Genomic DNA, 144,179 nt, shown 5'->3' on the forward strand with positions numbered 1-144,179 from the left:
CAATATAAACAGTGTAAACACTAGATAAGAACTAGACAAAGACTAAACACTCAGACAATATAAACAGTATAAAACACTCTAGATAAGAACTAGACAAAGACTAAACACTCAAACAGACAATATAAACAGTATAAAACACTCTAGATAAGAACTAGATGTAGACTAAACACTCATATATATTACTCATATATACTTATATAGTATTATGTGTAAGTTTTAAAAAAAATCCCATCAATATAAACAGTGTAAACACTAGATAAGAACTAGACAAAGACTAAACACTCAAACAGACAATATAAACAGTATAAAACACTCTAGATAAGAACTAGACAAAGACTAAACACTCAAACAGACAATATAAACAGTATAAAACACTCTAGATAAGAACTAGACGTAGACTAAACACTCATATATATTACTCATATATACTTATATAGTATTATGTGTAAGTTTTTAAAAAAAAATCCCATCAATATAAACAGTGTAAACACTAGATAAGAACTAGACAAAGACTAAACACTCAAATAGACAATATAAACAGTATAAAACACTCTAGATAAGAACTAGACAAAGACTAAACACTCAAACAGACAATATGAACAGTATAAAACACTCTAGATAAGAACTAGATGTAGACTAAACACTCATATATATTACTCATATATACTTATATAGTATTATGTGTAAGTTTTAAAAAAAATCCCATCAGTATAAACAGTGTAAACACTAGATAAGAACTAGACAAAGACTAAACACTCAAACAGACAATATAAACAGTATAAAACACTCTAGATAAGAACTAGACAAAGACTAAACACTCAAACAGACAATATAAACAGTATAAAACACTCTAGATAAGAACTAGACGTAGACTAAACACTCATATATATTACTCATATATACTTATATAGTATTATGTGTAAGTTTAAAAAAAAAAAATCCCATCAATATAAACAGTGTAAACACTAGATAAGAACTAGACAAAGACTAAACACTCAAATAGACAATATAAACAGTATAAAACACTCTAGATAAGAACTAGACAAAGACTAAACACTCAAACAGACAATATAAACAGTATAAAACACTCTAGATAAGAACTAGATGTAGACTAAACACTCATATATATTACTCATATATACTTATATAGTATTATGTGTAAGTTTTAAAAAAAATCCCATCAATATAAACAGTGTAAACACTAGATAAGAACTAGACAAAGACTAAACACTCAGACAATATAAACAGTATAAAACACTCTAGATAAGAACTAGACAAAGACTAAACACTCAAACAGACAATATAAACAGTATAAAACACTCTAGATAAGAACTAGATGTAGACTAAACACTCATATATATTACTCATATATACTTATATAGTATTATGTGTAAGTTTTAAAAAAAAATCCCATCAATATAAACAGTGTAAACACTAGATAAGAACTAGACAAAGACTAAACACTCAAATAGACAATATAAACAGTATAAAACACTCTAGATAAGAACTAGACGTAGACTAAACACTCATATATATTACTCATATATACTTATATAGTATTATGTGTAAGTTTTTAAAAAATCCCATCAATATAAACAGTGTAAACACTAGATAAGAACTAGACAAAGACTAAACACTCAAACAATATAAACAGTATAAAACACTCTAGATAAGAACTAGACGTAGACTAAACACATATATATAGTATTATGTGTAAGTTTAAAAAAATCCCATATATATATATATATATATATATATCAGGGATTTTTTTTTTTTTTGAACCTACACATAACTATACAAGATGATTGTGAGTTTATGGCAGATTGCAGACCTGCTCTGAGGCTGTTTGTGTCTCTTGGAATAGCTTTTTGAGCAGAATTATTTGTCAGTTTCATGGTTTGTCATGTTGAGAATTATAACCATAAGGTTTCAGGTGAAAATGAGCGGTGTTGGAGAAAACGCAACTTTCTGATGACTTTCCTTCTTGTGTTGTTTACCAAGCAGGTGGACGTGACGTCACACGGGGTCGCAATACTCAAAAAAATAACAATAACGTAAGTCAGCGCGCGCGCGCTCGCGCATGCCTGTCTCCCGGGGGCCGCGTTCTAATAAGCGAGTCCGGCAAATAAGTGCGAGCTGGAGGAGTATACAGGCTGCTGGGGTGTGCAATCGCAACGCAAAAAAAAAAAAAAACAAGGCGCAGCTTCGGATCGCATCGCATCGCATCGCATGGCGTGTGAGAGAGCGCATTATAGCGGCAGTAGTGAGTGTACGCGTGGTGTTTGGGGGGCTGTTAGCGTTAGTAATCACAGCAGCACACTGAGACAGGAGCGCGAGCGTCTCGGAGCGGAGGAATACCCGCAGCTTTTCTTCCTGTTCAGGGGTTTTGTTTTGTTTTCAAGCAAACAAACAAACAAACAAACCCGCTTTACGCTATAACTCCTGACACCTGATTTTCCGTGTTTTTTTTTTTTTTTTCCCGTAACTTCCGCACAGCTCGAGCGCTTCTGTCCCTGCTGAGGACGCACGCGAGGACGCACGCGCACACGCACGCGCGCGTGTGTGTTTTTTTTTTTTTTTTTTTAATTGTTGGTAAGTTTTTCGCTCTTTTTGACTCTGAGTTTGGTGTCTGCACTCTGTAAAAACACTTCTTCAGGGAACCCGTGGAACTGTCGAAGTGCTTTCGGTTGTTTGTTGTTTGTTGTTGTGGGTGTTTATTTGTTGTTTCGGACGCACGCGCTGCTCGGTCGTCAGGAGCTTGTGTTGCTAAGGAGACCGAGGAGTTCAGAGAAATCGCTGCTCAGCTCTGAGTAAATAACTTTGTTTACTCTGTTTACTTTATAAAGTTAGCCATAAACTACTTTTTTTTAAGGAAGGAGTTACTATTTACTGTACAGAAATGCAAAACTGAAAGAGCTAGTAAAAGTCAGTCAGGGATTAAATCCACTGAGTGTTGCTGTGATGGCGCTTGAGGATGTTTCTGTGTAAGTAAGCTCCTTATTTTCCTTAAAGTTTTTTTGGAACTAGTTTATTACAAATCTATAAACAGGATGCGTCTATAGTAATAGTAATTAATATTCATAATATTCATTATGCACAACTTTATAATGCAGCGCATGATTATTCTTTGGTTTTCCAGAATGTTCTCTAATTATTTCTGGTGTAATCATGCCAAGCTTATCTCCATTACAGCCCCCAAAAATTTTGTCTTTCGTGATCATTTTAACACTGATCACATTCTCTAAATCAGCCGAATACTTTTTTCACACAGTATATTGGCTTAGTTTATTTATTTATTTATTTATTTATTTTTAAAAAGGCAAAAAAGAAAACATATTTCTATTTTATTCTCCCTATTATTATTATTATTATTATTATTATTATTATTATTAATGTCTTACCGTGTTTGCTCTTTCCCGTCCCATGGTCCTGGTGAAATGTCCACGCTTATGTGTAGTGATAGTAAGTTAAAGCCTGGCGTTAATGATGCAGGTAATACAAAGGACAGCACTCTTCTTACACCACAGGCTCATTTTATGGCAGTATCTCAGTGTGTAAAGAATACCTGCACCTAAATCAATAGTGTGGATGATTTTTTTTTTTTTTTTAATTGGTAACATGGTGTGTAGAAGCACAGCCCTGGCGGTGACCTGTGATTTGTTTTCAGGCTTTCACCTCGGTGTCATTTGGGGCTTTTGCGCTTACTCTGGCAGCTGTGCAGGTGAGGTGCAGGTGTGTCTCACGCCATTTCATCACTCAACACATGGCTGCTTCAAAGCGCCTGTAATGGCAGCAGTAAAATTTGGCAGAGCGCACCTCGCCGCCTCAAAGCCCGCTGTGTAATATGAAGCCCATCCCTTCGTTAGCTCCACGCAGCTTTCTCCAGGTGATTTTAATTAGCTCTGTCTCAGTGCCCTGCCTGTGCCGGAGTGACGGCTTGATGGGAGCTGACCCGTGACCGGCGTCCAAACTCGCAGTCAGCACTGGCATTTTGCATACATCCCCAGATTACACCATCCATCACGGCCAGCTCGTGTGTTGAGCTGATAGGAAAATGCCTGTGCTCTGTGCATTAATGCGCATGCATTGTGTTAAGTTATAATCGTTTGTCAAAATTAAGGCCTGATTTGACTGGCGCTAGGTTAGCGTATGGATCCATATCTGCGCTATTTGGAACTTGAATAACACAACACATGACCGTGATTTATTTGTTCAGCTTGAAGAAGTCAGTACAGTGATTTTTTTTTTTTAAATTCAGTAAATTGTTTGACTGAACTGTTTCCAGTTTCATCCATCATTGTGCATTGAGAGGCATTGCTCTTTATTTGCAAGTGGAAGTCTAAAGTTTCCCTGCTTGCTCGACCTTGAGGTGTTACACTGTTTTGGAATACTTTGCTCTGCCTGCTATCTCCTAAACAGGGTCAAAAATTATGCTTGAAAGCCTCCTGTTTCTGGCTACATTAACTTCACAGAAATGTTTCCATGACAACCTTCATGCAAGTTAAGGCAACCAGAGGTGATCAAGTTTTTTTTTTCCCTTTTCCTTTCTCCCTTCCTCCTCTAGGAAAAATGGAATTTGTGTTGACAGTTCTGGCCTTTAATGGCACTTCTGTGCTGTGTGAAAGTATTTGTTTACCAGGATCATGTGCTGCTACCTGTCAGCCCAGGAAAGATTGACTTCTTTAGATAAAAGACCATGGTGCATGTTGAGAGGCCCTTGTGCATCATAATTATCCACATCCACATAATGGTGTTTTTTTGTGCTTCACTAAGTAAGAGGCTGAGAGCTGAGGCTTTTTTAGTCACACTCTGGGTCACCGTCCTATTAAGCTCGATCAGAAAAGTACCCTGACTTCTGGCCAGGAAAAAAAGCTTCCTAGGGTGGGGTCAGCGGATATGGATTAAATGTGGATTGCAGTCTAGGCTCTCAATGTCCAATGTGTTGTTTGAATAAAGGCAGAGTGGAGGAACAATTCCATCTCCATGCTCCTTAGTAACTGTGGTTTGGACAGATGACCCAAATCTTTCCACAGTCTAACTGCTATTTGGACATAGTGATCAGATAATCGAGAAACACCCTTTCCAAATTAATTCTTGAAGCAGTGCCTTAACCTTAAATAAAAATGTTGTTTTCCTTTTCAGTAATAAGGCACGATACACTAAACTGTATCTTTCCTTCTTGCCGGGGTGACACACTCAATCTGTCGTGTATTTACTTTCTATTACTTTTACAGCAGTCTGAAAACATTGCCCTTAAGGTCTAATTAGCAACCTTAAATCATTTTTAAATATACACTATAGTCACCTTTTCATGTGTAATACAAAAAAAAAAAAAACACCACAGTGATAAGGAAAGGTAACGTTTAGGACCCTTTTTTTTTGACAGTGTAAAATCATATTTATTTTTCATTCTTTATTTCCATAAAATCGGCTGTAAGTTAGAAGAAAATCGACTATGACTTGTACTGCTTATGTTTGTTTATGAAGGCGAGTCAAAGATGATAACATGATGGTGTAAAACGGAGAAGATCTTGGTTTCATGAATCTGCCAGAACAAAAGATTCGGTGGTGGCGTGTCATTTCTGTCAAGCGGCAAGGTCAACAGTATTCAGTCCACACTCATCTGTGGCATGAGTGTATAGTAAACAGCAAGCGGCTTTGGGGGGAAAAAGAGAGACGTGCCCGAGGAAGAAATGACCTTTTTTGTTGTGCTGATTGACAGTGTGTCATTTGGTGCTGCGGTTAGTGTCATAGAAAACATGTTTGGTTGTCTTGAAAATTTGCTAGCAAACAAATTACTCTTCATTTAGGCTAATCAGTGAGTAAACACCATGGTGTTGCTTCCAATTTGAATACTTGTTGTATAATTTTATAATAAAACACTGAAGCCAAGTGGCAGCCTTTGTCTAAATGGAAGCTGTGTGGACTAGGGAGAAGAGGGGAATCTGTTTATATGAAAATGTTAAAAGTGCAGGGTTTGTGATGGTAACATCTCCTGACAGGCGTATTAGTCTGCAGAAAGAGCATCGTGCTCGGGGCTGGGGGCATATGGTGCTGCCTTCTGCTGGCATTGCCCGAGCACAAGTTGCAACACTGCGGCAGGGTCACGACTGTCTCAGGTTTGTTCCTTGTGCATCTTCCTAAATAAAAACAGCACAAAAAAACAAACATGTCTCTGCTGGCTTTGTCTTTCAGAACAAAGGGCATGACAAATGGTTTCTCTATGACTTCTTGGCCTCTTTTTTTTTTAATTTTACTTGTACTTGTATTTTCTTGCATTTATCAGTAATATGAACGACTCATGGAAAACACTGTTTTAAAATGCTCTTTTATTCTGGGCTTCAGAACTTGATGCTGTGATATATTGAAATAATGTTTATCAAAGTGACAAAGTGTTTGTTACTACAGAGAACTTTGTAATTGTTCACTACTCCACTGACAGTAGGTTGCTGAAAAATATACTCCTCAAGATGCCTGCAGCAACTGCTTCAGAGTCTGTGTTAATTCTCAAAACCTCTAGAAATGACATCCTCTTCTCGACATACCCTCCTGAGTATACACACAGGAACGTGTGTGAATAACACAGAAGCCGTTGTTTTCTGCACAGGGATGTCTTCAGTCAGCGCGTGTGCTGTATTCAGAGGCGCACATGCTCAGTAGAAGGTTAATTATACTCTGAGCATGTACCTGAGAGGCTTTTGTCTTTGATAGGTCCACTACACAGCATATGGCCACAGCAATACAATAGTTTATTTTTACAATATTTGATGAGTGGGTTTTAATTTAGACTGTCACTCCTGGCAACCAGCAGGGCAGATGGTGAAGACTTGAATGCCCATCAGAGCCTAAATATCCTCTAGGCAGCTGTTGTTAATAAACTTTTTTTTTTTTTTTTTGCTGTTTCCCCCCCCTCCACACAGTTTAGGTCAAGAGGAGTCAAACCTGTTACAACACCTGTTTCTGCATATGTAAATCTGTTGTTTTGTCATTTCATTAAACAAGAAAAAAAGCAACAGTCCCTCGTGGTTGCAAATGTGACTGGCACTGAGCCCACTTGGCATCATGTAGAGAGGGAGGAAAAGGAAAGAGAGAGAGGGGAGAAGCAAAGAGGCACCGAAAGGATCACAGTGACTTGTGTAACAGTGGCTTGACCAACTGGATGCAGCTTAATTTTAATGCCATTTTTTCATTCAGGTGTGAAAAGTCCCTTTCTGCGACTTCTGATGAGCAGGCCATACTGTAGGAGAAGGCGCCACGATTTTCCTGTTCATTTTATCTGAGGGCTGGGGAATTAGGGAGCTGGAACAGGCCCAGAAGCTGGTACATGTGTTCCTGCCACACGTTGTGCACTTCATACCCTATGCCCCTTGCTTCCACTCTCACTATTGCCCTCTTATCGTTTGGTGGGTTTCCATGGCCCTGCTCCAAGGCACATGTGTCACCGTTGCATCTGCTCTGCCTCTGGGCCTAATTGCCCCAACTAAACTGATTCTCTTACCTCATATCAGAGCTCACAGCATCAGAGATATCTTCAAACACTCATGTATACCCCCCACCCTCTTCCTCCGTCTGTGTGAGTTGTGGGATTTGAGTTGTAATCCTGTCTGTGTACGCAGGATGCAACAAATATGGCGTGAAATTAGAGGTTATTCCCCAAATATTACGGCTGAGCTTTGAAGATTACCGTCATCGTTATGGCACCGCCATGAGAATCGAGCTTCTCCTGAACTCTTGTGTCCCGTGCAATGTACATGCATGGAAATAATGCGCTTTCCCTGTGATTACTTATTGTGGAGCTGTGTCAAGCTGTCCATGTCTGTGCTGGGCACTGGTTTGTGTTTTATTACTTATATGCAGCACTTCTGCCTTCAGGCCTGTTTCAGTATACTCTTGAGCACACGCTGTCCTACACAAGGGTTTTTATTTCATGGATAATGTGCAGTAGAGAGGTGTGCTAGACAGGAGGCCGTGCTGACGCTTGCCTCGGCCAGGCCTGTCTGGGGTTTCAGCGAGGGTCTCTGCAGGGTGTTAATCTCCCTGGGCCATGGAAGTCTCCTGCCTCCATTTGCCTCCTCTGATTTAGCGCCTCTCCTTCTCTTTGCTGCTTTGGAGCGCCACACACATCCCACTCTGATATGGAAGTTCATTAGGGATGGGCCTTTGATGGGCTGGCTTTTCATGTGACGGTGCTCTCAAATACCTTGATGTAGAAGCTTAAGAAGCTATTGTGCTGTAAGCCCTCCTTTTGATGCGTCTTATTTAGATCTGCATAGTAAATCAAGGAGAGTAAATAACGAGGCAGCAGATGGAAGCAAGGAGATAAGAACCAGGCGAACAATCGCATTTGTATTTTGTTATGATGTTGACAGCAGCTAAAATTCACTAATCTAGCGCCACTGATCTGCATTTCAAAGAAATCTCATTTAGCAGCGGGAAGGATAAAGTTCTTTTCATTGTGCTCTTTTTTTTATTGCATTCTTTGCTAATTTATCTGGTGCAGATTTAACGCAGGGCCGGGTGCAAGCAGCATGCGTGTTGCAAAAGGGGTCTTAAATACTCTGAAAGCAGTAACGTCTAGACTGCGAACCGGGGGTAATTACACGTCCAGTGATGAATAGAAGGAGTTTGAAGACCCATCTTTGTTCGCAGGCCTTGAATTGCTTGACTAACACAGATAAGGGGCATTTGGCCTCTGTCAAAAATATTGCAATGACTTTCCCTCCAACACAGGAATGGTATTTACTTTAAAGATAAAAAATTATTGTGTACAGTAATCTGACTTGTTAGCATAATGTCTTCTTTTCATATTCAGAGCACAGTATGTGTCTGTGAAGGTATTCCTGTGCTTGATTCAAAATAGTTTATCTTGACTTAGTGCAGCGCTTCGAGTAAATATCAGACAGTGGCATTATTAGCGCCTATGAATGGCTGATGGAGTGTATATATATAATTTAATAGTATTTAGAGACATTGTGTAAACCCTTGCTGAGGTCACACATACTAATAGCATTTCTGCAGCATTTTATGTGATGTAAATTGTGAGCCTTCACAGTTCAGAGGTGTTGTGGTATTAAAGTCAGAAGTTATTTAAAATGAACGGGATCCGTGTTTTCTTTTTTTTTTTTTTCCCCAAAAAAATAATTATGTGGCCAGTGCAAGTTATATTGAATTTTAATGGGTGTTTATTTACACAGAAATGCCTCAGATCAAAAATGTATGAGTAATATTGTCCTCACAAACATAGCATTGCGTATTAGTGTCTCTCCAAAACATACAACTAAACCACTAGTATAGAGGGAGCATGCTGATTCTTCGCCTTGTCCTCATGGCTCTTTTCATAATACTTAGTCGAAGTATTTCTCTGCAGAGGTCCCTGAACATGGCGTCACTGTAATGACACTTGGCAGTTTTTGTTTGCAGCAATGCTTCTTTGTACAGTTCTGAGAGCGCATTCCACAGGATCCAGCAGTCACTGGTTGCCTACAAGGTCAATGGATTTCTGAGGGAAAAAAAATTGCATGGGTCTCTGGGCCACTTGGACAAAAAAGAAAAAAAAATCTTTGTTTATGTGTTCTGTGCCATGAGTTCATCTGTGGACATTTCTTCACAAAGGCAGGCATATGCTTGAACACGATACCTTATTTGAATTGATCAGTTAGTGTCAGCAAAACTGAGAGCACTTTGGGTACAGTTTGCCTTATAGGCAAAAGACATATTATTTTACATATAAACCAGATTTTTATTCAAATTCTGATACACCAGTGTAAACCAGGTTTAAAAAAAAACACTCATATACTTATGCACTTAAACCCATAAGGTTCTTCTGGATTTATTATGTGGAAGCTTTGTAGTTTTAGTACACATGATTAATATCCATAGCATTTTCTCACTATATTTATAAGTTACCACTTCTGTTAACAGATCCTTTGTGTACCTGGACCTGCCCCTACAGAGACGAACATCGGTTGAACATTTTTCCCCCTCAGGGTAAGTTTGCAAAAGTTTCTTTTGTACTTCTGTTGGTAAAACTCTAGCGTTTTAGCTTGTGTATTTTAAAAAAGGAAACGGTGCATATCAGACTGGTGCACAATAAATGCCACCAAATCACATGCTATCACATCTGGTATCTTGCTTTCAAGCCCATATTTATTTTAATTCCTTCAACTGTTGGAATTAAATATAGCCCTTTCTGAAAAGCAAAAAATCATCAGTTATGATAATCATTTTTTTTAAACTGACGGTTGTGGACTAACAATATGAATGATCAACAGTGTGAAAACTATTCACTGGAGCAGGTAAACCATTAACATGTTTGTGTGTGAATTTCCTCGTGTTTGTGTTTCAGGACAGGATTTGGTATGGCAGTTGTACATTGCACAAGCCAAGCACTCTGAAGCCAAGGCAGAAGTGGTGAGTAACCCAACATTTTCTTGTGATTATTTGCATGGCCCATCAATATTCCATCTGTTTTGAGTCAAACAGTATCTCTGATGATGATGATGATGATGATGATGATGATGATGTGCAGTAAAATAAAACAACTTCTGCATGTATTCCATCTGTCTTGTCTAAATTCTTAAAAGCCCTCAAAACACCACTTGTTCTGCAAGTGTAATGAGTTCGTTCAGTTGTACATTGTGTCTGAGAGCAGCCGTAGCACGTCCTCTGGTCCTCTCTTACAAACCACAGTAACAGCAGCGATTTGTCACCAAGTCAGTGCAGAAGGAGTGTGAGGAATTTCCTCACTGACTGATTAATGGACAGAGGCAGCGGGTTTGTCATTAGCCATATAGCTTCCTGCAGTAATACACACATTGCCAGACAATGATAATGATGGGGAAAAGAGAGACCCATGCTGACAAAGATGTGATTTTATGTGGGAGGTCAGTTGTTGGACATTGCGAAGGAAGACATTGGGTACTTTGTTATGAAATATACATAGACATTTTGCAATAATGCCTCTTGTGATTTTTAAGTTTTCTTCATTTACAAAAATGCAACAGCCATGCTATTCCTCAGAGTTATCACATTTATACGATATTTTAGAGAGTTTTTGGTGTTGTTAACATTTTTAACATGACTTATAGATATGGGATTTGTGGTTTTAAAAGCAATAGTGAAAAACAGCAGGTTGCTGTGGAGCAGTAATTCCTTAAACATGGCATGTGGTGGAACCGCTAGAATTTAAGGTGTACCTCTTCGTCCATGATCAGTATTGGAAATTGGAGCCATGATTTTATTTCCTCTTTAAAAAGTTTGAACAGATTATAGTGGCCACTTTTTGGCCAGCTTGATTAAAGCAGTCTTGTGGTAATCCTGTGGTCTTTGTAACGGAAGAAGAACCTATTGGTGTGGGCACGTGTTCCACAGCTCTGCATTTTGCAAGCTGCAGATATGATTAAAGTTTACTGTGAGGTTGGATGGCTTGGCTAGAAATCATATCCCATGAGTCATCACCTCACATGTCTTAGAGGAACCCGGCTTTCTCATTCACAACTTCAAGAGATTTGAATATTGGTTTTTAATTTGTTGAATATCCAGTTAAATCTTGAAAGATAAACTCTTTTGGAACAGAGCTACTCTCATCAGGGCAGGAATAAAAGTATAATTCATCCACCACCACCCCCCAACTTTATACTGGATAAGCACACACTTTGTGAAATCTGCCTCAATTAAACGTATCTTGCTCAAGTTTGAAGACGGCTGTTCCAATGGACAGCTTTCCTCCTGCTTTCCTTTGAAAACTGATTTCATGTTCTGGTAGAGTGCCTGTCATCTCCTTCCCAAATGACTCTTTGAGAGCTCTTTCCTTTCCCCAGCGTGGAGGAGTGTAACCTCCACGGAGCTTTGCTCAGGCCACTTGGAGCAGAGAAGATGAGGGATATCAAAGGAGCCGGGCTCCATCCCTGTTGGCAGGTGTCATTGTGTGGCTCATTTGGGATTGGAGGGTAGGTGGGATGGGACGGGAATAAAGCTAATCTTTATCCCTTATTCACCCCAGAACCCGAAGTGCTCTAGGGATCAGGTCAGTGGTCAATCCCCCATTCACAGCCACCAAGAATATTTTAAACTTAAGCCTTCTCCATGACCAAAAAAAGTCCTTGTCATCAAAGGTTCACGTCTTTCCTCATTGCTTCATGGATCTGGTGTTTCTCTTTTCTTAAAACTTTCTTTGCTTCACTGATTTTTTTTTTTTAGCTTAACCAAGTTGCTATATTCTTGTTAAAATAGATTTAGTTAAGGGCAGATAAAGTCATGCTATGAGTCAATTGTAATATAAGTAGTTCCTTGTCTTGCCCAAAGAGTTTTCTTCAAATAAATTCAAGGCTTTTGTAAAAAAGTATGCACCTCAGACAGATTTCACACTTCGAGTTGAATTTGCGACTATAAAAGGCAATTAATTTTCTAGTAATCTGAAGAACTAACGTTTTGGTTTATTTTCTTCACAGCTATTCACAACTAGTAAATAGTCGAGAAAGCAAACAGAAACAGATGGATGTAGTAAAGGGAGAGAATATGTGGCAAATGAAGAGTTCCCATGCGAATAGAGTTACAAAGGAGAGTCTGCGCTGTGCTGCCATCACTCCTGATGCAGGAGACAGACTGACTCAATGAGGTTATTGATCCAGTGAGGAGCTATGCTAATCACCAGGCTGAATGAGCCGAGATTCAGTGTCCTTCACTGCGACTTTTAATCCGGCTCCCTCTCTTCACTTCTCTCTCCACACCCCCTCTTCCATCATACTCCATAGCCTCACAACACACAGAAAAACTCTTATCAATGACCCATCCACATCCACACTGCATGTTTGTTTTTTAGTCAATTAATCATATTTTCGGTGTTATTCTTACGCTCTGGGTTAACCATTTATAAACCATGGGTTTTCTCAAGTGCCGGGGATGATTGTGAAATGGGATGCCATTCAGGCATGACATCAGAGAGATGTGACCCAGCTTTCACCCAGTTACACTGCAGGTGCCTTGGCTCAAGGTAATCATGCCAAAAGCATCTTGCTAAAGTCTCCTGTGTTCAATACAGTCAAGAAATTGATTACTTTGAATTTAACGATCTAGGCTTATACACTCACCAGCCACTTTATCAGGAACACCCATCCACCTGCTGTTTTATGCATTTATCTAATCAGCCAATCCCTTGACAGCAGCACAATGCATAAAATCATGCAGATACAAATCAAGAGCTTCAGATAATGTTCATTTCAAGCATCAGAATGGGAAAAATTGTGATCTCTGTGACTTTCACTGTGGCATGGGCTTTGGTGCCAGATGGACTGGTTTGAGTATTTCAGAAGCTGCTGATCTCCTGGGGTTTTCACACACAACAGTCTGTACAGTTTACACAGAATTGTGTGAAAAACAAAAAACTCTGAGTGAGCGACAGTTCTGTGGGTGGAAAAGCTTTGTTGATAAGAGAGGTCAGAGGAAAGTGGCCAGGCTGGTTCAAGCTGCCAGGAAGGATATAGCAACTCTTTACAACCGTGGTGAACAGAAAAGCATCATAGCATGCAACAGCAGAAGATCACTTTGGGTTCCATTCCTGCCAACCAAGAACAGGAATCTTCGAATCAAGAACAAGTTACTATTAAAGTGGCTGGTGAGTGTATGTACCAATATGGTTTTTGTGCTCTTTTTATATTTCAGGGCTTCAGATTTGCACCTGGCTACCAACAAAATGCTAGTAAAATTGGCCAATGGCAGGTAACTCCATTAGTTTCCCAGCCACTTTTGCGCATAACCTTATGCAGGTTCTGATTTGAAGCAAGGGCATGTATTATAGTCCATAAATGTATCGCTAGTAGTAAGTCTCTTTGGGTATATACATTGAAAATATATGTACATTGTAATGTCTGTAGTGTTTATACAGTACCAGTCAAAAGTTTGGACACCCCTACTCATTCAGGGGTTTTTCTGTATTTTTCGTATTTTCTACATTGTAGAACAATACTGAAGACATCAGAACTATGAAATAACACATATGGATCATATATATATGTTATTTACCAGCTGGGAGGTCCGTATCATGAAATACCGTGACCGAGGTATTGAAAGTACTGAGCGAGGCCCTCTGGGCCGAGGTCAGTATTCAAGGCCGAGGTCACGGTATTTCACCATACGGACCAACCTTAAGCTGGTAAATAATATATTTATTTTTTCTTTACCAAATTCTAACAGAAAACGAGAGCGCCCGAAAGGGAAAACCGAGCCGAGCCGCCATTTTGAATCCTCATTCACGGCTGTAATGCAAATTGCTTCCTCCTCGGTATACAAGTGCACTTCCATGGCAGGGAAAAAACTACATTTTGCCGCCTATGTAGTCCCCTGTTTATACAAAATTGAGTCATTCAGGATTCAGCCATGTTTTTGCTCGGTGTTAGCAAATTACAGGTTTTAGCTTTCTCCTGAAATGTTTTCTTTTATTTCTTCTTCCTCAGGGTAGTAAAACTCGCTTTCGCTGTGAAGACTGTCGTTATCGCTGTCCATGCTGTAAAATTAATGCTATTCTCCTGAGAAATGCTGGCAAAAATGTATAAGATTTTTGATAATCTTAGAAATAAATCTTATAAAAAAAGATAAATGTTAACAAAAAAATTCTACTATGTTTGTTGTTGTTGTGAACGAGCGAGTCGCCAGAGGTCCATAACCTGGGTCCGTAACTGGGGTCCGTACCGTAGGGTACGGGCCCGCTCGCCAGCCAATCAGAGCTCAGGATTTGGACCGCGAAAAAAATAAATAGAATTATGTGGTAAGCAAAAAAAGTGTTAAAGAAAAAAACCCATGCGTTTCATATTTTAGATTCTTCAAAGTAGCCACCATTTACCTTGATGAATCTTTGCACACTATTGGCATTATCTTAACCAGCTTCAAGAGGTAGTCACCTGGAATGCTTTTCAGTTAACAGGTGTGCTTCGTCAAAAGGTAATTAGTAGAATTTCTTGCCTTCTTAATGTGTTTAAGATCAAACAGTAAATAGTAAATAATAAAAATACAGTAAATAGCTCTATTTCACAACTGTAGTAATCCATATAATGTCAAGAACTGCTCAACTAAGTAAAGAGAAACGACATCCATCATTACTTTAAGACATGAAGCATCTTTTAATTTAGAAAAAAATAAAGAAAAACATTGAGTTAGGTGTGTCCAATCTTTTGACTGGAACTGTATATTTGAATGTTTAGATTGACCAGTTCATGCTAGAAAAAAAACTGTATTAAAACAGCAGTCAAGAATCCAAAATAATTCAAAAGGAAAAAAAAAGGGGGAGACAGGATACAGATTACTTCATAAAATGTGGCAAACGGGTATAACGTGGCTCAAGTATAAAGACTGAGTTTTCAGTGCAAGTGATACAGTAAATACCCACAATTTGTGTTGGTTTTATGGATTTACTCACTTGTGATTATTTAAGATCCAGTTTAAAAGGCTTAAAAATTGCACACAATCATATACGCAGTGTCCTCATAGAAGTTGTACAGAATAAATGATTTGATTTCTTTGTAATGTATACATAGCATTGGGACAGGCAGTGTTTTGGTTAGTAATAATACTGATTGGTTACTAAATTTGGAAAGCAACTAGCTGAAGTTGCTGATGAGCTTTAAAGTTAATTTCAAGCCTTTTATTCATTAATTAACTTAGCAATTAACAGATTATATATTCTGAACAACTATGTGAAGAACGCAGTTATATCAAAACAAAAATAAACCTAAATTATTGTGCAAGCATTATATAATACATCAAATAACCATTTCATAAAATAAATATGCTGCAGTTGATTTTGTGGAAACTTATTTTCATGTGCTTTGAAGGATTTTGGCCTCCCGTGGTCTTGTGAGAGATTATATGAATAATTGGTCACAAAGAAGATTCATATAAATGTAAATTAGATTAAATTAATCCAATCTCTCATTTGTTCTGTCCAAGATCACAACATGCTCCATTTTTTCCCATAAGTAATTTGGTTTGTTTCGTGTAAATATGTATTAAATATTAATAGCAAATATTTGTTTGATTATTTGTTTTATTGATTGAAAGTAGACTTTATTTCACATTGCTTTGATAGCCCTGTTTTGAAATGTTGTTTCTGTTTGAATGCTCCTAGTCATATCCATTCAGAAGCTAGAAAGCAAAACGCCAGCTGCTTTGTTCTCTGTGATCATTTGATCGTGGCTTGAAACACGATATAGCGTAAACACTAGAGCTCAGAATTTGGCTTCTCGACCACAAACCACAAGCTTACACAATGTAACCATGTCATGCCTACCTGGCTTGATGGAGTGGTGTGAAAGTGTGTATCTGTGAGACGTTCGCTGTCTGATTCAGGTCAGTCCAGATAGAAAGATGGCATGTGGACATACGTATGTGCACGTTTGTCCAAACTCGAGAAGCAAGTGGATTAGGGTTTCTGATTACTGTGTGTGTGTGTGTGTGTGTGTGTTCAGTATCCCCCTCCCTATATGAAAGTGGTGCCTCTGGGCCAATTGTGTGGTCACACTCGCTGACTCTGAGGCTCGTGTAGTGATGTTGACTGGAGCAGCCAGAAGGGAGTCATGTGAGAGGAATCCGGTCTGCATAAACATGCCATTTCAGCAGCACAGAAAGACAGGGTGTCCTCTGGCCCAACTCACCTGTGAAAACCTGTCCCTTAAAACACTCTTCTTCTTTGCTTTTAGGCTCCATCTTTCTGTCTTCTTCAGAGAAACTTCAGTTTTTAGAGCTCACACGTCATGTCATGTAAAGCTCTGGAGTTGTTGGGTCTCTGTGCCGTCACTCAGTGTCAGGCCACTCACCTGTGTTTTGTTGCACATGAGCTGTTCCACACTGTCGAGCGAGAGAAAACTTTAACACACACACACACACGCACACACACACACACCCCTCCTCCTGATTCAGTCTCTAGCCTTTCTCACTTGACTCCTTTTCCAAAGCCATCTCCATTGCTTAATCCACTCTCTCCCTTTCATTCACAGCTCCCCCACTCCATGTATCCTCCTGTCTGAGGCACGGTTCTCTCCTACACACACACACACACACACACACACGGAGGCTTTAATGCAGACTGACGCCGCTGCCACAGGACTGATTGAAACTCATGTCTCAAAGTTGCTAATGTTCACTGAACCATTTTATTGAAGATAAAGTAAATAAAATAGGTTGCCTTATGTGAGTTCAGTGAAAGAAACTGGAATGATCTGAAACATACACACACACGCACGCGTGCGCGTCTGAGATTGGCTCATAGAGAACTGAAGAATGAAGCAAACTGAAGTGAGGTGTTTTCTAGAGGTGTGAAAGTTAGGGAGGGACGCAGCTATTTTTTATGGTTCAGGAATTTCAAAAGTCCAATGTTTTTTGAGAAGTCTGGGAGAAAGCAAACGGTTTGATTTAAAACCATTTTCAAGGAATGCCAATCATTTTAGTTTAAATTTAGTTGAACTATATTGTGCTGCCTCCAAGCACAATCATACCTTTCAGCTGATGTAATCCTGGCCAATTGAATGACATGATACGTCAAATGTGTTGCAAGGCCTTTTTTTTTTTTTGCGAGTGAAAGGTTTGCCAACACAAATTGACTTTGTGACCTTAATTTTTGTGATTTAGTAATTGACGGTTATGGATAAAGTAGATATTTGGATTGATGATACTGCTTGTATCTTTGATACTACTTTAATAAACAATAACATGGCCAGAGATCACAAAGCATACAGTTCATAATCTTGTTCCTGTTACACCTGACTGAAAAATGTAGCGCCATCACCTTGAGTGCATTTCTGCTGAATCAATGCAGAGATTTTTAGGATTTGGAAATTGAACCTGTCTATTTTAAATAAATGCCCTGCTCATTTTGAAACCTTTCAATCCACTTCCTTTCTAAAGATTTACATTCAATTTTGAGTGTTAAACCTTTTTTTTTTCTCTTGTAGAGTTTTCTCTGCTGGAGGGAAAGACCGTATTCAAATTTGTACGCGATTTCCTTTGGACTGAATACTGGTATAGGTGACACAGTAATACATTACTATTGTCCTCAATAATAAATATTCTACCAGCTCCTCCTCAGTCTGCTGGCCCTGAATGTTCCTGCTTTGTGGAGAGTGCTAGGTCATTCTGAATTCACTCTCTCCTCCTTTTGTCAAACATTTCAGTGCTTTGATAGTTTTCTCATTTATTTAGTGAATAGTTGAGAAGGTGGGGGAAGAAAGAGAGTTTTTACATTATGTAAATGATGGAACGGTGCCTATAATCTCTCACATATTCATCATGGCTGACATTGGACTGAATGATACTGGCCTCCATTTTGCCATTGTTTGGATTTCTATCCTCTTTCTGCCCTGCTCAATGCCTCTACCAGGCTTTAATCCAGCCCACTTCCCCATGACAATGTTTACGAGCTATCATTCTGTAAGCACTTGACTGGCTCACTCCGTTCCCTTTGCCTGCAGTGAGCGTAAGAATAACGACATTGTGAGAAATACAAGAATAAAGTCATAAGTGTATGTGTTTAAGTGTGTATGCATTTGTACATGCTTCTGTAATAAGTTTATAAAGTGACCGATTTTTCACTTGATGTGCGTTCAGGAGCTAACACTCTGTAGAAATATTGTGACAACTCGATCAATCAGTAATATGACCTTCATTTTAGTGACAAAAGGTAGAAGCCTTATTGATGACCGTTTTGTGCTTAAAACCTACTGTGCAGAATACTTGAATATGTATATGCTCACTGTGATTTAGAACACACACACATTGTGCACACGCAGTGTATGCACATGGAATTAACCTCTCACAGCTGAGAAGGTGTCTGTCTGCAGAACAACAAACCGAAGCCACTAACACTGGGCAATTATTAGCTTTAAGTAGAGATTAAAATGAAAATGTTGACAGCAAATTGGCTTTTAGTGCGTGTTTCATGCACCTGGTTGTGGATCAGAGACCGTAATACACAGAGCCTCTGCTAATGACTACTACCACACAAACACAGTGCGAACCAGGGACAAAACACAGTTTCACAGTGGTTGACCTTTCTTTATGAAACCATGCATATATATACAGACTAATGAGCTTTCTAAATTTATATAATTTACCCACTTTTCCATGACGATGCCTTTCTTTCTCTTCAAATTGTTTTCCTTTCATTGCCTTGACAGCAGAGAGGATTAGTGCCGTAGCCACGAACAACGATCAGCATGTTTTTACTGTTGTCACGTAGTGCATCTTTTTCTTTTTCTCTTTCATTCTCCCACTCCCGTGTCTCTCCGTGTTCAAACGATAAACAATCACTTTGACCTCAGGTGGCCTGTTTTTGACATGCAGTCAGTTAAACGGTTTGTAATGGTTTGTTTAATTATCAAACGGTATAATCATTCTTCATCTCCTGATTAGATGTATAATATTAAGTGAACCGCCTCCCTTGAGTAGGGTGTTTCTTAGATCAATAGATTTAGAGGTGGGAGGGGCTTTGACTTGAAATGGACAAACTCTCCCTGTATAACTCAGTGGCACAGTTCTTCATTTCTCGATAATTAACTAGTACTTACCTAGCGAGTTTTAATTCCTTTTGTAGGCACAGTATGGGGTCTGACTGCTGATGGTCACTCCAGGGTTTTTGTCTCATGATTTCACGCATCTGTGGTTTTGTTAAACCCTGTATTCTTCATTCTTGTATCGACATCCCTTGATAATTGGTGTCACTGTAGTTACTGAATAATAGGTCAAGAGTTTAAAGACAGAAACCAGTCCTAGATCATCTCATCTCATCTCATTATCTCTAGCCGCTTTATCCTGTTCTACAGGGTCGCAGGCAAGCTGGAGCCTATCCCAGCTGGCTACGGGCGAAAGGCGGGGTACACCCTGGACAAGTCGCCAGGTCATCACAGGGCTGACACATAGACACAGACAACCATTCACACTCACATTCACACCTACGGTCAATTTAGAGTCACCAGTTAACCTAACCTGCATGTCTTTGGACTGTGGGGGAAACCGGAGCACCCGGAGGAAACCCACGCGGACACGGAGAGAACATGCAAACTCCGCACAGAAAGGCCCTCGCCGGCCACGGGGCTCGAACCCGGACCTTCTCGCTGTGAGGCGACAGCGCTAACCACTACACCACCGTGCCGCCCAATCCTAGATCATTTCAGCTTAAAAATACGGTAAATACACACTATCGTAAAAAGTTAAATGTGAAAATGAATGCTCAGCAGCACGAATGAGAATGAATCTCTTCATGAATAATATGCTTCAAGATGTCTACCATGAAGATTTAGATGTTAAGGGGTTAACAATCATCTTTATATGCATTTTACATCGACTTCTATTCAATGTGGGCTCCAAACCCCCCACAAAACTACACACGCACACATATGGACAGACACACTTCATTAGGAGCTTGCTTAATTCCCAGTGGTACAGTTTACCCACAAATCCGAGTCAGCACTGAAAACATATGGTATGATTTTTGTCTGGGTAATAGAAGGTAAATATTGCACTCTACTTCATGGAGACGTTTCCTAAACTGAGGAAATGTGCTCATAACACTTAAGGAATGCTCAGAAACATCACATGATGGCACTGTTTCCTTCTTTCCTTAGTCAGCTGCCTCGGATTCAGCAACAGGGTATGCTTTATGTAAGCTGAATGCATTTGAAAAGGCAGGAACTTCAAGAGAGCCAGGAGCTCCTCAACCAGTGTCCCAGGGCAAGCATCTCTAAACGCACCCAGCATGGAAGCATGTTCCTGTGCCATCGAAGGCTTGAACCTTCTTCAGCCTGTTACAGTCACTGAAGGAACTAGCAGGAAGTTCATGCAATATTAGATTATGTTTATTGGTAGAAGCGCTCCTGTTTTTGGCTTACTTATAGTTTTTCAGATAATTCTTTTTGTTTATAAAATTTGTATCATGTCAGGATTTTTTTTTTCTTTTATGAGTAATACGTATTACAACCTCAGGTCATTTGCTAAGTTGCATGAATGTTGATTGATGGTACAGGTTGCATGTCTTGGCCAAAATACCATACTGCAAATATGCTTCCATAGCTTGTAATTTGAATGTGCAATATTAAAACAAACTAATGAGGACATGATGAGTCATAGTTAAAGACAGACCAAATTCATTCATTTGACCAATATATATATAATTTTTTTTAAAATAAACCAATTCCAGAATGCTCACAAGACACAGTAAATATAAATGGTGGTGTTTTATTATGGTGTCCATTTGCATATTGCAAGCTTCTACCTTAACTATTAACAAACATTGCATAAATTGTGTGCATTTTTTGCACAATCACAAAATACAAAGATGTTCCAAAGATGAGATAAGAGTTTGTACTAATTACACTAAGTAAACAAAAATCAAAACAATTGGTCCAGTCGTAATCGTATAATCGTATGCTATACATCCTATGGCCCAGTCTGTTTTATAATTTTAATTTTCTGAGTACATTTAATACAACCTGAATTCTGTGGTTATTCACCCGGTTAAATTAATTAAATCAGATTCCTCTGATGCTGCCAGGCGTTTGGATGATAATTGCATCAGCACGCCGGAGTATAATAGGGCGGAAAGTGTTTCTAAGGTGGCAGTTCATTCAAGCCTCCATTCCGCTCCAGCAGTGAGACTGAGGCTAGTCCTGTGGCAAGAGCTTGTACACTCAGAAGGGCTCATACTCGCCTGCTTTCAATTCATACAACGTATAATGCATTTGGCAGGTTCAATTAAGAAATTGCAGTCGCAACCATTTTATTAATAACTAACCATTTCCAGCATCATCGTCGCCAAAGAGTAGCGCTGTTGCTGTAATGAGCTGTATATGAACTTTAACAAGTCCAATTACCTTTTAACTTGCTTATAGCCAGTACATTTGTCCCTCTGTATTTGAAACAAAACATCAGTGTGAAAAATTGCTGCAGTTACATTTCAATGCGGCGCTAATCATAAATAAAGGCGGGAGTGTAAATGAGCGGCGTTACATTGGGGAGGCTGAGAAGGGATGAAAAATGGAATGCTGTGTACTGGTAAATAGATAATCACACAAAAGTAATTGAGGTTTTCAAACCCCAATCTACTCTGCCAGCGTGAGCTCGTTTACATGTTAATCACGAAAGCGATTTCCTTCATCACAAGGAAGTCCGCACTCTTTCATAACCAGCTTTTAATTGCATTTAAAATGTCACAGAGGTGGAACATGTGTAATTTAGCCGTAACTGTGTCCAAATTAATGGCCTCTACACAGATGTTCCATTCACCAAGCCCAGATGAGTCAAGCAGTTTGGTATTTTTATGATTTTATTCTTAATATATTTATTGGAAATGTACGAGGCAATTCCTCACTCACTGTATGTTTCGTCAGTAATGCTGCATGAAAAAAATATTCAACATTAAACTCAAGATAATGGTTAGCCTGTTCTACTGCACTTACTCATGTGTAGGTTGAAGTTTGTAAAGAGTCAAGTAACTATTGTGTAGAAGTTAACAAGAGGAAATCGAGGAGATTAAAGGAGGGTGAACAAGTCAACGGACTAGATTTAAAGGCACCAAAAAAAGTTTGTTTTCTTTCATCACCAGGTGTTCTAGCACATATAAATTACTGAGATGATGTTTCCATAACACAGCTTAGAGCACTCCAGAGAGGCAAACCTGCAAAACAGACCTATTTAATTTTTCATGGAGGAGGACCATCAGGAGCAATAAGCCAATATTCTTCTTCCCATTTTCCAGATGCTTTCTCTAGCCCTGCATCTTTCCAAACCCTAGCCGTTACTTTTTTCAGAATAAAAAGCAGTTCTGCCGAGACCCACATGAAAGGGAAGAACTGTTGAAATGTTAATTTTACCATCTGCTGTTGAGGCCAGCTACCTTTGTGTGTGTGTGTGTGTGTTTTCGCTTTCCTTAAATTCCCAGCAGTTCAGTTCTGTTTTATAAATGTGCTGGTATTTTGGTTGTTTGAAGTTTTGAATCGGGGACCTGAAGATTCAGACTTGCCATGAGGAGTGACATTGTGATTAACCTGGAACCATTGCTAAGTTAGGGGCCGTCCCACTCCCATCACAGTATCATCTGCCCTTTCCAGATACTGGCTGTGCTATTTCGAAGTCTGTCTCAAACACTTGACTTTTTCACATAAGCACTTGGGGTGGGCGATATGTTCATATTGTGATACTTGAAGACAATTCTGGGGTAAAAGATCCGTATCACAATATGTAGGTTTGCTACGAGGTTTTGTGTCAGCAAAGTAGTGTTGCATTTTTGTATTATAAGAAAAATAAGCTTATAATAATAACACTGAAAAGGAGGGTAAAAAAAAAAAAGCTTTATGAAATGTTCTTGAACTTTAACATTTAATAAGCTTGCAACTATTATTTAAAAAAATCCCTAAAAATGTGTTATGTTATAAAAAGATATCGCTATACTCACGATATATCAGAGAAATGTATTGTGACAATATATCACAATATCGATATTATATGATTATATTGCCCAGGCCTGCTCCTCACCTGTGTCATCTTTTTGAACTATTCATTTTATATGTTATAAAATACATGTGCTCAGTTTCAGGGGGTTCATCAGGTTAATAATGCATACTGTAGAAATGCGCTTGCTAAATGCTCTTTCAAATGCGCTTTGCTTCTCTTTCCATTACACTGACAACGGGCAAAGAAAGGAAGACAAACAAATGAAAACATTCCAGCTGAGGCTGTGTTGGAAACGCAGATTCATTTAGCTTGATTTTCTCCTCATTCTGGAGTAAGTTGACACTTTTTTAAACCCCATTTTATCTGGTGTACAGTTGAAGCCATGGCCAAATGGACAGATTCCATTGTGAGATTTGATAGTTGGCAATTAAGCTGAGACATCCTGTAATGTGACTGTGTGCAGAGTTGCAGAGCGTTTGCCTTGGCTGGGATCTGATTGTTTAGTCTGCTCTCATTGTGAACCCGTACTGTTTCTGAGTAGCAGTTGACGGTTGTTTGCAAAGTGCCGGGGAAAATGTGAGAGGCCACCGCTTGCCTGCTCTATTTGTTTATTTTTCTCTGTCCTTGGGACTGGAATCTGATTTGTGTTCATGTTGCATGGTTCTTTTTCGGAGCAGATTTGTCTTTAGCAAACGCGTCTGCTGGAACGTAGACTTTGCATGACCTTACTGTGCAGCCTGTATTTCATTAATGGCCAGCTCTGTGGTTTGGGGAGAAGAATATTTTTCATATGACACCGCCTTGCATTAGTGCAAAGCAACAGCTGCAGAAAGCCCAAAAGCAGCCAATTTTGTGGCTTTGAAAGGTGTGAAAAGTTCAGCTCCCTATAGTAAGATCCTTGCATTTATAATTTGTGTGTGTGAATGTGTCTGTCTTCAATCGGAACTACCGTGGACTTGTTAAAAAAAAAAGAAAAGGAAAAAAAGTCATCTGCTAATGAAACATTTGCCTGTCATTTTCATGGCAGCAAGAAAATGTGAAGGATATGATGTCCTACATACGAATATCAGAAGACTGAGGTTTGACTTTTTCATTGTAAATATAGTGAAATTAGCTAACATTTAGACTATTAGTGCACAAGTAACATATTAAAGGACTGTAGGAATATTAAACAAATGGCTGCAATGGTAACAGTCAGGTCAAATACTTCCTGATGTCCTCATCAGTACTTCTATACATTCTCACAAGTAATCTACAGTGAACTACTACAGAGTATTGAATGTCCTAAAGGGAAGCCCCGATTTTGTCCGGGCCAAACAAAAGAACCCTGTACAGCTGCTCTTTCCGTAATGTTCTCCTTTCACGATTGCTTACTACAAGTAACAAAAATGGTGTTGATGTCAATTCTGACTTGCATATTTCTGCAATCCTGATGGATTTTACTCTGTGTCTGTTTATATGTTGGCATTCAGAGTAACGGTGTTAGTTTAAGGCTTCAGTCCTTCAGCAGCACTGGGGAAGATGGAGGCTGGCCATCAAGGCTCAGTGAATCCAAACAAAAGAGGGATTACCTAATAGTCCAGCTATGTATTTGAAGTCGAGTCTTCTGTTTGTTTGGGGAGGTGGATGGTGTATGTTCTTTTAGATGGCCTAGCAGCAGCTGTTGGGCACTTTTTTTTTTAACCTGCTTTTTTTTCCACCACCCTTTCTAGACAGGCTGCAAACAAGCCTTGCTGTGCTGAACCATAAGACAATGAATTAAAAAAAGTTGTAGATATCTGGAAGTAATGGGGAATACGTAGTGTAGCTATGCAGTATGACTGAGTTTGGATGCGAGAACGAAAATCACCCATCGCCAAATATTTTACAGTTTTCTTAAAGGCTGGTTTAATTTATATGATTTATTTCTGATTTCTAAGACGCACGCTTATGTGTGAGTCCACTGTGTGAGTGAGTGGACGTAGAGTTCAAAAATACTACCAAGTGTTTGCTTTGGTACAATGTCAAAATGAAACCATTGCAGTAACTACAAATCATTATCCGCAAACGTATTTAAAACACACATCAACACGGAAAATGCTTTTATCGCGTGCTTGTTACTATGAATCTCATTCATTTCTCTAGCTTTCATATAATATATATTTGAAACCATTTTTAAGCTTTATCAAGGACGCACGGATGTGAATTCTGTTCTATTGCCGACAGGCCTTTTTTATTTTCCCCTCTTCAAATTAATTTTAGTATTTATGGGTTTGTGTGGTCGTTTAGTTTTTTAATCGATGGTTTAATTGAAACAGGATTTGTGGTTTTTGAGTGAACACTATACCTTTAAATCCTCCGTTTTTGTCATTTTAGCATGAACGCTTCCCATTTCTGCCGGTCTCTGAATTAATGGAAGCCATTTGTGTTGAATATTTGTCCATTCTCTCCTGATTTCAGTGTCACACTGTTTCTGTGCTTAAATTATAGAACATGGACTGCTTTTAAGGTAGAAAGGCAGCAAACTGATAAGTGGTTCATTTCACTTTCTAAGCCCTTTTTATTGGAACTATAATAACTGCTGTATTATAATTTATAATGTATTCCTTCGTTTGCTAATGCCCTTGGATATATCTGAGGATGGTGGCTAAATGTGGTCTGAATTTTATTGTGGTTACATTTTAAAAAGACAAATCTATTACATGTTTTTGGTAATGCACCGCAGTTCTGCTGTCAGTCAGTTTATGGACAGCCTTGTGTGTGTGTGTGTGTGTGTGTGTGTGTGTGTGTGTGTGTGTGTGTGTGTGTGTGTGTGTGTGTGAGAGAGAGAGAGAGAGAGAGAGAGAGAGAGGATCCACGCACTGTAAGACCCCACAGAATGAAAGTGTTTTTTTTTGTTTGTGCAGTATGTCATCAGTCTTCAGTCAACTAAGTGTGTTTTATAATGGCTACAGTCTGAGTTTGAGGTCTTTGAACCAATGGTAATGTTATTATGGTCATTTTTACCTGATAGAATATGGACTTTTTTCACATGCTGTCAGACTTGAAACGTCATTAAAGTAATTCTCACAAAAAGTTTGCCGCAAACTCGAATGTGAAAGAGTTCACCGTTTGGGCCAAATTGCAGAGCACAAGACTGAAGAAGGATATCAGTGGGGGAAATCTTTGGGAAGTAAAAATTGCCACTTGCATACTGTCTTTGACCGCAGTGCAAAAGCTTAACCACTCCTGAGGAACATGTGCCGTTTAGGAAGATATAAAGGAGTGATTTTATTACTTGGTACATCTCCCCTCAGAAGCGATTTCATTTCTCCTTTCAGACTCCACAGGAGCCTTTATTTGATCTCATATTCCTGAGTTTAACTGCCTCAAACCAGCCAACCTCCGTTTATTTTCATTTGGAAAACACATTTTCTGTTCACCTCAAGAGAAGCTGAAGATGGATGGGAGGGGGCCGCCCGGCTCTGTATCGAATGTAAATGTCTTCTTTGAGCCACTTTTCACCCACGATAATTGGAGTCCAAACTTCAAATTCCACTCCCACTCGGACCAGTGTGACTAGTGTACGTGTTTGCCACACTGGCCATCAAGACAGCTAACATGTAATCTCACTTTTTTTTAGTGTAAAGCCATTACGTAGCATGAACAGTTCCTGCATTTCTTTGTATTGGTTGTGACTGGGCTCCAATTTAAAAAAAAAAAAGTTTGTGTTCTGTTACATTTTTCAATTTAACACATTGATTACTTTGTCCTTTCATCTGCAGATTTATAGTTTATAGGAAAGTTGATAAGCAGTAGCTTAAATCAAGACACTCATGTAGACCAGTTTTCGATCGCCCCACTTCACTGGCGACCTAATTTGGTTTTGGGTGGATTGGACGGGATTTCCAAAATGAAAGGTTGCAGAACTGAAATTTGGAAAGATGTACCATTTAGACCAGTTTATGCTTAAGCTTGAGCTATGATTAGCTGTTATTTATGCTTCTAAGCCATTTTGACTTGATAACAGACAGTGGACTGGATTCTTGCTCAGAGGATGCCTCAGTCTGTCCCTGTCTGTCTTTTGTCCCCTATTCCATGTCTGCAACACGTATGTCTGCTCTAAGCCCTGTCAAATGACAGCACCATGCAAACATTCGGCAGTTTTCAGAGACTGAAACCTTACTCCTCTCTCTCTCTCTCTCTCTCTCTCTCTCTCTCTCTCTCTCTGGGTAGCCCCCACTGGGCTCAGTTCCATGCAGTGAATTACCTCCAGATGTAATTCCTATCCCCACCCTCAACGAATTAGTGGCTAGTAACAATTACCTTTAAATTAGCAGCGGCATGGAGAATGGTTATGTTTGAAATTTTCTTATAATGAGTTTATTATTCTTTGGTGGGATGCCATTTTCCTCGATTAATTTTCTTTCTTTTTTGTTTAATTTGTGTCTGTTTGAATAGTGTTAAACTGCTGAATGGTAGAGGCTCATGGTAGTCCTGAACCCTGATGTAACGTGAGAATATCCTGAATAGATCCATCTGTCTCTGTCTTTCTCTCATTCTCACTGTGCCTGTCTCTGTTTTTCTCATTGTGTTAAAGTTACATTTAAATCACACAAATCGGTTCCAACTGAGTGTGTAATTTATGTCACTTATGCTATCTTATTGTCCCCCCCCTTTTGTTCTGTTTTTTTTTTTTAAGAGTACTTGAACAAAATGGATTAGTGTATTTTGAGTTTTTTTTGTTTTTATTTCATTGTGCTGAATACACTGAGTGGTTGTTATAGAGCCTTTAGTGCATATCCTTTTATCTGATTACAAGTTTGGCAGCCGTGTGCATCTCAGGCCTTGTCACCAACATTTTCCCCACAATGTGAATCTAATACAAATTGCAGCCTTTACAATATGATAATATCTTGTGTGCGTGAAAAGGGAAGTAGGCTGTCATGCAGTATGCTTTCATCTCGCTTCAATCTGCTGCATAATAGGTAAACTGCTGTGAGGTGTACTTGCTTGTATAAATTTACCTACACAGTCAAGTCTTTGATTTCATCAACTCGTCTAATTCAAATGTGCTTTTGAAGAAAGCCACATTTTAAGGCAAGGCGCCGAAGAGCCAATTTAACCTGGAGTGTCTGTCGCATTTGTTGGGCCTTTCTGTTTGAAGTGGCTGGTCAGCTTGAACTGTCTGACTTCTATCATTTCTGTCTCTTTTATTTCTCTGCTGTAATGTATACTTCAATTCTCCCTGCAGCTGCTGAAGTGGTGCAGGTATCATTAAACAGAAGAGAAAAGAGAGAGAGAGAGAGAGAGAGAGAGAGAGAGAGAGAGAGAACACTGCTGAGTGCTATACGTGGCTCCTGCTTGCACATGTTGATATTCCAGCCCGTGCGAATGTGAGCCAGTTTATTTTCAATAGGAACTGAATCGGGGCCCTTCCCTGGAGCTGCTTACTTGGCCTGTTGATATTGAGTCGAGCAAACACTCACTCGGGGATGTCCTGTTGGGCAGCCAGCCAGAGTCACAAATGAAAGTCACATGTGTGAACTCCTGTGTGTGGATCCTGGGAGGCGAGCGGAGAGGAGCAGGCCCAGGCTCTGCAGGAGGCCTCCTCTCACTCCTGGCCATTGGCCTTAATTAGTGTCTTAATGGTGCAGCCACAGAGTGCAGCTTATTTACCCGCCCAGATAGTGGCTTATTTTGATGTGCATTGTGTCCGCCTGCTCCCATGCTGCAGGCTTGTTACCATCCAGATTAATGTTACAGATTAAGCATAGATGTGCTCACTGTGCTTTCTGCTTTTGTGCTTGGCACCCCCACACCTCCCTCCCTTCCCTGAAATATGTATGCAAATATATTTGGACATTGTCATTATAGGCTACTTAATAGGGATTTCATTAAGGAGCTGCCATGCAAAGCAAAGGCAAGTTGCCATGGATACTCTCGTGCTTAAGTACAGTGTATTATAATGTTTAGCTCTGTGTTATGTCATCCCTGTGTTCTAATGGTCCATTTCAGGCTCCATCTCTCTCTCATCATTAGTTTGAAGAAATGATTTTTCCTATTAGTTTGTCATTAATTTTTTGAATGAAACAGCATTTTTTTTTTTCATTTTCACCAGCATAATTAGACAAACATACTAACACCTTGAATGCGGTTTCTTGATTTTCACTGGTTTGTATGTAACGATTGCATCAATAACATGATGAGATTGCGATTAAAAGACACAAGGTTCTGGACAGAGAGATGGTGTGAGTGTATTTGTCAGAATTTGCTACACTGCTGAAAATATTTATAAAAATTGCTTCATACAAAATATTAGATAAATATGAATGCAGAAAATATCTTTTGGCATAACTGTCACATTACTGACTTCCATTAAACCTTTTAGTACGCTCCTCGTTATTAATTTGCTAAATTTGTGATATTAGGTTTATTCATCCACATTTAATCAGTTATAATGCAATACAATACAATACTGACCCTTCCTATATGGCCTGTAAAGTAAGACCTCTCTGTGATAATGCTGATGTTGTTTGTTTAGACTAAACTTAGTATTTGAAATTGCTTCTCGCAAATGTCACTTTTTATTGAAATCCCGTATATGTGCAAATAAAGTCAGGTCTATGGCTGGAAGGCAGGTAGAAACCACACCGGTGAGTTTATTAGGGCAGTGTTTACAAGTGTAGCATGCATAGCTTCAGATCGGATAGATCGGATCAGCTGCACAGTGGGGAGGGAGACTGGAGGTGGATAGGAACTCAAGTGCATAACTCTCTATCCGGAAAAAAAAAAAAAAAAAAAAAGCTTTGCTGCTTGTGGCAATTCTGCTGGGCCTGAAACACATCACATTCTCAGTGACTGCGCACAAGCCCAGCCTTGCTCAAGACTTGTTAATTCGTCTGCATTTCACAATAAACACTGTAACATTAAATCTCTGTTAATTATCAGTAGCCCATTGATTTTTTGCACTGATGTGAATATGAATCTGATTTAAACGAGTGAATTGTGAATGTTACTGTAAGACAGCCTGGTGTCTTTGACTCGAAGAGGTTGGATCACTCCCCCCATGTGGGGGCGAGGAAGATGGAGATGGGCTCTTGACACTGCCTACTGGCTCAGGGCAGTGTGTTTTGTGTCTGCTCTAATTGAAAATGAATCGTTAGAGCTGGTTGCTATGGAAATGATGCCATAGTGTGTAGAGAGCTGAGAGCTGGAGCGGCATAGCGGTGACCACCACGCATGCCAACGGTTCCTTCCCCCCACCCACCAGCCGCTCACATTCTTCTGCCACTGCTCAAGTGCTGCTACTGGGATTGTTCGTCATCGTTGACCTTGGCAGTCCACAGCTATGCAAAATGAAGAATAAAAAGACAGAAGTAGGAAGAAAATTAGCATCACATATATACAAAGAGTCATGACACTGCTATGGGAGAGTGTTAAAAATGAAGCTGGAGTCAAGGGGACGAAACAGCATAGTCAGTCATTTGCCAGGCTAAAAGCTAGAAATAGCTATTATTTAACGAAGCAGCCATTCCTCTGTGTTGTTTAGTGAAAGAAGGTGGAGGCCAGTAAAAGGTGTTAAAGTTCTTGGACTATGATCAACAGTCCTGATGATATCATACTGTTAAAATATGATCTAGTTGAGCTAGCAGATAATACACTGTTTGGAGCCAGTTAAATCATGCCAGCACAGCATTCAAAGCAGAGAGTTCAAAGTGGTCTTACGGTGCATTGAAGGTGAGATGTTTAACTGAATAAATCTGTCATGCCTGCCTTGGGTGGATCTCATACAACATGAAAGGTTCTGCACACCATGCTCTGTTTTAGTGTTCGTGAATATGGAGTGTATGAGAGTGTGTCAGTGTGTGTGCGCATGTAAGAGAGATTATTGATTACAGGAGTGGTTTTGGTCTGTGTTTCTTTGATGTCATTTCCATGTAAATTGTAGGTGTAAAGCTAATATTTTGATTCATCTATTTTTGCTCTTTTTTGTCATATTTACGAGAGCTGTCAATACCGGCTTTAAGAGCTTGACACGGTTTGCCAGTTGATGCTAGTGGAAGTTCTGTAGGTTTAGTATTTGTGAGGCTTACACACACTTTTCTTGAGTTCATAAACAGCTGGCTCTCTCGCTCCTCCATCCAGCATTGTGTGTACAGACCAAGCCAGACAAGCCTCACTCTTCAATCTCTCCAAGTCCATGTGGCGAAGGGAGCGACTAGCAGATGGACTTGCTTTTGCATCTGCTGTGTGCAAACCAGGCTTTGTACACTACTCCTGGGGGAAAGCAGGGCTTTTTTTCTTTTTTTCACTGCAAGTAGATTCCTGTCTGTTGGAGTGACTAAGAAAAACATCTGTGGCATGCAGGGGGGGTTAGAGGAGCCAGCAAAGGGGCAGAATTGACAAAAGGATTGACAAACACCATTAGCCAAAGACGTTCTATATCGTTGCTCTTGTGTACTGTTTACTGTACGGAGCATATGTCAATACATCACTGTGATGGCTGTCTGCCAGGAGACCCTGTTCGATTTTGATTAGAGTTAGTAAATGGATGAATCTGTAGCTCAGAAAGACTGAAGCTTGATTAACATCTGTAAAGACAAATTTGCCTTTGTGAAGTAGCTACTAAGCTTTGTCAGACACAGGGAAAAAAGCTGTGAAAAAGCTTGTCTGGGTTGCGTTTCTCCCCTCCTCCTGCACTCATACATTTCCTTTGCAAGTTTTTTTTTCTTTCTTTCTTTTTTGGGTTTCAGCAGGTTTGCCCTAATAAGGGAAGAGGGAGGTATATTTATCACAGTTGTTAATATTGGCTTTAAGGCATATCGTGCTAGTGGATGAAGTTGTGTGTGTGTGTGTGAGTATTTATATATATATATATATATATATATATATATATATATATATATATATATATATATATATATATATAAGCTAACTAGTTTATTTTACTATGTGAATGTGAGGGGAAGTAGTTACTTTGCGAGATGTGTGCCTTTTGACTACCCGAGGTCACTCCCAACACCATGCACAAAAAGAAAAACACCCCCTTCCCCTAGCCCCCCTCCCTCAAACTCTAACTCCCAATACCTCCAGCCCTCAAGCACACCCCCCACCCAGCCAGCCCATCATATTGCTGATTTTTGTGTATGATTAGTCTTGGCATGCCAAAACAATCAGAGGTCTGCAGATTTGTTGTAATTGCAAACGTAAAAAGTGCTACAGCTATGGGACGTGATCGGGCAGAGGCGCTCTGGCTGTCATGTAAATACTGCTGTAAATAGTTCTTTGATGATGGCTTTGACAGTGAGCGTCAGCTAGTTTTTTCACCCTCTCTCTCTCTCTCTCTCTCTCTCTCTCTCCCCATTCTCTTTTTTCATGCTCTCTCTGATGTTGTTGCCTACTAGTGGCTTTTTTGCCTCATTTTGCTGCATATTAATGTTCCAAGGCTTCTAAGAATATCTTCAAATGACTCTACCTTTGGGGAGCATCAATCACGGTCATTGTTTAAAAGGTATGTTACTTTTCTCTCCTTCTGTCTTTGGTAGTGCGTGAGTGTGGGTGGATTTTTGTGTGTGTTGCTCTAAGGTATATTCCAGTTATGTGGCATTCTTTTTCTAAAAGCTGTTGCTTCCTGGCAATTAAAGACAAGAGGCTAGTAATTGTTGTTCAGAGTGAAGCGTTCCCTCACCCAGCGCTCCGCGGAGGCTACCAGCTGTCACTATGTCTCACAGACTGCTCTCATTCAAAAGCTAGAATAAAAAGCACGAGCACGTACCTTTCTCCGGGAGCACCACAGGAAGCCCCGGCATCCTCCTGCAGCACCACACGTTTGTTAAATCCCTGCAACCAAACAAGTCGGAAAGCAGGAGCAAGCAAGGCACAGCGCGTGAATGTGTGCGCACGCACGCGTGTGTGGGAGCGAGTGAGTGTGTGCTGCTGCTCTTTCGGAGCACAGCGCTAGCGGAGGAGGTGCAAACGGAGCCGTAGCTCCTCACACAGATTCTGAGAGAGTGCTCAAACTGCTCAGCACCATCTCACTCACACACACACACACACATGTGCGCGCGCGCACACACACACACACACACACACACACACACATGCTGTAGAGAAACTGAGACAGTTTTTTTGAAGGTCATTTTTAGATCAGGTTACGATTGAAAAATTTCTTACACTTCTCAAGCAATAAAGCTATAAAATCTACTGTTTGAAATAATTGTGAGGTTTTACGTTATAAGAGAAAACAATGTGACTGTGTTATTATTTCCAGTGTGTCATGTAGGAGAAAAGCAGCTGACCAGGGCAATTAATTTTCACATTGCTCATGTTTTGTTCCTCCTTCTGCCTGGCCAGGCACGCTGCTCTCCGAAGCCCTACCGGGCCCTGCCTGTCCGCTGTAATTGCCCAGTGACAAGTGGAAATGATGGAATAATTGTCAAGAGAGTGGGGTCCTTTTTTCTAACCCGGGCACCAGTGACTTAAGTATGCATGAGCGGCGCGTGAGGGACGGGGCCGAGTGAGGCGCTTGTTTATGATGCCCCACTGTATAAACACAGTTGGAGTGATGACACAGATAAGAGCACACTACTCCCCGTGACACGAGCCGCCAGCACACTCCAAACAGCCAGCAGTCCCATCAGCACTCACCTGCAGGTAATGCATCCGTCTTTTCATCCATCTCTCTGTCCCCTCTTCCTTCTTGCCGCTTTAGTGAGCCAAGAGTTGCTTTTGTTCTTTCTTGGTCTTCCTTGTGCATTACTTTAATTACTGCTGTTACAGCTTCACGGTGATGAATGGATATGTGTGAGCATGTGTGTGCGCGCGCGTGTGAAGCAGAACAGTGTAGTTCAACTTTGCCTCATACATGCTTTTATGTGAAGTGTTGCCAAACGTCGAGCTGTTGAGATTACAGTGTGCTAATAGGCCAGTGTGTGATCATTAAAATCAAGAGGTGAAACTAATGTTTTTATTGTACTTCACTGTCTACTGCTGATGATGTAAAAAAAAAAAAAAAAAAAGGCTTTAAGCTTCTGTAATAAGCTAATAGTGGTACAATAAAAATGAGTTGCATATATCCGCTTTACTACAGCGAACCTTTTTTATTTGAAGGAGTAAAGAGTTTTTGCAGCCATTCAGAACTTTATAGAGCCTGTCCCAGTTTGAGGGGAGGGGCCACTAAAATTATGAAGAGTGAAATACTAATTATCTCTATCAAAGGCAGGTGTATAATTTGTTTACTTAAATATTCATGAGGGCGAGTAAGGCATGGTATTGGGCTATTGTGAGCATATTATTAACATTTCATAGGGCTTGTGCTGGAATGCAGAAGGGCTCTTCTTCATTATTTAATACCCCGATGCATAATGAGCTGTGTGATTAGTTCATATGGCGAATTGGTTCAACTCCATTCTGAAGAGAGATAATTCACATTGTTCTCAAGAGTCTGAATATAATAGCTTCTTTAGTACAATGAAATTAAAAGCTACACATTTTATATTTCAGCTTACAAATCCCCTTGGCAATATTCTGTTTTTGAGCCTTTTTCTTCCTCTCCACTATCTCTCTCACCTCCATCTCCAAAAAAAAAAAAAAACCCCAATGAATTTTAACATTGTTTAAATAAAACGCATGTTTACCTACATGTTTTATTTAGAATGCACCCAAGCCAATTAACACTGTTCATTAGCTGAGCGGGGTATTTGTTTTGAAAGTTTAACCAATCACTTTGTTATGCTAATTGTGATGTAATTTAATTTGAGTCCCATAATGATGATGCCGTTATTATCCCCATAAAAGATGCAGTTAAGCATCACGAGCTCATTTGCATGTGCTTGCAGGGGGAAGCTGGCTGAGCCGGCACCAGCAGCTCTCGCTCTGCTTTTATTTTCTACCTCTGTTCCCCTCCCGCCCTTCAGCTCCTCCCGGTCTGTCACTATCTATTGATGATCAGCACTTTAATCTGATGTTTTAATGACCAACTGATTTGTGTAGAAGTAGGAGTGTATGTGGATAATTTCATTCGTTTGAAAAAAACGCAAAGGATTTACAGATGAATAGAAAAATCTTTCCCTTTTTTGGCACAGAGGTGTGTGTGTGTGTGTATGTGTGTGTGTGTGTGTGTGTGTGTGTGTGTGTGTGTGTGTGTGTGTGTGTGTTTTAAAATATGTGCTCAAATTTACTTTTGTACATCAAAGTTCTTTTTTGCTGGAAAGACTCATTTCTTAATCTACTGTTTCCATCATTTGTGCTTTATATATTGTGATGGAAGATGAACACTGTTTGATTAGGAATGTGTACTGAAATGTAGTGTGGCTAGAATTTGTGCAGTGTGTGTGTGTGTGTGTGTGTGTGTGTGGTGCTTAGATTTAAAAAAAAATCAATTTAAAAGCTAGAAAGAAAAAGGAGCTTCCGTGTATAAATGCACTTCAGCCTAGTTGGGCTGCCAGTGCATAAGCCTCTGCTAAACACTGCCCATTATCTGTTTTGTCAAGGGTTAGACTTGGGTAATTTTCCTCTGGAAAGATTATTTTTCTCATGACCAATCCCAACTGTTACAGCCCTAATTGGTTACATAAATCTTGTCTGGTATGAATGAGAAATGTTGCGGTGTTGTCAAGTATAATCTTCACCCTTATTTACCAATTCATTAAGATCTATCGATGCAGGACTAGGGAGAGGGAATGACAACATAAATCAGAGCCAGGGACATAATGACCCTAATCAGCCCCAAATAACTGGAAACGTCACTATGAGCTATGTCTCTATGGCCATGCGGCTGTGTGGCAGTGTGGCTGGGTTGGTTCCTCTCGCTGTTTCCAGTCTCTCTCTCTCTCTCTCTCTCTCTCTCTCTCTTTCTCTCTCCCTCTCTGTCGTTAACGCTGCTGAACTTATAAGTGCATCTCACATGCAAGTCAAAGACCCCTTTTTAATCTCTCCCCCACCCTCGTGCCAAAAAATAAAAAAAAGCCGGTGTCACAGATGATAATTGCACTAGAACAATGCTATGCTGAAATGAAATATGCATTTGAGTCTGGTAAATAGTCCAGGAAGATGGAAGACGGCCAAATAATGCTTTGAGCAGGTAAGGAAAATGGAACAAGCTAGAGGAAGAGAGCACATGTATATGAGAGAGAGAGAGAGAGAGAGAGAAAGCACTTGCCTCCGAACTGTTCTGCTGCCAAAGATGATTGGAGCAGACAATGGGGCCTCCCCCTTTTATAGGTCAATTACTGATGATTAGGTGGGCTGAGTTAATTAAAGAAATTACCCAAAATGAAAACGGGGGGAACTGCTTGATTAGATAGTGTCACTGTCTGTTCACCTACTTTCAGAGCCTTGTTCTCCTAGAGGGAGGTGCTTGCTGAGTAAAATTTTAATTATAAGGGAAGAGCTAAAGAATGGAGCCCAGTGATGTTAGAGACAGTCTTTATTCTGCACATGCAAAATGTTTTACTGTACATGTTGTGGATATGCCTTTAATTCATGACATGCAACCTTCGACATCAAAAGTTGATGATTAATAGTAATTTGCATTTTAGTGTTACTGATGAGTTCTCTTCTATCAGCATGAGTATAAGAAATCACTGAAATGTGTTATTACTGGGCTTTTAGATTCCATGTATTTCATAGAGGCACACAATGATTGACTCAATTCTCCCTCTTTTCTCGTTTTTTTATATTCTTTTATATTGTGTTCTTGTTTCCTTTCTTGTCTGAATGTATAGAGAATAGAATTAGCATCCTGTGCAAAATGGCTTATATGACATAAATCTTGAAAGTATGAATTTAAATTTGACAACATTTTTGTCCCCCCCCCCACACACACACACACAAATCTTGTACTACAGATCACATTGGATCCTGTTGCTTTGCAGTGTTAATTCAAAAAACCAGTCTATTGTTCCTCGAATCCTTTCATTTTTAAACTTGATATTATTTTTTGTAAATATGATTTTCTTTTCTTTCCCTCGTTCTAAAGTAATCTCATCTATTGTGAATCATTTTGAAATCCCATCTGAGAGGAGTGCCATACTATTACTCAGGTTTATATGGGAGTTGTTAACTCTCTGTATGGCGGCCCTTTAAAGGCAAAAAAGGACGCCTGGCACAGATTGTTAATCTTCAGAGGACTTAGAATGTTGAAAGTGGCTGTATTTATTCTTGTGTGTTAAGCCTGTTTTTATAGGAATGCTGTTTAGTCGTCTTTCCTTCTTCCTCACTGTTGCTGTCTGATCAGACACACAAAATCCTATCAGCGCAGGATGAAATCACAATCAAATAAAAATGACGACTATCATTTTAGCTGAAAGCGAAAATGTTAGAAACGGTCTAAAGCTGGCATTTTTGATTTATTAGGCAATCGTAACTATTAAATATTTGAGCGTACAGGCTGGTGCGATTCTTTATTTCGCATGCATTGTAACATATGGCAATGATGAATTAATTTCAGTGGAGCACAGAATTTGTGATTATTTTAAATGGTACCCATATCTTAACTGGATCAGGGCAGGAGGAGCTAGCAGACTGTGAAATGTAATTTTTGCTGTTTTTTTCTGCACTTTTGGAATTCCGAGCACCTGAGCAACGCACTGATAACGAATACACTTCTTGGATCAGAGAGCCTGCCTTCCTGATGCTTTTCAGAAAGAATCATCATCAGGCTCTGTTTTCTCTGCAAATCACTACATTCTTTCCGGGCAGTTTATCCAAGGATGGAAACAAGTAGCCAAGGAGCATTGTATACGTAACTAGTCTGTTGTCATAGTGTTGATTTTTTTTTTTTTAAAGTAAGTTGGCCAGAGTAAATCCCTTCTACGAGACTGTTACTGAGCCAACATCAGTGTCTTTACAGTTGCGTGACCTGAATTGGTGTGTGTGGGTGTGTGGGTGAAACATCTGGGCTGTAAGTGGCTTTCTCTCACTCCCACACTTTTCGTCTGCTTAGATCCCCCAAATCACAGCCATAGCCTTGAATGCGTTGGCAGGATTCTGGGATTTTTACCTGGTGGAAAAGACAGATTTACACGTCGTATTAGTCGAGAGCAAACATTTGCACAGAGAGGAATTGCGAGTGTGGTAGTGTTACAGCATAAAAAAAACACAGACAAAAAGACACAGGGCAAATAATATCTCTTTATATCAGAGCTAGAGCGATTGGTTTGTATCAGTGTTGAAGGGTCGGAGCTTTTCTATGGTTTTGAACATGCAGTTTTGTATGACAAATATAGAGGAAGTGTAGAACCACAGCAAAGCGGCAGCGAATGTCACACTGCTGATTAGTGCATCTTAGAGAATCCGTTATAAATCACAGTTATTAAAAAATAATAATAAATTGTACATCAGGATGGTCCCAGTTAGCCCAGAAATCTCACAACCCTGGCACCTCTGCTTACAGGCTCAGCACTACTAACAGGAGCTGTAAATATCGCTCCGGTGGGGTTAACCTTCTGCCCCAGTGGGTTTTTAGGAAAGGACAGTCTGATACAGTGACAGGCTGCCAGCCCTTAGGGCCAGTGTGTCTGTGATGAACACATCTACACATCTCTCTCTCTCTCTCTCTCTCTCTCTCTCTCTCTCTCCCTCTTTCTCTTTTTCTCCTGTCACTGTCCATCTCGCTCTGGCAGTACAGCAGAGAAGTGAGTGGTGACACTTGGCCGCTTGAGCGGTGTGCAGACTCTCCTCCCTTGCTCCGTGGCGTGGAAATGAATGCAGGCACGCCTGTGCTTCTAATTGACATTGTAATTGGCAGATTTGAATGCTGCTGTTAGATGGCTAATTAATTTATCTCACCGCTGTCATTAAGGTTAAAGCACCATCTGATCTCCCTGAATACACTTTGCATACATCTGCATGCCTATTATTTTCAGTTACACACTTACATACAACTTTTATATAATGTGGATTTGGAGGCAAATCTTATGTTAATGATGTGTGCGTCTTTAATGATCTCATCAGTAATCCGTGGCATTAATGAGGATATGATGCTAAAGTACATATTTTGCATGTTTTATATTTGATTAGGATTTAAACAGGTCATAAATGTAAATATTACTTTTACAGAACAGGTTTATATATATATATATATATATATATATATATATATATATATATATATATATATATATATATATATATATATATATAAATCTTATTTGAATTTCCAAGCCACATGATGTGAATTAGCACTTTTGTCAATAAAAAAACGAACTTTCTTTTCTTGATCTTTATATCTCAGTCTGTAGGTTATGCTCTCTTTCATTGCTGTTAAAAACACTCCATTAGATTGTTCTTAAAATTTGAGTAAAGGCAATCAGGCCCTCTTTCTCTGAATATTTAAAACATGGGGCATGTAAAATTTATGCCTAATTTGAATACTTATTAGTCGCCTGATCTCTGTGGCAGCTTTGCGTTTCTTCAAGAGAGATTCATCAGCACCTCATCCTCATGTTTCTCTCTGTCTCTCTCTCTCTCTCTCTCTGTCTATATATATATATATATATATATATATATATATATATATATATATATATGTATGTGTGTGTGTGTGTGTGTAGTGTGTGTGTGTGTGTGTATATATATATTGCACTCTCTCTGTGTGTGTGTTAAGGTGGTGTATTGTTTGGTGCTAAGCAATTCTTGTTGGTTGTGTGTTGAGCGTGGTGTCCGCAGCTGTCCCCCTGCGTGTAACTTAAGCCGCATGTTTTCAGCCTTGCTGCTGTTTCAGGCTTCCTCCTGGACAGCTCAAACACACTCGCTCCGCTGCCTCTGGTTTTCAGCAGAAAAAAAACTTTGCCTATAAAATACCATTTATCCACCTGAAAAGCAGTCACGGATTAGACGACATCATCTTTGTTGTGCCAAGCATTTGATTATTGATGTTAATTTTCACTGCTAAGCTTGCCTTACTACTGTATCATCTTATTCAAAGAGCAGCCGTATTTATCCATGCAGAGCAGGTGACAAAATTGATTTGCTTAATCTATGCAAAGGAGGATGGCGATATTGTCAGAAAAATGAATGAAAATTTTGCAAAAAAAAAAAAAAGTGTCACCTTTAAACATTCTACGGGATCAGGGTTATTATTTTGGAATGCTGTCTCCATTAATATAATTAATGTTGTTTATATTTTAATCAGATGAAATATAAGACAGGCAGAAATAAATTCGTGCAAGGAACAAAATGTGTAATGGGGAAGAAAAAAGGTGTTTTAATGACTGTGAATGACGGAGAGGTGATGAGGCTTGAGCCGCAGAGTGTGTGAATTAAGAAGGCTCTTGTGGGTATATTAGCTATGCAGAACACACCTTGAATTGCATTTGTTGGGTCAGACCAATTCTTTTATTTATTGCGAGGATCTCCACAGATCTGGGCAGGAGTCCTCAATGCTCCTTTGAAAGTACGGAGCATTTATGCAGGGAAAATGATAAAACATTTATTACTAGAGAGAAGGTAATATGCATAATTTATGCTGTTTTTAGCACAATCATTAGTGATATTCATGATAGATTTTTTTTTCTTTCCTTGCGTCTGCTCCCCTCTGCTTTTCATATCTAATAGATGCCGGTGAAATTAATTTAATATCTTTCATTTATTTGTCTGTTAAAATTGAGGCTTAAGACGTCTAGAGCATTTGAGTTCAACTCTCTGGCCACAATAATTGTGCTCTGGGAATGACACCACTAAATGTTTCAAATGTCACAAAAATAATTGAATATCATATGTTTGATTAAAAAAAGAGAGAAAAAATAAGTATGTGTCATGTGTGTGGGTTTTTTTTTCCTCTTTAAGAAGCTTCACAGGCAAATTTTATTTAGCTTCAGTTAAGGACGAAGACTATTGTACCGTTCGTCACGGGTTGGTACCATGTGATTTGTTACACTCCCCCCTCCTCTCCTCGTCTCCAAGACCCAATTTTAATTTTGCATGATTAGCTGTGCGTCATTAAGCAACTTCATTCAGTCGAGACACAGCGTAAAACTCTGACGACAGGGGATATTTTAGGAGACTCAGTGCACACGGACGAGGTCGAAAAACACACGTGGTTTACTACACATTTATATGTTCATATATTTTGTCAAAAGATTTGTTTCAAAATTATGATCCCTTCAAAATGATGCCTTCAGTTTGTGAATAGTCCATATTTATTCTGTGTGATAATATTCAGTTAATTTACGTTCAGTTAAACGTAAAAAAAAAAACCCTCTGAAACAAATAAAAAGAAAAAGAAAATGACCCAACACCCCTGGTTTAAGCACAGAGACGAGCATCTCTTTGTATTGCTTCATTTACACAATGAATGCATAATTTCTTCTGCATCTCTCTCCCCCTCCCCCATTAAATGCTTTAATTTGCAGACGGGGACTGGGGCTTGATAATGGAATTATTATTATTATTATTTTTTTTTTACAAAAAAAAAGGGGATTGTAACTAGAGCCTTAACCGGTGCCTCTTAATCACTTCTAGGTATTAAGTCATGATGCAGGAGTCGGCCAGTGAGACAATAAGCAACAGTTCAATGAGTCAAAATGGAATGAGCACCCTAAGCAGCCAATTAGATGCTGGCAGTAGAGATGGAAGATCAAGCGGTGACACAAGCAGTGAAGTAAGCACAGTCGAGCTGCTGCATCTGCAACAACAGCAGGTAAGTTGTGTTTCTCGCTCTCAGGGCTTCGAGTCTCACTCACACGCAGGCAGAGTGGCTCTTAACTCCATCTCTGTGGAAATTTATACATGGACTGGACAGGATTTTGGACTTTGCTGCACTGTAGTGTGTTTTGTGTCATTTTGTTGATTACTGATTTGTTGTTTCTGTGCTTGTGTGGTTTTTAGGGTGGTATTATTGTGCTGTAATGTTTTGTAGCAGTTTTGCCCGTACTGTACTGAGTACGTTTGTGAGGGTTGCGCAAATTTTTCTGCAGTTTTCAGACGTTTATTGGTTTTATTTGTATTTACTTGCCCGGGTGAATGGCACGCTGCATCCGAGGCCATGCGTGTGTGTCAGGGAGAAGGAGGGGGAGTGAGGCGCAGAATAAGCGAGCATCTATACATGCCTGGATTTTGGCTTTTCCAGCAGAGGGCATCCTAAGTCGACAGAGCCAGCGGAGACTTTTTAGACGAGGCCTCTTTTTGTGGTGTCTTGCACTTACAGTGCTGCTGCTGCTACTACTTATACACAAACACTTGTTTTATATACAAAACTTTACGAAGAAGTGCTTCGAGTTGGAGTTTTAATTTTAGAAATAAGTAGTGTGTGATGAGGAATAGGTATTAGGTGAGAGGTGTGTGTGTGTGTGTGTGTGTGTGTGTGTGTGTGTGTGAGAGAGAGAGAGAGAGAGAGAGAGAGAGAGAGAGAGAGAGAGAGAGACCACAGTGGGCTGGTTTGGATGTCAGCGTATCAGGAGAGTGCTGCTGAAGCTCCATTCACTGACTGATGGCTTTGACAGCTCACCAAAAGCTCAGTGCTGGGGGTCAGGCTGAACTGCCAGAAAGGTTTAGGGCAGTGTGTGTGTGTGTGTGTGTGTGTGTGTGTGTGTGTGTGCGTGCGCGCATAATTTCCTTCGTCTAATTTTTATCCCATTTTCTGTTTTTACGTTCTGTACTCACCACTTTTTCATATTTTGGAATATTTTATAAAAAATAACTTGCGTTGTAAAATAGTTGATAGATTATCCATGTTTTTATGTTTATGTGTAATTTATGTGAGTGTGTGAAGCATTGTTGCAGAATGAAGTCCTATAGGGATGTGTGGGCCCCTTGGTAGCCTCCTACACACACACACACACACACACACACACACACACACACACACACACACACACGCACACACTCCAGCTGGTGATTACAACAGCACCCCGACACCATGGCCTCTCCTCCCATTCATCATCGCAGCGCCCGTCTCTCTCTCTCTGTCTACATTTCTGTCTCTCCCTCCACACACGTCTGATTGGGGTCAGCCCCCTCTTTCTCATTACTGTCCTCTGTTTTAACCTGCACGCACGCACACACACACACACACACACACACACACACACACACACACACACACTGCAGCATGTGTGCATTTAGTTTCAAACATTAATAGCTTAACATAACACCATATGACTGTATTGGATTTATGATGAAATTTAATAATAATAATAATAATAATTATTATTATTATTATTATTATTATTATTATTATTATTATTATTATAGTGATGTTTCAGACAGCTGGAGTGAACAACACAAAAGTTGACGAAGTGGACAATTTTTGCTGTGCATTAAAATGAGCGCTGCAGCTAACAGGCCTCCAGAGGGTTTTTAAAGAGAGGCCAGGTGCTGTTAACTTCACACACTTCCTGCGCCCAGCTCAGCCTTTCTGTTAGCTCTTTCACACACACCTGAGTGAGTCAGGCAATACCTACACATTTCATATCATTACCAAGCTCTTTATTAGTGTCCTTTGGTGTGTGTGTGTGTGTGTGTGTGTGTGTGTGTGTGTGTGTGTGTGTGTGTAATCCAGTTCAGAGTACTGAATATGAAGTAGTGTGTGTATTTAGTTTCAAACATTTAAAACTTTGGATAAAAATAAATTATTTCTCAATTTGGATTTTTGACACTGAAAATAATTTTTTATTATTATTATTAGTGTTATGTGTGCTGCAGTGAAGCATGAACTGAACGTTTATGGTTGTAATAACATTGTAATTCTCGAGTCCTCTGCCATCATCCAAAACTTTGCTGTCTTGAGTATCACAACCAACTTTGGAACCTTTTACTTAATTTGATTTTCTCAGCGCAGAAGATTGCTTTGTGTTTGCTGTTGTGTTTTTCTGTATAAAAATATCTAATATTAATTCTGTGGCATAATGTATTATTGAAAGTATTTTATTTATTATTACTGTTAATGGTGTCTCTAGTGTATCTTATTCTGGATGGAAATGAGAAGTAGGCTTGTGATATTTTCTGAATTGAATTTTTAGAAACGGCCCCATGTTGCAATGAGAATAATAAAAAATGTCTGGCACAGTTCATAATTATTGATTATAAGCCAGCGTTGAATAGCTGTTTTAATGTATGGTAATGATAATGTGGATACATGAAGACTTTACATTGATCTGAAGATCCATACAGTAATGTATTGTAATGGAGCTGTTAGGCGATTACTTTGATCTACAATGCATGCGTTTTATTGCACAGATTGATGGCTTAGGGAGAATTATGCTTTAACTTAATTGGTGGGCTTCCTTGTTGGAGAGCCACAGCTCTGCTCTGGGCGCCATCAGAGTCAGAGACCTCCTGGTCTCGTTTACGATGTACAGGAGCAGCAGCCAAACTCAACCGTCCAGTTAGTCTTTTTCATTTCAGAGCAAACCCTGCTTCCTCTCACTTTCTGTCTGCTGTATTAATCCCAGTTGTGCTCAGGATGACTATTAAACCCGAGTCTCTGTTCTTTGTCCAGCTCTGGAGCAGACTGAGACTGTTTGCTAAAGTTGTGTTTGTCTTTATGAAGGCCATATCCAGATGCAGAGGACACAGTGCTTTTTTTTTTTTATTATTTTTTGTTTTGTTTTGTTTTTTTAATTCCATGCCCACAGCGATTGTTATACCATGGCGCCTGTAAGTCAGTGGCCCAGTGTAAAAGTGACAGCAATTAACCCGACATTTTAGCTTGAGGAGAATTTAAGATGAGATATATGACAGCCGATGTCAGCCATTTTTATTCTTCTCCAGGTTTAAGAGCAAATGAAATTGGAGGTTGGAGCATCACGGCTAAGGAAAGCCACTTGGGAGGTGGTGTTGGGGGGCTACTGGGTTGAGGAGGGGTGCGTGAGTGAAAATGAAGGCGCCAACTATTAATAGAAGTGTTTCATATTTGCAGCACTGACTTTAACCTTTTCTTTAGTTTTGTCTCCACTTTAATTATCTCCTCTGGTTTGTCACTATGTCCACAATTTTGCTTTGATTTTGCACCAGACTGGACCACTCTTATTTAGAAAAGCAACCATCATTGTCGCATAACAGATTTGCTCAGGCTTTATTGAGTACATTGTGTTGTAGTGGGGAGAGATGGGGGTCTCTGGGGCTCGGGCGTCTGTCATTCAGGAGGAAAGTAAGGTGAAGGCAGCACACGGGCGTTCTCCACGCCTCTGTCTCCATCACCCTCCTCATTCTGGGAGCCGTCCACAGGGAGCAAAGAGTGCAACATCTCCAGGCTGGGTGATGACGGCCTCCACCGCTCATCAACCAAATAAAAGGCCCTGTGATGCAAATAGCGCTTTGCCCTTGAGCATAATTTAAAGAGATAATCACCCCTGGAGTCTCGGCCGTGCCGAAAGGCTGGGCGAGGTGACTCTCTCATTTACACTCCAGCACCGAAGCTCATTAGCTTTATCACACTGGCCCAAGCCTGCACCACTTCAGATTGTAAATAACACACACACACACACACACGGGGACATATACCAGCATATTCACCTTCTCAAAAAAGGCAAGAGTAAATCTCAGATCAAAGGAAAAATAAAATGACGAGCAAGGCCTTTTCCAGAGAGTATATTTCGTTTTTCATTTGCTGGGCTGGCCCTCCATATAAGTGCTCATGGCTCACATGATGTATTTATGATGCTCTCCACTTCGTTGTTAACATTTCACTATCTTCAGATGGTCCCTTCTGTATGGTACATTGAAGGTTGACATATAGAGTCATCGTTCTCCAGGCACAGTAAGATATAGGACAGTGAATGACAGCGTTGCACGCGTTTGCTCCCCTCCCTAGACATCACTGCACGTTATTTTATTATCACGTGCACATCATATGCACACATGCTCATGCACATTCACTTTTTCCAGTGCTCTGGCCACAAACCTGGAGTGGTCATCTGTGTTTAAAGTATATTGCATGGAATTTACAGTGCAGCCTCTGTAGTAACTCCATTTCACATCGGGTTCTCCTGAGACCCTGTGAAATGTCAAGCTGCAGTTCTGAACGAGACGTGGAAGGAGGGACAGGATGAGAAAGAGAGCGAGAGAGAGTGGGAGGAAAAAGACAGAGCACGAGATAGAGTCAGAGTGAAATCTGCTGGAAACAAACACTTACTCCCATTTTATGCTTGAGCAGCTCTGTGCCATTGTGACGGAGAGCAGTGCAGGTCAAAGACAATCACAGGTGCAAAACACACACACACACACACACACACAAACACACAAAATCACCCCTGTGTGTAGTGACTGTGTAAAAGATAAGAGCTTCAGCTAGTGCTTTTTTTCTGCAGATTTATATATATATATATATATATATATATATATATATATATATATATGGGTTTAGCGTGCAGCTCCTACGCCCTATGACTGGTTATGTGACCCTCTGGGTTATATTTAGTGATTAGGGTTAATCTCGGTGGGTAAATAAAACTCAAACAGGCAGCCCAGGTCAAGATCAATGACCACTTCTCAACTCATTTCCTTTTATGCCTTCTAACTGCCCTGCCTGGGGAAATTAATGACACAGGATCTATAGAGCCTTAACGGCCGAGGCTGCTGTCTGCCCTCAGTCGCTGAGCAGTTATACACTGACCCATCCCATTAAAGAAACGTCTTAAAGGAGCAGCGCTTCATCCGCACACTCGCATGGTGGAGCTCGCGCCTGAAGCACATCATTTGGAACTTTTGGCTTTTTTTTTTTTTCTTCTTCTTCTTTTCCAGGTGGAAGGCCTCCCACACTTGTGCACACATTAGAGTAATGCGAAAAATAACGCACTGGGTCCCTGCAGGAAGAGGGGTTATTCTGAACGAGTTTTTTCTTCAGGTCTTTGACAGCCTGCAACACTGCTATCCATTTAACAGAGCTTAAAAAAACCATATATGCATATGGCAAGCGTCTTAAGCTGACAACCAAGAGGCAGGATTTGCTAGATTTGCTAGAAGGCAGCTTTGGAGCCTTGTGAATTTAACAAGCATGTCTAGTATTACAGTTTTTCTGTGCTTCAGCCATGAATAGTAACAAATCAGCCTGTGAAACGCCTGCCCAGGGATGTTTGTGTGTGCGTTTTCCTTCTGACAAATATTAAAATGATGTAAATCTGGTTAAGGAGATGGGAGGGCAGGGATGCTGGAAGTTTATTCCTCATTCTTCCTTTCATCTTCCTTCTCTCTCTCTCTCTCTCTCTCTCTCTCTCACACACACACACACACACACACTTTCCTCTTTTCACTGTTTACTATGCACCACATTGCCAGTTGTTGCCGCTTCACACTTGAATATTTCAATTACATATTGTGGAAGGAGAGAACGAACGTGTTTCTGTATATGTGTGTGTGTGTGTGTGTGTGTGTGTGTGTGTGTGTGCATATGTGTGTGTTCAGCTCAGCTCACAGCCCACTGATCCCAGACAGTGAATACATATGTAAGAGAACCTCTCAGCTTGCACCTCTTTGGGGCTTTTGAACAAATGTGGTAAATAAGCCTGGCTTCACCTCACAAATACACAAGAGGCTTTTCAAACACACGCATGTGTCACTTAGCCAGCGATTTCGCTCTTTCTCTGTGGGTGTTTTGTGGTAAGGGCTCATAGGGCTGTTTTTGAAGTGGGGTTGGTACTCATTTGCGTCTTCTTTAGTGCTGTCACTATGGACAGGACATCTTTATCCTCAGTAATAAAGTAGTCTCTCTCTCTCTCACACACACACACACACACACACACACACACACACACACACACACACACACACACACAGAGTCAAGCCTACTGTATGCCCTAACCCTCTTGCCTTCCACTGTGCCACTGTACCAGCACACTGAGTGTGTGTGTGTGTGTGTGTGTGTGTGTGTGTGTGTGTGTGTGTGTGTGTGTGTGTGTGTGTGTGTGTGTGTGTGTTATGTGATAAGGAAACATTGTCATCATCTGCACTGCATGTATTAATGCTGTATGTGATGCTTCATGCTTGACTTGAAGCTAAGCTGATATTGGTTTCACGCTTGAGTCTTCCAGTGCCCGCTCCGTTTCAATTGAAATGTGATTGTTATTGCAGAGTATTTACCAGAATTTATTTGATGTATGTTCCCACGCAATGAATTTGCCTGCTAGGCCGTATTGCACTTGTGCATAAATTTTGGCCTTTTTCTCCTCAGAAATTATTCCAAATTGAACCAATCATAACACATTTGGAAGAGTACACGTTCTTATTCTAAGTTGCTAAAATATAAAATAACCCTAAACACATGATTTTAGACTGTAGCCAATACAAGCATAATTACACTTTTGTCCTCATTTAAATTTGCAAACGAGTACTAGTTATCTCACCAAACCACTCACTGCTAGTAAAGTAGCTTGCAAATAAGATTTCTGTGTCGGAGTCTTGATTTACTGTTATATTCTAAACAATTGATTTAATAATAGCCAAATCTATTAAAATATACCATAACAACTAATTTTATACACATTACTAACGTTACCTGTATTAGCTGGATAGATTCTTTGCCACATGGGCTTGGTGGCTAAGATAGATTCAATAGATTATAATAGATTCAAAACCTTGGACTCTTTCGTGTGAAATCATAATGTTGCAGACATTAGATGGGAGAAGAATGTGACTTTTGCATAATGGCTAGACAATATGACAATGTAATATCAATAACATGATATTTACATTTTATCAGTACCATTTTCTGAGATGTTTTGCCTATCACCTTATCTTTATATATCATATTGTGTTTTGGGTTTTTTTTTTATAACAATTACAAAATCGTACTGGAAGCAGCTTATCTGATGTTAAAATATTCAGTTGAATATAGAATTAAAACTAAACCCTAAAATTATAATGTTCATTTTTTTCAGAATGTTCTTTTATTCCTTTTCAGTGTTAAATAATTTATTTTTATCAATATTAAATAAAATATCATCAAACTCAGTGCTTCTAAATTATTGTTTTGCTGGCAGTTGGTTAGCAACCCAGTACATCATGATACGTATTATGTATCGTCAAAATATCTTTTAAGTGTTTTGATGAAATTTTTGGAATATCACCTGCACTTATTTTCTGCCAAAAAAAAGGATTTTTGGTCCAAACACCAAATTAGCTATGTAAAAATCAGCCACACAGTAGAAGTCAACTATTGTACGATAAGTAACTAAAAGTCATGTTTTGAGTACAGATGTAGAAGAAAATTCAATTCACACTACCTTGAGACTTGACTTACACGTTGTAGGATGTATAAAAATGAATCAACACCACAGAACCAAACATTGGAGGTCAACTGTGATTTCACTAATTCATATATCTCTGTATTGGACAGTACCAGTTGTAGACATGTAATAATGACTCGTCTGTCCTTTGACCATCACTGATGAAGGTGAAATGCTTCACTCAGCGGCTTTTATACTCTCCCATACCTGCACTCAGTGGCCGCATTATGAATAATGTGTCATTTCTTTTTGATGGAGATTGTAGTCAAAGGGTTTTTTTATTATTATTTTTTTTATTAAGCAGTATAATTGTGCTGTTCTTGTCAGGAGTGCTTTGGAAGGAGTGATCATGCTTTTGGCACATTTATCAAAGTACAGAAAAAGAAAAAGATGTGGAGGGGGAAAAAAGAAAAAATGAAAGCGGGTTGCTTCTCATATGGGCAGACTAAGTGAACGACACAGTGATAAATTTTCTTGTTAGGAGAAATTACATCCACTAACTTGAGCTACTTCAGCATGAAATTGAAAAAGAAGCATTTCTTCTGAATTTCCATTCTTGATTCAATGAAAGATGTAGATTAGCTCTTGGGGTGGAGTTGGGGGATGAGTGGGCAGCTTGGAGGAACGAAAGTGAAAGAGTATGACTTTATTCACGCTACGTTCCTCTTGAGCATTACACGGGACAGCCGTTGTTTACAGAGGCAGTTGAAGGCTGATTACATCCTTTACAAACGCCTTTTGGGGAACAGCGTGAACACGTATGTTTGTCTGCAAGTGCATGTAAGCACATGGATGCACTGGATACATCTTAATCAGTGTGTACACAATCACCTGCCTTGCCATTTTCTATATATCTCGCTGTGTGTATGAAGCAGCACTGATTGATAAACGCTGCATGTCAGTTTGGGAGATAACTGTATCTCCTTCAACTCTCTGGAAAGGTCAGGCATGTGCTGTAATCAGATTGCTCACAAGACAAGCACACAGATCACAAGTGTGCGCATGGTGTGTGCTAAACTGTACTCCACAGCCTTGTAAGTAGCTAAGCCAGCACTGACGGAGATGCATTGGCCCTCCAGCGCCTAGATGCAGTGCTATTAACTCCGCTGATCTTTGGTGGAGCCGTGCGCTCATTCAGATGGACTAGAGAAATCCATCACTCTGGCTGGATGATCCAGCGGCTCGCTGCGGTCTAATGATAGGCTCGCGCTCAGGTAAATGGACTGAAAACAATAGTTTGTCTTCACCTGGAGTGCAGACAAGATCAGCTCGTTCATGTACTGTATTTGTTGAACTCTATCTCATTTCATGCTGGTCATTTTTTTTCCCCCCAGCGCACCAAGAGTGATAAAGTTGCAGCGTGTTTTGCTCTCCTGTGCAGAGCTGAGCACATATTTCTTCAGTAAGGGGACGCGCGCAATAACTTTTGACGTATTTGGGGAGCTCACCTACCGCATTGCTCACTGAGGTCAGAGGCACGGTAATTAAGGTTAAGGTATTTACATCTGAGGGCAGGGAGCCACTTGATCGACCCCTTCGGGTAACAGTGTACAAGCAGTGCTTCAGTCGTACCGACACAGACACACGCTATTGACCCACAGATTGAGTGTCTCCATGTGTGTGGCTTGGCCATGATCACATACGCACAGGCACACACATACACATCGCTTCCCCTGCGCACACGTACACACAAATGTTTCATTTTAAAGAGATAGCGAGAGACGTTGTGTTGATAAATGAAGCATAGCTCAATATGTCGAATCACTGTTAATTGCCATCGGGGGGATGGCCAACGTGCATGTGTCTTGAGTTTTTCTTTTCAAGTTCAAACAAATTGATATATTAAAGAAGAATGAACACCTCAGCATGATGTTTGTGTGTACAACAAACAGTGAGTGTTTCTCACAGCAGTCATGGTAATGGTACAGACACAAAGAGCAAACTCTTCTTTAGTTGATGCTGGTTTAAGATTGGCGGCTTCTCCCCATGCCACAGCGCGTCTGCTCTTCGCCTCTGGCCGTATACTTTGGTGTGAGCGAACCGCTTAACAAGCCCTTGTCAATAAAGACAAGACAGAAACGGAGAACCTCAGAAAACAGCTTCATCCAACTCATGGAACCCATTGGTCACCGAGCGAATGAAGACAGCACACTTTGCTTTTTCCACTGGCCTCTCTTTAAATGAAGTGCAGAGTGCTTTCTGTCTCCCTTTAATGCAACATTTATTAAGAGGTATTCATCCAACTGTGTGGCGTTCATCGGCATGGAACTGTGAAAAGAGATGGATCATAATCACTTGAAGGGCAAACAGAGCGGATCAAGTGCACACTAGGATGAAGGGGAAGTGGGTGTCGCCGGCTCACTTCTTCTTCCTCTGTCTATTGCCCCCTCTTTTTTTCTTTCTGCCTTGCTCTTATTCTTGCACACATGTTGATGGTGTAAGTGAAAAGCTTTGCTCTCTCTTGCTGCTTTTTTTTTCCTTCTTCTTTCCAGCAGATATAGCAGATAGCCAGGCTCTCAGTTGTGGCTGTGTAAAGGACTTCTCTTAGAGGAGGCAGATAAAAGAGCTGTGAATGGCCCTGTGCGTCACCTTATCTAAACCCCAGTGCTATACAACTGTTGAAAGTGAGAGCTTTACTAAAGCCAGTCAAAGTGCACGGGGGATAAATTGAATTTCATAAGTGAGAGAGACACACTGAGACAATGTTCCCAGAGAGAGTGTGAGACAGACTCTAGTGGGCTCACATATACAGTAAGTAAAACTGGCCAAGATTACAGTATATAACAGCGAATGAGTCTGAGTGTTTTGCTAGTAATTAACAGCAGTTTTGGTGACTGGGAGGCCAGGGGTCTCTTTCCACCATCCTGCACTATTTGTTGCTGTATTTCTATGGGTTACAGATGTTGTTTTGAGTACAGGGCCCCTACAGCCTAATTCTCTCCACAGGTTGCTGGCAATACTGTAAACTATTATGCGTGCTCCATCACATACGTGTGGTGCGGATTTGCAAGAGCCATCCATAACAGTGTCTGCATGAAGCGGGAAGTGTATGAATGTTTGTGGTTGCAGTGAACGATGGAAGCTCATTCTGTTTAGCCTGTTATTGCTGGCAACGCTTCCGCAATGAGAGCCTGCTGGAGTCACACACGCGTGCGCGCGCGCACACACACACACACACACACACACAAAACTGCTGGCACAGAGACACATGCGCGCATGCACGCACACGCGCACACACACACACACACCAATGGGTTGAACAGACCCATGTTTTGTCTTCTCACACTTGGAAAAATAAGTGTGAGGTTACACAATGAGGCAGTCTTTTTTTCCTCCCCACTTTGTCTCTCCCTCCCTTCCTCCTCTAAATGCACTGCTTCCTGGGGTAGAAATGACTGAATTCATCTCCAATTCACCAGGGAGGACTGTGCTATGCCTCTCTGTTTACAGTGGCAGAAAGTTAATATAAATTTTCATCAGAAGGGGAAGTTTACACATATGATTCTATTTGTCCTTCATTATTAGCACCTGAGTCTGGGCTGAGGAAGCATAATTGTCTACAGACGCAGGCCAAATAGATGCAAGGGAAAGGCAAATAAGCACACCCCAAAATAATTTTATGGTTGTGTGTTACAATCCCTCTCCCTGGGATCCTTAATCTAGAAAATCAATAAACAAGTAGAGAGAAAGACAGTCTGAGAGAGAGAGAGAGAGAGAGAGAGAGAGAGAGATCTGAGAGCATAGAGTGAGGGGGAATACATAAATAAGAAATGGAGGCATTGAAGGAGAAAGTGGAAGATTGGGGAGGTAAAAAAAAAAAGAAAGGAATAGAGTGAGAGACAGAAAGAAGGAAGAAAAGTAGTAGCAGCAGCCAGAGAAACACACAGAAGCCCATTGTTCTGCTGGTTAGCTCCCGCTCCGGCCCACAGTCGAGGCAGATTCTCCATGGACCGGCCCGTGCACCGCACACTCTGTTGATTTATTGAGTCATACATAAAAATGCTCATTATCCCCACATCCTTTTCTCTTGTCTGGGAAGCGTGACATTCAGCTGGAGAAAAACATGCTGAAAAACAGCCTGATTTCCACAAGCGCTCTGATATCTATTCTCTCTCTCTCTCTCTCTCTCTCTCTCTCTCTCTCTCTCTCCTCATATTTCTCACTTGTATTTTTGTTTCCCTGTCCCTCCAGAGGCAATAGCTCAGTTAGCACACCGTTATTGGTCAGACAGTAGACTTCAGGATGCAGTGGAGAGCATTAAAGCTTATAGTCAGCGGCGGCTCTCTCAGGTGTTTATTCCAGCTCTGCCTCCATGATGGGCGGGATGCTCTTAATCAGCCAATAAAACACTAAGGACCTTTTTCATTGCCCAGAAGTACCAGGCAAAAACTAAAACTGTGCCACCAAAAACTAAAACTGTGCTTTTTCATGGGCGGTTTCACAATCACGCTGGTCTTTTTAAATAACATCAACTAACTCCTGCAACTACATCCAGTATATAGGCTGGAGTTTCTTATACCTTATTTTACAGGGACACACCAGCCCTAAGGGCGGCACGGTGGTGTAGTGGTTAGCGCTGTCGCCTCACAGCAAGAAGGTCCTGGGTTCGAGCCCCGGGGCCGGCGAGGGCCTTTCTGTGCGGAGTTTGCATGTTCTCCCCGTGTCCGCGTGGGTTTCCTCCGGGTGCTCCGGTTTCCCCCACAGTCCAAAGACATGCAGGTTAGGTTAACTGGTGACTCTAAATTGACCGTAGGTGTGAGTGTGAATGGTTGTCTGTGTCTATGTGTCAGCCCTGTGATGACCTGGCGACTTGTCCAGGGTGTACCCCGCCTCTCGCCCGTAGTCAGCTGGGGTAGGCTCCAGCTTGCCTGCGACCCTGTAGATCAGGATAAAGCGGCTAGAGATAATGAGATGAGATGAGATGAGACACCAGCCCTACCTACAGCACTAATGTGTCTCATAAGTTCTTCTAAATATGTTTGTCAGAGTCAAATGCAGGCTCAGTTTTGAGCTTGTGGTCATTTCATTTTAATTCTACTTTAATTGTTAAACTTAGATTTTACTGGTTAGAACTGCACTTTTTAGCGTCAACTAGGTTTTACTTTGGGACATATACAGTACAGTATAAAGTTATCTAAGAGGAAGTTACATGTTTTTTGTAAACTAAGTGTCTCCAACAGGATCCTTTGTCCGTCAGAAATGTCCTCTCTGGAAAACACTCCCCATATGATGAGGTTGTAAATTATTTATTAAGAAAATATTTGTCTCTTCTGAAGCAGAATGCTCTGTTGTTGCACAGTAAAAAACAGGACTTGAAACAGATGTGAGACATACTTGCAAGCAGATCTTCACATGCGGTTGAAATGTGAGTCCGTCAAAAAGTGTCCTTTCCGGAAAATCACAAGGATCGTCTCCACTTCAGTTGTTGTTACAGTTACCACCATGTACAAACAAAGCTGCACAGAACATGAAAATTTGTACTTAAAATCACATACATTTCAACAGTTTTTCACTTTGTATATCTTACTCTTGTGGGTTATAAGAAAGTGGATCAGTTTTAGAAATGCACTATATGCTGTCTGCTCACCACAAGTAAGACGCCCAGTATCCTGAGTATGTAGCTCTGAAATTCTGCACAATGTCCATCTCAAAAGGTAATTTTTGGCAGCAGAGAAACACAAAAATCTGAGGTTTGATTTCTGGACTATTGTGGACCCTGATTGTGAAACAGCCCTCCCTCATATAGTTTACTGTTGATTAGTTAAATGTTCATCAAGTCACACAATGTGCAATGAGTACTGAATCATAAAAGAGGAACACAAAAACTAAAAAGTCTGTTTAGTTGGTGCTGATGGTGCTGTTGCGCAAAGAAAAATAATATTGTGCGGCTTTATTTCTGAACCTGCACAAACATTTCAGTTTAATTTATCCAGAAAAGACACAGTACAGTGTTGTTACTCTACAAACGCAACATGAACAAACAACTTTTTGTTTTCCGATAATGTCAATAGCCTGAATGAAATTTAAAAAGCTTTCAGCAATGAGCCTTTTCTTCAGTCATTTTACTGCAGCAAATATAACCTGGTTAACAATGGACAAAGGAACAACATTATTCCAAACATGTCTTCCACATTGGAGTAACTGTAGAGTCGATACTGTTGTCACTATAATCTTGTCAGATTAGTTGGTGGAAATTAATTTGGTTGAAAATGAGCTTGAACTACAGTGGTGCTTGAAAGTTTGTGAACCCTTTAGAATTTTCTATATTTCTGCATAAATATGACCTAAAACATCATCAGGTTTTCACACAAGTCCTAAAAGTAGATAAAGAGAACCCAGTTAAACAAATGAGACAAAAATATTATACTTGGTCATTTATTTATTGAGGAAAATGATCCAATATTACATATCTGTGAGTGGCAAAAGTATGTGAACCTTTGCTTTCAGTATCTGGTGTGACCCCCTTGTGCAGCAATAACTGCAACTAAACATTTGCGGTAACTGTTGATCAGTCCTGCACACCGGCTTGGAGGAATTTTAGCCCATTCCTCCGTACAGAACAGCTTCAACTCTGGGATGTTGGTGGGTTTCCTCACATGAACTGCTCGCTTCAGGTCCTTCCACAACATTTCCATTGGATTAAGGTCAGGACTTTGACTTGGCCATTCCAAAACATTCACTTTATTCTTCTTTAACCATTCTTTGGTAGAACGACTTGTGTGCTTAGGGTCGTTGTCTTGCTGCATGACCCACCTTCTCTTGAGATTCAGTTCATGGACAGATGTCCTGACATTTTCCTTTAGAATTTGCTGGTATAATTCAGAATTCATTGCTCCATCAATGATGGCAAGCCGTCCTGGCCCAGATGCAGCAAAACAGGCCCAAATCATGATGCTACCACCACCATGTTTCACAGATGGGATACAGTTCTTATGCTGGAATGCAGCGTTTTCCTTTCTCCAAACATAATACTTCTCATTTAAACCAAAAAGTTCTATTCTGGTCTTATCCATCCACAAAACATTTTTCCAATAGCCTTCTGGCTTGTCCACATGATCTTTAGCAAACTGCAGATGAGCAGCAATTTTCTTTTTGGAGAGCAGTGGCTTTCTCCTTGCAACCCTGCCATGCACACCATTGTTGTTCAGTGTTCTCCTGATGGTGGACTCATGAACATTAACATTAGCCAATGTGAGAGAGGCCTTCAGTTGCTTAGAAGTTACCCTGGGGTCCTTTGTGACCTCGCCGACTATTACACACCTTGCTCTTGGAGTGATGTTTGTTGGTCGACCACTCCTGGGGAGGGTAACAATGGTCTTGAATTTCCTCCATTTGTACACAATCTGTCTGACTGTGGATTGGTGGAGTCCAAACTCTTTAGAGATGGTTTTGTAACCTTTTCCAGCCTGATGAGCATCAACAACACTTTTTCTGAGGTCCTCAGAAATCTCCTTTGTTTGTGCCATGATACACTTCCACAAACATGTGTTGTGAAGATCAGACTTTGATAGATCCCTGTTCTTTAAATAAAACAGGGTGCTCACTCACACCTGATTGTCATCCCATTGATTGAAAACACCTGACTCTAATTTCACCTTCAAATTAACTGCTAATCCTAGAGGTTCACATACTTTTGCCACTCACAGATATGTAATATTGGATCATTTTCCTCAATAAATAAATGACCAAGTATAATATTTTTGTCTCATTTGTTTAACTGGGTTCTCTTTATCTACTTTTAGGACTTGTGTGAAAACCTGATGATGTTTTAGGTCATATTTATGCAGAAATATAGAAAATTCTAAAGGGTTCACAAACTTTCAAGCACCACTGTAAGTTTTGTTGTTTCTGGTTTCAGACATCCATCCATCCATCCATCCATCCATTATCTGTAGCCGCTTATCCTGTCCTACAGGGTCGCAGGCAAGCTGGAGCCTATCCCAGCTGACTACGGGCGAGAGGCGGGGTACACCCTGGACAAGTCGCCAGGTCATCATAGGGCTGACACATTCAGTGCGTTTACATGCACATCCAAATCGAGCTGCTGTCAGTAATCGAGCTAAGGGTCCCAGCAGGGGTGCCAGAGAAATCCAATCCTACATGCACACAAGTTAATCGAGCTATTGTGTGAGGTACATTGTGCACCCGAGCCACAGGTGGCGCTACACGCCCCATCGTGTTGGTACACTTCCAGTTGTCGTCATGAAGAAGAGCTATTCAAGAGTATAAACAAGGTTATCAGCAGTGTTGCCAGATACTGCTGACGTTTTCCAGCCCAAAACATGTTCAAATCCGCCAAAATGCACTTAAAACCGCCCAATCTGGCAACACTGGAAGTTCTGTGTTCACAAGTTCCATGTTCAAGCTGTTAGGCTTGCTCTAACAGACTGTATGGCTACAAACTGTCCTGCGCAGACCACTGTTTTGTAAGACAACTTATTTTGCACAATTGTACATTTTTCTAAAGTCCATTTTTTGCTTACAAAAAAATTTTTTTTTTGCTTACAAAAAATATTTTTCTAAAGTCCATTTTTTTGCTTACAGTTTAACTTATGTCTTAATAAACACACAAAGTTCAATTGTTTTGTTTTTATTGACATTCTTCAGATGTTGGACATCTATATACACACACACACACACACACACACAAATACAGTGACTTGTTTATGTACACAATTCACAGCTATGCAACAGCTGTACAGATGTATTTGGTGATACAGTAAGTGAGCTAAATTTTAACAGTGCAAACAATGCCACAAAAAGAAAAGATTCATGCCGTTGTCATGCCGACCGAGGCTGTTGTGTTTCCCGCTTGTGGTCTCGTCACTTCCGGAAGGGGCAGTGCTGAAGTAAGTAGCTCGAATACGTAGCTCAATAGGGTATACATGCACTAAGTAGCTCGGCAGAAATCGCATAATCTAGGTCATGTAGCTCGATTCCGAGAAATCAAGTTCGGTTCAATTTCAGCCGAATTAAGGTGTATACATGGCATTTTGAATTTCGATTTCAGTCGAGCAACGGCAGAAATTCGATTCTCTCTATGTGCATGTAAACGCACTGATAGACACAGACAACCATTCACACTCACATTCACACCTACGGTCAATTTAGAGTCACCAGTTAACCTAACCTGCATGTCTTTGGACTGTGGGGGAAACCGGAGCACCCGGAGGAAACCCACGTGGACACGGGGAGAACATGCAAACTCTGCACAGAAAGGCCCTCGTTGGCCACAGGGCTCGAACCCGGACCTTCTTGCTGTGAGGCGGCAGTGCTAACCACTTGGTTTCAGACAGTTCTTGTTTTATTCTGTGAAGTAAAAGATAATTCCACTTACAATAATTCCACTCTCTAGAAGCAAAGCCATATCTGCGTCTGTTTCTAGCCCCTTAAATCTCTCAGATATGCCCAGTTCTGAAAATCCACATCAATAGTCAGCCGTCTCTCTTACTCTGTCCACTGCTTTTTGGAACTTTTGGTTGAAAATTGACCATCTCCGCTATTGTTTCCACAAGATATATGGATAGTTATGCTGTATCCATAGACTTATCTCCTACTCCATTGTCTTAGTTATCTATTTTAGTGATGGCCATCAGGATCTAAAGAGAGTTCAGCTAAATTGTTCTTTAAAAAACTGATTAGGGAAACTTTAACAATCTGCTAAACACTGTATTCTGCATATCACTGCTTCAGTGGGCCTTGCATTTCCAAGAATCTACATCACGTTGGATATATTTCTCAAACAAATCAACTAAGTCTGACCCTCAGGAGGTAATTCATCTTTCATGCTATCTCATCCTTGTTTGTATTTTCTTTTAATACCTTTAGTCACAGCTATGGCGTCTGGATCATGCTATTAAAGCATGGTTCAAGTGGTGGTCTGGAGGAATGGCGACGTGTTTGTAATGATGTGCCAAACTGCGTCTGGCTGCTAATGTATTTCATGCTTGTTTTAGATCAGGGAATGGTTCTCACAAAGGTGCATTGTGATGTGTTTTTTATTACTGATGTATTAAGTCTAAACACAGACCATACGAGGAGGGGGGCGATAGCTGACATATGTTTCTTTCGTCTGTCTCTTACTCCCTCTCCGGTGAGCTCTGCTCAGCTATTAATGTAGCTGGGGAGTGCCTGTGTAAACATTCGTGTTTCTCCCTCTGTTTCGCATAATAGTTACCCGTATCGGCTTTCTCCTGACCTCGCTATCTGAAACCAGTTATAGCATATCCATTTGGCTGAAACTTATTTTCATAAGGATCCTGAGCTGGGTGCTTGTGTCCTAGTGTGTGTGTGTGTGTGTGTGTGTGTTGGTGCACAGAATATGTGTGTTTCTTTTTCTCTTGGTCCTCAGAGATGGATATCAACATCAAATATGTTCCTGAGTGCCTTGTTATTTATGTTCGAGCCAGGGATCTTGAGCTCCTAGCTCTGAGGAATGCAGCACATTGTGCTGTTTATACAATGTGTGCATTAATGGATGGGAGCTGGCATTTCTCGCACACAGCAACACATTCTGGGGGTTTGGGCTTTCAGCAAAGTTTTGATGGCTGTCTTACTTTATGCGTCATTGTTCAAGTTCAATAGCAGCTGATATGGCTTTGTGCAGGATTCTGTATGAACCCTAGCCATGGCTTTTGCATCAAGGTCACCTGCAATGGACTTCAGAGCTACAAATGTTTTCTGTGAAGTTCTTAGAACTGAGAACATAATGAATGAAAGATGAATATAAGTCCTCTATTTTGGGGTTTGTAAGTCACGACTTATATAAAATAGCTTAAGCATAAACAATAAAAGACACAAACATGAGTGACAGCAATACTATCTAATCCAGAGTATGTCAGGGTGTGAAAAGAAAATACTGTGATATCTAACAAGGTACTTGTATGGAAACTGCACTGATATGATGACACAGCATCGCCGAGGTTCACTAACAGCTGTAATAATACATCAGGTTAGATGGAATAAAGTATCACTGGTGATAATAAACCACATATTCAGTGACCACACCAACCATCTCTCACTATAAATAAAACAGTTGCAAATATCACACCATTGTCCATACTGGCTTTTATCAGAGCTGACGCACAGGATTATGACATCATCCTGAGATTATGAGCCCAGAAGGCAGCTTTATATTAGTAGGCGGCATTATTTGTATTTTAACATACCCATACTGTCATGTTGGAAAGTATTTTCTCTGTCCTGCATCATTTGCACTGCAGTACAAATGATGTGTTAACCTTCAGTGGTCAGTACAGCCAAAGCAAATGTGCTATTGGTCAGTGATTTGCATGTTCATGTTCTCCAAAATTAAACTTGACACAGGACACGACATGAATTCCATTTAAAAAAAGTGGTTTTACTTGTGAAGTTTTGCTGACAAAAAAAAAAAAAACGAGCATGATTGGCTGTAGGGAGCTGATTGCTCTTTCCTGCACTCAGCACTTTCACTGTTTCTACTGAAGAAGCCATTAAAGTGTGGCACAATCCTGTACCTGTACCTTATTGAATAACTTCTTTGACTTTGTCTGTCTTCACCCAAGGACAGCGAGTCTGTATTGATCCCAGCTCAGATAAACATTTTCCTTCTGCTAATTGTTGTGCTAAGCCCATTAGGCAGCAGATAAAGCTCCACAATCACAATCAACGCTTGGATGGGCGTGAAATCTTGCACAATTTACAATCTCAACCTCAAATCTAAACCAGTAATGACCTGAGACCTGGAGCAAGTTTGGCTGTGGCTTCTAAGTCACTCATGCATCCAGGAGCATCATGAGCACCGTAACTAATCAATCAATTCAACATTAAAATGGACAGACCAGTAAGGATTATGAATCCATGGGGCGGTGATATTTCCAGGCTGGAGAAAAAGCTAGAAATTGGCTATTTGTTAGGCACCAAGACATGCCTTGTTTGTTATTTGTTTGGAGGTTGTAGACAGTGGGTCCACCTGCTTCAGGCTGAAGTGGAGGGGATGTAAAGTACACCAGCAGCCCCTGCCACACCAGTGTCCCTCGAAGCATAAGGCCACATCAGCACGCTGCATCATGTGCATGTGTCTGAGGAGACAGATCGATGCTGTTAGGACCTAGCGCCACTCTGTTGTGTTTGTTTACCGGGGGGCTTCGAGAGCCTGGCTCCTCAGAGCCACAGCCAGACAGACAGTGGCAGCTCCTCGCTCTCTCTTTTCATAATTGATCAGGGGGATGGCTGCCTTCCCAGAGGGTTAAGATGTGGCAACTTTTTTTTTTTCCTCCCCTCCTCTCCTTCTCTTCCTCCCCCCCCCTCCATTCTCCTTCTCCTTCTCTTTCTCCCTCTCCCTGTTTGCTCAGCATCTCAATGCACTAGTTCAAACATTGTTCTCACCAGCTGGCAGAGCAGTGCCATATGCACATCCTGTCAAGGCAGCTGTTGTCATGGATACAGGCAAGCACCAGAAAATAAAACAACCCCTTGAATGTGCAAGAAGTAGTGTCACTCTTTATCTGAAGATTTTTTTTTCTCCCCTCACTCACTCCTCACCTTGTTTCTGTCTCCTCTTGAAGAAACACCTGTGAATGTATTGTTTTGTTTATTTATTTATTATCTATTTTTGTTGGTATTTTGGGAGTTGTGAAAAGTGTTGCCTCTCTAGATGTGGCTGTAGATACGGTTTTGGATACACATGGACAACACATTGCATCATTTTGTTGCTTTCTTGCTATTGTCATCATTTTACTCGCAGAATAAAACAAGATACGCCCCCCCGCCCCCCCATTTTTCTGCCTGTGCTATGTGTAAGATTGGGTAGCAGTCTTCCCCTCTGAGAAGGCACAGTAGGCAGCCAGTATGATTAGGCCTAGAAAGCCCATTTTCCCCTTCTGTGCTCATAAGCACGGCTAATGCACAGTGTAAAACCCCAGCTCCTTGTTAATTCACTCCTAAGGTAATCTGATGTTGATTTTGTCAACTTTAATTACAGCTTGTAGGAACACTTCACATTGCCTGCCTCTACTTCAAATTGATATTATGAATATGCAAATGGCCTGGTAATTTGCAGAGAAGTGGGTATTTCAGTTGAGCACACACTAGACAGGTCAATTCTACTGACGCGCTCTGTGGTTTTTTTGTGGGTTGTTTTTTTTTTTTTAACCCACACTTCATGGGTGCTTTAGACAAACTGTATTTATTCTTCATCACGGCTTCATGGCTCATCATGAAAAATGTATAATATTTGCCCGATGTTCCATTTGGCTCCGTTTTAAAGCCAAAAGCAGGTAGGACTTGTGGGATTGATATTGGATTATGTGCTTTTTGTTCCGTACAAATGTGTATTGAGAAGAAGAAAGACATAAAAATCTCATTTTGCTGCTCTCTTCCTACTCTCTTTGCAGGCCCTTCAAGCAGCAAGGCAATTACTCTTACAGCAACCGGGCAGTGGCCTGAAGTCTCCAAAGAACAACGACAAACAGCGTCCACTGCAGGTGAGCAGCTCCTTGTTAATCTCTTAAGTCCATCCATAATACATGGTGCTCTGGAAAAGATTTCCTCTGTTCCACTAGTCTGTTTGATTTGGCAATGTAATTCTGGACTTGTCACTGAAATTCTAAACCTGTCAGGGGCTGCCGTTCTGTGAGGAAATGCTCTCTCTCTCTCTCTGTCTCACACACACATACGCACGCACACACATATACCACACACATGCATACACACATGCACACACAAAGAGACCAACAGGCACAGGAGCACACACACTCACACGCATATACACACAACCTATGTGAAACTTCTGCTTCTGTCAGGCTATAGAGGATTTCACCTCAGGCATGTCCTACTATGTAAGTGTAGCAGTGAGTGGAGAAAGTAGTCGACAAATTTACTTGCTAACAAAGAATGAATAATAATAATGTTCATTCTGGCATTATGCATGTCACAAACACGGTCTGTTATTTGCAGTTGAGCATGATTACATTAATATGCATGCTTTCTGCGATAACTCATCCCTTACATGAACCAACAGTCCATTTACTTGCAAAAAAAAAAAAAATCTTATATGAAGGACAGCCAGCTGCAGACATTCCTATAATGTAGTGTATTCTAACTAGCTGCCATTTGAACTCCTTCAAGATAATTTGCCATATTGATTCCAGTTGCGCTCTATTTCTGTTGTCAGTGATTTGGTAAAGGTCATGCTAGCATTGTGCGCAATGCATTCCCTCCCAACGGAGCTGTTTACTTCATGGCTGTGCGAGACTATTTAGGCCTTTTCTCTCACATCACCAGGATACAAATGCAGCCTTCATTTTCTGTTTAATATTATGTAAGCACTTGACATCTGCTGGGCTCTGTGTTTTTAGGTTCAAACTGAAGTGTGAGAGCGCGTGCTCTCTTCACTGCTAATAAGCGCTGTCGGGGATTAGTGGTTTACCTCATTAGTACTCTGTACATTTAATTAAATAAAGGGGGAAAAAATTGCAGTTAACCCGCATTGTTAATATTTTCACCAAGTATAACAATGATGACACCTTCGGTTGGAGTCGCACCCCAGTTTGTCTAATTATGCGGCGGCAAAAGATAAGCTTTGCACCGGGGTGCCATCATGGCTCTCACTGGAATCACTCAAATCAGTTGTATTCTGAATGTTAATACACTCAGACTTATCAGTACAAATACGCGTTTTGCATTAGAGAATTCATAACTTGGTGTATTTTTCTCCCCCAGAGCACAGACATTAGTTGTAAAACAAAAGTCTAGCAGGTATTGAATATGCTCAGCCTATTGAATTTCCCCAGCTCTGTGTATACTTAGAGAATGGATTCCAGGCACACTGTGTGACTGCAAATTACCAGTCGTACAGCACAGTACTTAGATGAGGCAGCGTGATATTGGCTGAGGAAAGTCTGTGACAACTGTTGGGCCAGGACAGAGGCTCTGACTCTAATAACACTAGAGGATAGTAAATATTGAATATTTACATTTGCTTATTCCTTCCTTGCCTCGTGTTAGCCATATGAATCAATATGAATCATGGGCTAGTCTACAGGCTGTACTCAATCAGTGCTGTTGGGCTACTCTTTATTAACACCTTCTAATGACCAAAAAACATTGTGAAAGGTAAACATTTCAATTAGGATGTGGTCTCCATATCAGTTTTTACGTTCCTTTCATTGTTTTCAGCTCACTGAGCATTGCCTGTTTTAGACAGCAGTGTTGTAAATACTCATATAAGAGCCACCACTTGCTCAGCAGCATGCCAGTAAACGGCTCGAACAGCCCCTCATTAAGTAAGCAAAAGCCTGTGTACACGCGACACTGACAAATTCCACCGCTTTCTTCTCAGGAGGAAGGGAAAGCATCCATACATCACGTCATATAAATTATTTACCACGTTAGCATCTAAGTGCTGCAGCGTGCAGTTTTAATTACTCGTATTAGTGTCTAAAGGCTCTTTGACTAATTCTATCCGCTCATGCATCTGAGGCTGTTGACGTGCACACAAGCTGCTTTTCCACATTTGCGTAATGTGACAGGTCTATTATTACCCAGTAAGCCCACGGGAGCACTCAATAAACACCTATTTCTCTCCCGTAAATCCCTGTGCCGTTGCCACACTGCTTACAAGGATTTCCCAAGGCACACAACAGCCCTCTCACGTCTCCGCAGCTCTCCCATCGCATGGCAATATCTCCTCCGCATTTTATACACTGACATTTAAAACACAAATAAAGGAGTGGCGAGGATGAAAGGCAAGACGGATTACAGGGAGCCCGCATGCCTGAGAATTGTCCCCTTCTCTTCCCTCCAGATCAGCTCAGTTGTCAGCCTGCATATGACTAATCTGCATGTAGGTTTGTTTGTTTGCCGCATCCCCATGGACGCACGTAGGTCATCTAATCGTCTCGTCCTGGTGGGTGGAATAGATATTTAACAGAGTAGGAGCATGTGCCAGAACCCGAAGCTGACACATGTAAGATGTACCGAATACGAATGGCAAGGAGTCACAGAATGAGCAAACACTCACATAGCACTCCATGCCAACGTGTGCATGTGTTGAGGGATGTGTGATGGAGCATATCCTCCTAGATGTTAGAACAGCGAATGAAGAGGGAGAGCTAACCCTTGGCCTGTGGTCACAGCAGGGCTTTTGAATGCTGCCCAGGCTGCTGGACAGGCATTAACAAGGTGGAGGCATACAATGAGAGAGCGAACAAAAGCACTTTGGGCCTCTGCGCTCATAGACATGCTTCTAACACCGAGCAAACAGCCACAAACCAGCAACGGTTCACGTTTCCATGGACGAAAAGTAACTGCCTCTGGACATGCTGACCTTTGTTTAACTCTAGGACCAAACTCTATAAGCAAATGCAACTTTTCAAAATCTACTCTCTGTGCTTGCTCTCGACTTTCTGCCTGGCTTCCTTCTTATGCACTGGCCTAGATGGGGGCTGAGAGAGCTGGTACAGTTTTCTGGATGAGAGGAGAGCCCAGAATTTCGAGATATCCCACCCAATCATGCTGTGAGCACTGGGCCATCTTCAGGGTGTCGCCATTTTAAAGGTCACCGCCGCACACATCTCATCAAAGCATCGCATTCCTGTGCCATGTTCATCTACTTAGCCCTCCATCTGGAACCATGCGAAAAGCCAGCTGAATTTATACAGAGACATATGCTCTCACATTAACATTTATTATTAACTCCACTTCCCCTGGTGGGCCCACAAGGAGAAATGTGGCAATGTAGAAACAGTTATTCTTATGGAAAGAAAAGACAAGCACGAGGACCTTTGGAGGGTTACAAGTATGTGTGTGCATATTTTTCTTGGACACCAGCACTTATTGCTTTTATAACTAGAAAACATTTTTTTTTTCCTGCCTGGATAAATTGCAGAGGACAGCGTGCAGAGTTTGTCATTGTGATGCAAAAGAAGTTGGAGTATAACCCTACGGCTAGATGTAGGGAGAGGAAGAAAAAAGTGTGGCACAGTGTGCACGCTTTGATGTAGTAGCAACAAATTTACCTTCTGACAGAAGATTCATGGGAGCAATAAACGAGTTCTAGCAGCCTTTACACATGCAATCTGATTACTCTGGCCAGGGTGTTAATTGGATCCTAACTGGCAGATCTGATATGTGTTGCCTGGTGAAGAGAAGTCTTTCCAAATGATGAACAGAAATTCGCCTAGCTGCTTGAAGCTCATGTAATTTACTGCATGTCATTTGATGAGGTGTAGGATTCAATGGACTCCCTATTACCTGTGACATCAGAGAGAGAGAGCGAGAGAGAGTTTCTCACGAAATGCTACACAGTACACCTCTTTAATTGTGGTAATGTAGACATGAGTTTTCAAAAATCAAAATTTAAAAGTCCATGAAAAATATTTATAAGATCTCACAAGCATACTCAGGTCTTGCTTCGTCTTCTGTGGCTCAAGATCAAGAGCACTTGTTCAGCTGGCTGGGGTTCATTCATATTTGAAAGGTCTTCCTTCAGTTCTTTATCTCTGCCTTCTTCCAAGGGTTTTAAGACTCATTACAGTTTCCTGGAAAGCACCGAGAGGCTCAGCACAGAAGCTTCCATCAGTAGTTCACATCTGTACCGATACTTCCCTGTACTGATGGAAATGAACTCATGATTATCTACACGGAGATAAATCTGCATGGAGGGTCTATTGTATCACCATTACCCCTCTGGTGCTTCTAATCGAGCGCTACATCCATGTTATCATTGCTTTAAATGCATTACTTCCCATCTGTGTTGCTGAACTGCAAAATAAATTGATTTGGGAAATCATTCCTGTAATCTACTTAACTCTGGTACTTAGGATCACTTGCATTGATCCCCTAATCCAAATGACCTTTCTTTCTCTCTGTCTCTCTCTCTCTCTCTCTCTCTCTGTGTGTGTGTATGTGTGTGTGTGTGTGGGGGGGGGGCGTGAGAGAGAGAGAGAGAGTTTTCAGAAAAGCATGTAAATGGGTGTGTTCCTGGCTATACATGTTGGCCGCTGTCCCCAGCTTGCTTAACAGCAATGGCTAATAATTGGAGTAAAGTAGCAGTGTCAGGTCTTCAGAAGTTATTTAGCAGAGGTCTGGACTTTTAAGACCTCATGCCCCAGGAGTCTGCAAATGAACTGTAGTGGGACCGAGACTGTGGAATCACACTCTCCCTCTTCCACTGTATCTCTGCCCTCATGCTCTGATCAAACTGAGCTTTAGACCTTAATTAACACACCACCTCTCAGTGCCAAGCAGCTGAAGTAATTACCACCACCTGCCCCTCCATTTCTCATTTTGTTTATCTTAACAGTATCTGTAGCAAGCGCCACCATCATTCCAACCTTTGAAGTGGCCACATTATTCACCCTATTCAGCAACCAGCCTGCCTTTTTCCACACATCTCATATGGGCCTTCCTTCACTTAGCGTATCAGCGGTGCAGAAATGGTGTATTGGATTGGCTCCTGCTAACTGTTTCTGCTCTAACCTTGCCTGTGTATCTGGGCTGGTGATAATTGAAACACAGCACTCCAGGCTGTTGTAATGGGGATAAACAAGCAGTGCTAATAGGACTTTGTCAGACTAGCAGAAGGGAAGTGAACAGTGCTTTGGAATGTGTAAAGCACTTCTCAGCTCTTAATAAGAGGCTGTACTGTAAGGTGGTGCCTTATTCTCACCTGTATAGAGAATGAACACAATGCACACAGGACTTGGAGATTTTCAGAGTTTCCACTGATTATACCTCAGGTTGGTCCTTTTTTGTATCATAGCACTGTGACAGGGCTAATGCCAGGTTACAATTTTTTGCTTACTTTTAAATTTTTATAAAGACCACAATTTCCATGAAAAGAGAACATAAACTATAGTGTTGTAAGGTATACCCGGTATTTATGTCTTAAAACATCCAGGTCTGTCTCGTTTTTGTCAATGTAAAGTCTGTTTTTTACCAATATTTTTTTCAGCTAGCTTTAGCAGCCTGTGCTATAAGTTTCCTCTGATGTTTTCAGGCCCAGCTCTACAGGGGAGCCAGGATGGGCCTGGCCCACCCAATGACAAGGCTGGCCCACCCACCCGAGGGGAAGAAAGAGAGAGGAATATATAATATATAATCTGGTAAATTATATATATTATTTACCAGATGGGAGGTCCGTATCGTGAAATACCGTGACGTCGGCCTTGAAAATACTGACCTCAGCCCAGAGGCCTTGGTCAGTATTTTCAAGGCCGAGGTCACGGTATTTCACGATATGGACCAACCTTAAGCTGGTAAATAATATATTTATTTTTTCCTTTACCAAATCCTAACAGAAAATGAGAGCGCCCGAAAGGGAAAACAAAGCCAAAGCAAGCCAGCATTTTGAATCCTCATTCACAGCTGTAATGTAAATGGCTTCGTCCTCGGTATACAAGTGCACTTCCATGGCAGGAAAAAAACTACATTTTGCCGCCTATGTAGTCCCCTATTTATTCAAAATTGAGTCATTCAGGATTCAGCCATGTTTTTGCTCGGCGTTAGCAACAGTTACAGGTTTTCGGCTTTCTCCTGAAATGTTTTCTTTTATTTCGTCTTCATCAGAGTAGTAAAACTCGCTTTCGCTGTGAACACTGTTATCGCTATCCATGCTGTAAAATTAATGCTATTATACTGAGAAATGCAAAAATAAATGTTGCCAAAAATTGATACTATGTTTGTTGTTGTTGTGAATGAGCGAGTCACCAAAGATCCGTAACCGGGGTCCGTATCGTAGGATTCCGGACCGCTCGCGAGCCAATCAGAGTGCACGATTTGATGGAAACCGGACCGCGTAAAAAAATATATATATATCCCCCAAAGAAAAAAAAAACCTTCCTGGCCCACCCTGTTAGTGAGAGCTGGATCCGGCCCTGGAAGTTCTACATATCGTTTCATTGTTTCTCCTAATCTATAGCCATATTAATACTTTTCTTAACATCTAGAGTCTGGTCTGCTGTTCATGAGAAAAGCAAGAATTTAGAAGAGCTTTTTAATTCTGTGAGTGTGGTATGATCCCGATAAAGATCTGCCTCGTCATCTTCTTCAGGAAGGCCAGTGTTGCTTTGTGATCACTGTCCAATTTGGAATTGGCGATTTGCAAAGAGCAAGTTAATACAAATCATTCCTCTTTCTTTTTATATTTTTTATTGTTTCATCAGGTAATATAATATAGGCCATCTTAATGTTGAATCATATTTATGTTAATAGTAGTTCAGAAAGGCTGCAAATACAAACAGAAACTAAAGCAAACCTGCGTCTGGTTCCTGGCCTTTATTACTCTTCCAATGAAAACATACTCTAATCAGTATTCCCAGTTAATGTCTCAAGTGGGACTGATTTTAGATGATTCTTTAAGAATCCCATTTGGTCACAAGTATGTGTGTGGTAATAGAATTTTGGCCGTGCCACTGGGGGTTTGTTCTTTGCCATTATGACTGTTTTTGGTGTGGCATCCTTGCGAGAGAGCTGCCTATTGTGTGTGCATGTTTACCGCTCGACCCCTCCTGTAAATGCTCATTAATTTTGTCCCTTCTCTGCAAAATCATTTCCAGGAGAGGCAATTCAGCCTCCATTCCTTTCAATTCACCCGACTTGTCAATCATCCTCCGGTGCAGTATCCAGCAGAATGGAGGTGTTATATTCCACCAATTATCATGTCATATACTCGAAAATGTAAATGAACGTGTGTGTAAAATTAAATTTATGGGTTGTCAGTGAAGAATAAGAACCAGGAGAGCAATTACTTATCTGCTTTCATCTTTCAAGCTCTGATACGTCAGGCAGAAAAGCACGCCGTTAAATGCAGGAATTAGCATTGTGCAGGGTTTCCAGTGAATGGGTCGGGGCCTTCCACTTTGCCTTTTTCCTCTCGCCTCTTTTTGTTTGGAAGAGCGATGAAATGAAGATGATTATCACCCATCTCTCCACTAAAAAGCTAATGAAAGGCTGAAAGGCGCTTCCTGACTTCATTTGTTTGCTGTTTTCTCTCTCCCTTTGTGAGGGTGGGCTTCTTGCTCAGTGCCTCTGAAATGATTAAGAATCACGTTTTTCCACTCACTGCCTGTTTTACTGCACATAATCGGACTGGAGAGATAAATAAACTAATACCTCATTGTTGTGAAATTTACATGTTTATTGCATTCAGTGGACTGTAGAAGCAGCGACGGTTCTTTTGTTGTTCACCAAAAGCTCATTTAAATAGACAAATAATGAGCGTAATGAGAACATCTCTTGCGCTTCTATGCTTTGGTCTTTGTATTGTCGTTTAGTCCGACGCGGAACCCCAGTTGAACCTGGGGGTAATTACACATCACAAATGTGTCTTAAGGTTTAATAACATTGAAGGTGTAAGCATACATTTGCATAATTACATGCAGCTGTTTAATTTGTGACTTTGTTGCTTTATTCATTTTTTTTTTCTTTTTTCTTTTTTTTTCCCCCTTTCTCTCCTATCACTTTCACATTCCCCCAAGAGTGTTAAAGCAAGTGATAGTGTGTGTGGGTGTGTTTCAACTCCTCCATGGCAGAGCTTGTTGAGTTTTGGGGCCAGTCTAATGAAGAATGGTGCTTGGATTTGTTTGAATATGAATGTGCAGTGAGGATAGAGTGTGACCTTCATCTCTGCGACTCAGTTCATCAGGATTAGTCAAGCTGGGCGATCAGGAGCGCTAATGCATAATGACTTCTAAAATGAAAAATGTGTAGTGACCATGCAAATGTCTCTGCTAATCAAAGAGGGGAACCTGAGCCAGGGCGAGTGAGGAGAGCAAAACAAGGACGTGTCAAGGCCCCAAGAGCTCGGATGTATGGAAAGCAATCAAGCAGCTTGATTAGCCATCGCGAGGAGCACCCGTGTCTCTACAGCCCTCGACACACCACACACCATGCTCGCACCTCATGGTCCACCACTCACTCCTCTTACTGACTACTGACACACACCATGTTTTAAACTAAAAAATAAGGCAACCTTGAACATTATACTTTAAATATACACTGATAATAATAAAGCAAGTGTCAGGTTAAACTTTATATTTATATCAGGAAACTGTATTTTTAAAAAAAAAAATTGTGTTCCGCACAGTTTGACAGCCTGTTTTTAAATTATTCAAATACATGATTAAAAAAAAACCCAGTGTCCAGAAGAAGCATTATGCTTCTCAGGGCTCGAAATTCATATATTTTTTCACCAGCCAGCCGGACTAGTTACCTTCCAAAGTAACTAGCCAAACAGAAAATCGACTCGCCAAAATTTGTTCATGTATGAATTTTACTTCTGTCAAAAATAACACAAAAGAGAGTAGTTACGGCGGCACGGTGGTGTAGTGGTTAGCGCTGTCGCCTCACAGCAAGAAGGTCCGGGTTCGAGCCCCGTGGCCGGCGAGGGCCTTTCTGTGCAGAGTTTGCATGTTCTCCCCGTGTCCGCGTGGGTTTCCTCCGGGTGCTCCAGTTTCCCCCACAGTCCAAAGACATGCAGGTTAGGTTAACTGGTGACTCTAAATTGACCGTAGGTGTGAATGTGAGTGTGAATGGTTGTCTGTGTCTATGTGTCAGCCCTGTGATGACCTGGCGACTTGTCCAGGGTGTACCCCGCCTTTCGCCCGTAGTCAGCTGGGATAGGCTCCAGCTTGCCTGCGACCCTGTAGAACAGGATAAAGCGGCTAGAGATAATGAGATGAGATGAGAGTAGTTACCATTGTTCATGACTAATGTGCATTTATTTCAAGACCCGAGTATTCTGATACTGTTTTTTTGCACACTTTACAAATTGGCATTTGCTGTTCCACGTCCTCCTCGCGATATCCAAAAAAATGCCGGATGACTGACCCCTTACTAGTTCTTTTAGGAACTAATTCGTCCTCTTTCATTTTTAATTTGTCGCTGAAATTGACAGAGCTTACACAGTAGCCTATGCAACACTAGCAATTGCACGAACTGAGTCAGCGCTGTAATCCGAAACTAGAAAATCTTCCCGCAAGTTCCTTTCAGCACCGAGATGTCGCCCGGGATTGGTTGGTGAGTGCGTGACGTTATTGTTTTTTTTTTACCCTTAGGCAGCCTCTCACGTTACTGCCTGAGGTACAGGGAGAAAACCACCGGAAAAGCTTTTAAACAAACGCAACAAACACGAAACAAACGCAAGTCGGCAGATGACCATAAAATACTCGATAGTTACGATATAATAATTATATGTATCTCACACAGAATTTTCAGAGGTATATCGAGTATATTCGATATATCGCACAGCCCTAGTCTGAATCTTCGCTTCATATATATTTTTTTATTTTCAACTAGCCAGCCAGGCTGGCTAGTGACAGGAATTACCCGCCAAATGACAAATTAAGTCGCCTCGGGTGACCGGACCACCGCGAATTTCGAGCCCTGCTTCTGGATGCTTGAAACTTGAAAAACTTTCAACGTAACTGGTAATTGAACTTATTTTGTTGTAACTAGAACAAACAGGTGATTTGGTCACAGCAGGGAAAGAGGAATGAAGACCTGCACTCACACACACAGCCCGTTTAAACAGAGGGCCACGTGACCATATTGGCAGGTTATGTATTAGAAGGCGCTCTGGTTTGGCTTTGACAATGTGATGCATTTACACTTGTATAACTAAACTCCATGCATCTGCACGTGTCATCAGATGCGTCTCTGATTGATATCTGATTGCTGCATTATGCATTATATGCATATCATAATAATTGACCACCAACTTCCTGTGTAGTTCCTCATTTGCAGGTGTTTTGCCATATTAACAATCTGTTTTGCCTTCATTTTTAATTTAGTTAACGGTGTCAAGCTGTACATTTATGGGCCACGTGACCGTATTTGCAGGTTATGTATTAGAAGGCGCTCTGGTTTGGCTTTGACAATGTGATGCATTTACACTTGTATAACTAAAGTTCCTAAATGCATCTCCGATCAGTGGACTGAGCCATTAAATCTGAATCTGTCTTATTTTCATGTGATTAATCCCTATTCATATAATCCAAATGCATGAAGGTCTAAAAATCCTTGTGCTTTTCTCACTGAGGGAACTCAAGTTAAAAGAGATAGCAATCCTTCAATCTTGCATGTATAAGTGATCAGAAAAAGGGATAACGCTGATCGCTGTCTTTCTGTCTTCATGTAGGTGCCAGTGTCAGTGGCCATGATGAGTCCACAGGTCATCACTCCACAGCAGATGCAGCAGATCCTTCAGCAGCAGGTCCTCTCGCCTCAGCAGCTCCAGGCACTTCTACAGCAACAGCAGGCAGTCATGCTGCAGCAGGTACATATCTACACACACAGAACTTAGTTCTTAGGACACTAGAGCGGCAGCTACAATTATCAACAGTCCATAATTATCGACACCTTTTCAGATTTACCAAAAAAAAAACAATTTTACAAAGGTGAGTTTCAGTTACAACAGCTATTATTGGTTAAGTAATCAACCGGAAGACCCGCCCTCGCCCTTTGATTTTGTCATCTGATGACGCAGTTCATTACCTGAGATGGAATTTTTTTAGCACAGTCAGCAATCAATTTGAGGAAAACCCAGACATTATCATCATAGGTGAGCATGGTGGAAAGATCACGGACATGTTTTTACTCATCAGCTTCACTAATATTTCATGATCTCCTTGTCGAAACCTACTTTGTTTCTTAGTCTTTCATTTGACAGTCGCCATTTTGTATCTAAACGCGCGTTTGAGAAGTCACCTGAGGTGTCGATAATAGTGATCATTTTGACCGGTGTCCACCATTATCGACACCCTGTGGAATTAAGTGACATTTACAACTGTTATGGATCGATCTTTGTGTAACATTGTTGAAGTAGATGAAGTACTTTAAAAAAAATAAAAGTGCTGTGATTTATAATAATTTTTATTTTCTGATTGATAACAGAATGGAATTCTTATAGCGTATTTGGAATCCGATTGCAATAAATAGAATTAGACCAGAATTAAATTCCTAGCATATAAAAAATGACATGCTTGAAATATTCAGATTTTTCTATTCCATTCAGAAAATATATTTTTTGCATTTTATTGTAAATATCTACCATATATTACAATATCAGTAGACAGTTTATATTTTTAGATGTAAATTTAAAGTCTCAATTGAAAAAAAATCGACCTTTGACCTGGATTTTCATGTGGTTACAATGTCAATTCCCTGTTGACATTTATTGGTAAACTGCAAAACTAGAAATTAATACAAACAACGTATGATTAACAAAATGTGAGCTATGAAAATACTTAGAAAGTCGGTAGAAAGTGGAACAAAAAGGTTTTCTGGCACAGGTTAAACATTATCAATTCATTTGTTTACAAACATTAGAATTACTTCCTTATTTATGCAAGGACCGACATCGATATATTTATATAAAATATATTTTGTACTGGGGCGGCACGGTGGTGTAGTGGTTAGCGCTGTCGCCTCACAGCAAGAAGGTCCTGGGTTCGAGCCCCGGGGCCGGCGAGGGCCTTTCTGTGTGGAGTTTGCATGTTCTCCCCGTGTCCGCGTGGGTTTCCTCCGGGTGCTCCGGTTTTCCCCACAGTCCAAAGACATGCAGGTTAGGTTAACTGGTGACTCTAAATTGACCGTAGGTGTGAGTGTGAATGGTTGTCTGTGTCTATGTGTCAGCCCTGTGATGACCTGGCGACTTGTCCAGGGTGTACCCCGCCTTTCGCCCGTAGTCAGCTGGAATAGGCTCCAGCTTGCCTGCGACCCTGTAGAAGGATAAAGCGGCTAGAGATAATGAGATGAGATATTTTGTACTAAATATAAGTCGATGTAAAACAAATTTTAAATAAAAGCTATGTTTTGTTAACTTAATACCACATACCGATTATTTTTTTTATAAATAATTATCTGGATCAGGCAGCACGGTGGTGTAGTGGTTAGTGCTGTCGCCTCACAGCAAGAAGGCCCGGGTTCGAGCCCCGTGGCCGGCGAGGGCCTTTCTGTGTGGAGTTTGCATGTTCTCCCCGTGTCCGCGTGGGTTTCCTCCGGGTGCTCCGGTTTCCCCCACAGTCCAAAGACATGCAGGTTAGGTTAACTGGTGACTCTAAATTGACCGTAGGTGTGAATGTGAGTGTGAATGGTTGTCTGTGTCTATGTGTCAGCCCTGTGATGACCTGGCGACTTGTCCAGGGTGTACCCCGCCTTTCGCCCGTAGTCAGCTGGGATAGGCTCCAGCTTGCCTGCGACCCTGTAGAACAGGACAAAGCGGCTACAGATAATGAGATGAGATCATCTGGATGTCGGTAATTGTGGAACGGTGTTACGTGATCTGATACGCTAAGTAATCAGGAATCAACTCATTTTTTCCTAGTGGATGTTTGAGTAATTATTCATGCACAATTTATGTATTGAAAGTCTTTCCTACTTTTGCAACGGCCAAAAGATCGTTAACATGTCGATAATTGTAGCCGCTGCTCTAGTTAAATGATCACATTAGTAACCACCTAATCAATTCGCAAAATACTACTTGAAACTGATTTTTTTCTGCTAAAACAGGTCTATAGATTATTTATCATTAAAATGTGAATGCATGGTGTGGCTTTTTTGCTTGTCAAACTCATAGAACTCATTCTGAGCACAAGACAGCGATGAATCAGAAATGTCAAAGTGTTTTATTGGGTGTACAGTGTACTAAGTGAATTCTAGAAGGCAATTGTGTTATATGCAATGTAGTGATCATATATAGTGAATAAGAAGCCATTCTCAGGTAGTGTGTCATTTGTGAGTAAAGTTTCAGATGCCTTTTTATTTGCTAAAAGTTCATGCAAAAATTATGATTTTTCTGCCGGGGATCTTGGTTTTAGAAAGCAACACGGTTTTTGTCTACCATTTATGCAATCTGAACAGGCACTGTAGCACTCCTACTAATGTTCACTCAGTGAGCCAGTGTAAAATTATAGGCTCTTTAATATTCAAATGCATTCAGATAGTAAATGAATTAAATTGGTTGTCAAGGTTTTGCTACTTTGTCTAAAATGGGAAATGTTGGTTTTCTGTTATTAAACTGGAGCTGTGCAGCAAAGCTAAGTAATTCTTCGCACGTCTGAAGACTATTTATTTTAAGTATTGAGTAATCAACTTATTGTGCTCAGCTACAAAATTACCCAAAAAAGCATCAGTAATATTTATGCACATGAATATGTTCATTGTACTCCTTTTATTTATTTTTAATTTTTTTAATATGTAGGACTGGACAATATTACATAAAAGATCATGTTACAATTCTTTAGTATATTTTCATGAGACATAATATACATTACAATTTTAAAGTTTTGCTGAGGAAGTAGCCAAAAAATAATAATAATAATCAATGTTTAAAAAATATTCAACCAAGAAAGGCAGGAAATGTAAGTAATTGGGAAGAAACAATATCTTTACTTCTATCATTCGCTTGTTATTACAAATAGCACTGGAGTTGTTCAGTATTGTCAAAGCATGGCCACTTGAATTCATGCAATACTTTGAGTGACATAATTATATTGTCAAATTTCCCAAACTGATATCAGATATCCATAGATACGGACATATGTAAGTATACGTACCCTTCCTCCACTGCTCCTATTCTTGACATTAGATGAGGGAAACAGTAATGGACAGGCGTATAATTAGGTGTTTTCAGTAGGGACATCTTTCAAGGACTGATGCAGTAAAGACATAAGTGAGGCTGACAGGAGAGACTTCAGCATGCCCTGGCTTCATTCACCAGGCTATGTAGAACTTGACACTCAAATTTAGACCTCCTTCAAAGTTCTCCTCGTAGTGCTGGGAAGACCTAGCTTCCTTAGCTTTGCGCTTAATAAAATCTTCATTAACAGCTCTGAGTGACTTGGTGCTGTTTCATCTGAAAGACATGCGGTCCACATTGAGCACAGTTGCTCTTCATGGCGCTGAGTAGAAGTGTGTTAAAGGCATTAATTCACAGTGATGAATCTGCTCCTCGGAGTGCTCCTCAGCATTTCACTGCCTGTCAGGGCATCAGAGGAAAAATATATAGCGCAAGTAATTAATCGTTCCTGCTGGACTATCATGCAGGAGGGCCATATGGAGAACTGCTGGAGTATTCGATCAGGGTGTTTATGTGGGACGGACTCTGGATTTGATTATTCACTTGTATTTCAGATGTCTTGTAAAAAAAAAAAAAAAAAAATTATGCTTGTGGTAATAAAAGCTTAAGCCCCTAAAAGATTATAACAAACTGCATTGTCAGTTCAGTTGACTGTGCACTGATTAGACTGCTGTCCTAGCCTCTGTTATTAGTGCTGGCTTTTTATAGCTCAGAGGATCTTTTCACTCAATATGTGACTGTTTGTCCACAGCAACACTTGCAGGAGTTCTACAAGAAGCAGCAGGAGCAGCTTCACCTCCAGCTTTTGCAGCAACAGCACCCCAGCAAACAGGCAAAAGAGGTATAGCATAATCATACACACACACACACAGAATTTAGTGGCTTTAGTGACAGCAGAAAGTTGCACTACAGTCAGTCTCAGCATTAAAGCTGGTTCTGCTGACTCTGTGCAAAACACTGGGAGGAGTCTTGCTTTTACATTAAAGGAAACTTCTAATGGCTGCTAGGAGAGCTCTGTGCTGACAGTGTAGTATGGCAGGCAGACAGACACAGGCTTTGGCAGGTGTCAGGCTGCTGGAGGATGCAAAGCGAGAGTGCTGTTAAAGGCCCAGGATAGCACGCAGGATGGGACAGATGTACACAGGGTCCACTGATTAATGAAGCAACGCTGCCGGTCCGGGCTGACGAACTGAAAAGTTCGTCCACAACACGCTCATAAATCACGCTGACAGTCAGTTTACAGACAGAGAGGGAGAAAGGGGGAGAGAGAGACACACCGGGCGACAGGCATCAAAAACAAAACAGCACGTGGGGGGCCCAAATCCAAACAGAACGTGTTGAAGCGGTTAAATTGATCAGGTATATGGCAGATCCCTCCCCCATACACAGACACACACACACACACACCCTGTCTCTTCATCTCTTTCTTCCTGTGTCCCATTATGCAGAGCTGAGAGGAAGCAGGCATGACCTCCCGAAGGCTTTGTTTCTGTTTGGATTTGTGAATAGAATTTCTTCAGGCCTCCACCATCAAATATGGAATAGAAATTGCTCCCTTATTTCTCTTGAGACTCAGAGGCCAATCCAGACGACTCGCTCCATTATGCAGCCTGTTTTCCAGTGAGCGCATCACAAGTTGTGCTTTCTCTATAACCCCCACCCTAAACTAAAACAGAAAGGTCTTCCACAGCAGAGAACATGTCCAAGGCTGAAGTGTGATGTGTTGAAGAGCTCCTCCGGGGCCTGCTCTACTCTGCTTGCTCTTGTAATTCCAGGCAAAAATGGGATGTTTTCTTCTTCTGACTTGAGTACTAGGTTGTAATATATTCTGACAAGAGAAGAGAATAAGTGCTGAAGCCTTCAGAGTGTCTGTGGAAACCCTTTGCTAGAGATCCTAGTTTACTAATAGACCTCCAGAGACCATGAGCAGAGTCCACTGAGAACCAAAGCTCAGACATTTTTAAAACTGGCGCCAAAAACCTGGTAATGAATTCAGTTCATAGGGCATGTAAATACGATAGAATGGTAGACTTTTGACAGACGTCAGTACAGATAGAATACAGAAATGTCAATCGCATGATATGCAGCATAAATATGCAGTCCGTTTCCGGCTGAGAGTGTGTCGTGTGCATTCTGGCTGCTGCTTCTCAGTGGAGCTTTTTATTTTATTTTCCTCCCTTCTTTCTTTCTTTCTTTCTTTCTTTCTTTCTTTCTTTCTTTCTTTCTTTCTTGTTTGTGTAGTTTGATGTTTGTTTTTGTTTGGGTGTTTTTGTCCGCCGGTTGTGGTGTGGCTCCGGACCCAGTTTTGGGCGTCGGTTCCCTCCAGGCCTTGGTTCGCCGTGAGTGATGCCTGTGCTCCTAGCTATAGACTGCAGTGAGCTCGTTGCTCATTTTAACATCATGGTTATCCAGCGTTCTGTGCTTTAGTGCTTGGCGTGATGTTCTGAGCGATGTTACTCGGTGGCGTCACGGCGGCTGTGCAGGCGGTTTGGGACATGCCGGCACTCTGCATGGCGGTGTTTCTGTGCTCGTTTTGTGGATCCATGGCATGGTGTTCTGAGTGATGTTGCCTGGCGGCATCGCAACAGCTGTGCTGGCGGTGTGGGACTTGTTTTCGTGCGCCTTTTGGTGGGACTGTGGCTGCTACACCATTGGAATGACATCCTGGCCTCTATTTGGTGAACTTTTTTTTTTCTCCCTATAATTGTAAAGCGAGCTTGGGTTTTGAGAAAGGCGCTATATAAATTGAACTTATTATTATTATTATTATTATTATTATAAAATATATATATGTAAGTTTTTCCATTCTCAGTTATGTGCTTCAAGTTAATCCATTTTTGTTTCAAAGGAACACACGAGTGTATATTTCAGCCTAACCTCTATCCAACCCCTCAGTTATCACAGAATCGCTACACACGTTTCCCTGTACTAATAAATGAAAACTTCATTTACCTGAATCTTCTTTATAACGGAAGCCTAAGGGCAGTTGTACCACCATGCTGCTCTATCAAACATACAGCATTTGCTAACTCCAAGATGGAACAGCTTTTTCAGGGGGAAGAATTTGTGATTATGTCATGAAAAAGTAAACACAGACGAGCCTCAGGTTTTATCTGAACATCTGTCATGACCATAAGACATCTAGGAAAACAGAAGTAACCAGATTGACTACTATATCTGTCCATTGTTTGAAAGTTGGGCAAAACTGCATAGCAACAGCTTCGGTAATACTTTCTCTCGTATCTGTGTCATACTCGGACAGTCATAGCTTTGAATTTGCATTTCTTGACAGAATTCAGCAACTACCCTTAGGCTTCCATCAAACAAACGCGTTTACTGTGCTTTTCTCAGTACAGGGAAACATCAAAATTCTTGTAATCACCTATACTCTATTGATTTAGTGACTATAAATTAAGCTGACAAAATGTTAGAGTATCATGAATTTCTGATTTTGGACAGGAGAACAATAGTGTGGCTGTGCTTTGCTCACTCTAAGCTGCCCTGTTTTTCTGATGTTGCTTGTTGTTGTTGTTATGGATGATGTTGTTTTTCTCTGCCTTATGTAAGAAGCCGACTAAGCTGGCAGTAAACAAGGTAGAGGGAGGGGAGCTGGGGGCTGACTGTTCTCTCTCTCTCTCTCTCTCTCTCTCTCTCTCTCTCTCTCTCTCTCTCGCTCTCTTCTGCTCTCTCTGCAGCCTCATAAGCACTAATAGACCATTTGAAATGCAAGATAATTAACTATCAGAAAAGGGGGGTTAAGATTTACCCCTTGCTCCGCCTTCACTCATACCATACACTCCTCAATCCTCCTAGCACCCTTGGGAGAGAGAGAGAGAGAGAGAGAGAGAGAGAGAGCATGAGGAGGAGGGAGTGACAGGGATGAAAAGAAGCGTAAGCGCAGTAGAGTCATATGTATGTTGAGCTCCCACTTGCTTGTTAATGTGTGTGATTTGTGTGTATGTATGTGTGTGCGTTGTGTATCACACTCTCACTATAGCAACAGCAGCAGCAGCAGCATCAGCAGCAGTTAGCGGCACAGCAGCTGGTCTTTCAGCAGCAGCTCCTGCAGATGCAGCAGCTTCAGCAGCAGCAGCACTTGCTCAGCATGCAGCGGCAGGGCCTGCTTCCTCTGCCCCCAGGCCCTGGACAGAGTGCCCTCCCTGCGCAGACTCTCCCACCAGGTAAACCCACCACCATCACGTGACTCGCACTCACATGCTCTGTCTGTGCACAGCTCTCTCTTCCGCTCTCGCTCCCTGTTTGTCTCTCCTCATGTTTCGTCTTGCTTGTTGATCTTGTGCTATCTGTCTGTCACTCTTCTCTCACCTCTTTTCTTCTGCCTGTATTTTCGCTGTCTCTGTCTTGTTTTTCAGGGCTGGTGCCTGTGTTTGCCTGCTTGTTGTTCTCGCTCTGTCTCTCTCTCTTTCTCTCTCTCTCCTCCTCCTCCCTCACTGCTTGGTGTTGTTATTGTTGTTGTTGTTTACTGCCTCATTCTGCGAGCCCAGAAAATGAAGGGCTGCCATTTGCTTTGGCAGGAACGAGCACCCAGTGCCGCATTAGTAGATAACAACAGTGGCAAACAGGTCTTAAGTCAGACTGGTTGGAACGTTGTGGCGTAGGACTGTTGTCGTCACAGCTGAGGGATTACATGATGATATGATTTTGCAGACAGAGGCTTGTTTGTGAGGCTGTAATCGTGGCTAGATGAATTCCACACTGCTGGCAGTCGAGCACTTTTGGATTCTGCATTCAGAGCAAAGAGATGAAGGTTCAAGTGGATCTTTTTCCTGTCTATCTGCAAATGCTTAAAAGGCACAGTGGAGATTTGGAAAGTATGGATGAAGAGCATAAGAGTCAGAAGGACAGTACAGGTGCACCTTTTCTAATATTCTGCTTGTGCCAGTCTTGCTTGTGTCTGTTTTAACTATGGGCTTAGATTTTGCAAGGACAAATACGGCAGGATTAAATGAAGGTTATAAGGCTGCACAAGACCACCAAAGCAAAGAACAATCTATCGAACAGGTTTAATAATGTGAGTGAAAGATGAATAGGATGTGTGTAGGTCAGTAATTAGCAGGTTTAGTGATCTAGCCTTAACAGTTAACTAACTGTTAGACATAACAAAGACAGCAGAAATGCTAACATAGACATAACATACACAGCAAGACAGGATAACATCAACATTTAAAAAGGGTATGTTTTTAACATTTGGTTTTTAACTTGTCAGTGAGAAGACAAATAAAAATGCGCACTTATCACCAAGATATGTGGCTTATATCTGTCTTGTCTCTAGCTGTCGACAGTGAGAAGGTGCTGGCTGTTGAACATATTTAAGTACAGTGAGGCCAGACTGCTTTTAAGCCTCAAGTACAGCCTTAAATATTGATCTGGATACTTTACATCCTTTACAGCTTCATCTCATCTCATTATCTCTAGCCGCTTTATCCTTCTACAAGGTCACAGGCAAGCTGGAGCCTATCCCAGCTGACTACGGGCGAAAGGCGGGGTACACCCTGGACAAGTCGCCAGGTCATCACAGGGCTGACACATAGACACAGACAACCATTCACACTCACATTCACACCTACGGTCAATTTAGAGTCACCAGTTAACCTAACCTGCATGTCTTTGGACTGTGGGGGAAACCGGAGCACCCGGAGGAAACCCATGCGGACACGGGGAGAACATGCAAACTCCGCACAGAAAGGCCCTCGTCGGCCCCGGTGCTCAAACCCAGGACCTTCTTGCTGTGAGGCGACAGCGCTAACCACTACGCCACCGTGCCGCCCCCTTTACAGCTTTACATTTCCTATTCACCCCAACCTAAATCTACACCTGTGGTCTTATCTAGCATATCAGTGCCAACCTGTTTGTTGTTAGGGAGTAGTAGTATGTGGTCAAACACCCATGACTGACCTTGGTTGTACCGTATATGTGTGTGTTACAGCAGGCCTGAGCCCCGCCGAGCTCCAGCAGTTGTGGAAGGACGTGACCAGCAGCCACACCATGGAGGATAATGGCTTGAAACACAGCGGCCTGGACCTCAGCACTACCAACTCTTCCTCCACTACCTCCTCCACCACCTCCAAAGCTTCTCCACCAATCACCCATCACCCCATGTCCAACGGCCAGTCCCCGGCTATCAACTCCCGCAGAGAGAGGTACACATGCACACACAAGATGACACACCTGCACACATGAATACGTGCAGGGATGGACAATATGGTGATAAAACTTTTAGCAAGACATTTTCACTGTACACTTTTCTGAGTGTTATGGGTATCCATCCATTATCTGTAGCCGCTTTATCCTGTCCTACAGGGTCGCAGGCAAGCTGGAGCCTATCCCAGCTGACTACGGGCGAGAGGCGGGGCACACCCTGGACAAGTCGCCAGGTCATCGCAGGGCTTGTTATGGGTATCATCACTTGCAAACACTGACCACAGTGAAAAATATATGCTTACAATGTGATGTTAAACCTAATTTGCATAGTTGCGTAATTATTTTCCCCTTATTCCTTTTGAAATTGGGATTATAGTAATTCAATATCGTGATGCACCTCATATGTTGTGTAAACATCTTTAAGTATCATTATATGATATTTGGTCATATCGTCTACTACATAAACATGCATGCTTTCAAGCCGACACATCTTCCTTCTGGACATTTTTTCTCCTTTCTTTTTCGAACATCTTCCTTCTGGGTATACAGTACATGCATAAATAGAGCATGTAATGCATATATAAGCACAACGCATGCACCCAAACACAAGCCACAGGCGCCTGTTTAAACTCCTTTTCATGTAAGACATCATCTGAAAAAAAAAAAAACCGAAAAAAGTATTGTGGTATTTGTCCCCATTTAGAACAAGAGCGAGAAATACTGTATTTCTTCTTAAAGGAAGAGCATGCTGTTATCTTGTTTACTTGCTCATCAATACTTTATTAAAGCATGTCAAAACCAGCCAAAAGCTCTCTGGAGACGGAGGGACTGTGCTGTTGTATAAACTGTTGTGAAATTATATCATCTCACAGGAGCATGCCACAAACAATCCTCACTGTACATGAAGCATTTAGTGCCTGCTTTCTCTTTTGGAATTACCTCGGCAGCTCGGGCTGTCATGTAAACAGAATACCAGATGCAAGTGTGACATTTCTTTGCTGTTTATTTATGTGATGGTCCTTTTGTTTGCTGTTCTGCCAGTGTGAAACAGCATTTTGCATTTCTCTCTACCTGCTCCATACATTATTCAGGCTCCTGCTGCCACGCGAGACATGCAGAGCCCCAGCCGTCGACTTCACTGTTAGCGCAGGTGTTGTGTAATTAGAGTAAAGTAGATAGAATCTGAGCAGCTACTTAATCCCTGCTCAAAAATATATATATCCTCATAAGCAATATTCTTTCAGAATCCAGAAAAAAAAAAAGCGAAAAATGAAGGAGGGTGGAACGCTGAAAAAAAGAAAGAAAACGTTATTTTAATAGTTCAGAATGTCTTCGGGACCCAAGGCCTCTCATGATTGAGTGTGGAGAATTGTCAGAACTGGCTGCTTACTAACTGGAGCTGATCGGTGTCAGCACAGCTGAGTGTGAAACAGCCAGTGAGGTCTTTCTAATGTGCTTTCTTTCTGGCATGCGTACACACACACACACACACACACCTGTTGAGCCTCTTAGTCTACTGTATGCCAGGTTTATTCCTCAGCCCTAACACATCTGAGGTAAGTTTTAACTGACTTCTGACTTTTTACAACAGTATGTTGTACCTTATATGTACCACTTGTGCTATTAATGAATCTCCTGATGTGGTGATAGCATAGTGTCTGGGTTTTGTTTGTTTGTTTTCAAAAATAGTGTTAACTGGCTCATAAAATGGTGTAACCAAAATGCTCTTATTACCAATACCAAGAATTGGTCTCCCTCCTGATCCATGTCCATATTTACAGTGGTGCTTGAAAGTTTGTGAACCCTTTAGAATTTTCTCTATTTCTGCATAAATATGACCTCAAACATCATCAGATTTTCACACAAGTCCTAAAAGTAGATAAGGAGAACCCGGTTAAACAAATGAGACAAAAAATATTATACTTGGTCATTTATTTATTGAGGAAAATGATCCAATATTACATATCTGTGAGTGGCAAAAGTATGTGAACCTCTAGGATTAGCAGTTAATTTGAAGGTGAAATTAGAGTCAGGTGTTTTCAATCAATGGGATGACAATCAGGTGTGAGTGGGCACCCTGTTTTATTTAAAGAACAGGGATCTATCAAAGTTTGATTTTCACAGCACATGTGTGTGGAAGTGTATCATGGCACGAACAAAGGAGATTTCTGAGAACCTCAGAAAAAGCGTTGTTGATGCTCATCAGGCTGGAAAAGGTTACAAAACCATCTCTAAAGAGTTTGGATTCCACCAATCCACAGTCAGACAGATTGTGTACAAATGGAGGAAATTCAAGACCATTGTTACCCTCCCCAGGAGTGGTCGACCAACAAACATCACTCCAAGAGCAAGGTGTGTAATAGTCGGCGAGGTCACAAAGGACCCCAGGGTAACTTCTAAGCAACTGAAGGCCTCTCTCACATTGGGTAATGTTAATGTTTTTATGAGTCCACCATCAGGAGAATACTCAACAACAATGGTGTGCATGGCAGGGTTGCAAGGAGAAAGCGACTACTCTCCAAAAAGAACATTGCTGCTTGTCTGCAGTTTGCTAAAGATCACGTGGACAAGCCAGAAGGCTACTGGAAAATGTTTTGTGGATGGATGACACCAAAATAGAACTTTTTGGTTTAAATGAGAAGTGTTATGTTTGGAGAAAGGAAAACACTGCATTCCAGCATAAGAACTTTATCCCATCTGTGAAACATGGTGGTGGTAGTATCATGGTTTGGGCCTGTTTTGCTGCATCTGGGCCAGGACGACTTGCCATCATTGATGAAACAATGAATTCTGAATTATACCAGCGAATTCTAAAGGAAACTGTCAGGACATCTGTCCATGAACTGAATCTCAAGAGAAGGTGGGCCATGCAGCAAGACAACTACCCTAAGCACACAAGTTGTTCTACCAAAGAACGGTTAAAGAAGAGTAAAGTTAATGTTTTGGAATGGCCAAGTCAAAGTCCTGACCTTAATCCAATCGAAATGTTGTGGAAGGACCTGAAGCAAGCAGTTCATGTGAGGAAACCCACCAACATCCCAGAGTTGAAGCTGTTCTGTACGGAGGAATGGGCTAAAATTCCTCCAAGCCGGTGTGCAGGACTGATCAACAGTTACCGCAAACGTTTAGTTGCAGTTATTGCTGCACAAGGGGGTCACACCAGATACTGAAAGCAAAGGTTCGCATACTTTTGCCACTCACAGATATGTAATATTGGATCATTTTCCTCAATAAATAAATGACCAAGTATAATATTTTTGTCTCATTTGTTTAACTGGGTTCTCTTTATCTACTTTTAGGACTTGTGTGAAAACCTGATGATGTTTTAGGTCATATTTATGCAGAAATATAGAAAATTCTAAAGGGTTAACAAACTTTCAAGCACCACTGTATTTGTAATTATATCATAACATTGTTATATTCTCGAATCTGTTTGGTCAGAAGTTGTTAATTTCGACAGTCGTCAAATTCAAATCACAGGTTTGGACAAGAAAGGTTGCATCGTATCACGTGGTATCATTGTCGTTTCCCGCGGCTGGTGTGTCCCACCAATATTTCACACTTTGTTTAATCCTCAGCTGTAAATTATAATAATTAATAAATAGACAGTAGCACTATGAAGAGGTTGTGTGCATGATTCTGCAGATTTTCCTAAGAGGCAGCAGCATTTGTGCCTTTTCTCTAATTCGTTCTCCTCCTTTTGCTGCCAGTCAGACCTGGAAAACAGAGCTGAATCTGCATCGACCTGTTTTGACCCGATTGTCACTGATTGTAACCTGGCAGGTGCAAGTGGCCTCTAGCTATTGTGTCCCTTGTAAAGAATCTGACTCTCTCTCTCTCTCTCTCTCTCTCTTGCTCGGTCTCCCATCCTCTTAGCTCGTTACATGAAGAGACTGGAGCATTACACTCACATTCCCTCTATGGTCATGGAGTGTGCAAATGGCCGGGCTGTGAGAGCATCTGCGAGGACTTTGGACAGTTTTTAAAGTAGGTATCCTTGATTATGTGTCAGTTTGTTTCTATGAACGAAAAAAACAAACAAAAAAACCCTATATGTTAGAATTTGTTATTTATCGTGGATAAATGCTGGAATCCTAATATTACTTTGGACACTAATATGCCCAACTCATGTAGAAATGTTGGCTACAAAACCATAATTCATCACAAATCGCATTGACAAAAATGTAAACTCCCAGGTGTTTCCTCTGGTTAGTTACTCCAATGATATTTGATTAAAATAGTGATTAAAAAAAACTGCAAAATGCACACAGAATGTGTTTTTAACACAAGCACTGAAGGCGCTGAAAGATTTCACAGTCAGTTAGAAAGTGTAAAACTTGCGCAGTGATGCTCCTGACAGGTTTTCAATATTATCAGTCAGTCTGAGAGAGCCGGAGCTTTGGAATGCCCGTCAGTTTACTGCACCAGCCACGAGGAAAGCATGCTAGGATGGTGAGAAGTGCCAGAAGCTAACGGCAGCTTGTGTAGCCATGTTATCCCCTCACAACAGGATACATTTAGTGTTGTCATGGTGCAGCCAATGGAGTGAAATGAATTCTTCATGCTCCATCAACAATTTAGTTAATTAGCTCATTTGTAATTGGTCTGCTTTGTTGCTGGGATGTTAGTGAGGGCCATCAAAGGAGAAGGTGTTTGCCGTGCTGGAGATTATAGGTTATCACATTGCCACTTGGAGACAAGTGCCTCAACGTCAAAAGAAGAACTGTTCATTTGAATATTGTAATCAGGTTTGTTAATTAACTGTGAAATAATGATCTTGCATGCGTTATGCTTGGTGAAAGTGTCCACGTCAGTTCACATAAACAGCATTTGAAAGTGGAGACATTGTTCATCTCTCCTTTTTTTTTTGTAGATTGGGTAGTTCTGAAGAATTAGAGAAGTGAGAGTTAACACCAAAAAGAATGGAGATATGGATGAAACTATATATATATATATATATATATATATATATATATATATATATATATATATATATATATATAAAACTTGTATTAAATTACAAAGTTTTTGTCCGACGGGCCCCTCAGCTTAAATAGACACTTACAAGCTTAAATAAATTCAATAACTAGGAATTGTGAAAATATTTATGGACAAATAGCAGAATTTACTCTTTAATCCTTACATGTATACATGTTCTCTATGTTCTCTCTGACATTACCGACATTATAAATGATGATCATCAACTTATTAAACTGGCGGCATGGTGGTGTAGTGGTTAGCGCTGTCGCCTCACAGCAAGAAGGTCTGGGTTCGAGCCCCATGGCCGGCGAGGGCCTTTTTGTGTGGAGTTTGCATGTTCTCCCCATGTCCGCGTGGGTTTCCTCCGGGTGCTCCGGTTTCCCCCACAATCCAAAGACATGCAGATTAGGTTAACTGGTGGCTCTAAATTGACCGTATGTGAATGGTTGTCTGTGTCTATGGCTACGTTTACATTAGACTGTATCTGTCTCGTTTTCTTCGCGGATGCACTGTCTGTTTACATTAAACCGCCTGGAAACGCCGGGAAACGGGAATCTGCCAGCGTCCACGTATTCAATCCAGATCGTGTCAGCTCCGGTGCTGTGTAAACATTCAGAATACGCGGATACGCTGTGCTGAGCTCTAGCTGGCGTCTCATTGGACAACGTCACTGTGACATCCACCTTCCTGATTCGCTGGCGTTGGTCATGTGACGCGACTGCTGAAAAACGGCGCGGACTTCCGCCTTGTATCACCTTTCATTAAAGAGTATAAAAGTATGAAAATACTGCAAATACTGATGCAAATACTGCCCATTGTGTAGTTATGATTGTCTTTAGGCTTGCCATCCTTCCACTTGCAAGTGGTAAGTGATATGCGCTGGGATCACACACACAGCGGCTCAGTCCCGAATCACAGCTTGTTCACTTCACTCGCGTGCTCTGTGAGCTGCGCAGGGCCGGAGTGCGCACCCTCCAGAGGGCACTCGCTGTTCAGGGCGGAGTGATTTGGAGCGCAGGATGCCTGCGGAGCCGAGCGTATCCATGTATTGGTATTGCTGTGTGCACGCAAATCGTGTATTGGTGTTGCTGTGTGCACACTAATCGTTTTAAAAACGTTAATCTGATGATCCGCTGATACGGTCTAATGTAAACATGGGCTATGTGTCAGCCCTGTGATGACCTGACGACTTGTCCAGGGTGTACCCCGCCTTTCGCCCGTAGTCAGCTGGGATAGGCTCCAGCTTGCCTGTGACCCTGTAGAACAGGATAAAGCAGCTAGAGATAATGAGATGAGATGAGATGAACTTATTAAACTCCACTCACTATTAAATGAAGCAGAGGAAAGAAAAAAGTCCCTCCCGTGCCAGGACCTGTGCTTCCCAGGCAGTCTCCTGTCCCAGTACTAACCTGGCACTTAGCGCATCGGATCTCCCTTTCCATAGCTCTCGGCCTCTCACCTATTACATAGCCAGGGTTACAGTAGGAGGCCAGTCCTCTGATAACCACAAGAGTTTGAAGCAGCAATGAAGCAGAGAGACACACCTTAAAAAATCTGTGTGTGACATGTTGCATAGCGAGGCATTGCCACAACAGTCAGTGTGTGAAGCAGCACGTGTTTCAAGTTTGTAGCGCTGAAATAAGCACAACGCTCCCCTGATCATTCCCTGACTCAGAATCTCCTGTACAGAAATCTTCACCTGAAACCCCCTCCACAAAGCCTGTGTGATCTGAGCCATCAAGATGGCTGGTGTCACTGTGCTTTGGAGGAGCTATTGTCTGTGTCAGGAAGAGGCTTTTAATGTTTTAGACGATGGCAGTCACTGCCTCGCATCACCCCGGTACACACGCCTAAAATGGTTTACATAAAACAGGTGTCAGAATCAAATGCTACCTTTGAAGAGGAGTCAGGCAGCTTTGGGTTGTAGCTGCTGGTGAAGAATTTGTACTGTGCATTTAAGAAACTTGTCAAGATCAGCATTTAATAGCTGTTCAGTATTCTTTTAAGTGTTTCTCACCTGGAGATGTAGCCTCGAGCTCCTTGTGCATATGGTGTGATTCAGGGCAACTTATTTGGGGAGTATGTCAAATTAAAAGAAATGCATAATAAATTCAGGCCACCCAAGTTCTGTGCTTCAAGTCCTGGCAAGTTTATTATTATATAAGCTGCAGATTGCTGCCCTACTTCTCATTTTGGGTTTCTTTGACGTGTGTGGCGGATGAAAGGGAAAAAGGATGATGCAGTTCAATTTGTTTTTACTGGATATGCAGAGAAAATGTCCTACAGATGGCTATTACGTCTTTGGCAATCTCAGTCACCATTTTTCCAGCTCAGTGTTCATCTCCCAACCTTAGCTAATATTGCATAATATACCTAATTCCCAAACATACACATAATATAACATTCACAGGATGCCTCACAGCACAGAAATAGTTAGCCAAAACCCAAGTTTGTGCCTGTCCAGCTGCTGTGCTGACCAGGTTGTAGGCTTGTTGCAGTGTCACAATTTTATGGTTAGCCATGAAGTATGATTGTATTGTAGTGCCTCTCATCCCTTTTGTGTCTGGCTGTGACGTCCCCAAAATTTCCCCCTTCTCTTTGGATTCCCCTAAATTATACAACAGTAATCTCTCACAGGAGAAGCGGACTGCACTGAAAACCCTTGGTCTGCATAATCCGCTACTGCTGTTAGCACACTACCAGTGTTACCACTGCTAGCATGTTAGTAACTTTATTATATATGACATGTATCAGACCAGCAGAAGATATATACACACACAGTACTGTGCAAAAGTCTTAGGCACATGTAAAGAAATGCTGTACACCAAAAATAGCTCATCTCTCATCTCTAGACGCTTTATCCTTCTACAGGGTCGCAGGCAAGCTGGATCCTATCCCAGCTGACTACGGGCAAAAGGCAGGGTACACCCTGGACAAGTCGCCAGGTCATCACAGGGCTGACACATAGACACAGACAACCATTCACACTCACATTCACACCTACGGTCAATTTAGAGTCACCAGTTAACCTAACCTGCATGTCTTTGGACTGTGGGGGAAACCGGAGCACCCGGAGGAAACCCACGCTGACACGGGGAGAACATGCAAACTCCGCACAGAAAGGCCCTCGCCAGCCACAGGGCTCGAACCCGGACCTTCTTGCTGTGAGGCGACAGCGCTAACCACTACACCACCGTGCAGCCCCCAAAAATAGCTGAAAAAAAATAATCAAATGAAGTGTTTCAGCATTTAAAAAATATGATAAACAGCAGTATAAATGAAACAAAGTCAGTATCTGGTGTGAGATGACCCTTTGCTTGAAAAAAATAGTAGCTCCAGGTACAATTAGTGCAGTTTTTTTAAGGAAATGAGCTGTAGGCGGGCGGCACGGTGGTTCAAACCTCATGGCCGACGAGGGGCCTTTCTGAGTGGAATTTGCATGTTCTCCCTGCGTCTGCATGGGTTTTTTCCGGGTGCTCCAGTTTCCCTCACAGTCCAAAGACATGCAGTTAGGCAAATTGGCTACTCTAAATTGTCCATGACCAAAAGCAGTGCAGCAGAGGAGTGGCTAGCTGACTGCACTTGCCTAGCCAAGAAACCCTAGAAAAGGGACCCAACCCAGAACACACTGGACGGGTGAAGAAGAAGAAGAAGAGCTGTAGGTGTAACCAGCCACAGTTCTTCTGGACACTTTGACTGTCACACTCGCTTCTTAATTTTGCAGCAAAACCCAGTAGCCTTCATTGTTTTCTTTTTTTAATCTGAAAAGTGGTCTCTTATGTAGTATGCTGCTCAGCTGCAAACATTTTTTTTCTGTAACATTTAATTTTGTGCTGGAAAACGAACGTCTGTAACTCGAAAATATTTTTGTACTGACTCAATAATGTAGAAGTCATAAAATAGTTTGCATTTTTAAATGGTTGGTTAATACTCTGATATCTAGATATTTTTTGATGTTATTATATCAGTTCTACTGGGTTGCCACAACTCTGGTAAGTGTGCTCGGTTGTTCTGGGGGGCTTCCTGATTGTACAGCAATGCTATGTACATTACTTCCAGTACCTGTCGACTATTTTAAGATTTGATTGTCATTAGCTTCTTCTGAGGTATCGTTAAAAGTATTAATGCAGTATTTCTGTAGCACAGAATGCTAAACGCAGTGAGTGTCATTGTGGATCGGTCCTGTCAGTCTTTTTCACAGAGCCCAGTGCCATCAGAGCTCTTATTCCCTCTCTCAAAACAAAAATCAATATGCCTATAAAGTGACCCATAAATTACAGGCAGCTCCAGAGATGTTTGTTCAGAGCTGTCTTTGTGCAGACGGCCTCTCTCATCCTCTCCTCACCTTTCTGTTTGAACTGAGCCCACCGCCTCTGCCTCATTAAGAGGTATTGGTGACTCCGTCTAACCCCAATCTCTCTCTCTCTCTCTCTCTCTCACACACACACACACACAGTTTATATCACTCTTAGATGCGTTTCCTCCATGCATTTCTTTGTTTTTAAATGTTTTATTACCCATATCTGTTATATGCATATATTAATCTGTAGAAGCATTGCTAACTATTGACCTTGTGCCAAAGCCTTTCTTTGGCACAAGAAAAGGAGATAAATCCAGAATGCTGATGGTAAGGAGAAAGGAGTAAGTGTCTTTGGGGAAAGCAGGCAAGGCGCTTGGCCCTTTTGAAGCAGCTGTAATTTATGACATCCGCCATACATCAAGTGCATAAGATAGCATTATGAGCATTGAAATGAAAAGGGTATTTGCAACATTAGTTCCCCTCTTCCCTGCAAGGGACATGATTAAATGATTAATGAAATGCCCCTTTGCATGCACATTCTAAAACAGCAATTAGGCATGGGCTGGAGGGAGCTACCAGCTTTCCCAACCCCTCTCTGTTTTAAAGCCATCTCATTTTTGATTTATAATGGAGAATATCTGAGCATTCGACCTGAAATAGTTACAAAAGCAGAAATAACCATGATGAAATGAAATGATTTAAACTGGGGCTTGGCTGTAATTGAAAGGTAGCGGCGCTATTGTGCTCTTAGATGCCCTCCACTTTGATTGGCGTGTTTTGGGAGGGTTATGAATACATTGTTATTTTGCATATTGCACATAAACAATGGCCTGCTCTAAATGAATAGAGGGAATGCATAGCTGTGTGTGTGTGTGTGTGCGTGTGTGTGTGTGTGTGTGTGTGTGTGTGTGTGTGTGTGTGTGTGTGTGCGCGCGCGCACGCGTGTGTGTGATTTAAGCTCACTCTAATGCACTGGAGGCTGTACTGTAAATGATCATTGAAGGGTCTGCAAGCTAACCTATAATTACAGGAAAGAAAGTGGCAGCTTTGGCATTTCATAGCCATGTCTCCTCAAAGAGCGCTTTGTGGGTTTGTCACCAATGATAATTTAGATAGAGGCTCATTACCGAACATCACAACACTTTTAAAAACCTTTTCGCCTCTGTGCGTTCGCCGGGAATAAAGGTCTATTTTAATGGCGAGCTTCTTTTGTGTCCTGCAGACAAAATCCAATCAAGGAAAACCGTCATTGACTGCTTTTGCAGTCCACCGTTTTTTTTTCCCCCCTTTATTCTAATGAAGGGATGAGTAGATACATTTAATACATCGGCTGAATAATGCACCCTTCGTAGGAGGTGCTTTTTAAATGTTACTCAAGTTAAATTGCATTTATTGTTTTCCATAAATGAAGAGGACAAAACCACTCTGTAATGCCTTTTGTACGCCAACATCCCTTATAAGCAGTGCTGCTCTGCATTTAGATGACAGTGCCCCTCATTTAGATGACAGGAACCCTCAGAGATAGAGATCCTTTAAAAAAAATATGCAAGAAAAAAGGCAAAAATAAAATACACTAACATTTATAACACAAAAATCCTCAACAATTTAGCCTGCATTATTCTGCTAGAGTGTAACAGTGAATATGTGTGATGGGTTGTGTTGCGTAATTGATCTGTTTTCTTTTGATTTTAGGCACCTTAACAGTGAGCATGCTCTAGACGACAGGAGCACAGCACAGTGCCGGGTCCAAATGCAGGTGGTGCAGCAACTAGAGATACAGGTACCCCACCAACATTTGCCATCACATACACATGCACTAGTACACTAGTGGGTTTAGCAAAATACAAGAAGGCTATTCATTTTCTATCAATTTCAAACAGAAATTATACCATCTTTCAGTGCTTTTCCATTATTACCTACTTTATTTATTGTTTTTTTTAAAAAAATGCACTATTGATTAGAGGACAACATGAGTGAATCTTGAGAGAAACCTGTCACTGGTATTTTTTAATTGAATTAGGATTTGTACTTATTTTCTGTGCTGTCTAATTAATATGCACGCATCTCAGGTTGGTTGGTGTTAATTAAATGCACTTTGCACCTGACGGAATCTCTAAAGTGGGCCACTATTTTCAGGACGTGGAGCGTGACCTTATTAAGAAGTCATGCTGGCAAGATAATGAGTGCAGTGATTGAAGGATGTTATTAGTCAGAGCAGTGGCCAGCTCTCCTGCCCGCAAAACACCATCTTTGTCTTCACACCCCTGTCAGCTGTAATGCACTATGGGAGTGGAAGCACGGGTCACCCCCATGGCACTGAATCAAGAGAGATGTAAAACAACAGGTTTTCTTTTAATAGTAATTACTAATGTCCAAGTTAAAAGTTATGAGAGATTGATTAAAGATTGTAAGCAGAGGTTTGTTTAAGTGCAGTAGATTTTAAGAACAACCTAAAAAAATATCCATGACTACACGCTTAGAAAATAAAGTAGGTACATTATTGTGCCTTTAGGGGTACACCAGCTTGTCACTGGGGCAGTTCCCTCTAAGCTACTTACTTGTACCCTTTTTCGGCCCTAAAAAGGTACATAGAGTTACCTTGAGCCCTAGGGGGTACGTTAGTGCAGATTGTACCTTGGGGGACAGAAATGAACTATTACTGTACCCCTGTTTCTGATAGTGTAGAGGCCTAAACCGAAGTGCCTGCCAGGTGTTGCTCTTAATCTTTAAAGGTTTTTATGCTCTGTGAACTCCTCTCTGTTTATGTGAATGGGGAACAATGAATAATTCTTGTTTATATTTAAAATGACAAAAGTCCACCGCCTTCATTTTTCCCTTCTGAAAGCATCCCAAGACCAGAGAGGCACGACCTCCCGTGCTTACACTGTGACCAATTACAGCAGTGTTGCTGTTTTCCATCATGCTTTTTTTGTCTTCCCCTTTTCCTGTTTCTTTTTTTTTTTATCCCTCCGTCAGTGGTAATGAGGCGCGGATCAGAGTGAGGATACAGGCTCTGTGGCAGAGTTCAGCACGCTGTGCACAGTCGCGGGCTGGTCTCTGTCACTCGCTGTGAGCTAGATTGATGATAGCGGATGGCCAGGGCATTAACTGGAGCTCAGAGGGAGTGGGCCAAAGTAGCTAGGCAGGGAGGCGGGGTTTGCCTGGCACTCGGTTTGTAGGACCCCTTCACCTCTTGGCAGCTGCTGGCTTCAGTCCAGCCTTAACTGAGTCCACAGGAGTTTGCTGAGACGCTCAGGACCCTCTAATTTATGGCCCAAGTAGCTTGTTACTGTCAAAGCATTGCTGACCTAAATTCTACTATTGACAAAAAGATGAAGTGCTATTTGTTTTCCTCTGACCTCTCTGCACCACACATCTTTCCACCACTGACACGAGGTGGTTCTCTTCTCTTCTTTGTGTGTGTGTGTGTGTGTGTGTGTGTGTGTGTGTGTGTGTGTGTGTACAGTATGTACACAAACACACACACACACATACATATATATATATATAGCCACACACACTTACAGTACCAATGAAAATTTTGGCCACACCTACTCAGTAGGCTTTTCTGTATTTTTGACTATTTAAGTCATCAAAACTGTGAAATAACATATGGAACATATATAGAGTTCTGTGGTAAACAAAAAAGTGCTAAAGAAAAAACATGTTTCATATTTTAGATTCTTCAAAGTAGCCAGCGTTTACCTTGATGACGCTTTGCACACTATTGGCATTATCTTAACCAGCTTCATGAGTTAGTCACCTGGAATGCTTTTCAGTTAACAGGTGTGCTTCGTCAAAAGTTAATTAGTGCAATTTCTTCCCTTCTTAATGCATTTGAGATCAAACAGTAAATAGTAAATAATAAAAATACAGTAAATAGCCCTATTCCACAACTGAAGCAATCCATATTGTGTCAAGAACCGCTCAACTAAGTAAAGAGAAACGACATCCATCATTACTTTAAGACATGAAGCATCTTTTAATTAATAAAAATAAAGAAAAAGACACTGAATTAGAAGGTGTGTCCAAACTTTTGACTGGTACTGTATATATATATATATATATATGTGTGTGTGTGTGTGTGTGTGTGTGTGTGTGTGTGTGTATAAAATCTTTCTCTCTGTCCCCTCTCCTGTTTTTCATTTTAACTCCCTCTGTTTGTTTAAAGCCTGTGTCTGTGAAGTTTGAAAATCCAAACTGGGCATATGCAGGATTTATTATACTCAGACAAGCTCAATAACAAGATGTAAGAGTATGGTAGGCTGGGGAAAATCACTCATTTCTAAAACTGCTCTATTTTCTTTTATTTTTCTCCTTTTTTCTCCTTCTCCCTCTCTTTTTGTTAACAGCTTTCTAAAGAACGTGAGCGTCTTCAGGCAATGATGGCCCACTTGCACATGCGGCCCTCAGAGCCCAAGCCATCTCCTAAACCGGTGAGTGCATATTGCTCTACATTCAGTAAACAGGGTGGCAGGCCAGCAGATGAGCTCTCTAAACACCACCGTTTAACGGCACTGAGAGACAAAGAGGGAGAGGATGAGGAGAGAATGGGATTTGTAATGCCAAGTTTCACTGCTTCCCATCAGACAAAAGCAGGGGGAGACTGTGACAACAGGGAGTGCATTAAATCCTAGCCCCAATCTGAGCCAAAAGGCCTAGCCATTATGGCTTGATGGCTTTAATACTGCAAACAACCTGTTGGCCGGCAAAAGCTGTTAAGCTCTGTGACCAGAGGAGCATTCGAAGGAGCCACAGGCCAGAAAAGACGTTTTATTCTGAAAACAAACAGCTCTAATGATAGATGGAGCCTAGCGACCAAGATGTGAAATGAAATAACCAGCAATCTGTAAACAATCTGAAAGATATCATGAAATCTAAGCTAAATAGTGTCTCGTCTCTAAAATGTGTGTGTGTGTGTGTGTGTATATATATATATATATATATATATATATATATATATATATATATATATATATATATATATTCCATTGTGGAAAAGGTTATTTCAGTTATATGTGAAACAAAACCACAAAATTTAGATGTAATCAAGGTTTACAGAAAGTATTTGCACGTACGTATCAGAGCAAAAATAAATATTTTTATCCAACTTATTTATTCAGTGCTCAATATTTTGTACAGGAATACATAGTGTGTTTCTACAGTTTAGTACGTGCCTAATTTGAATGGCATAATTTTCCTCATCACCTCCCACCATATAAAATAGATAATCACAAGATAGAATAATTATCCTGTAGATCCACCAGGAATCGTCTGCTCCCCTCTGCCAATTTATTATTCACTCTCCCTTTTTTTTAATCTTCAGAATTCCAGCAGCTTGGTTACATCGACACTAATAAAGAATTTCAGCCTGTAATCCAAGACTGCATATGAATGAATGCTATTAATGAAGTATTACATTACATAAACCACACATGAAAAGGCTGCTAATTGCATTTGATGGCGAGCAATTAATGGCTGATTTTTTTTAAAAACGAGTGGTCCCAGTTTTGCCTAGGTTTTTCCTTTTTGTCTGTTTGTCTGTGTGTGCGTGCGTGCACGCGTTTATTTCTATCCATCTGTGTGTGCATTTGAACTTGTACTGAATGTTTCCAGTTTTACTGACATAAAGGAAACATGTATCCGACATTTAAAAATGTGTGTACTGCATGAAAGAGGAAGGTTATAGATGATACGGCACAGATTTCCGTCCTCACATGCACAGGACTAAGAAAGAGGCAGCCTACATGTTTGATAAATATTAATAGCATGAATTTATTAGCAGGGCAAAATGAGCCCTGTTGGTTCATCACCACACCCTTAACAGCTATCAGTAGCCTAACACAAGGTGCAGGCGTGCTGCCTATTATATGACCCCATTTATGCCCTGAATGCCACTTCATTAAATGTTACCTTTTGGCCATGCCATGGATGGCTGAAAATCAAAGTTACTAAGGTTGCAAGTCCTGAATAATGAGGGTTTCTCTCTCTCTCTCTCTCTCTCTCTCTCTCTCTCTCTCTCTCTCTCTCAGTCAACCTTGAATATATATTCAGATGAGTGGAGGTGGCGAAGTGCTCATCCCTGCCTCTCATTCACTGCTGCTCAGTTAGGCTTTAATAAATTCCATTTGGCAAATACGGGATTGTGTGCCTGAAAACATGTTACGCTTGTTGCTGTTACCAGGTGAAGAGAGAGGGGAAGAAAATCTTGTCTTAACACTATAAATATACATGCCCTGCACACGCTCACTCTTAATAGGATTTATTATGAAGTACACTTTTTTTTTTTTGCTCAGTTTGATGGTGTATCAGGCGCCTTTGTTGGTCCCGGTGTAGAACAAGTAGCGCATAATTACTGGTTGATATTGTGGTTTTTGCGGCATGCAGCGTACAGCAGTGAATGGAGAATTAAGAGGGAGGCTCTTTTGAGCTCCAACCCATTGCCGTGACCTGACCCTGGCTGAATTATATGGAGATTCCTGCATTATACCCAGAAGAGTGTTCTCGTGAGAAAATGACGCCAGTAGAGTCAGTCATCAACAGAGTGTCACGCTGGTTACAGTAAGACAAAAAAAAAAAATGTGTCCATGAGCAAGTGGGACATTGCATTTAGCATGAATCACAGCAGAAGTACTATATGCTACACACAGGCTTGCCTTATTTACGTTTGGAAGGAAAAAATCCGTCTGTCAGCAATAATGCATGTTCATCATTAAAGTTGTATTGATGTTGGAGATGCAGCCTCTTTGCTGAAGTGCAGCGTTTCCCGAGTGGAGTAATTGATTTCTTCTCTATGAGTATATTGCGCTCTTTCTTTTGTCATCATCTCATTATCATTAAGGGCGTCCTGATGATCAGCTATGTAAACACCTAGCCATAAAAGGAAACAAGCATTCTGACATTTCCTGTGATTTATCAACACCTTCTGTCAGTGATTGCTGATGCCCAGCTCATTCTCCTGCTGTCATTTCCAGTTTCTCTCCATCGAAACCAGTCCACGATTCACGCGATAATTTACACGCAAGCAAATTTTCAGTGTGGGTTGTTTTTTTTTTACACTTAAGACATTTTCAGTGTCTATCAGTGGTATCAATGACATCATTCAGACAAATTAAAGATAAAAATAATGGTCTGGCTGAATTTATTCAAACGGTTGTATCTTAAAAAAAAAGGGGGGGGGGGGTGTTTGTAATCCAGGTGCTTTCAAAAGAGCTAGGTTATACCAAAATAACAGGTGGCAACTCTCTATCAGTAAACTCTTGTGGGATAGAGATGGGTTGAGATAACACAAAGGATCATCATTAGATAATCTTTAACAGCGTGCTCTAATTAGAATTCTTATGATACAGTTTCATCCTGTAATTAGTGGAGATTGGCTGTTTTCTCTGCAGCTTATTAATGTGAACACAGCTGTACAGCGGAATCTGTTCTTATTTGTCTGAGTCTTTTAAGACTGAAAATCTCTCTCTCTCTCTCTCTCTCTCTCTCTCTCTCTCTCTCTCTCTCTTTCTCCTTATCAGCTGAATCTAGTGTCAAGCATGACCATGTCGAAGAATCTGCCATCTGTGTCACCCCCAAACCTCCCCCAGACCCCCACCACCCCCACCACCCCAATCACACCACTGAGCCAAATGCCCCAGGTGCCCTCTGTCCTGAGCCCCGCCAGCGTGCCGAGCATGGGCGCCATGCGCAGACGCCACTCTGACAAGTACTCCATGGCACTATCGTCAGGTAAATACAATAAGCATCTTCAGCATTACTGTATGTTCATCTTCTGTTTGAATACACACTCATTCCTCCTGGTGTGCTGTTTGCTCCAATAAGAGCCAGCATCCAGATGAAGCTCTTTATTTCATTCCTTCCCTCTGTGTAAATGAGACAAATATCATGCTGTACAGTTCCTCAATATTTTATGAATGTTAATTACAGTCAAATAGAGAAATGATACAAAATTCATCACATTTTAGATGAGTTGTGTATTAAGGTGTGTGTGTGTGTGTGTGTGTGTGTGTGTGTGTGTGTGAGAGAGAGAGAGAGAGAGAGAGAGAGAGAGAATCCACTCTTTTTGATGTTTATATTTACTGGTCTCACATGGAGGGTGGCATGAAATATTCACATACATACAAAATAACTACATGAGCTCTAATTTCACACATATGTTAATGTTTAAGATTTCTCTTGAGAAGGATTAATTAAAAATGCATTTTGTTGGACATGTAAAAGGAAGATTTGATGTTGCCCCCTCTTTCTCTTCCCCACCTTTTAATTTAAATGAATCCTAGGTGAATTTGCTCCCTTGAGGAGTCAGTTAACAATTTTTCTTAACGTTGACAGTATATTTATTTATCCTTGAATTTTATTTATTTATTTTCATTGCAGAAATTGCCCCAAACTATGAATTTTATAAGAATGCGGATGTCAGACCACCGTTCACGTATGCAACGCTCATCAGGCAGGTGAGTGAAGAAGTAAATTAGCTTTTGCCTGATTAGATTAGAATTAATTGCTGCCTGAATTAACACTAGGCCAGGGTGAGAGTGGCTAAACGAGCTAATGCTCTTTGATGGCGTCTTGTTGTAGGCTATCATGGATTCGAAAGACATGCAGTTAACACTTAATGAAATCTACAGCTGGTTCACGCGCACCTTTGCATACTTTAGACGCAACGCTGCCACTTGGAAGGTAACGCTTTTCTCCTTTTCTTTTCTTTTCTTTTCTTTTTGTTCTTCCTCCCCTTTTTTTCTTTTACCCCTTAGCCTGTCCACTGGATAGGGACAGAGGTCCATAATGGGCATTTATTTACTTGACATGGATACATTAATATCGCCCTCCCTTCTTTTATTACCTGGCTATTGAAAATGGCAAATTTCCTCTCTCTCTTTCTCTTTGCTCTAGAAAAATGACAAGTGAAAGAATAATTCAGCCTCTGATATCGTTTTCTAATTTGGTGCAATTAATAGCTGAGACTTGGCGGGGAGGTGTGCATTCTGACACGCTAATTACTACTCAGACACTCAATCATCAGCACCTTTTGTTAGATGCAGTGTATTACTCCTTCCTCTCTTTCTTCCTCTTTCTCTCTCTTGCATGCTCCTTCCCCCCCCATCCCTGGCATATTATTGGTTAATTAGTTTGAAAGATGGCTGTTTGCCTTTCAGATGCAGTCTGGGTTTTTTTTTTTTTCTTTTTGCGTCGTTGTTGGGTGGTTCTTTGTACACGCCATATCTCATGTATATACAGAGAGAAAGAGAGGTTAGGGCCTGTCCGACACTAAGTAAATGCTGCTGTCACTATGGGAGCGTTCTTTATTTACAAGGACAAAGGCTCTCATTTGTATCCCTGTCCTAACAACTACAGTGTCTGCCTTTTCTGTCTCATGGAAGACAAGAAAAGGAGACAAGAGGTTTAAAAATCGTCTTGGCCTTGCTGTTTTTTGGGGTGGTTTTTTTTTGGACAGGGTTGGTGTTTGTGACGATAAGATAGCTGGCAGTGTGCTCATTTATTTTATTTTATAGAATTTGCCTGCCTGAGTTTAAAAAAAAAAAGCCCTTTCTCAGAGCAAGTCTGTGGCGCTCTCATCAGCATGCTAAGCATCTCCCAGCTCTAGATTTAGCAAAGTGAATTAATTTGGATTTGGGTTGCTAATGATGCTGGCATATGATTACAGCTCCACAAGGGTGTGCAATAGCTCCCTGTACATTAGCACACAGTGCTGTGACTCCTTTACTGTATGTAGTCATGCACAGAAGCGATCAAAGACAGCTGCTTACTGCTTGAGTCCCTGATCCTAAACACAAACTACCAGTTACAAGCAGCTATAAATGATATAAAGCATAGTCTCTCTGTGTGCACATATCCTTTACTCACATGGATAAACGGGCTCACAGGTTCTCCATCCTTATCACAAAATATTTAAATCTGGCCATGGGTGGAACAAAAAAAAAGCCATGGATTGGCATTAGGAGTATTTGGGCCCCTCCTTTTACAATAGTGGCGCTGAGATATTTACATTTTGAGCCTGGCTGTTCCTTTGTGCTGCCTCTACAAGGCTAGGCTGTGATGGGCTTGTCATTTGATTAACTGAGAGAATTTTTAAAAAGGAATGAAAGGTGATTTAATATCTCCGCTTGGTCTCATCAGCTCAGCTTGGGGATCCAGCTCTCAGCCCAGCAGCTTATTAGTTATAACTATATAGCATGCATAATAAAACTGCTCATTTGCTCATTAATATTAAAATTATCATATTCAGAGCCATGGGCATTAAGATCAATCAAATCCTGGGATTTTCAGGTCAGATGCGAGATCTGCTTATGAGGTTGTTTTTTTTTTCCCCCTCTCCTGTCTTATAGAATCCCTTTCTTAGAAAATCACTAAAACCCATCCCTGAAATAAAACATGAAAAAAAAAAACTGTAATATTAAAGGAAGGTTATTATTTGGCCGCCATTGCCGCATGTTTTAATTAGATGTGATTCTTTTATGATATAGGAGACCCCTCTTTTCAAACATCCATCTTAATTATGCATTTAGATGTGTTTTGGGGTCATTTTCATAATCCTAGTTATTTAAATATAGGTATGTTCGCACAAATTGATGTCAGAAGTGCCATGTGAGGTTCATGGCTAATTCAAAGACCTTCTGGATATTAATAGTGACCATCTCAGCATACGCACAGACTGACGCCTAAGTCAGGATGATGTACTGTATATACTATGAGAGACATAATTAAAGGCTGATAGACATATAGAGATTAATATTTAAATTCTAATACATTTTCAATATATTTATTTATTTATTTATACATTTAGGCATTTTTAAATTTCTCTATGTGTTGTAGAATGCAGTGCGCCACAACCTCAGTCTGCATAAGTGTTTTGTGCGGGTGGAGAATGTGAAGGGAGCAGTGTGGACAGTGGATGAGATGGAGTACCAGAAACGCAGATCTCAGAAGATAACAGGGTATGGCCCCATCTCTGTCTCTCCTTTTTTTTTTTTTCTTCTATGTCTCTGACACACAAACAGCAAATTCAGTAGATCTGGGTCAAGTTATGCTTGGCTATAAATGGAAATCCCTTGCCTTGAATTAACACTTACAGTCTATCTAGACACTGTACTCAAATACGTACTGGACCTTTTCCTTGTGCATCTTTTATCACTGTCTTGATTTTTTTTTTTTTTTTAAGATTGGAAATCCTCTTTGCATGGTGTTTGTTTTAGGAGCAACGTTGTAATTGAACGTGTGTTTTGTCTTGGTCAGGAGCCCGACACTGGTGAAGAACCTGCCACCCAGTCTGGGTTATGGAGCAGCTCTTAATGCAAGCCTGCAGGTGAGCAGCTAGTTTAGCTATCAACAGAGTTACGCACTCACACACTCAGAGAATGAAGTGGCAGCCTGTGACTGTGCTCAGAGAGTCAGAGTGTGCGTTCAGTGTCTGCCTCAGTACACAGTTTATGGATGCTTCTCTCTATTCTTATAATTACATCCTGAACAGTAGGAGTATTAATTCTTCAGAGAGAGAGAGAGAGAGTGTCTGTGAGAGCCAGGCTGGCATAAGGAAAGCAGTGAGAGTCTAGAAGGACACCATGTGGCAAAGGCAGGTAGCTTCTCTGCCAGTCTGGTTTTCTACACCTGTGCTTCAGATTGATAGCAGCCTGTGCAAATGCAAGGGCATAAGCATTAATATTTATCCCAGCTGTCATAAATGATTTGGCTTCATAATGTTGGCGCGGTGAGGCGCTCATGGCAAAAATTTTAAATTTTAATTGCTATATATAACTTTAATGTGCAGGAGGCAAAAATGTCAGGAGTTTTTTTTACTAGTTTCAGGTAAAGTTTCAGGCAATTGAATAGTAATGTGGATGCTTGATGTTTTTGCGTGTTGGAGGCCTGTCTGCCTCGTTAAAGAAGTTGATTATGGAACTCAGACACACCCTAGAAGATTCTTTTCAGCAGAGGTTTTCTGCATTTATATGATGCTCACAGCGTGATGCGATATTAAAGTCTAACTCAGGCGTCTTTGAATGTTCTGTTCAATCAGGCGGCTCTGGCAGAGACCTCTTTGCCCTTGCTGGGTAACACAGGTTTGATGAACAGCAGCGCGTCAGGTCTGATGGGTGCCAGTCCTCCAGGTTTGCTGAGTGGAAGCCCACCTAGCCTTTTACAGAGCAGCACCAACGACGAGCTCAACGGCTCCCTCGAGCACCTCGACACGAATGGTCACAGCAGCCCCGCCTACTCCCCACACACCCACATGTGAGTTACTACATTTACACGTATTGCGTTCTGTGGATGCACCTGTCAGAAGTGCCTGACGGTAGCGCTTAAACATGTGTTCAGAAAACATACAGCAGTGGACAGACTAATCACGAATAAAATTTATCTGGTGAACACGGGGAAAAACACAATACAAAAAAAAGAGAATTGTTTCCAGTAGCATTTGCACATTGGCACAGTTAATCTAGGGTGACCTAAATCAACTGTTGCTACTGATTTATTTATATTTGATACTGGTTAAACTGCTTCATGCTGAAATATACCCTTCATATCTCAAACCTAACTATACATAATAAACACGTCACACAGATATTTTCGGTAGCCCTTAGTCTGCATTTAGAAACGCCAAAGAATTGTTGATTGATTGACACCAGGCAGTCAGGACAGAGAAGACACTTTCCTGACACTTGTTTTCCTGAAATAATGTATACAGTTAATGTGTGGAAATCTGAAAAGATGTGGTAGTATTCAAAATCCACTTTGGATTTCAGATCCATTGCTTTCACATTCAACTATTTTTCAGAGGCCACGATACAGATTGCACAGCCAAACATGAAAGTCACACTTGGAAGGATATTCTCACACTCCTTGAACATTCTCAACTCAAATATAGAGTTAATACTGTAAATTCACATTGGTCAAGCCTATTAGTGTTAAAACTAGTGTTCCCTCTGCTGTGGGAACACGAGACTGTGCTAAGGTCTGGCCCTGTGAAATGCACAAGTGGATATATAACTTGGTTTTGTGGATATCATACCCGAAGGTAAGTTTACATTAAATTCTCCAGTTTCACCCCACACCTATAAATAGGGACCATCCTTATTCCAGATTCAGTTTTAATTACTCTAAAGTCTGCATCGTAGAGGTTTAGATGTTATATTTTATGCACGACCATTCCTATTAATATTTAGCAGCTAACTGTATCATTAATTACTTTAAAATCTTTGCCTTTCCATCTTTTTTAATGGTGCAGAGAGAGCGAGAGAGAGAGAGAGCGAGAGAGAGTTGATTAAACATTCATGTGGTGTGAGTTTGAGGAATGTGGATGAAGAGAATGTGCTCCCCACTAATCAGTGATGTCATGCATGTCACTGCACCATGTTTACCGTGCCAAAGATAGGACACTTAGCACTGTCACATATGCATGCACACACACACACACACATATATATATATATATATATATATATATATATATATATATATATATATAGTACCAGTTTAAAGTCTCATTCTCATCTCATTATCTCTAGCCGCTTTATCCTGTTCTACAGGGTCGCAGGCAAGCTGGAGCCTATCCCAGCTGACTACGGGCGAAAGGCGGGGTACACCCTGGACAAGTCGCCAGGTCATCACAGGGCTGACACATAGACACAGACAACCATTCACACTCACATTCAGACCTACGCTCAATTTAGAGTCACCAGTTAACCTAACCTGCATGTCTTTGGACTGTGGGGGAAACCGGAGCACCCGGAGGAAACCCATGCGGACACGGGGAGAACATGCAAACTCCACACAGAAAGGCCCTCGCCGGCCACGGGGCTCGAACCCGGACCTTCTTGCTGTGAGGTGACAGCGCTAACCACTACACCACCGTGCCACCCCCAGTTTAAAGTATTTCATTATTTTTATGAATTGAAAGACACTTCATGTCTGATAGTAATGATGACTAAATCACTTCATCATCAGGTACAAAATTATGTAGATTTGTTCCTTGCAAAAAGAGAAAGCTCAGCATATACATCGAAACTATATATTGTTTTGATGTCTTCAGTATTGTTCTACAATATAGAAAATAATCAAAATACAGAAAATGTGTGTGTGTGTACACATCCCACGCACATTTATATGTGCTGCTGTGACTCTATCTATCTATCTATCTATCTATCTATCTATCTATCTATCTATAGTCAAAGTCAAAGTCCTTCCTGCACCATACATGGCGCATTTGGCGATGCCGATCTCCATTTTGGAGCCCTCAGCCTCTCACCTATATTACATAGCTAGGGTTACAGTGGTGGGCTTGTCCTCTGGTAACCATGAGAGTTTGATATATATGGTATGCAAAAGTTTGGGCACCCCTCGCCAAAATCGCTGTTACTGTGAACAGTTAAGCAAGTTGAAGATGAAATGATCTCCAAAAGGCATAAAGTTAAAGATGACTCATTCCCTTTATATTTTAAGCAAAAACATTTTTTTATTTTCATCTTTTACATTTTCAAAATGGCAGCACGGTGGTGTAGTGGTTAGCGCTGTCGCCTCACAGCAAGAAGGTCCGGATTCGAGCCCTGTGGCCGGCGAGAGCCTTTCTGTGCAGAGTTTGCATGTTCTCCCCGTGTCCGCGTGGGTTTCCTCCGGGTGCTCCGGTTTCCCCCACAGTCCAAAGACATGCAGGTTAGGTTAACTGGTGACTCTAAATTGACCGTAGGTGTGAATGGTTGTCTGTGTCTATGTGTCAGCCCTGTGATGACCTGGCGACTTGTCCAGGGTGTACCCCGCCTTTCGCCCGTAGTCAGCTGGGATAGGCTCCAGCTTGCCTGCGACCCTGTAGAACAGGACAAAGTGGCTAGAGATAATGAGATGAGATGAGACATTTTCAAAATGACAAAAAAGGAAAAGGGCCCGAAGCAAAAGTTTAGGCACCCTGCATGGTCAGTACTTAGTAACACCCCCTTTGGCAAGTATCACAGCTTGTAAACACTTTTTATAGCCAGCTAATAATCTTTCAGTTCTTACCTGGGGGATTTTCGTGCATTCGTCCTTGCAAAAGGCTTCCAGTTCTACAAGTTTCTTGGGCTGTGTTGCATGCACTGCTCTTTTGAGATCTATCCACAGATTTTCAATGATGTTTAGGTCAGGGGACTGTGAGGGCCAGGGCAAAACCTTCAGCTTGTGCCTCCTGAGGTATTCCATTGTAGATTTTGAGGTGTGTTTTGGATCATCATCTTATTGTAGGACCCATCCTCTTTTTACCTTCAACTTTTTTACAGATTGTGTGATGTTTGCTTCCAGAGTTTGCTGGTATTTATTCGAATCCATGCTTCCCTCGACCAATGAAATGTGCCCTGTGCCACTGGCTGCAACACAACCCCAAAGCATGATCGATCCACACCCATGCTTCAGAGTTGGAGAGGTGTTCTTTTCCTGGAATTTGGCACCCTTTTTTCTCCAAACATACCTTTGCACATTGTGGCCAAAAAGTTCTATTTTGATTTCATCAGTCCACAGGACTTGTTTCCAAAATGCATCAGGCTTATTTAGATGCTCATTTGCAAACTTCATACGCTGAATTTTGTGGCTAGGACACAGGAAAGGTTTTCTTCTGATGACTCTCCCATGAAGGTCATATTTGTTCAGGTGTCGCTGCATAGTAGAACAGTGCACCACCACTCCAGGGTCTGCTAAATCTTTCTGAAGGTCTTTTGCAGTCAAACAGGGGTTTTAATTTGCCTTTCTAGCAATCCAACGAGCAGTTCTTTCAGAAAGTTTTCTTCATCTTCCAGACCTCACCTTGATCTCCACTGTTTCTGTTAACTGCCATTTCTTAATAACATTATGATCTGAGGAAACAGTTACCTGAAAACACTTTGCTATGTTCTTGTAGCCTTCTCCTGCTTTGTGAGCATCAATTATTTTATTATTCAGAATGCGAGGGAGTTGCTTAGAGGAGCCCATGGCTGTTGATTTTAGGGACAAGTTTGAGGAGTCAGAGAATTTATACAGCTTTGAAATCTGCATCATCTGACCTTTCCTACTGAAGAATTTGAACAAGCCACAGCTCAATAAGCTAATTACGGTCTGGAACCTTGGTAAAAGTTACCTGAGAACTCAAATGTATTGGGGTGCCCAAACTTTCACATGGTGTTCCTTTTCTTTTTTCACTCTCCAATTGTACAAAACAAAAATAATACACAAATCTCGCAGAAAACACTGAAAAGAAATGTCGTCTTTACCTTTATGCCTTTTGGTGATCAGTTCATCTTCTGCTTACTTAACTATTCACAGTAAAAGACATTTTCAGTAAGGGTGCCCAAACTTTTGCATGCCACTGTATATAAGCACACTCACTCACACTCAGCCATTCTATAAGTTTGTTCCACTGTCTCGTTTCCTCCACCACAGGTGTTTTAATGTCCGTAAGCCCGGTGTATTATCAAACTGCGCAGTATTTCTGATGCTTTTTTCCTTTAAAATGTATCTGAATGAGGGTGTGTGTGTGTGTGTGTGTGTGTGTGTGTGTTAGGTTAAGAAGTGGGGCAGGAGCATTAAGTGGGGCAAATCTTAAAGCTAGATGGAATCCCAGTATATTTAGTCCCTCAGGTTATTTAATCTTTAATAATGGACAGTTGAGTCTGTTTCACAGACTAGTTGATAAGATTTCCCCTCTCTCTCTCTCTCTCTCTCTCTCTCTCGTCTGAGCGTGGACATTAAAGGTGGCAAATGTTGTATCTCCTTTACATGGCCGCTACAAAATGGAAGAATTGTGTTTTGTAAGTGGCTTTTTTCAGACATATTTAATAATGAAGAGGCCTTTCCCCAGAGAATAAAGTTACAAACATACTGACCATGTTGCATCAGGTGTGTAATCCTAATGTGTATCGTCTTAAAGTGTGCTTCAGAAAAAGAGAATGGAATTTAAAAAAAAAAAAAATGAGGAGAGGCCGGTTTCAAATTTAGCACGTTTGCAACACTATTTTATCCCATTTAAACCCACGAAATCAAATAAATCAGGGCTTTTTATTTAAGATACCCAGATGTAGAAGCCATGTCCTGGCAAACAGACAGATCCATATAGGCTGGATCTGATGCCAGCTCATGGCTTGCTAATGCAAGCCTCTCATTAACCACTAAATGACTCGTCCTGATGTCTTAATACAGTGGAGAAGAGACTAATCGTTTTCTTCCCTCCTCCAAGAACACAAGTGTGCTACTGATTTCTAATAAATGCAAATGAAAGCTGTAAGCCATGCTTCTTCACATGCAGGCTAAAGGCCTGTATCGGGCTTAATGGCCAGTGCAGCGCTGCCCTGGCCGGGGATCATTTGTCTCCAGGTAATGTCTTTAGGTCCATATCTGCAGCCCTGTTTGTTATGGCATGATAAATGTGAGCTTGGTGGCTTTAAAGAGCCAAGCGATGTGCTGAGGTGCAGGTCAATGAGAGTTTTTATGGCCCCATTCCACATTATATTGCTATAATGCATGTTTACAGACACGCTAACAGCACACGTGTTGCTGTGTGGGTAGAACTAGTCATAGGTGTAATTAGAAATGGGCCACAAATGCACTATAAAAATGAGATCCTGTGTAATGTAAGAGACAGAATGAAGTGGTATCCCTGTTTGGCAATGAGCAATCCACTTCATTATTTAATATAATCAGCAGCCATGATGGGACTTGTACTTAATCCAGCAGTGACACTAAAGTGACGGGCCTGTTATGTTTGGACCAGCACCACACACTCACTACCATATCAGTGAAAATGCACCTGTTTGTAAAATCATATCTGTTCAGTGATCCCTATCCAGCGATGGATCCATTGATGATCCGTATCCAGCGATGTACATGTTTCACTCCGACAACCTCAGAAGCACTTTGCTTCCATCCAAAACATCCTGTTCCTCCTGAAACTTTGGGTTCTACACTGGATCTTTACTACATCCACTATATAACGTATATATTATATCCAGTTAATATAAATCAGTTGAGTAACTAGTTGGTCCTTCAGAAGAGCAGGTTTTAATCTCTTTCCTTCCCTAACCCACTGGTTTCACCAGACAACCAGTCAAAAGTAACCATCCTCTGAATATGAATTTATTTTTGCTATGAATATTAAACCAATGTGTACCTTTTAAAATTCTTTTCAACTTCAAAGTTCCCCAGTCAGTGATGAGTGCTGCCCAAGACATTTCTGCCAGACATGTTCTAATACATAGACTAGTTGATAAGGTTTCCGCTCTCTCTCTCTCTCTCTCTCTCATAGTCTGGCGGGATTTCCCGATGCATCCAACGTGTCAGAAATAATTAGGTTTTGTCAGATTTATCATGGTAGCACAAACCCCTTTCCCTGCCAAGGGCCCAGGATCATGTTAAGCCTTGTTTGTGTGTGACAGTGTTATTATTCTTGTTAGTAGCCCCACTTTCACCCTCTGCACTGTTCTGCAGGGGGAAGAAGGTGCTCGCTAACAGCATCACTGTGGGTTTTTTCCTCCCCACTCCAATTATTGACAGTCAGTAAAGATATTCATCCATTTGGAGTTTAAAACATGGATCATAGTGTCCGAGCGAACTGACGGACTGGAGTTGATTAATGGAAGAGCCTAGCTGCAGGTTCTCTCTCCTCTCAAGAAGTGCCACTGCAGCCTCTGCATATTAACGAAGGCCTGCGCTTTCTATTAACAAGATAAAAAAGCTTCACTCCCCCTTTGCTCCAGGGGCTGAGGGGATGAGAAATTCTCCATTATTTATAATGGGGTTGCTGCTTCTCTTTTTTTTTTTTTTCTAGCCAGGTGCCATCAGTAAATTTGAAGTATCAAATGCTTTGCTTTTCATATTTTATGACTGTTGTTATTTACACTTATACCACACATTAAAAAAAATAGCTGGTCTGGAAATTTTCTTAAGGTTTGTTGAACTTGCAAAGAATAGATTTGTCATTCACCTACTTCTTTAGGTTCACTACATAAAGTGGTCTGTTCCTCATAGCGGAATTCCCCGCATGCAAACCGCGCAGAGCAAAGCTCCATACTTAAGAGAATATGGTAATGAATTGACCTGATTTTTGATGGCTGTTGCGACCGTATGATGTCTGTACATATGACGTACGGTACTTGTACCACCACAGGGAACCTGAGTGTAAGTGCAAGGCAACATATAAACACTTGACCACCAGACAATGAAATTTGTATCTTTATTTACATAAGGTAGATGGGTTTTTATCCAGTGCTTATTTTCACTTTGCTTTTAAAAAAAAATAACATGGGATTATTTACTAACACATTTTTTACTCAATGGGAGCTCAAAGTGATGTATCTGACTTGATGCGCCCTGCCATTTTGTTTTTCTCTACTCACAGTATATGAGCTGATATCCTAGTAGTCGAGTAACTAATCAGAGCGCACGATTGCTCATATCCAGTGAATGTGCATATAATAATTAAGTTATTCCATGAAATTGAGTCATATATGGCTTATAGCTGACTCGGCGTGACACGCCTCGTCAGCTATCAGCGCATATACAACTCAATTTCGTGGAATAACTGTTGATATATCATCTCACCTCATTCTCTCTAGCCGCTTTATCCTGTTCTACAGGGTCGCAGGCAAGCTGGAGCCTATCCCAGCTGACTACGGGCGAAAGGCGGGGTACACCCTGGACAAGTCGCCAGGTCATCACAGGGCTGACACATAGACACAGACAACCATTCACACTCACATTCACACCTACGGTCAATTTAGAGTCTGCATGTCTTTGGACTGTGGGGGAAACCGGAGCACCCGGAGGAAACCCACGCGGACACGGGGAGAACATGCAAACTCCACACAGAAAGGCCCTCGCTGGCCCCGGGGCTCGAACCCGGACCTTCTTGCTGTGAGGCGACAGCGCTAACCACTACGCCACCGTGCCGCCTATATATATATATATATATATATCACAGCAATTTGCCAGCAGTTTTTAATCATTAAATAGCAGCAGGCCATACTTTTCAATTGTTTTCCTACAAATCTTCATCCCCTTTTCTTTTTCTCGTTCTTAACTCTTTAACCCTTAAAGCAGTTGCTACAGCCACCCTTGTATATGTATATACTGTTCACCCTGAGAACATATTTACAAGAAAAAAAGTCTAAAGACAAGGTTTTAGACAAGGCATCATATGTCATCATTATGGGATATACACGGGTTTGTCATATGTCGTCATTAAGGGGTAAAGAGTTAAAGTCAATAAGATGAACATACAGGTTATAACCATGACCCCCTCCATCCTGAAGATCTTCCTGTGTCGGAAAGTTCGAGCTTTACCTCTGTACAGTTTAACCTCTGTGAAAAAAGCTCTTACGCTGGAGACTCCTTCCAAAAAATGCAAAACAAACGAATAACAAATGAACAAAAACTTCACAATATGACAAGACACATTTTTAATCTGTTTATGTCAAGCATCTGCTTTACATGCAAGTTATTACTATAGAAATGATAACCCGTTAAAACATACTAAATCACATTAATATAAACCCGTGATTTGCTTTACGGCCTGCACTACTATCAGACCAATCAGGATTTAGAATTCAACAGCTCTGCGGTATAACTCGGGACATTAAACATTTACTGTTTGTCGCTTTTTTCAGGCCTCCAGTTCACGTCAAGGAGGAGCCACTCAACATGGACGATGATGACTGTCCAATGTCACTGGTGACGACAGCCGATCACAGTCCAGAGCTGGATGAGGAACGAGAGCTCGAGGAGGGAAATCTATCAGAGGACTTGGAGTGATGGTTCTCTCTGCCCTCGTTTCCTGGGACTCTGTCCACCCTGAGAAGCCAGCCCCTCTAACCACTCCGCAACCACAGAAAGGCAGCAAACAGAAGCGAGGAATATTTATTTAGAAAGCGTCCAGGAGACTGTCCCAAAGAAACACTTTGAGGCCCTTTGAGGACCGCATAAGAACAGGCTTCATATGTCTGCCTTTTAAATGATAATGAAAATAGGACAAGATTGCATTCAGATTGCTTGGCCACTTCATACCGCGCACATCAGACTCATGGACAAAAACTAAAAGAAAGAACTTGAGTCTTTTCTGTAGAAACGTTGATGGCCACATATACTGCCAAAAAGTTGAAATTTGTGAATATCCGACCCACAGTAGTCTCTGATGTTAGATACAATTGCTGGTTCAATTCAAGTTGTTGCTATGTTATTATTTGCACAGGAGTAGTACCAGAAATTAGTCTCACTGCCTGTATGTTGCGAAACGCTTTAAACAACAGTATTTCTTCTTCTTCTTTTTTTTCCCTTTTACAAAGCTTATGTTCCTTTATGTTTACAACACCGACTGTAAATGCCATTTTTAAAGTCACACCAATAACAAGACCTGCGGTATCAAGACTGTTGCAGCTGTCCAAAAAAGTCTCCAGTGTCTCTCTATCTCTGTTTGTGCTGAAAAGTGAAATGTGATAACTGAGTTGAAATGTAAATGTTTGTGTAAGCATCATGCTGAGGAAAAAAAAAAAGTGCATTTCTGCATATTCTCTTCTCTAGTCTCTTTACCTCCTTGTTCTAAAGCTTTGTCTACCTGCAAAGAGTCACAGGCAACAGCTAGAAACCAAAGCCAACACTATCAATGGCCAATAGCTTAGACAGAAGCCACAGACTCTTTGGTCATCCTTCTGTGACTTTAACTAGTACAAAGAAAAGTTTTTTTGTTTGTTTTTAGTTCTGCTAACTACCTTTGAATAACCTCGGGGATCACATCATTTAGCCCTGTATAAAGATTTGAAAGAAGACAGTGAGTTTAAGTTTCATTTAATTCCAGTTGGAGAGTTCCCATTGACCACTTATTCAGTCCAGAAAGAGGGATGTGGCCTGGCTAGCGGTAGAGAGCAGCTAGACATGGATCATGACCAAAACAACCATTTGTGTGTCCGTGAAAGTGCAAAATTGTGTTTGTTTACACACACCATACACACAAATATACACGATAGTTTTATTTTCTTCATTGATTGTCTCCCATTTTCTCGGGTTTTTTTTCTTAACTAGTGAAATGTATTGTACAGTGGGACTGATCTGTCATGTCTTCTATCTGTATGGTTTTCTTCTCAGATCTGTGTCAATGCCGAAACTAAAAACATAGGAACCAAACTTTGAGATATCTAGTAAAGCCAAAAAGCGTCATGATTTCAAGGTGAAATGATGTGGCTTGGTTATCTTTTAAAAGCAAATAATATAGCCATTATAAAAGAGGAGATCGATGTCAAGAACCTTTTCTAGGTGATATTTGCTTTCCTTTATAGAACTCGTTGTATAATCCGTATCCTGATACAGTTGGTTCTTAACAGAGGCTACAGTATATTCTCTGTAGAAATAACCAACATTTTGTATTAGATTGGAGTTTCGTGTTCCATTTGATCACAGCTTATGTCATCTAGAAAAGGGGTTGTTGCTTTAACAGTCCTTTCTGTTTTCAATCAAACCAAAGTTACACAAAATTCTGCCTCCTCTTTTATGAGATAGAGATGCTAGCATGCAAAGCTCTTGTAAGGTTCACTGAAGCCCAGGATTTTTCACTCTGCTGACTTTTCCGGTCCTCGTTCAAACCTAAAATCTAAAACATGACAAATATTGTACCTGAAAAGTCAAAGTATATTTTGTGCATAACAAAATATGTGCAGTTATTGCTTTCCAGTGTTGTTTTAGCCCAGATACACATACTTACACCAGTTCAGCTCAAAGAAGAAGCTGGATCCAGGAACAAAGCTTATCCCTCATGCTTCGCTGGAAATTGACTTGAAGATGACGTTCATATTAATTTTAGCACACCAAATATAAGGACGTAGCTTCTTTGGAAAAAAGAAAAAAAAAGGGTTCTCCCACTTATCCAAAAAGGCTTTCTAAAAGGTTCTACCTCTTCACCATGATTTCAGAACAAATAAGGCAGATTGCATGAGATAATAGAAAGCTACAGGAGCCAACATGTTCTCCTCCACTCGTCCCATCAGACATTGCCAATACAGTTTACATTCCCAATGCCAGAGATGGAAGGTTTGCATTGTCACAGGTTGTCCTGGAACATTTGTAGAATGATTATGTAAACATATACCTGTAAGGGGATATTGTGGTTTTTGTTTGTTTGGGGTTATTATTATTATTATTATTTTTTATAAAAATGCATGTCTAAACTCATGTGATGGACTGGAAATATAATTTTTAAAAAAATTTAAAAAAAAAGAGAGAGAGAGAGATCAGGATGGTGGCCTAAGTGTACAATGCATAAAATATGCATACCTCAGCCCTACTGTTTTTGGGAAGGATGGATAAGAATGAACTTTCAACCACAGAATGCATATTACCTGTAGATTTTGCATGGGTTTTGTAAAAAAAAAAAAAAATCAACAACAATAATAATAAACTAAAAAAAATAAAAATGTCTAAAATTGTTGCTTGCACATAATACCAGAAAGACCTCCAGATCTGCAATCTGCTCCTCCACTAGATTTAGGATTGTCTGGATTTTTCTGGGATGATTTTGTCTGTATTTTGATAATTGTGCATATTATGTAAAAAGATTTAAAAAATGTTGGTGGATTCATGAATTTACCAGACATTTTTTTTCTAAGCTAAAAGATCAGTGTTTCTTTTTTCGGGAATTTCATGACTTTTTACTGTTGTCATCTTGCTTGCTGAGAATAGCAAACCTGCTTATTTCCTGCATCTGCATTGCGTAGCTGTAAGGCTTTACCTAATGTGTGTATTTATTGCTTGTACCTCTGTGCATACGTTATGGAACATTATGTCTGGCCGTTGAGTCATGTATCCTTTCTATTACTATCATTCTTTGATGATGGGGAATATGATCCTCTGTGTATACGGTAAATTGGGACAGTAGCAAAGAAAAAAACATGTTTATGTAATTGGTGAATACTTTTTTACAAATTTGTTTTTCTTTATTTCTTTGAAGGTTAACTCATTTTTTTTTATACTTTTCATTACCGTGTACTGTGTCCATACTTTCAGAGAGTAGAGATCATGATGGAGAATTGTAACAGGCATTATTATTATTATTATTATTATTATTATTATTATTATAATTATTATTATTATTATTATTATTATTTTCTGTATTCATGGCTTTCCACTGCTGAATAAAATAAAGGACCAAAACTAGGATTTGAAACGCTGTCTACCGCCAACATCAAGGAGTTCCTGTTTTTGTGTAGACATACCGTACATCTTTTATTCTTCAACAACGCCGCATGGAAATCAGGCCAGCATTATGCTTTTATGGAATGTTGAAAATTTTGTTGTAAAAGTCGTAGTGCGGCGAGACAACAGGGAGAGAGAGGGGGAGGAAAAAACAATTAATGTTTAATAGCTGTGTTACACATCTTTGTTCATGCTTCCAGCACCTAGAGTATTGTTTAGAAGAGCAGAACTGAGGAAGAGACCGTGGCCAGCGCAGCCTTTTCACAGTCTAATGGGCTCAGCCCGTGTTCTCCAGTCCACCACTTTGATCTGTGGAGAACATGGGCTAATGCTGCTTTCTTAAGAGCTAGAGGGTGGGCTCCCTGGGAAAGCAGAGCATCTTCCATTCATTTCTTTTTGTCTTTGACCCCATGGTGTGTGTTCAACAGTGCTTTTGAGATATGGCTGAAGAGATCAGGGGAGTTTGGCCGCTTGATACATTGCATTGTGTTTTTCGATACAACTGCCTGCTGATATAAAAGCAGCAGGAGACGTAAACGTAGGGCATTTACAGTTGAATCTGGTGAGCTTATGCACTTCTGGTGTATTATTACAATGAGACATAGCACCATGCACACTGTGTTGACAGTTTAGTTAAATCTTCCATATGGCACAGCTCCTGATTTTGTCAGAGATAACCAAAGAACCAGCACTGACCAGATTTGAACACTGACGTGGTAGTAGGAAGGTGGTGTGTATGTGTGTATGGTAGGGATATGTTGGTGTATTTAGCATACCTCTATGTCTATGCATTACTTTAGGGCCAAAGATATCCTGCTGATGGTGGTTCTGTGGTCAGACACTGATGAAGTAAGGGCTAAAGGATAATTGACACTCAGTGTTCATCAAAAAAATTAACTGTAGAACCAACTGTACACCTACACTCTCAGAAAATAAAGTACCTTAGTATTGTGCCTTGGGGCAGCACGGTGGTGTAGTGGTTAGCGCTGTCGCCTCACAGCAAGAAGGTCCGGGTTTGAGCCCCGTGGCCAGCGAGGGCCTTTCTGTGCGGAGTTTGCATGTTGTCCGCGTGGGTTTCCTCCGGGTGCTCTGGTTTCCCCCACAGTCCAAAGACATGCAGGTTAGGTTAACTGGTGACTCTAAATTGACCGTAGGTGTGAATGGTTGTCTGTGTCTATGTGTCAGCCCTGTGATGAACTGGCGACTTGTCCAGGGTGTACCCCACCTTTCGCCCGTAGTCAGCTGGGATAGGCTCCAGCTTGCCTGCGACCCTGTAGAAGGATAAAGCGGCTAGAGATAATGAGATGAGATGAGATGAGTATTGTGCCTTTAGGGGTACAATGGCTTGTCACTGGGTCAGGACCCTCTAAGGTACTTATTTGTACCCTTTGTATACTGCTTTAGAACATATAGGAACCTTTTTGGCCCTAAAAAGGTACACATAGTTACCTTGAGGTCCAATAATGAGCCCTAGAGGGTACTTAAGTGTAGATTGTACCTTGGGGGACAGAAATGGACTCCTACTGTACCCCTATTTCTGACAGTGTACACTGTGCATTAACAAAATAGGTGTGTCTAATATAATGGTGTCCAACCCTCATACCAGCCACTACCATGTCAGTGCTGTGCTGAAAGTGATCTAGCAGCCGCACATAGCAACAGATTACCATTCAGTGATGGCATCATTACAACATGACCTGATCAAATGGTCAGTGAGTGGAGGAACATGGTAGGTCTGTGTTCCTTATAAACTAACAGCTCAGTGTGAAATGTTCTTACGTTTAAGCTTTATCTTAAAAGACTTAATTGTAATCGACATTAAAATTCACTTACTATAAACTGAAGGTAAGAACTTTGCCTAAATTTGTCAAACGCGTACCTTATGACCAGATATGAGTGAGCCTTAAGCTAGCTTTATAATGTGTAAGTAATATTTCATAACATGCTTAAGAACAGAATAAGCAGTGCATCAATAAAGTCGATAAAAACAGACTGTGACCCTTGTGTACTTTCTCCTCAACTGCTGATCCCAGTTACAATGACAGAAAACTCAGCAAACTTGTGGTTCCTTGATATATGTGTGTTTATCTCAGACACATGCCCTCTCTCTATTCGGCAGAGTGACTCAAAGCATTTAAAAGCATCATCAGGAGGTGGAAAACTCTGTCATTATAACAAAGGGTAAGTCAATATGAGCTAAATAACAAACTTTTAGCAAAATGTTCACAGAAATTGCTGTTGAGATAAACGTTCCAGTTGTCTTATAGCATGGGTTTCCATCCATCCATCCATTATCCATAACTGCTTATCCTGTGCAGAGTTGCAGGCAAGCTGGAGCCTATCCCAGCTGACTGTGGGTGAGAAGCGGGGTACCGGTACACCCTGGACAAGTCGCCAGGTCATCGCAGGGCTGACACAGAGACAAACAGCCATTTACACTCACATTCACACCTACACTCAATTTAGAGTCACCAGTTAACCTAACCTGCATGTCTTTGGACTGTGGGGGAAACCGGAGCACCCGGAGGAAACCCACACGGACACGGGGAGAACATGCAAACTCCACACAGAAAGGCTACCATTGGCCACTGGGCTCGAACCCGGGACCTTCTTGCTGTCCCTTACAGAAAAACCACATGAACTTCACATGTGATTTCTCACATGTGAAATATGTGGAAAATGTGTTTTGCACATGGGAAACATGTTATTTGCACATGGGAAACGTGGTTTTGGCCCAGTTTTATGTGAATCACATGTGGAAATGTTTTACACATGTGGTAACATGTTTTCCACATGTGCGCTACATGGTAACACATGTGGTAACGTGATCACGTGTGGTAACATGTGATCACGTGAAATACATGGGAAATTCATGCGTTTTTTTCTGTAAGGGGTGAGGCGGCAGTGCTAACCACTACACCACCGTGCCACCCTATAGCATGGGTTTGTAGCAATTTAAATGTTTGACTGGAAAAACGCAAACATTAAAGATAAGACTAAATGCAAGCTGGTTGAGACATTAACATCTCTTTTTGGACAGATAAGTTCTGCTCCCAACTCCAGCAAAACAATAACTTTCACTCATGCAGGACAGCATTAGCCAAGCTAGCAGCATGACCTGAACTGGAACGCTCATTACACAGTCAGTGGTGTTCTTTTTTTTAGATATTTTTTGGGGCTTTTTGCACCTTTATTGGATAGGACAGTGTAGAGACAGGAAATAAGCAGAAGAGAGAGATGGGGAAGGATCGGGAAATGACCTCGGGCCGGAATCAAAATCAGGTCCCCGGATTTATGGTATGGCGCCTTATCCACCTGAGCCACAACGCCCCAGTGGTCCTGCTTTATGGTGACAATTATTTTGCCAGTAAAATAAACGGTTAATTTCTCACTTCCTTTACGGTTTTTGCAACTAACAAAACAACAAATTAAATGCATCTCGTTAATGCAGTCAGTCCACTGTTCTGTGCTCAAAATGGAAGTGGGTATGTGCTGCCTTCGAGTCCTGTCAGGAAATCTCATATTTACCAGGTTAGTGCACTTGAACGCCACAATAATGTCATAATTACAACTTAGGAACTTGTAGTTTTTATTTTTATTTCTTTTTTTTTTAAATGAGCCCATGTCAATAACAAATCATGATGGAGAGGTAATTTTGCATGCTAACTGCTCAGGGGTGGTTTTCTCAAAAGCCTCTTAACACTAAGAGCATCTTAACTAGGAGAGAGAGTGTTCATTGTGCTGCTCGAGCTACCATTTACTGTAACAATGATCTTTGTGCTACAATGCTTTTAGGAAACTCAGGCCAGTGCCGTTGTAGTTTGTACAGCTTTGTACTGATGTTGAGGAGAAATACCTACAAAGCAAGCTGGAAGATAGGCTTTCAGAAATTGTCTCAAAAGTTGACATTTCACTACAAATATTTTGGATTTTGTTGTTTGGGTACAAATAAAAGACAAAAAAAAAACTTTTCTCACACCATCCAGTTTTTCCCATGCCACTTTTCTATCATATTTGTTTTTCCCCACCAAGACCACTTGAGCACATGGTATGTTGGAATCATGGCCTCCAAACTTGCATGAATTTCCAGTGTGACATCACATGAAATGCCAGGAAATGCCATCTCAAACATCCATCCATCCATTATCTGTAGCCGCTTATCCTGTTCTACAGGGTCACAGGCAAGCTGGAGCCTATCCCAGCTGACGATGGGTGAGAGGCAGGGTACACCCTGGACAAGTCGCCAGGTCATCGCAGGGCTGGCACATAGACACAGACAACCATTCACACTCACATTCACACCTACGGTCAATTTAGAGTCACCAGTTAACCTAACCTGCATGTCTTTGGACTGTGGGGGAAACCGGAGCACCCGGAGGAAACCCACGCGGACACGGGGAGAACATGCAAACTCCGCACAGAAAGGCCCTCGCCGGCCACGGGGCTCAAACCCAGAACCTTCTTGGTGTGAGGTGACAGTGCTAACCACTACACCACCGTGCCACCCCCGTCTCAAACATACTTAAAAAAACTTGTCTGTCCTGAAATGTTTTCTGCGCGTGCCTCGATCATGATGATTCATGAAATTGTGTTTTTAATCGTTAGAGGATCTTCAACATATAATCTGACATTATGGAGAACACGTTATCGCACAGCGGCACGGTGGTGTAGTGGTTAGCGCTGTTGCCTCACAGCAAGAAGGTCCGGGTTCGAGCCCCGTGGCCGGCGAGGGCCTTTCTGTGCGGAGTTTGCATGTTCTCCCCGTGTCCGCGTGGGTTTCCTCCGGGTGCTCCGGTTTCCCCCACAGTCCAAAGACATGCAGGTTAGGTTAACTGGTGACTCTAAATTGAGCGTAGGTGTGAATGTGAGTGTGAATGGTTGTCTGTGTCTAAGTGTCAGCCCTGTGATGACCTGGCGACTTGTCCAGGGTGTACCCCGCCTTTCGCCCGTAGTCAGCTGGGATAGGCTCCAGCTTGCCTGCAACCCTGTAGAACAGGATAAAGCGGCTACAGATAATGAGATGAGATGAGACGTTATCGCACAGTGTGTTATAGAATTCAGCTGAAAGTGTAGTCTAAAAACCAGCTTTAGTCTCTGGTGTAAGACTCAGAGTCTCATTATCATTCACATCAGTCCCTCCATAACTGATGGCCCACTCTCTCACTGGCCCTTCCTTTGGTCTAAAGGGATTTGACTTTTCCTCAAAGGCTGCTCTAACAGATCCCGAAGAACCCGTCTATACATCATTCACTGTTGTGCTTAGTTTTAGTCCTGCCTAAAATCAGAAGCGGTGTCATCCACCAGCTCCTCCCACCCCTGTCCCTTCTTATCCCTTACCCCCTCACCCCCTCACCCCAGTGGCAACAGCTGGTAGTCTTTCTGAGGCTGTTATACAGAGTTCCAGTACACTAGCTCTTGGGGCACTTGTCTTCTTCTTTTGCTTTTTCTTCTTCTGCGCTATTTATGCACTTGGAAGTGTTTGTGAATTCAAGTGAGGGATGGCATACGGCACGCAACAAGGGGCGCTGTGTACTACACAACATCAGAGAGAGTGCAGACATTAAAGTGTGAGCAACACTACAGACCCCTCTTTCAAAGGCCATGAAATAATAATGTGTTGTGGTTAGCGGTAGCCGTGAGTCACACTGGCTGCTTTTCATAAAGTAGAGTTATTTACAGTGCAATGAATAAAAGAAAGGGGTAGTGGTGCGAGGCTTCTGTACCACACACTGAAGAGGAAGGCACTTTAAACAGTGCAGGAAGAAGGGGGAGAGAGAGAGAGAGCGAGAGAGAGAATGCTGAAATGGGTTAATGTGCAATTTATTCTTGAAGAAATAGACTTTGGTTCATTGGATCAAATTTCACCTGACAGCATACACTACCAATTTTCTATATTTGACAGTTAGGGCCATAAGAGTCCAAAAAGTCACATACGTTTCACATGTGATCATAAGCAATTACATGTGACAAAAAAAAAAAACCCACATGAACGTTTATTTCACCATGTTGTACCATTAAATTGCACATAGGAAATCAACATGTGGCATCATGCGAACAATCAGGGATCATGTGTGAGAAGGAATTATTCATGTGAGAAAATTACATCTGAAAAATGAACCCATGTGCTCTGGAATCATATTAAAAATCTCATGAAAATGAATCATGTGTGAAAATCATGTGCAAATAAATGAATTGTATGACAAAATTACTTGCAAACAAACAAATTACGTGGAAAAAAAGAATTGTGCATGAATCACATGTGAAAATAAATAAATTATATGAAGAAGATCACATGAAAAGGAATAGTGTGAAAATCAATAAATCATGATCACGTTAATTTTATACACGTGAATAATGTATAAAATGGTAATGTCAAAATAAATTAATGCTGTCGATAAAAATCACAGGTGAAAATGAAAACATGCATTACACACAATTTATATACACACAGTATATATAAAGGCTCAGCTAAGGCAAATTCAAATTCATTTTTGGGTCATGGTTCGGGTTCGAGCCCCGTGGCCGGCGAGGGCCTTTCTGTGCGGAGTTTGCATGTTCTCCCCGTGCCCGCATGGGTTTCCTCCGGGTGCTCCGGTTTCCCCCACAGTCCAAAGACATGCAGGTTAGGTTAACTGGTGACTCTAAATTGACCGTAGGTGTGAATGTGAGTGTGAATGGTTGTCTGTGTCTATGTGTCAGCCCTGTGATGACCTGGCGACTTGTCCAGGGTGTACCCCGCCTTTCGCCCGTAGTCAGCTGGGATAGGCTCCAGCTTGCCTGCGACCCTGTAGAACAGGATAAAGCGGCTAGAGATAATGAGATGAGATGGGTCATGAGTGTGTCTGCTATAAATAATATCATTTAAGGTTTTTGCAATGTTTGGAGTTTATAGGCTAAAAATGACCCAAATGCAACAAACCATGCCTAATGCTTGTGTGGCATTTCAATTTCGCACCAAAAGAGGCTTAACTGCAGGTTCTGCTCCATATCATTCCTGAGATATGGTCTAATCAGGGTCGAGAGGTGAGTGTGTTCTGGCAGTCTATATTCGGGCAAACCAATCCAAACACTGTGTTAAACTCCAATCCTACAGAGTAACATGATTAAGACTAATTTAATGCATGCAAAACAAAATGTCAAACCCCAAAACTCTATACAAAAAAAAATTCAACCCACCAAAAAAAAAAAAAAAAATCAGAAAATATTCCAACTCCATGAGAAAATCACAAATCAGGCAACCCTGGTGATAAGTCAAGGCTAATACCAGGCCATCACTGTATCCTCGTCAGGGTCGTTGTGGATCCAGAGCATATCCTGGGAACACTGGGCATGAAGCAGGAATCCACACTGGATGGGACACCATGCACACAAACACACACTCTCACACACTCATTCACACCCAGGGGAAATTTTGAGTCACTAATTCACCTACATGTTCTAGGGAGGAAACTGAAGAACCCTAAGGAAGCCCAAGCAGTCCTGGGGACAAGACCCTGCACAGACAGTAATCCCAAGCTCAGGATTGCAAAAGGGACCCTGGAGCAGTGAGGCAGCAACACTACCCAATGTCATCACCTTCCACCTGCCTGACCTGCAGCCGACCAAAAAAAAAAAAAATCAACTAATGATAGAACATTATAGAAAGAAAATCACAGATGGGGCAACCCAGGTGATAAGCGAAGGTCATTATTACACCATCAGTCATTTGCTGAGATATTGTTTCCCTCATATAAGGGAAGAATGCAATTTTTATCAGCAAATTGGGCGGCATGGTGGTGTAGTGGTTAGCACTGTCGCTTCACAGCAAGAAGGCTCTGGGGTCGAGCCCAGCGGCCAACGAGGGCCTTTCTGTGTGGAGTTTGCATGTTCTCCCCGAATCTGCGTGGGTTTCCTCCGGGTGCTCCGGTTTCCCCCACAGTTAACATGGAACGGCCTTGGGCTGAAGTGTCCGAGAGTGGCAGCATGCACATACGCAGCGGCTTTGCTCTCCTATGATGAACTAAATTTCATTGTACATTGTGCAGTGACAATAAAGGCATTCTGTTCTATTCAAATATTGTAAATATTCAGAGATTCTAAAGCACATAGCGTTCCACATTGCCCAGAATGGCTCTTTTGATTGGACCTCATGATACTGTATGATTGCAGATGAGAATCATGGTATATTGAGGTTCTGGGTTCATTGCCCGGAACATTCCCTTTCCTCTCGGCTCTGACAGCATGTCTGCAGCAGAACGCACCCTCAGGCAGCGCAATCGGCCACTAAATAGTCCAAGGTGATGGCAACGCTAATTGAGATCATCATTATAATAATTGCAGTTCCAGAAAAAAAAGTATGTCTTAAATAATTTGCATTGCTCCCGAGCTGATATTGGAATGCAGTGCAAAAAATAATTGCATGGCTGCAAGGCACGTTTGGGATGGATAGTTTCCTCTCTCTCTCTCTCTCTCTCTCTCTCTCCTCCCTCAGGGACACTAGTGCACACTATCTCTCCTTCTGTATTGCTGGTCATGTTACTGATGTGCTCCTCAGCACAGCCACAGAGACCCAGGCTTTCATGTGGGATCACTGCACCCACTCACACATTGGAGAAGGTTTTTTTTTTTTTTGTAACAATAAGAAAAAGCAGCCGTCCAAGTGTTTATTATACATGATATGCAAGTATATGATTTTTATTCTTGCCACAATGTATTAGAAAATATTGTACGGTGTGTAAAAATCTGTCAAACTATCAGTTGGTGGGAAAAGTGTGATGAACCTGCGAAGAAAAATTATTACATTATATATGAAGACTCGAACTGAATGTGTTTGGAAAACTATTTGTGTGGATTTCTGGTAGAACAGGTGTGAAAATGAGAAACATGCTGATGTTGGGGTTTTTTCCTGAGGAAGGTCTGTACCTCAAACACACATGCATTTTTCTATTTTTGTGTGTCACCCTTTCCTTTGCAGTTTTTGTTTAAAAGTCTACCCTTGTTTTCCTTGTGGGTACCAGCCAAATGTCCCCACGAGGTTGAAACTCTCTCTCTCTCTCTCTCTCTCTCTCTCTCTCTGTAGCATCTTCTCAATTTACCTGAGGGGTGATGGAGTCATGTTTCTCCTGACACGTAGTCTCACACACACAAACACACACAGGTTTTTTTTTTCTATCTTTGTCATTTTTAATGCTATGCCGCACCTAGTAATAAAAAATAAACCCTTTGGCTGTTTTAGCTTTTCAAAAACAAGCTGTAAAACATATTTTTGTGACAATTGGGTGATTTCAAGCATTTAATACTATTCTATCTGTGTGAAGACATTTGGTCTTGTTGGTTCTCAAAAAGTCACATACTCACACACACACGGTGACACACTAACTCAGACACACACACACACACACACACAGAGTTTTTAGATCAATACGATACACTGTACAAATGTATTATGTTATTATTAGAATATTATTATTACTAAATATTAATATATTCACGTCATATATACACTGTAAAAAAAAATCTTGTCAAATTTACAGTGAAAAACTGGCAGCTGTGGTTGCCATTTTTTCACCGTAAAAAATACAGTGACAGTGTATATGGCTTTACGGTAAGGTATATCAACACTTGTAAAAACAACAGTTTGAAAATGTTCAATTTTACAGGTATTCAATGTACAATAATCAATACATAACTGTTAATTTTACGGATATTCATTGTACAATAAACAATGATTCAAAATGATGGTTACAAGCAATGATCTACTAGACAGATATATTTTTTTTTAGAATTTTTTTTGGGCTTTTTTCACCTTTATTGGATAGGACAGTGCAGAGACAGGAAATGAGCTGGAGAGAGAGACGGGGAGGGATCGGGAAATGACCTCAGGTCGGAATCGAACCCGGGTCCCCGGATTCATGGTATGACGCCTTAGTCGACTGAGCCACGACGGTGGGCATTTTTTTTATTTTTTTAACAGGGCAATGATGTAATTTTAACTATCACATTCTGTTTTAGTATTACAGTTTGTCTGTGTTTAAACTACAACAATTTGTAAATTCTACAAAAAAATATGATCAATTCAACATATTCTTACTGTTAAATTAACAGTGGTATTTGGTTAGGAGTTTTACAGTATATTGATGTAAATTACACACTGCTTCATTGTTTTTGTATTTACAGTTTTTTTATGTCATGATTTTACATAAATTCACTGTTAATTCTACGGACATTTTTTACAGTGTAGCCGCAGAAGTGAGAAATCTCATAAATGAACATCTATTAAATACATCTTTTAAAATCTCTGGAGTGACATGGCTCTCAGTTCAATCCAGTGCTTAGGTCTCAGATCAGGATCTAATTGGCAATTCATCTGAAATTATTAAAGAACAGTTTCAATTACATCAAGCCACCACTGAGTTCTGATCCGCCAAATTAAGTTAGGACACTTGATTGTGTCTGTCTGGGAAAATCCTGGAGTATTTTGAAGGGCTACAATTTTCTGTTGGAACTTCTGAAGAGGAACTATTCTGTCCTGGAGAGAGAGAGAGAGAGAGAGAGATGGCATTACAGAGGAATAGTGGGTTAAATCACTTACTGAAGATTTTTAATGACATTTCAGTGTTCCTCGTATAATTACTCTTCATCTAAGATATCCCATAATGATGTTGGACAGTCTCGGTTCAGGCTCGCTGGCTCGCTTCATTAGCGTGTCATTCCCATTTCACATCACAAGATTTAATTGTAATGCTGAATATGCGTGGCTCTCTGCGCAGGCTTAATCAAAGTGGATCCACTTGTATTATTAATATCAGAGTAGCATCCAGCTTGCTATTTTTTTTTATAAATAAAAGAATACAGATGCATAAATCCGCTGTCATTTATTAGACCAGTGCTGGCATATCTGCCAGACAGGCGAGCCCAACCTTTCCTCCTCTCTTCACTGCACTCATCAAGATGAAGAAGAAAAAGAAAGGGAAAACCCTGCATTAAATATATATACTAATTCCTACATGAAGTAATCAGAATACAAAGCAGGTGACATTGGGCACTCAGTCCTCAGATGATTGGCAATAATGAGGTGTGGAAAGGTGGACAGATAGAGAGAGAGAGAGAGAGAGAGAGAGAGAGAGAGAGAGAGATGTCTCAGACAGACAGGCAGAGATCTAAAATAGAAAAGACGAGGATTAAGGGTTTCTGTCTCTCTCAGCCTGAAGGTGTGAATGAGTACGGACGAAGCTGCTTTGCTCTGTCCTCCTGCTGTCCAGCGACTCCACCGCTCTCTGCTCTCATGAATGCTCAGTTTCAAATGGCACAAATCCCCAGAGATTAAAGCAAATGGCAATTCGAGGAATGGACTTCCCTTTTTTGTGTCAGAACACAAGTTCTGCTGTGGCTTTCAGTGTCACTTAATGAGATTTCAAACAGAGAGGGTTTCTTATCGAATCATCACCATATAAATCTTTCAAGTAGCAAAAAAGAATCCTTGTAGAGCACAATTGGTGCAGCAATGTTAAAGACAAATTAGGTAATGAAAGCCCATTTCTCTTTCACGCAACAGATTTTATTATTTTATACCCTAAAAGTGAGTTTGAAGTTTGTAGAAATTTGACCAGATGGATTTAACTCTGCTGCGATGACCTGGCGACTTGTCCAGGGTGTACCCCACCTCTCACCCATAGTCAGCTGGGATAGGCTCCAGCTTGCCTGCGACCCTGTAGAACAGGATAAAGCGGCTAGATAATGGATGGATGGATGGATGGATGGGTTTAACTCTGGAACATCTAATGACAGAAATACAGGACTGAATTGACTGGACTTGAATTGAAATCTGTCCCAAATGTATTATTTGAACTTGCTTATTTGTGATTTGAGGTTTGACATAGGCTTAAGTTTATGTGATTTGAAAGCTTGTTTTTGAATTTTGTAAACTCTATCAAATAGGTTTTATATGTAATTTTTTCTTCAAATTTTAATATCCAAATCCAAACTATGCTGCTGCAGTCCAGCACTGTTCAGTAAAATAGCTAGAGCAACTCTGATTTAATTAAATCATCAGCTGAGACACTTTCTTCCCCAGGACCTCATTCAGGACCTGCTTGTTCTTGACACAGGTATCAGCATAAAGACTTTGTACTTGACTTGAGTAGCAGTTTCAATACTTTGGCCTTGACTTCATTCCAACATGTACATGTTGTCATATGTGTGTATGAAACCAAAAGCATGCTGTTTTCTCCCATGAATATGCGCCAGAGGTGTTAACGAAGCTACCGTATGTTTCATTTGCATCCAGTCCACTTGGTCCCATCTCTCTCTCTCTCTCTCTCTCTCTCTCGCTCGTTACTGAATACTCAGTGGTGATCAGCACCCTGCCCTTTTTTCCACCTGTGTACTCCACCAGCCACTCTACAAGCTTGATGATATTCACACCAATCTCACTTTTACCACCCAATATGTGTTTGATCTCCTATTTGCATGTAGCTGCCCACAAGGCAAGAAAATTATTTCGATGAGATTTCTCTCTCTCTCTCTCTCTCTCTCTTTCTCTCTGTAGCATCTTCTCAATATACTGTACCTGAGGGGTGATGGAGTCAAGTTTCCCCTGATGTGTGGGCACACACACACACACGCACACACACACACACACTTACAGTGTCAAAATTATCATGTACTACATGATATCACTTGGTTTCCACAAGGAGATAATAATAATAATAATAATAATAATAATAGGAAGAAGAAGAAGAAGCCAGAATATATGTTATAATAACACACACACACACACACACACACACACACACACAAAACCCCATGAGATAAAACAATAACACTACTGGAAAAAAAGTCCTTTCCTAGAGAGTTCTTTGGTTTGTTCTTGGGGTATGAGGATAAGGGTAAAATTTCGAGAAGGATATATATTTTAGCAGCTTTCTAAAAGATCTTTAAATCATTTAAAAAGTAATATGTTGTTTTATGTGAAACTACTGAACATTGTGAAGTTTTATGCTATTCATGTGTTACTTCTATCAGTATTACATGAGCCTTATACTTATTAATGACTGTACGCTCCTAGAACCTAACTTGAAAGTGTACTTTCAAATAAAATCAAATCTAAAACATACAAGTTCTTCCCAATCGCACAAAAGCTACCGGTGTGGATGAGTGAGAGTGTCCTTCCTCTGCGAATGCTGGGATTTGATCTTGGAATGAAATTACAGAAGAAGTCACTCTGTAAGTCACTTAGTAACATTTGATTAAATTAAATATGCCAATAGTGTGACATTATGTGAAGGCCATATTGAAGAAGAAGAAGAAGAAGAAACCTTTATTTGTCACATGTACACAAGCACAGCGAAATTCCTCTCTACATTTAACCCATCTGAAGTAGTGAACACACACATGCATACACAAGTGAACAATGAGCACACACACATACCATATTGTTCACCATTAATCTAAAAAAAAAGGTGTGAATGATAGGTTTAGAGTAATATGAGCATGGTCTGAGCTTTGCCCTGGTACACCAAACATATATTTAATACCTGTTCCTTTCAACTTAGCCCAAGATTTAAACAAACAGACCACTGAACACGACTGGAGCAAAGTTTAATCTGCATTTTAAGCTCTTTTGGAGTTGCCTGACACCACCTGAGAGCAAGAGAGTGTGTGTGAGAGTGTGTAAGAGTGAATGGTGTGGTCTGAAAAGAGAAAAATATCTTGTTGCCCTGAGCAGGTGAACGGTAAGCTCTAAATAAGATTACACTGTCACGTAACCAAGAAACAATCAGTCTGTCTTATGGATCACTCCAGAGACCTCTAATATAAGAGAGTTAATGATCATTAAAAGTTTCCATAGTAACAAGTCATCAAGGTCTCGGAGAAAGACAGACAGGACATATCCCTGCATTGCTGATTCACCAGGAGTGGCTTAGAGAAACAGATGTTGGATCAGCGAATCACATCCAGGAGCGTGCAGAGGACCTCCACTGTGAAATGAGGTGATCATACAGAGTAGGCTGCATTCATGCACGATGCCAAGGCCAGAGCTCTATGCATTTGATGTGTTTCTGCAACATATATTTGTTATCATATCAAAGAGGAGACGTGCCGTTATCAAGAGAGTGTGAGGAACGCACCGCCTGTGGGCCTTTCTCTGGCGCATCATTCCTTATTCCATTTTATCTTCTTCAGTGTTGACTAATGTCAGTAACAGCTACCGGTAATAAACTGCTTGTTAGGGCTTCGCTGTTGCCTTCGAGCGCAGTGCTTTGATACGCTGTCAGCCCATTTGGCTGCATTTCCTGATTACTTCTCGCCTCGACTGCATGTTTATTGATTGAAAGTTAATAAAGCGCGCCACCACACGAACGCCTTCATTTAGCAAATGACATTCAGCATTTGTAGTACATCTCCATGTTTTGTTTTTCTGTATAAAACACTGTGTGTGTGTGTGTGTTAGACAGCCCAGTATAGATATATGATGTGGTTCCTCTATGTTCCAGCGACATAAAATGCTTTGTTTCCAAAGCTCCAGATAATCCTCACTGAGCCTTCCAGAAATTCCCATGTGGTTTCAATTCGCACGTCAGTTTTCACACATAGTGGACTTTTCACACCTGGGACATGTGGTTTTATTTTTACATGTTATTTACATGATGATTCATTTATTTTAACATGTGATTTTTGTACGTGATTGATTATTTTCCCATGACCACATAATGTTCACATCATGTCACCTGTGTTTACTTGAGTTCATGCGCAATTCTGAGGGCAGAATATGATGACACGTGTTTTTCACACATTACCACGTGTAAAACTTGAGATCAGATGAACTATATGTGTTATTATTATAAGGGAGATGAAGACAACAGTTCTGAATTTTTACCTATTATTGATTAATCACACAGGGCAGTAACCATAGAGGCCAGTGGTGGCGCAAAGGTACAAATCCCAGCGCCGTCAACCTGCCACTGTTGGACCCTTGAGCAAGGATCTTATCCATCTCTGCTCTTGGGGTGCTGTATGATGGCTGACGCTGTGCTCTGACCCCAGCTTCCTAACAAGCTGAGATATGTGAAGAACGTCATTTCACTCTGCTGTAATGTATATATGACAACAAAAGGTTTGTTATTGTTACAAATAAGGTGCATCAGTTTACAGTGGTTGTGTTTTATTTTTCACTAATGCCACTGACTCTAAACAGATGAGATATCTTTTTCAACTTGAAGTTGAAAGCCATGGGAAGCCATGGCCTAATGGTTAGAGAAGCAGCTTTAGGACCAAAAGGTTGCTGGTTTGATTCCCTGGACCAGCAGGAATGGCTGAAGTGCCCTTGAGCAAGGCATCTAAACCCCAATTGCTCCCCAGGCTGCTCTGGGGATGTTGTATGTTGCTCTGGAATAAGAGTGTTTGCTAAATGCCTGTAATGTAATATCTATCCATTATCTAAAGCTGTGTTCACATATATAGTGGTATAACTGTATTGATACAAAGTATACCGGTACAGTTTAGTGCATCTGTTCACACTAGCAAGAAATGTTTGAGGTTTTCTTTCACGGTAGTTGAAATGCGCGTGCGCAAAATGTTTCCGTGGTTACCGAGTAACTTCCTTCCGAGAATATGGTGGATGAAACGACATGTGTGTGCTTTTTGTTGTCAATGTACAGTCTGTATTTCTGGTGGTCATTTATTCAGTCGAATCGTATAAAACGCGCGAGGCAGTTGAGAAAGAAACAAATAAAACGAATCTCCGTTCTTCACTCAACTGTTCCTGGCATCGTTCGTCTCCCCAAAGCTCCAACAAACACATAACTTCGTCTTTGCTCCATGTAGCTCCACGGTCATTTTGAGCCATTTTGACGTTTTATTTACAGCTGGAAAGCACGTGCGTATTGTATTGTATGAATAACCCAGAAGAAGTAGGAATGGTTCATTGCGCATGCGCATTATATTTGTATCGATACAGAACCGCTTCATCTGTCCACACTACAGCGAAGCGCTACAGTACCGATACTGTACCGGTACGAAACCCATACATTTGTGGGTTTTATACCGATACAGTTATACCGCTACAGTACCGGTATAGTTGCTAGTGTGGACAGGTGTTGCGGTACGAAAGTAGTATCGTATCGGTACAAAATCCCTAGTGTGGACAGGGTATAATAGGGTCATGGGAGAAGCAGCAGTCAATCCCAGCTGACTTTGGGTGAGAGGCGGGGTATATTTGGGGAATGATTGCCTTGAAAGGTTGTGAATCTATTGCAGGGCTAACTCTCAGGCTACGTTTACACGAGACCGTATCTGTCTCGTTTTCTTCGCGGACGCACTGTCCGTTTACATTAACCCCCCTGAAAAAGCGGGGAAACGGGAATCCGCCAGCGTCCACGTATTCAATCTAGATCGTATCAGCTCCGGTGCTGTGTAAACATTGAGAATACGCGAATACGCTGTGCTGAGCTCTAGCTGGCGTCTCATTGGACAACGTCACTGTGACATCCACCTTCCTGATTCGCTGGCGTTGGTCATGTGACGCGACTGCTGAAAAACGGCGCAGACTTCCGCCTTGTATCACCTTTCATTAAAGAGTATAAAAGTATGAAAATACTGCAAATACTGATGCAAATACTGCCCATTGTGTAGTTATGATTGTCTTTAGGCTTGCCATCCTTCCACTTGCAAGTAATAAGTGATCTGCGCTGGGATCTCACACACAGCGGCTCAGTCCCGAATCGTGGCTTGTTCACTTCACTCGCGCGCTGTGTGAGCTGCGCAGGGCCGGAGTGCGCACCCTCCAGAGGGCACTCGCTGTTCAGGGCGGAGTGATTTGGAGCGCAGGATGCCTGCGGAGCCGAGCGTATCCGCGTATTGGTGTTGCTGTGTGCACGGCTAACGGTTTTAGTGTCAACGCGAATCGTTTTAAGAACGTTAATCTGATGATCCGCTGATTCGACGTAATGTAAACGTAGCCTCAGATGAACAGCCGTTCACACTCACATTTACACCTATGGGCAATTTAGAGTAGCCAGTTGACCATGTCTTCGTATTCTGGGAGGAAAACTGAAGAATCCAGAGGAACCATTGCATGACTTTTTTTTTTTTAAAGCCATTTTGTCACTTTACGATAAATATCAAACCATTATTGATCAATACGGTAGTAAGGAAGCTGAAAAATAAGTGACACAGTGTGTGGTCTGTCAGCATGGCACATTGGTAAGACCAGCAGGGGAGATGATCTTCTAAAGAAACTGTGATGATTCACATTTAAAAAAAAAAAACTGGACTGTTTTTTTCACACATTGATCAGATCTGCTGTATTTTTAGTGTGTTGAGTTTAAACTGCTGAAATACAGTACTTTGTAGGGTCTAAATCCACACAGTAGTCTGCTGGTCGATGACCCGTGATCTATACAGGGCGTTTTTCTGGACCTAGGATGGCATCATTCTCTTTGTTCTTCACTTCAACTCTGTGATTCAGGTTCAAAGTGGCATCACGTCACAGGAGAATAGCCGAGCCAGCATTGCAGCAGAAGGCCTTTTCTCATGCCTCTGTTGTGTGTGTCCACAGAGCTGTGGTTTAGCATCAAATCTGAGTTACGGCTTTAAAAATTCAGTCAACAGAGCCTGGCAAACAGCAGCCTCCTTCTTTCCTATTCATGTATGCAGGTGTACATTGTATCATGGACGCACGCTGCTGAGGGCCACAGAGGCATGACAAGGCCATTCCATCAAAATTTGATGTATTCATTTATGGTGGTGAGAGAGCCTGTTGTTTACAGATAGCATGCTGAAGTTTAGCTAGCAGGAAGAGGGCAGGTAAAGAGCGACGGGAGAACACTGCTTATCTGAGCAAGGAGCTGGACACCGTGCCTCTGGCACAACTCAAAATTGTGCCTTAGAAATTTCATGCAATTCATATCCTCCCCAAGCTCCTAGCCTAAGTGATGCTTTATTTTATGTATTAGGGTTATACCTCTGTGTGTGTGTGTGTGTGTGTGTGTGTGTGTTTGTGTGGTGAGTGCTCGCCATGTCCCCGCTGTCATAATCACTCTCAAGCTGTATTTACACCCTTGTTTAGTATCTCTTTCCCAGGGTTAAACTAAAGTGCTTTAGCCCGGGGCTGGCTCTGAGCTTTGTGTACTGGTGTGTTTGCAGAACACTCCTCAACTCTTGCTTCTCTTACCTCCCTCCTCTCCTTTCCTCTCCTCTCACATCTTTTTTTTTTTCAAATTACTTATTATAAAATACCCGGTGGCTTTACAGATTTCACCAAGTCTGAGCTGCAGGTAAATGTAAATACAGAGCACTGAAAGTTCATTTATAGAACTCATGGCTGGAGTTTAAATTAGTTACAACACACACACACACACACACACATTTGTACTTCTATCTTTGTAGGGACACTCTTTGATATAATGCATTTCCTAGCCCCTTACCCTAACCTTAACTATCACATACATGTCAACCTTTGGTCAATCAAACCTGTATAACCAACCTCCAAAATCCGTATTTCCCTTATAAAATCCTTATAAGATGCAAATTAAAATAATTTACCTAAAATTTGAATGATAATTAACAATGATATATCCAAGTTACTTTTTATTCAATATTAATAACAATAAACCTTCAGAATGAATACAAAGCTCCAATGTTTGACAAAAACACAAAGTGTCACTCTAATGTTCTGAATTGTACTCCATGACAGCTTTTTTAGCGCTCTGCACCAATACCTCACTAGGCTGCATGTCACAGCAAGTGTCTGTGTTGATCTTGCCGGAGTGCCCATTCAGAATCTTTTCAGTCGCTAGTGAAAGTCGCTCAGGTGGAAATACGCGTTTCAAACAAAATGTTACTTCTCGGTTGGCGGGATTCTCGCAATGTGGTGTGCGCATGATCAAAAGTGGAATGAAGTCTCGCTACCACAAGATAACGCGCGATTTCCTAAGACTCTTTACTGGCTGGCTGTGCTTTCTGTGGTGTACAGTACGTTTGTAAATGTTATGCGCTCTTTTATCATCGTGGGAATTGATTATAGCTCTAAATAAATATTGAAGTTTTTTTAAAGAATCCGTATAACTTTATTTGTATGCCCGTATACTATGTTTATTGAATCAAATCCGTATAAAATACGGACATTCCGTATAGGTTGACATGTATGCTATCACGACTACATCTTTAACCCCAACCTTACCCTAACCTGAACCTAAACCTCATTCTAACCTGAACCGTAAAACTAAGTCTTAACCCTCAAACAGTCCTTTGAAGAAGTGAGGACCAGCCAAAATGTCCTCATTTCCCAAAAGTGTCCTGAATTTGTTCAGTGAAAAACTATTCCAGTTCTCAATATACAGCAAGTACACACACACACACACACACACACACACACACACACACACAAAATCTAAGATTTATCTTATTATCTTTGTGAGGACCTTCCATGAGCATAATTATTAAATAAACTAATTAATGGCATGGCACATCTAAGTCTAACCCCAGCCTTAGCCTCAGTAACCAAAAGGAAACATTTTGGCTCTTTTATGTTATTTTTTTTGTCATTTTTTATGCCATATATCCATTGTGGGTCACGGGTTAGCTGGAACAAGTCCCAGCTGACAATGGGCAAGAGGCAGATTCTGGACAGGTTTCCAGTCTATCACAGGGCTAATAAAGGGAGACAGACAACCATTCATACCTACTGACTACTTTCACATTACCCATAATGCTTTGCGACTTGGGGGGGGTAACCAAAATATAAACAAACTAAAACAACATGGCGTTGCACACTGACAGTAATCTTTTGAATTTAAATCTCCCTAAAACCTTCAAAGAAGTGTCAAAACTAACTAAACCAAAGTTTAAAGAAATCTGCAAAGCCTTTTCTGTGGACTTCAAGAAATCAATCGGTAAAAAAGTGCTTGTAAATATCATATAGAACGCTTTCAACATCTCTACTTCGGGTGACAGTCAGCAGCCTTCTTCATCTGTCAACACGGGTGTTCCAACAATTACTTACCTGCAGAAGGTAAAAGATTGGCAGAAGAGCTGAGAAGGAGCGACACTGATCATAGAAGAATCCACAGTGAAATAGTTTTTGCTGGGTGCTGGTTACAACGAGAAAGCTGTAAGAAAATATAAAACGCTTCGTGCATGGGAACACAAGCAAGGAAATCACTCGTCAAGTAAGTACTGTAAACACAGCAGTACTGTCAAATTTATTTTTGAAGTTTAAGTTGATTTTGATTTCCTTCGGTCTGATTTTCCTCGAGCTCATACGCTACCAGATTACGACAACCTTTGGGCTGTTAGAGGAAGCTGTTAGGACTACAGGGTCAAATACTACATTTGATCTACCTATGGAGCACTTGCATGTGACGTCACAGCCGATCCAGATTGTGACAGACGCCATCTTGTCGGTCAAATGCCATTTTCCGCCTTCTACTTCTGGTTCTACTTCTGCTTCTACTTCTACCTTTTCTTCTAGAAAACCCTACTATATACAATTCTACTACAACGGCTGCGGCTACAAGCTCTCCCTACCTGTGCACGTTTTTTATGTTTTTTGTGTGTATTTTTGCGTGTTGTTCATCTGTACCGGACTTCAATATCCACTACAACCGTATGGACTTACTGGACATTGGTTTCCAGCAGAAAATGACGGTTTGTAGCGATTTCAATCGCATGCACAACATTCCGGACGAGATAGCGAGACCAGCGGGGTCTCCGTGGATTGTTATCAGAAGCAAAGCGAAGGAGGCGGCGCTGGGAGCGGAAGCAAAAGCGAGGCTGCAGAGCGGGCCTGTTGACTAAGCTCAGAAAACAGCCACTCAAACCTCCACTGCCAAGCCTCTACCTCTCCAACGCCAGATCCATGGTAAACAAGACGGACGATTTGGAATTACAGCTGGAATTACCTTATTCTATTCTATAATCGGCTGGTCAGTGCTATACTCAATACTTAAGTGACTTACCCGTCCAATGAGGATTATTTTCTTGTTTACAAGATGCCACATCTGAGTCGCTGACAAATCCTGAATTTCTGTAAAGATAACTGTCCAGAGATTTATAAGCACGCAGTGCTTGCTTCACCACTGAACAGCGAGGGAAAGTTAATGAGGTAATTATACACGTCTGGGTATTCCGCTGGCAGTTCAATATCCACTGACACGGTCGTGAAAACTACGTCCGGTAAGCCATAAGGGTCACTAATCTGTAGATCATTTATTTTAGACATATATCTAGTTATTTGTTCATTAGAAAAATGAGCCGTGTAGTCCGTCGGTTGAAATTGATCCATTCTGTACACGAGTGCAGCAGTATTCAGCTGTGTTTTTTACCGACAAGATGGCGGCTGTGTACTTTCCGGTCACGTGACTGCAAGATCTCTATATAAACGCTAAAAGGGGAAATACGTGTAAGCTTACTTACAGTGCATCGTTTGCGCTTTGTTTGGGAGTTGCTCAATAAAGTTGTCCTTTTCAGTTTTTTGACTTGTCCTTGTTTTCCGGTTTTCGCACTTTTTATGACTAAACACAGACAGAGGGGATCATAGGCTTTGTGACTTGGATCATCAGATCTTACTCCACCACTGAAGTGTGCAGAACACAGTCGCGTGTTGTCTGTCGGTGTAAAATTCTGACGGTGAATTCTGTCGAACCATGCTTTTCGATGCTTAGCCTCTTTAGGTATTCTATAAAACATTAAATCAGGAAAAGTTGCTTTTCCCCATGTGAATTTGAAGCAGTAACTGAGGTTATCTGACCTCGTAAACAGATATAGCACCTGGTTACCTCCAAAGTGCAAGGCATTAGAAGTAACGTGAAAGTAGTCAATGGGCGGTTTAGAGGAGCCAATTGACCTAATCCACATGCCTTTGGGAGGAAACCCATGCAGGCACGATGAGAACACATAAACCCCATACAGAAAGGCTCCAATCAATTGGCAGGTTTGAACCCAGATCCTGCTTGCTGTGAGTTCACCTGTGCTAACCACTGCACCACCATACCACCCTCTTTTAGTGTGTGTGTGTTTAAATAAAAGCTGTAATTTTTGTAAATAAGGGGGGAAAAAGCAAAATTCCATTTTCCTCAAAAGGACTAGCTAAATGTCCCACAAGGTCAAAATTGTCAGATATTCCTATCCATTTTGTCTCTACCGAGATATAAAACACACACACACAGACACACACAGAGTCACATTTTAGATTGCGACTTCAGAAAAAAAAAGTCTTCTTGTCAAAATGTATTATGAACATCAAAACATTTCTGTTTACAGCATCACAGTCGTGTCAATTAAATCTGATAAATTATTCAAACATTTATCTTCCCCCAGCCGGGGGAATTTTAATCATGCACAGTATTTACTTTAATTTAGCACTGTCAAGTGTGCGTTTGTGTAAAATCCCTCGTATCATTAAAGATTTATCAGTTGAAATCTGTTTGGCTTTATTCTGGCGTTAATTGGCTAAGCAGCATGTGGAGGCATTCTGCCAGCAACAAGTGATGCTGTGAGGTGGTGTGGGATTAGTTCCTCCATGGTCATGTGGACAATAAGAGGAAGAAGGGTCATAAAGATGTCAGTAAGCACAGCATCCTCAGAAATCATAGTGATAAAAAGTCCTTTTTTTGCCATTGTGGAGAATTGTGTGTTTTTACTTCGCAGTTGTTTAACAGAGTGACCTATGACCTGAGAGGAGTGATCTCACAATACTTAGACCATTCTTTTAAAAATGAATTACAGTATGCAAATGTGGAAAGGGCTAATTAATTATGTGCAAATTTGCATATTAGAAAAACATCCAATTTTCTAATATTTTACACTGAATATGCTTTTGTATTAATGCTCCATGGAATTCATGAAATTATTTAAAAACAGTCACTTCCTTGTGCTGAAGAAGGACATCTTTTACGCTGTTATATGGAGAAAATGTTGCTTAGTTATCACATGCAAAATATATTTGGAAAAACTCCCACAGATGGGTAACAAATTAAAAGCTGGTGCATCTACTATTCTCTGTTATAGCATAGAGTCCCACAGAGAGTAGAGTCACTGTCAATCAGAAGAAGATTCCTCTGACTGATCACGACCTGGACCTATGTTATAGCCTTCATAGTCATCAGATCTTAACCAGAACACCTGTGAGAGGTTTTGAAGAAAACCAACTCAGGGATATCTGATGGAAGAATGATGTTCATCCGTCCAGTACAGTTCCAGAGACTTGTAGAATCCACGCCTAGGCGTATTGAAGCTGTTGTGACAGCTCGCAGAGGCTCAAAGCTTTATGTTTATTTGTATGTTGATTTTCCTTTAATTTGTCACCTGTCTGTATGTTAAAGTTTGGCTTTAAAACTTATGAACCAGTGTGTGAAAGTGTGTAATAATAATAATAATAATAATAATAAGTGTTGCCAGGCAAAACAAACCTCGCCCGGTAGCACTTACAGTGGTGCTTGAAAGTTTGTGAACCCTTTAGAATTTTCTATATTTCTGTATAAATATGACCTAAAACATCATCAGATTTTCACACAAGTCCTAAAAGTAGATAAAGAGCACCCAATTAAACAAATGAGGCAAAAATATTATACTTGGTCATTTATTTATTGAGGAAAATGATCCAATATTACATATCTGTGAGTGGCAAAAGTATGTGAACCTTTGGTTTCAGTATCTGGTGTGACCCCCTTGTGTAGCAATAACTGCAACTAAACGTTTCTGGTAACTGTTGATCAGTCCTGCACACCGGCTTGGAGGAATTTTAGCCCGTTCCCCCATACAGAACAGCTTCAACTCTGGGATGTTGGTGGGTTTCCTCACATGAACTGCTCGCTTCAGGTCCTTCCACAACATTTCAATTGGATTAAGGTCAGGACTTTGACTTGGCCATTCCAAAACATTCACTTTATTCTTCTTTAACCATTCTTTGGTAGAATAACTTGTGTGCTTAGGGTCGTTGTCTTGCTGCATGACCCACCTTCTCTTGAGATTCAGTTCATGGACAGATGTCCTGACAGTTTCCTTTAGAATTCGCTGGTATAATTCAGAATTCATTGTTCCATCAATGATGGCAAGCCGTCCTGGCCCAGATGCAGCAAAACAGGCCCAAACCATGATGCTACCACCACAATGTTTCACAGATGGGATAAGGTTCTTATGCTGGAATGCAGTGTTTTCCTTTCTCCAAACATAACACTTCTCATTTAAATCAAAAAGTTCTATTTTGGTCTCATCCGTCCACAAAACATTTTTCTAATAGCCTTCTGGCTTGTCCATGTGATCTTTAGCAAACTGCAGACGAGCAGCAATGTTCCTTTTGGAGAGCAGTGGCTTTCTCTTTGCAACCCTGCCATGCACACCATTGTTGTTCAGTGTTCTCCTCATGGTGGACTCATGAACATTAACATTAGCCAATGTGAGAGAGGCCTTCAGTTGCTTAGAAGTTACCCTGGGGTCCTTTGTGATCTCGCCAACTATTACACGCCTTGCTCTTAGAGTGATCTTTGTTGGTCAACCACTCCTGGGGAGGGTAACAATGGTCTTGAATTTCCTCCATTTGTACACAGTCTGTCTGACTGTGGATTGGTGGAGTCCAAACTCTTTAGAGATGGTTTTGTAACTTTTTCCAGCCTGATGAGCATCAACAACACTTTTTCTAAGGTCCTCAGAAATCTCCTTTGTTCGTGCCATGATACACTTCCACAAACATGTGTTGTGAAGATCAGACTTTGATAGATCCCTGTTCTTTAAATAAAACAGGGTGCCCACTCACACCTGATTGTCATCCCATTGATTGAAAACACCTGACTTTAATTTCACCTTCAAATTAACTGCTAATCCTAGAGGTTCACATACTTTTGCCACTCACAGATATGTAATATTGGATTATTTTCTTCAATAAATAAATGACCAAATATAATATTTTTGTCTCATTTGTTTAACTGGGTTCTCTTTATCTACTTTTAGGACTTGTGTGAAAATCTGATGATGTTTTAGGTCATATTTATACAGAAATATAGAAAATTCTAAAGGGTTCACAAACTTTCAAGCACCACTGTATGATGAACAGAGGTGGACAAAGTACTCAACTTCATTACTTAAGTGAAAGTACAGAACCCGCTGGTTAAATGTTACTCCGATACAAGTGAAAGTTGTCCAGTCAATTTTTTACTTAAGTTAAAGTACTGAAGTACTTGCTTTTAAAACTACTTAAGTATTAAAAGTAAATTTTCTGTCAACACATTGTTGTATTATTGCCACAACGCTTACAAAACCTAATGCCTCTGAAGCAACCGACTGGATTATTTTGTGAATTCACAAAATGAACGCATGCTGTGCATCATGGTGGTTTAACATTAAGCTAGCTAGTCAGTGAAGCTCCACCTGACATGCTAGCAAACTCTTTTCAAACTCAAAATCATATTGGGTATCTAACATTACTAGAAAAGAAAGATTTCTACATTGTTTATTTGGCAAGATTATGCTAAAACATATTTCTGAAAGGACTTCAGATAAGTTAACGTTATTTATGTTAGCGTAACTCTGTTTTTACATGCTAACTAACAGTGTCCAAGTTAACTAGCTATGTGTTAACATTAGTTGTGGACAAAGCTACGGCAACTTGGTGGGCAAATCCATAGAAAGTAATTTGACTAACCAGACTGCATAGCTATTGCAACATTATCACCAGCTCTAAAAGCACAGACAACTTCAGTGCAAGCTTTTTCTTGGAATAAAACATTTACATACATCAATATGCTTCCACAGGTTGGATGGCAAGTTTTGTTGGCCGTGATGTGGTTCATTTTCGGTAAACAAAGCAAACATTTAAAACAAAACAAATCTTTAATCCTTTCAAAAAACTGAAACATGCGTTTTAGGTATGGCCATGGGTGCGTGCATTCTCCAGAAGTACCGCCTCCTTCCATTCTGCCATCAACTGATTGAGTTCAAATAAAGCTGCTGAGAAATCACTGAACTTAATTTTATACAGTCTATGGACATGAAATGACCCTAGTGATTACTGATAGGCTGTCTCAATGTCACCTGCAAAAAAAAAAAAAAACCCAATCGCATTTTAGAAAAGAAAAGAAAAAACATCCACTTTCAAAGCTGCTTCATAGTAACAAGTAATGAGGACCTTGATAGAAATGTAGTGGAGTAAAAAAGTACGATATTTGTCTTTCAAATGTAATGAAGTTAAGGTCATAAGTTTCCACACACAAAAAAACTTAAGTAAAGTACAGATACTCAAAAAGTGTACTTCAGTACAGTACTCAAGTAAATGTACTTCCACCTCTGATGATGAATATGAAGGAAGATATTGCAAAAAAAATAAAATAGGTACCCTATGGGTACATGTGGCTACTGCTTATAAATAAAATTGGTTTCTGATACCATGTCCATACAGTAAATATAGCATATATATTTACTCTATGAGGCAGTAGCCACAAAAATGAAGCATAATCCAAAAATGAACAATTTAAAAATCACAGAAGTAAAATATACCAAGTGTCTGTACTTTATATTATTCTACTCTTACCTCTTACAGTTTTTGAAACTGAAACCTCTGAACCGAGGCTGACATAAACGTTCATATAATTTGTATGAAAAAATAGGGTGCCTAAGACTTTTGCACAGTACTGTATATACAAGAAAAGCATTTAAGTCAACTGATTATCAATTCAGGCTCCTTGGTTCAATCCTGAGCTTGGGGAATTGTGTGATGTTTCACTTCCTGCCTTGAGCTCAGTGTTAAAGCTCATAGGCAACGGTTTTAATTTTATGCACATTTGAAACTTTATATGTTAAAAAACCATCTGTAATTTTCTTCTGGTCCCAAGAAGTATTGTTAATAAGTAATAATTAAAACAAGTTATCGCGGATCGTGGCGAATTTCTGTGCGGCTATTTTCGTGACCACTCGATGTGTGACGTCATTCAAGACAAACAAACCGCTTGAGTTGAGTCCACTTCTGTTTATTTACATTGCCGTTCGTCTTGAGTGCAGACGTGCGTTCAGGAATTTCCAACGAAAAACTATACCTTATTGTTGTGCAGTGAACTGTAACAATGGGACCGGTTCAGGAAGAAGTTTTCATCTTTTACCAAGAGAGGAGAAGAGGCAGAGAGAATGGATTGGCTTTTTCCGGAAGAGGAGAAGAGGCGGAGCGAGAGGATTGGCTTTTTCCGAAAAAGGAGAAGAGGCGGAGCGAGTGGGTTGGCTTTTTCTGAAAGAGGAGAAGAGGCGGAGAGAGTGGATTGTGTGCGTGAAGCCAGAGGGTTGTTTTTTTCCGAAAGAGGAGACGAGGCAGAGAGAGTGGATTGTGCGCGTGAAACAAAATCAAGCAGTCAAAGAAGAAACGGAGCAGCAACGCTCAAGCAAAAAGGAGAAGATTGGAGGTAAACATTTTTACTTTTGCTTGCAATTGACAAGTCAAGAATCCTGAGGGATCCTATACAATCATTGTGGAAATGAGATA

General features: G+C 40.9%; 1 protein-coding gene and 1 long non-coding RNA gene across 8 annotated transcripts; one reads left to right on the plus strand and one right to left on the minus strand.

Moving 5' to 3' along the window:
* The first annotated feature begins 2,129 nt into the window (after positions 1–2,129).
* foxp2 (forkhead box P2) lies at positions 2,130–116,579 on the plus strand. Of its 7 annotated transcripts, none has more exons than XM_060903193.1 (19): positions 9,972–9,987; positions 10,346–10,410; positions 33,745–34,044; positions 41,854–42,031; positions 62,927–63,016; positions 73,672–73,809; positions 77,864–77,953; positions 81,110–81,293; positions 83,060–83,273; positions 87,151–87,261; positions 94,247–94,334; positions 96,907–96,990; positions 100,075–100,285; positions 100,934–101,010; positions 101,135–101,236; positions 103,391–103,512; positions 103,811–103,880; positions 104,592–104,806; positions 113,170–116,579. In XM_060903193.1, the coding sequence occupies exons 4-19, from the start codon at positions 41,864–41,866 to the stop codon at positions 113,312–113,314; spliced, it is 2,109 nt and encodes a 702-aa protein (XP_060759176.1). In that variant the 5' UTR covers positions 9,972–9,987; positions 10,346–10,410; positions 33,745–34,044; positions 41,854–41,863; the 3' UTR covers positions 113,315–116,579. The 7 variants fall into 7 exon arrangements, with proteins under 7 accessions (XP_060759180.1, XP_060759179.1, XP_060759176.1 ...); XM_060903195.1 differs by lacking the exon at positions 9,972–9,987 and adding an exon at positions 20,607–20,632 and having other exon boundaries at positions 10,379–10,410; XM_060903197.1 differs by lacking the exons at positions 33,745–34,044; positions 41,854–42,031 and adding an exon at positions 2,130–2,984 and having other exon boundaries at positions 9,922–9,987.
* Positions 30,026–33,403, minus strand: LOC132869779 (uncharacterized). The gene is made up of 2 exons (XR_009651007.1): positions 33,167–33,403; positions 30,026–30,737 (listed from the first exon to the last, which is right to left on the minus strand). It is a non-coding gene; the product is annotated as an uncharacterized LOC132869779 (long non-coding RNA).
* Positions 116,580–144,179: the final 27,600 nt, after the last annotated feature.

This window comes from Neoarius graeffei, chromosome 21 (genome assembly GCF_027579695.1).
Source record: "Neoarius graeffei isolate fNeoGra1 chromosome 21, fNeoGra1.pri, whole genome shotgun sequence".
NCBI lineage: Eukaryota > Metazoa > Chordata > Actinopteri > Siluriformes > Ariidae > Neoarius > Neoarius graeffei.

Coding starts and splice junctions, on each gene's coding strand:
- foxp2 (XM_060903196.1), top strand. CDS start 41,864: ATGATGCAGGAGTCGGCCAGTGAGACAATAAGCAACAGTTCAATGAGT. Junction 100,286..100,933: donor CTCCATGGCACTATCGTCAG/GTAAATACAATA, acceptor TTTTCATTGCAG/AAATTGCCCCAAACTATGAA. Junction 103,881..104,591: donor CTCTTAATGCAAGCCTGCAG/GTGAGCAGCTAG, acceptor CTGTTCAATCAG/GCGGCTCTGGCAGAGACCTC.